Genomic DNA, 144,179 nt, shown 5'->3' with positions numbered 1-144,179 from the left:
TTCCATGACCCTCAGAGATCTCCTTTTATAAACTTCATCATTTATCTGGGATTAAAAGGGCAATGTTTTGACAACACTGTTGATTTACATGTAACTCATCATTTGTTTATCATTTATCTGAGATGATTAGTGCCTGAACTTCATATGCCTGGAATGTGTATTACGCTTGTTTACATTTTTGGTAGATGATGCCCTTTTTAATGTACTTTTTAGGACTCAGGACAACTTGGTGACTTTGATAATCTTTCTAGTATCAGTTCCATCTAAGCCTGAGGAAAGTTGATGATTTATAACTTTTCAGCACAATTCAGTTTTAGTGACAATCCATCAAAGTCCTTAGTATTCTTCTCATACTCTAGTCTCTCAGACCCAGTCCAACAAGATGCATTGGTCTCTGAAAATTGGTCCTCAGGGCCATGAAATCCTCTACAGAGTCAGGAATACAGTACCTGGCATAGGTATTCCCAAATGTGTAGAAGTAAGTGAACAAATTGCAATATGGATACCCCAAGAGCAAGAGAATCTCTGCCTTGGTAAAATACACACACACACACACGCACACACACACACATTTTAAGAAAGATATAATTATCATTACTCTAGTGTTGTCTATGCATTTAAATAGCTTTTGCATTCATTCATATTTCCAGTGATAAGAACATGGCTGGTGTCAACTATTTCGTATAATTTTTCACCCCCATCCAGGACCATCTTATTTAATACATTGATTTTGTAGCTTAAAATCAGAAAAAGAAGTCCAGAGGAAGTGATTGAAAATAATTTCTATTTGCAGAACCATTTCAGTAGTTGGGAGGTAGGTGAATAATTGTACGCTTTATAAATGGGATGTTTAACAAGGTGGAGAATTTGTATTTGTATGCAAAAGAATTTCTTTGAGAGCTGATCATTGTGAGAAAACCTTTCTGAGCAAAAGGGAAACCCTGTTCCTTGGAAGGTGCAGATAGTGTGGAGATTCACCTGCCCGGAGCCCCAGGTGTACAAGCCATGTGGGTGCAAGGGAGGGAGAGGAGCATGGCAGGAAATGAGCATGCACATAATGAGAGGCAACATCTATGGGGTTAACAAGAAATGACCAAGAATAATTTTGAGAAAGATTTCTGTGAAGCTTTGTGTAAGTTCTTCACATTACCAATTAAAAGCAATTCACAATTAAGATTTACATAATACTTCAGGCCTTCTGTGGTCAGACTGCTGTTTCATTGAATGCAATGCTATATAAAGACTGGTCCAGCGATATTTAGCTATATTTGGAATACATTTAGGAATGCTCATCTGGGATTTGGGGTTCAAATTATTACCCCAGATCTAAGCTAAAAGTGCACCTTCACTATAATCATCCATATTTAGAAATTATATGGAAATTAGTATCATGAAGTTTGGATTGCATGCATGGTTCTTTCCACTGAAGAAAAAGACTGTGCATTATGCAATTTCACAAAATATGGTCATAAAGGAGTGCTCCTTATATTCTACGGATCTCTCTATAGAATATATCCATTAGTAGGGAAGGATAGATGCAGAGGTTTGGAAGACATTTAGGGGTAAGCCACATAGTTCTAGAACTGGATAAAAAAATTGGGAAGAACTGATTGGTATCAATGTTCACACATGATATCCAGGCAGAATTTGGAGTCAACAGCATGTTGTTAGATGATGGATTTGCCAAAATCATCTGGAGAACAAGAGCTGATTGAATGAACTCAATCTCTTTTTCTCCTACACAATCAGGTCTCAGGATGGTCTCACTTACTATAGTAGAAGGTCATGAGACATCAATAAGAAAACAGTAACGTAAGCAATAGTAACCAACAGCTAGGAGTTAAAGTCATGGGGATAGAGCAGTGAGTTTCTGGGGGAGACAGTGGAGATGAGAAAGGAGAAAGAGGAGGAAGAAAAATCTTCTTGTATTATGTATAAGCCAGATCACTCCCTGTGTCATTATTTCTTGGTCAGACTATAACTGGTTAAGGATTGCTTTTAAAGACAAAGCTCTCAGGTGAGATAAAGCTAAGGTAGTCCTTGTGACAGCTGTAAGTTCTTAACAGGAAAGATGGTGGCACATGTGGTTTGCCAGAAAACAGTTCTCTGGTTGGGGTAGATCTGGTGCTATCAGTTTGTGTTCCGTAGCATCATGTTGATTGGTTTGAGATTAATGGCTGAGGGTCAACAGAGGAAGTCTTAAAAATTCCCTTGTGAATAAACGGGCTGAAAATTGATTTTTAACAGACTCCATGGACACCAATTTACTGAGGAAATTGGAGTTGTTCTTGGAAAGGGAGAAGAGGTCAGTGACAGCCATGCTTGGGCTAGTTCAGTGCTTTTGCCTTACCTCACTGGACGAGAACAAATCGCTGGGGACTTGGCTGCAACTGTGGGACTAGAATTAAGCAGGCTTTGAGCCCAAGGGTAGAGGCCAGCTCGCCTAGAAACTTGAGAAATTAGTAGGAGATATTATGCCAGGGACTGGAGTAAAGGTCTATAAAAGCAGTTACAAATGCCACTGAAATGGAACAAAGATAAATAGCCTCAGAGCAGGGGAATGCCACCAACTAAGTGAGGGGCTACAGGCATTTAGGTCATTCATAGATTCAAACTCGCCAGGAACTGCCAGGGAGAATGGCTTAGTTTTGAATTGACAACTATGAATCAATGAGAAGAAAATAGACCTCAGTGTTCACATGAAAGCAACTGCAACTGCGCTCCATCCACCAGGGGGCAGTAGATTGAAGCGTGGTCAATCAGAACTGGTTGAAGCAGATTTTACTACGTATAGGCAATTTTTTAGATTTTATTTCCAAACCAGGCAGCCATCATGACTCCTTTTGGAGGAAAAAGAGGCAACTCTTGCAAACCTCCAGGCACACAGACAACTAAAGCCTGAGATGCTGGCATGACATGGGCAGCTCAAGTGATTTGGATACGCTTCAGTTTCATGAACTCTGACCCCTCAATAAATAAGGTCTCCAGGTTGCAAACCCTGAAGAGGCTGGTTATGATCAGGTGGGAGACTCTGCCCTCTTGTTTGTTTAAAGAGTGGCATGGTGATCATCAGCCACCAATTCCTCGATGTTTTGAAGATCTTAGGACGCTAGGCTGCTCAGAAATTTGGGGGAGCAGGCTAAAGACAACCTTGCTTTTGCTTTAGTTGTTTTAGTTAGGGGTTTTGGCTCCTTGTGGGAAAGAATTGAGTGAATATCCCTTTAAAATTGATGTCACCAGAGACAGAGATGCTGGAAGGAGGCTGGTGCCATGTCAGAAAACATAACAAGTTTTGCCCCTGGACTTGCCAAAGGGAGCTTCAAGGGTTCACAGTGCGTAGGGAATCCTGCTCAGCTCAGTAAAGATGGGGAAGTGAACTGTAAGGTACTGTAACGTGGGTAGGAAGAGTCCCTGGGAAGCACATACAGGATAATGCTGGTCTTTGTGGAATACTGCCAAGATATAACCAGAGAGATGCTGTCACAATACATAACAGCTAACACTTATTTTACACCTGCCACATGTCAGGCACTGTTCTAAATGCTTAAATACAAAAGCTTATTTAACCCATACAATAACCCTAGGGTGAGATACTATAATTATTCCATTTTGTAAATGGGGAAACCGAGGCACAGGGCAGTTAAGATCCCACAGTAGAACTGGGCATCTCAGCCTGGCACCAGAGTTTTAACTTTTAACTGTGCTATTCTGCTTATTCATCAGAGTTTTAGAGAACAGAGTATCACATTGGATTATTATGAGAAAGGCAGTTATAAATTTGGGGGTGATGGAAATACATCAAATAAAATATTTAGAAAATATTTTATGTTGAATGCTGTGTATCCCCTGTCTCTGTCACTCCCATACTTTATTTTAAGAAACTGTGAGAAAGATCTATATTGTCCTCAAGATTTCTGAAATTGTATTTTTATATCTTTGAATGCAACACCTTGTAGAAAATGGTCTATGAGGGTGACCAGTTATATTTGGTTACAGTAGTTGGTATAATTTTGAGGAAATTTTATCAGTAAGTATGCATTTGTTATTTTTATTGTCTTTTACATAAGATCCTTTCTCAAAGGTATTAAAGCTCTTTAAAAGGTAGAAATTCAGAATAATGAAGAGCACAGTGTGGTGAAATGTCATCACTATGGCATAATGATTATAAGCACAGGGCAGGGTATAGTGTTAATCTGTTCTATGTCTCAGTTCCTTTTTTTAATTTCAAAATATTGAGGGCATACAAATGTTTTAGGGTACGTGGATCACTTTTGTAATGCTGAGTCCTGGCTATAGGTCTGCCCATCACCTAAATAGTGTTCACTCTACCCATTAGGTAGGTTTTTGCCCCTCCTTCCTCCCCGCACCTTCCTGCTTGATTTCCACTGAGTTTTACTTCCCTCTGTTCATGTGTGTTCATTGATTGGTTCCAATTTAATAGTGAGTACATGTGGTGTTTGTTTTTCCATTCTTGACATACTTCACTTAGGAGAATCATCTCCAGTTCTATCCAGATTATTGCAAAATATATTAATTCATCTTTTTTTATAGCTGAGTAGTACTCCATGTTATACGTATACCACATTTTATTAATCCGCTTGTGAACTGATGGACACTTGAGTTGATTCCTTGTCTTTGCAATTGTGTTGCAATAAACATTCGAGTGCATGTGTCTTTTTGATGATAAGTTTTCTTTTTCTTTGGGGAGATACCCAACAGTAGGATTGCTGGAACGAATGGTAGGTCACTTTTAGTTCTTTGAGGAATCTCCTAATTTGCAATCCTCACCAACAGTGTATAAGCATTTCTTTCTCTGTGCATCCATGTCAGCATCTATTGTTTTTGGACTTTTAAATAAAAGCCATTCTAACAAGGGCAAGTGATATCTTATTGTGGTTTTAATTTGCATTTCCCTTCTGGTTAGTCAACAGTGAGCATTTTTCATATGTTTATTCTCCATTTATCTTCTTTCAAGAAGCTTCTGTTCATGTCTTTTGCTCACTTTTAAATAGGGCTGTTTGTTTTTTTCTTGCTGATTTGCTTGAGTTCTTTGTAAATTCTGGATATTAGCCCTTTATTGGGTGAGTAACCTGTGAATATTTTTTCCCATTCTGTAGGTTGTCTATTTGCTCTGTTGATTATTTCCTAGTTCCTTTTCTTAAGACTTGTGCAAACTAATGGAAATCACAAGAATTCTCTGAGTCTTAGGATGTCTTTTAAATGGGGAAAATATTTATTTACTATGGTTTTTTAGAGTATTTTTTTTTTTTTTTTTTTTTTTTGAGACAGAGTCTCACTTTGTTGTCCAGGCTAGAGTGAGTGCCGTGGCGTCAGCCTAGCTCACAGCAACCTCAAACTCCTGGGCTTGAGTGATCCTTCTGCCTCAGCCTCCCGAGTAGCTGGGACTACAGGCATGCGCCACCATGCCCGGCTAATTTTATATATATATATATCAGTTGGCCAATTAATTTCTTTCTATTTATAGTAGAGACGGGGTCTCGCTCTTGCTCAGGCTGGTTTTGAACTCCTGACCTTGAGCAATCCGCCCGCCTCGGCCTCCCAAGAGCTAGGATTACAGGCGTGAGCCACAGCGCCCGGCCAAGAGTATTAATGATTGTAAAATTCTTGATAAAATGCCTGGCACATAGTAAGAATATAATGTAACATATTATTATTGTCATTATTATTATTAGCATTTCCGGACACTTCTATTTTCTGGTTGCTAGTATCAGCTATAGTATGTATCTCAGACTACATCAAGTTAGACTGGATATTAACCAAGTAATTTGACAATAGTAATTTATTGTTGTAGTAGTTAATAGCTATCAACAGTATTGGACATAGAGATGACCCTCCTTTTTTGAAATAAGTGTTTCACTTGGCTTCTGATGTTCCTCCTGCCAGACTGGCCACTTCTCTTAGTTTCTCTCATTCCAGTTCCTGTTCATCTTCCTATCCTCTTAATATTGAAATGTTCCAAGGTTCATTTCCTAGGACTTTCCTCTTCTTTATCTGAACTCATTTTCTTGGGATCTCTTTTCAAAATCACATTTACATTGAGTCTAAACAGATTTCTACAAACTAGACCTCAATTATAGATACATATATTCAATTGCCTATTAACATGTCTACTTAGCTGCCTAATAGACACATCAAATGAATCATGCTAAAAATAAATAGTTTTCTCTTAAAACTTGCTTTATGCACAGTCTTCTCTATCTTCAGTTGCTGAAAAAGCAAAAAGAAAAACTAAAGTGAACAATGAAACCTTAGAAAACCTGAAATAATTCTTAGTTCCTCTTTTTTTCTCATGTACCACATCTATTCCATCTTCAAATTATTTCTAGATCTTACCACCTCTCACTATCCACTCTACTACCATCCAGGTCCAAGTGACCATCATCTCTTGTCTTCATTCTTGCAGCTGCCTCCTAAATGGCTTTACTGCTCCCAGTTTGCTCCCTCAGGTCTATTCTCAACATAGCACTTGGAGTGATCCACTTAAAACATAACTCAGATCACGTCATGCCTCTGTTTATATCCAGCAGCCCCCATCTCACTCAGACCAAAGCCAAGTTAAAGAAAAAATTGCCTACAAAACTGCACAATCTTGGCCACTTTCCTTCCTACTCTATTGACTTCTCTCCATTGCTCACTCTTTCTCCAGTTTCCTTGTTTCTCCTTGAGTATATCAAGCACACTCTTTTCTCAGGGCATTTGCACTGGCTTTTCTCTCTGCCTTACATACATGGTTCCCAAATATTGGTAAAATTGGCCATCTCACTTCAAAGTCTTTGACCATCCTATTTACAGTTGTAATCCTTTATAGTATCTTCTTATATTGGGTTAAACTGGACTAAGAAATTTGACTGCATTCTTTTTCTGCAGAACAATTATCATTTATTAATATACTCTATATTTTGTTATTTCTTTTGTCTATTATCTCCTCCCCCAGCTTGAGTATTTAAGCTCCATTAGGCCACTGATTTTGCTTTTATGGGCACCACTATCTTTCCACTGCTAGAGTAGTGCTTAGTTTGGGTAAATGGTAACAACTGCCCACAAGAAACATGGTAGACATTCAGCAAGCACCTGTTGAATAAATGAATGATTTATTTGTACTTTATGAATCAGGCATGGTGTTTCTGTTACCTTACTGTATCACTTGCTGCAACCTTGGGAGCTTTAGTCAACGGGTAGGAGTGCAGGCTATGTGTGAATTTCCATTTATTTGCAAGGCTAATTTCAAATATTTGGCATGTATATGCATGTACAGTATCTGCATAGATCTTGGCCTATGCCATCCTAAATGTTCAGCATTGTATTTCCTTCTGGAATGTATAGTTAGGGAAGTCACCTTGATTCTTAACCCTCTACCCCTGCCAAAAATATAATAGAGCATGCCTCAGCAAAATGGAGAAATAGGAATGTATTTGTTTTTCTTCTCTTTAGTGCTTGTAATTATTTTCTTTTCATTCTCATTCGTGACACCACACAAACCACAGAACTCAATACTAAAATATTCCTGTTATTTGGAATCGAGGCAATAGCTGATTTTACCACCGGCTCTTTTTTTTTTTTGCTAACAATTGGAGGAGATATTAAATTACATGGGTGGACTGTCCAATGAGCAAAAGGGCAGGTGTCACTTTGAGTGACAACCTTCCAGTTTGCAAAAACTGTAACTCTGTTTATTTAATTGAGTGATCATGTGGCTATGTGTCACTTCAACGTCAGAATACCTCCTCTCAACTTACATTGTTCTGGCTGCATTCTAGAGGTGATGTGGAAAGGTGAGGGTGGGGCAAGGCAGAGAGCACTGGCAGGTTGAAGCATCTACAGGCTGGGGCACACCCCCTGCTGCAATACGTGTATCTTTGGCTAATAGTGATATAATTCCTCCTTTTTACAAGAGATGGGTAGATGGAATCTGCGCTTTTGTTTCTCCATAAAAGGGAAAGCAGACTCATGAAGTCCGTAAGAGTAGAATTTATCTAGTTTTAAAATTTGGACCTAGTTCCTCAACAACATTCCCGTATTAACTTAGTTGAATGGAAATAATAAAACTATGGCTGTGCTAGCCTGATTATATCTGTCATCTTGCTCAGAGTGAAGACAACATTGAACGGCTGATACGGCTGCAGTTGGTCTTACTGGATGTTACTGAGTGTCAAGGCAGCCACAATGACCAAGCTTGGAAATGAAGTGTCTGGTTAACTGACCACAGGTAAGAGTCAATAGACTGGGGTTTTTCTTAGTAGCGTTGAGCAAGGAGGGCTGTTTTTTCTTCAACGTCCCGTGATGTTAAATGAAAAGATCTACGTTACCACTGACCCAGATAGTAGTACAGTTGCTCTCATTAGCTCAACAATCTCTTAAAAATTAGGAGGACTCACCATTCCTCAGGCTCAGTTCTGGAAATAGAAAATTCATCTCTCTTCACTGCATAAACTGGGTAGGACTCCAGGGAATTTATCCTTCTCCCAAACACCAGTGGCATCGTAATATGACAACAGCTTGACACTTAAGTTGAGACTTCACTTTTTTAAAACTTGTCCTTGGGCAAGGGTCTGAATCCTAATTTAGAAGGATGAATGTGGCAGGGACTGCTCTGCATTTACTAAAATTCATTTTCTGCTCTTCCTGGGAACATGGCTAGGCCAATTTTCCAGTCTTTCTTTTGGCTATGTGAGGCTATGTGATTGAGCTTCAGCTAGTGAAATCTGAGTGAAAGTGATGTGTGTCCCATCATTGCCACTGTGATTGAGAAGAGGGTACCTGCTGGCTGAAGGGAGGCACCCTGAGGACATAGAAGTGGGTGGAGCCACAAGGTAGGAAGAGTCTGAATTTCTGAATGGAGATTGCTGGACTAGCAACACCAGTATGGAAGTGTAACCTGAGTGTGTGTGTGTGTGTGTGTGTTAAGCCATTGAGTCTTAGGATTTACCTGCAAACAGCAGCTAGCATCATCAGGTGAGTTAGGTTTTCAGCCATAGGTAAGATGAGTAGGAAGGGGAAGATTCCGGAGTCAATGAGACCAGCTGGGCTGCCCCTGCCCAGAGAGAGTGATGACAACTGATTCTGGAATTAATGCAATAAAAAATACAAGAATTCTGGAGAAATATTTATTACTTTAGATATAAAGGAAGAATTTAAAGAAAGAGACAGAGATAACCTCAATATTTTAAGCTCAGAAACTAGAATAGTAGATACCTCAGACTAAAAGGGATAATTGAAAGAAGAGATGAAGGTGTGACGAGGATGAAGTAGACACCACGGGGGGTGTCGTTGGCATATGAGTGACGTGGGGGGCTGGAAATACAGGGTAGGAGACCAGATGAGAAGTCAGGTGCAGCTTTAGGTTTTTGAGTCATTAACGTCTGCAAAGAAACCGATAGTAGTGGCAGATGAGAAGTGTGCTGGTAGTGAATGAGGATCCCACTGTTAAGAGAGAAACAGGAATAGTAAAGAAGGTGGAAAAATAATCATTAACAAATAAAAGGAAGAGGAATGTGGTGGCAGTCTAGGGAAGAGAGTCTGTTAAGTAATTTGTTTAACACTGACAAATGATTCAAGTTATCAAAAATGATAAGGAATGAGGAAGGGCCATTCCTGTAGATTATTTTAGGCTCCTTCCTGAGGATATCCCTCTGTGTGGCTGTTGTAGATTTATAGAGGTAGATATTGCTGTCATCTGATTTTAAAAGAGTAGTCACTGGGCTGGCCCAGGACAAAGGAAGCTTGGAAAGGCATAGGACACATTTTGGATTTAGTATGTGTTTTGACATCTGTCATATTTGTTGAGCATCCTTTATGTACCAAGCATTATACAAAGTGGATAGAATGGGAGATGGTGGTCATACCACGGCCACAATACAGAGTCATAGCTGCCCTGATGTGCCTGTGAACAAGTGTCATGGGACACAAGGCTGGGACTCATGGAGATTTTTTCAAAGCTGCGTGGATGAGTCTGAGAGGAAGTTCTGTTAAAGCAAGTGAATTTCAAACGGTGAGTACAGAAAGAGCAAGGGCAAATGCATATCTGGACATGGAAGGTTTGTGGCATGGATAGAGGTCATGGTGGCTGGATTTCTGGGTGATGAGGCTGGAAAAGTAAGGCCTTGGGGACTTCTGTAGCAGCGTGGCTCCAGTGAAGATTTTAAACAAAGGAAGGACACAGTCAGGTCTATGATTTGGAAAGACAATTCTGGTAGTCTGTAGGAGGATGGATTAGAGATGGGAGAAACTGGAAACCTGGAGGCCTATTAAAAGATTATAGTAATTGCTGGGGAAGAAATAATGAGGGTCATTAAGTAGAGGGGTCAGCATGGCAGGAGAGAATGGATTTGGAAATGTTTTAGAGTTGGAATAGGTAGAATTTTGTGACAGACTGGTTGTAAAAATGAGTGGAAGATTTAAGGAAGATTCAATAATGCTGCCTAAATTGTCATTATAGATGCTGGGGTTAGGAAGTTGGTATTATATATCTATATTATTATATATCACATCTAATCTGGAAAAAAAAATTGCCTTCACCCTCAAAGAATATCCAGAATCCAACTGCTTCTCACTGCTATCTCCTCTACTACTCTAGACCAAGCCAGTGTCCTCTCTTGCCTGGGTTATTACAATGCTCTCTGATTTCCCCACTTCCACCTGCCTTTCTATAGTCTGTTCTCAATGCAGCAACCAAAATTTTCCTGCTAAAACAGAAGAACAAGCCTCTCTTCTTCTCAATATCTTGCAATAGCTTCCCAACTTTCTCAGAGTAAAGCCAAAATTCTCACATGATCTCCAATTTGTCATCTCCCCTGCTCCTTTCATCCCATCCACACACCCCTGCACCCTCAAACCCCTTACCTGCCACCTGTCTCCCTCAGCTCCAGCTTCATTGGCTTTCTTGTATTTCCTCTAATACACCAGGCATACTTCTGCCTCAGGCCCTTTGCACTTGCTTTTCTCTTTATTTTTTTATTTATGTATTTATTTTGAGACAGAGTCTCACTCTGTTGCTTGGGCTAGAGTGCTGTGGCTCACAGCAACCTCAAACTCCTGGGCTCAAGCAATTCTTCTGCCTCAGCCTCCCAAGTAGCTGGGACTACAGCCATTCACTGCCATGCCTGGCTAATTTTTTCTATATATTTTTAGTTGACCAACTCATTTCTTTCTATTTTGGCTAATTTTTTCTATATATTTTTAGTTGACCAACTAATTTCTTTCTATTTTTAGTAGAGACGGGGTCTCACTCTTGCTCAGGCTGGTTTTGAACTCCTGACCTTGAGCGATTCACCTGCCTTGGCCTCCCAGAGTACTAGGATTACAGGCATAAGCCACCATGTCCAGCCCACTTTTCTGTTTGTTGAGAATGCTGTCTTACAGATATCTGCATGATTCACTCCCTTACTTTTTTTAGGTCTTCTCTCAAATGTCATATTTGCAGAAAGGCTTCCCTGGTTACCCTATCTAAAATGTAAGCATGTCCCTTCTTCTTCCTTTTCTTTCTTAATTTTGATGCTCAGCACTTTTTATTGTTTAATCTACTTGCTTTTTACTTAAGTACTTTGTTTATTGTTTTTCTTACTCACTAGACTGTAAGCTTCAGGAGGGTGAATTTTTTTTTTTTTTAAATATTTTTTACTGCTATATCAAAGGGTGTTTGGTGCATACCCATTGCTCAGTATTTATTGAAGGAATAAAAGTTGCAGGGAACTGCAACCTATAAAGAAAAGGCTAAAATTGGGGAAATTATTTTCATAAGATTGTAAATCACTGAGAGACAGTCCCAGATCTCCATAGCCAAAAATTTTATTCATTAACATTCCCCCAAAATGTTTTAAATAATGCTTAAAATATATTACCTAAATAATATGGTAGTAATAAGCACATTATATAAATATTGTTAAATCTTCAATATCAAAACTGGAGTTACAGGGAGAATTTTGAGGACATGTAGCATCGAAAGCAACAGCCTAGAAATGTACCTCTTGGGTGAGATGAGGAAAGGAGTCAGAAGGATCAATCATGTCATCTCTGTGAATTCCACACCTACATTAGGAGGCTGGATGCAAAGGGTTAGTAGGAAGTTGCAGCTTGTTGAAGGGCTCAAACACGTTATATTTTTGCTTCCTTGAGACAGGAACAAAAAATTAATCGGTTGCTGTTCTCTCCTCTAAACCATGACATTGAGAATCATGACAACAGACATCATCACCCTCTCAAAGCCACTAAACAAGTCACCAACGATCAAAACTGCACTGTAAGCTTTAGAGACATGTGTCTTATAAAACGAATGATGCATAAGTGGGGAAGATAATTGTGTACCTTCTTAATGAAAGAATTGTAACAGTAAAAAAGGTGAAGATAATAAACTCAGCCTTATGAATTGCATAATTGATTCATCCATTTGTCAACATTGAGGGAATTTTTCCTTTGTGCTAGGCATTCGTCTAGTGATACAACATCGATAAAAAAAGGCTTATTGCAAGATGGTAGTGATGCAAGATTAGTTTAAAAAAAAGCTCATTGCATTTAAAATTCTCCTTGCATTGGGGGACATAGGCAGGTAAATAAAAAAAAAATACTGTATAAAAATAATAGCAAAATATAACAAAACATATATTGTAGAAATGTAAGTTCATACTCTTTTTAATTAGTCAAATTGATAGCTGAATTCATGAGTGATGCGGTATCTTTGTAGATAACTGTGTTCAGCAGTTAAAAATTTGAGTCTGAGGTTCAGGGCAGAGGTTAGGGCTAGAAAGCAGGATTTTGATATTATTGATTCATAGGTGATAGTTAAAGCTATGGAAGTGAATGAGATTACTCAGAGTCAGAACAAGAAGAGGATAAAATAAAATTTTTTATTAAGAGGCAGGTAGAGGAAGACAGGCATGGTGGAAAAATATCAAGGGAGTCTGGAGTTGAACCAGGAGACCCATTTTGAATCTCAAGAAAGGAAAAATTTTAAAAAGAAATTCTCTACCCTGTCAAATGTTTCATAGCATGAAATAAAGTGACTGAAATGAAATATTGTTAATAAAAGGAGATATTGCCAATAGCTTCTTTAATTGATGAGTGGACTTTTGAGTTTTAAAAGGGTTTTGCTGTTCTTTAGAGAATTAGGCACCTTTAATACCTACAAAAAAGTAATTCAGGAACTAGAGAAAAAAAAAATCACCAAATATAAAGTTTCCAATATGGCCTTTCCGTTGTGTCAGCAAGCATATTACCTGGTTTTTATTAGTCCAATAAAGCTACTTTTTTTTTTTTTTTTCCCTTTAAATGTAGGTTTGGCTAAAGTGCACATGATTCCGGATTTTCAAAATCTACCCTATGAGACCATAAGGAGGGTATAGCATGGATCCAATTTTATAGGATCTATGTTTTTTTTCTCCAGGTCACTTTTTTTTTCTTGCCCTCTTCTTTCCTAATCTATCCTACAGAGTTTCTCTGTGGTTTCCAAAATTCCACTGGCATATTTTTGTCTTACCCGACATTCATCTTGCTGCGGGGTTCAGATATTTCTGAAAAGATCAAATCACAGAGCCTAACAGAATGCAGATAACGGCATTTTTGCCTATGTGGCGCATCTATTTTGCGACAAGCTCTGGGGCCATGCTGTACGGTAAATGGAAGAGCCGGCACGAAGAAAGTTAAGGACATTGGCGGGCAGCAATGTGATTACTGGCTGGAAGAAATGTGGATGAGTTGGTCTATGTCTAAGCCTTTTGTGGCTTCCTGTGTGACACACTGTAATGAAAACATCACCGCAAATTATAAGAATTGTCAAAATAGGCGACCAGAAGATTTTTTTTTTTTTTTTTTTTTGCTCTGGAGTTTGCTAACCAAAAAATGTACAGTGCTTTGTGTTATACATATAGGCTGCTCTCTCTCAGTGGATATTCACAGGAGCTGAGCAATTAACATGCAATAAGAAAGTGAAACCCTCTCGGAAGTCAGTGGATTGGGGATCTAGAGGATAGTTGTTTCATAAATTGGAATATAGAAATAGGTTGAAAGTCAAGTTTCACTCACGGGGGCTAAAAATCATATTTGCTTTTGAACGCTGTGTATTTCTTTTGAGTATTGAAGATAGACGTGCTTTTCTCACACTTAACCATTATTTCAAGAGATTTGGGGTGTATGATGTAACAGTTAAAGATACACAGACAGACCCTTTTCTATAAAATGGTTTAAGCCCTTAGGTTCTTCTAGGAAATTTATATGTTAATTGTTTGCTTGGGCCATGTGATGTAGATTAAAGTGCTTTGAGAAATTAAAAGGTCTTAACAAATTCATCATTGAAACCACAGCGTTAGAGGAATAATAGACATACTGTTAAGCGCTTTTCAATGATTTTTTCATTCACTCCCCCCAAGGGCTCTACAGATATATTCTATTATCCTCCCATTTTAAAGATGAGGTCTCAGAGGCAGGCGCTCGGGGAACAAGAGGCTCAGTCACGATTCTAAGCAGGAAGTCTGAGACCACAGCCTGTGTCCTTAACCACTTTTCTTCCTCCTGCCCCCACCAATTCTTGTGTAGTTTCTGGTGAGCTGCCACAAACTCTCTCATTTGAGACTGGCCATGCTGTAAAGCAGGCAAGTGCAGCAGGTGATCCAAACTATTCCTAGCTGGAAGATGAGGTTCACAGACAATGAAATGGCTCGTACAGGGTCTCATAACAAATCTGTGATAGACTGGACTAAATTGCAGTTTTCTCAAGTCTCTGTTTGTTATCTATTAACTCACTTCTTTTAGAGAGACTGGAAGTTTTCCTAAGAAAAAACAATAATATATCCTAATGTAGTGAGCTTGTGTGTGTGTGTGTGTGTGTGTGTGGGTGTGTGTGTGTATACATATATATATAAATTTCATTAACATCTCTCTTAAAGCCAAAGAAATATGAAAGCAAATTAACTTTCCTCTGATGCATTAATTCAATAGGTAGTTGCAAGGCAATCTTTAGAGGCCCAAAATAAAGATTTGGAAGTAATTGGTTTATAGGTAGTAGCTGAGGTCTTCAGGGAGAAGTATTGTGAAAGTATCATGCCATTGTCGGCAAGGAAATGAAACACACAAACAAAAAGATTTTGATGTATATGATTAAGACTTTGAAATTATTCAAGGCTATTATTATATTTTAAATGGCTCCTGCTGTCTCTCCCCCCCAAAACCTAAAAGACCAAGTTGGTTAAGCACATAGTTGATGCTTGCTTAATGTGTCCAAAGCACTAGGCAGAGAAGGCCAAAGATGACTGTAACCCCACAGCAGCTTCAAGGAAGGTTTTTTTTTTTTTTTTTAGTAAGGAACAGGCAATATGGCAACAGCATTAATATGAGACAAAATGTGAGAAGTGCCATAAGAAAAGTTAAAAGTACTTTAGGGTTCAAGAAAGAGTGAGACCACATCTGCTTGGGGGCAATCCAGAAAGTTTTGCAGGGAAGTATTTTATAGGATGGCTAGAGTTTCAACAGGGGAGAGGTGTGTGTGGATCGTGGGGGACATGAGGATAGTGGGGGGGGGGATTTCAACAGAGTGGCTTTCATCCCCAAATTGAGAAAGAGAATGAGAGGAAGTTTCTATTTTTCCCCGATTTCTTAAAACTACAAATATTTTAAGAGTTTTCTGCAAAGAAGAAAAACATGAACTATGCTATAATGAAATCTAAAACTGTATGGATAGAGATTTTCTTCTAAGGGAGTTAAAGAACTGTGTGGTTAAGATAATCTGGAGGATTACAATGTCCTTTGCAGTAAATGAAAACTAAAAACAACAACAACAACAAAAACACCCCAAACCAAAATTGAGTGTGTAATTAATTGAGTGCATATGAAATTGGCCATTCAAGAAAAAGCACTGGGAAGTTAAAAATAGAGTTAGTGCCATCTTTGGAATTTCTTCTACTTTTCCACTTCTTGGTACAAAATGAGAGAGATTATAAAAGCTTAATTGTGATGTTGGTACTTTGAGATGGGAGTCTGCCAACCTCCTCCTCATTGCCAGCAAATTAATACACTTCTCTTTCTTTCTCCTCAAAAAAAAAACCAAACAAACAAACAAAAAAAACCCACAAAAAACTTAATTCTGGAAACTGGAATTGAAAACTGGATGGATATTAATGAGGTGAGTAGAGCAATGCTTTATAATATAGTTACAACCTACCGCTTTATATAACAATTTCTTCTTAAATATGATCCAGTTTACAAAGGTCCTCTGCTTTTCACAATCATCCAAAAGCTATTTTACACCTGACAAAAATTTCTCAGCTCATTATGCTAGAAGGTCTGAGATTCATTAGAACGTACTAAATATATTCCACTTATCAAATGAATGAAAGTACCAGAAGGTTGCTATGCTGAGCACAGCCTATATTATAGACATGTGTGGCAACTCCCTTAGGACCTTTTGGATTTTGGTGGTAACAGACAGCCAACTCAGACCGTTCCTTGTCTCAGTGTAGAAAGCATTAGTTCCCAGGAATTCTGACCCCAGAGTGTTGAATTTGTTAGCCCTTAATTATATTTTAGCTAAAAGAGGCAGCATTAAGGTTCAGAATGAGAGAAATTGGGGTAGGGTGGGGTGGTATGTGTACTGAGGAAATTTGAATCTGAGAATGGCAAAAATAGTTTTTATACAATATTGTCACGCTGATTTAGGTGAAACTTAAAGCTATTTTAATAAGCCCAAACTTCAACTCCTGAGAAGGAAAAATGGTATTTTCTTCTGAATGTAAATAATGTTTTAATCACACGATTTAGGGCCCTCCTAATCTGGTTGCTGTCTATTTGATAACAGAAATTTATTCTAGGCTGAGAAAGAACTAACTGATTAATCCATGTTAATCGAATACTTGGCAAGACCTATGTTTAAATGTCTCAAGTGCCTTATTTTAGGAGTTTAAGAAAATCATTTAAAGAAGATTCTTTCCATATTCAGTCCCTACTTTGTCTTTTAAAAAAAATGGACTCTATTTTTTTTAGAGCTGTTTTAGGTTCACAGCAAAATTGAGATGAAAGTGAAGAGGTTTCCCTTAAAATCTCTGTCCCCACACATGCACAGCCTACCCACTACAGTGGTGTATTTGTGACAATTGTTGAACCTATATCTATATATCATTATCACCCAAAGTCCATAGTACACATCAGGGTTAACTCTTGGTGTTGTGCATTCTACAGGTTTAGTTGAATGTATAATGATATATCCACTATTATGATATCATTAGATACTATACCAAATATCATAGAATATTTACACTGCCCTAAAAACTCTTTGTACTCTGCCTAGTCATCCCTCTTTCTCCCTTAACCCCTGGCAATTCATCGATCTTTTTAATAATGTCTCCATAGTTTTGCCTTTTCCGGAATATCATATAGTTGGAATTACTAATATGTATTAATAATATGTAGCCTTTTCAGATTGGCTTCTTTCACTTAGTAATATGCACTGAAGTTTCCTCCATGTCTTTTCATGACTCGAAAACTCATTTCTTTTTAGCACTGAAAAATATTCAATTGTCTGGATGTACCATGGTTTATTTATCCATACACCTACTAAAAAGACTTCTTGGTTGCTTCCAGGTTTTGGCAATTATGAATAAAGCTGGTGTAAACAACCAGGTGCAGGTTTTGGTGTGAACATAAGTTTTCAGGTCTTTTGGGTAAATGCCAAGGACATGATTGCTGCATTGTATAGTGACAATATGTTTAGTTTTGTAATATAAGAAGCCACCAAACTCTTCTTCAAAGCAGCTGTACAATTTTTCATTGCTATGAGCAATGAATGAGAGCTCCTGTTGTCCCACATCCTTGCCAGCATTTGGTCTGATTAGTGTTTTGGATTTTGGTCATTCTAATAGGTATGTAGTGGTATCTCATTATTTTGATTTGTAATTGCCTAATGACATATATGTATAACATCTTTTCATATCCTTATCTGCCATCCTCATATCTTTTTTTTTTTCTTTTTTTGAGGCAGGGTCTCGCTCTGTTGCCTATGCTAGAGTGCAATAGCATCATCATAGCTGTCTATAGCCTTAAATTACTGGGCTCAAGCACTCCTCCTGCCTCAGCCTCCCAAGTAGGTGAGACTATGGGCCTGCACCACCACATCTGGATAATTTTTCTATTTTTTTAAGCAACAGAGTCTTGTTCTTGCTCAGGCTGGCCTTAAACTCTTGGCTCGAAGCAATCCTCCTGCCTCATCCTCCCAAAGTGCTAGGATTACAGGTGTGAGCCACTTTGCCTAGCCCCTTATGTCTTTCTTAAAGAGATTTTTTTCTAGTCTTTTGCCCTTTTTAAAATGAGGTTTTTGCTTTTTTGTTGTTGAGTTTTAAGAGTTCTTTGTATGTCATAGATAACAGACTTTTATCAGATGTATGTTTTGCAAATATTTTCTCCCATTCTGTGGTTTGTCTTCTCATTCTTTTCACATAGTGTTTTGCAGAGCAGAAGTTTTTAATTTTTGTGAAGGACATCTTATCATTTATTTATTTCATGGATCATGCCTTTGGTGGTGTATTTGAACTATTATTGCCATACCCAAGGTCATGTAGATTTTTCTCTTATGTTATCCTCTAGAAGTTTTATAGTTTTGCATTTTACATTTAGGTCTATGGTCCATTTTGAATTAAATTTTATGATGGTTGTAAGATCTGTGTCTAGATTCACTTTTGTGTGTTTGTTCAGTTATTCCAGCACCATTCATTGAAAATACTATCTTTTCTCCATTGTATTGGCTTTGCTTCTTTTTTAAAAATCAGTTGCCTTTATTTACATGAGTTGATGTTTGGGTTCTCTATTCTGGTACATTGATCTATTTGTCTATTGTTTAGCCAATATGAGATGATTTTTTTTTTGACAGTTTACAAATTGTATTGAGTTATCATTCTAGATTTATGAAAACAAAGGAGAAAGCTCATATGTGTTCTTCAAAGAGGTCAAAATATTTCAAAGTTATACTAATTAATTTTTTTCGAGTCTGTGAGACAACATGGGCAGAACTAAACTTAATTCTCTTGCCACTAGATTGTAAAATGGGATACTTATATTTCCAGAGAAAGGTCCAGAATTTAAGTGTTTAAAGGCTGCTTCTTTGTTTTTTCTTTCCACTGCAGACACCTGGTTTCAGCTTTTGACCGGCTAGCTTTCTCATACTCCATCTGCTCCAGGCTGGGGCAGAAGAGACTGCACTTAGCAGCTAGTACTCACTAGGTGAATTTGCATATGTAACAACCAATCCCACTGGAAAGAGAGGGTGTGGTGGGAAGAGTGTCTATACTGCTGAAGCTTGCTTGAGGGCAGAATCAACTGCTCCAATTTCCCTCCTTTTTCCACCATCTTCTCTCCAAACTCTCCCTCTAGCTAAAGATTCCTTTGAAAATGTACTCACTGCATCAGTGGTTCTTAGATTTAAATGTTTACAAAACATCTTTTCCAAAATACAGATTGCTATCCTTCACCTCTCAGAAGCAATGATTCTGGAGGTATGATTGGGTCACAAGAATCTGCTTTTTGAGCAAGCTCCTGACTGCAGATGGTTGGCAGAATGCACTTTGAGAAACACTGGCATACGGGTAGTTTAATACTAATAAATCAAGTGCTAGAGCTTAGAAACAAATAGGAAAAAATAATCAGCATAAGATGTGCTAAATACAATGTAAAAATTCAAGATCTTACCAATTAAAAAGGCACATAATCAAATCAAACAGCAGTAATGCTTCTGAGAAATTACGCTTCTAAGATACTTCATTTAGAAACAAGGGAAATACAAAGATTTATATGCCCATATACATAACTAATGGATCAGGAAAATTATAACTAGGTTCATGAGCAAGAGCTGCAAGTAGTGTTTTATTGACATGATTTGAGCACGACTTTTTTCTACTTGAAACTGCTTACTCCCCAAATTTATGTTTTCCAAGTGAACACATCATTAGTAGGCCTAAAACAAAAATTTACTTTTCAGATAATTTGTTTCCAAGTGCTGGCCCTTTCTAGGAAAGACTTTATGTTAAAGTCAAAATTGATAGAACATGAAGGTGGAGTTCATTTCAATACTCCATGGGCTCATTTTGTGATTGCATTTTGTGTTTTCTATGATTTCATTTTTTCCCCTGTTTATCTTTATTAAAATTCCACCTAGTTTATCTAGAATGTGCCTCTCTTCTTATGATCTATATGGGCTTAACCGATGTGAATTTCCATCCTAACATACAAGCTGGCTCTTCACTGTGATAGCATTCATGAGAAGCCTTCTCCATTTAACAGCACACTGCTTTTTCTTTGACAATTTATTTGAAAGATGTTAAGATGGTAGATTTAAACCTTTTTAAATGTGTCAAATTGAATGGGATTGGATATGCTCCATTTTTAAAACCTTCAGATCTTTAGTATTTTTCAAGGAATGTAAAAAAAAATTCCCTCCACCAATGATTAAATATATAATTAAACCTATTTTGGCAATAGCTAATTTAATTTTATTATTAGCCTTTCAAGAACAATATGAACAAAGCTTTTTTATGATTTGTTCCTGGAAAGCAACTGTCAGCTGTCAATTCTATCACAACTCAGATCTCTTTGTGGGTGAAATCTAACATTAGTAACTCCTCCTTTATCTCATCGACCAATATGTTTTGAATGTAATGGCTTGATTTATTCACTTAACAACTGTTTACTGAGAGCCTACCTCAGACAGGGCATTATTTGAGGCACTTAATGCAAATGAAGCCATTCCAAATTCCATCATTTGGTTTTAACAACTTTCTCTATTAAAAACATTTACAGGATTGAATCATTCACAGAGTTACAAAAATTATACAATGTGCTATTGTAGGAAGGTAGAAAAGAAAGACTTCTCCTTATCTTAACTTCTGTTTGTATCCAATTTCCTAGAGTAAACCATTTTTCAGATATTTGAAGATATCTTTCTAAATAGTTTCCTATGCATATACAAGAATACAAATATACATATAGAAACATTTGCCTAAATTGTTTATAATAAAATGGAACAATATTGGAAGTGTTGTTATCAATTTGCTAATGGCTTAAATATGGAATAATTAAAGGGAAAACAATGGTTTCTATCAGTGTCTTAGTGGTAAACCTGGAAAATATCAGTACTGCTTGTTTTATTCTACATTTAAAAGCTAATTTGAATTTATTTCTTTTAAGTTCACATGTAGCAACAACCTACTATAATCTATACACAATAAGTGGGTAATGCACACACAAATGCTGTATATTCAGACCTCTACATCATCAATAATTCAAAGACTAAAAACAAGGTCTGGTGGCAATCATTGCTATTATTAGGTTGGTGCAAAAGTAATCAAGGTTTTGGACTATGAATTTTAAATCATTATAACTAGGCTCAAATACATCTTTATTAAGCAAAATAGGAACCATTATAATCAACACATTTTTGCCAACGAGAAATAAGTGTTTATTCACGTAGTGTAAAAATCAGTGTTTTGTGATTCGACAACTCTTGAAAAACATTTTTTTTTGTATCCTGATGGTTGTGGAAGCATTTTCCCTGCAAAAAGTTGTTGAGATGCTTGAAGAAGGGGTAGTCAGTTGGTGAGAGGTCAGATGAATATGGTGAATGAGGCAAAACTTCATAGCTCAATTTGTTCAACTTTTGAAGCGTTGGTTGTGCATTGTCGTGGAGAGAAATTAGGCCCTTTCTGTTGACCAATGCCAGCTGCAGGCGTTGCAGTTTTTGGTGCATCTCATCGATTTGCTGAGCATACTTCTCACATGTAATGGTTTTGCCCGGATTCAGAAAGTGGTAGTGGATCAGAGTGGCAGCAGACCACCAAACAGTGACCATGACCTCTTTTTGGTGCAAGTTTGCCTTTGGGAATTGCTTTGGAGCTTCTTCTCAGTCCAACCACTAATCTGGTTGTGGTTGTCACATAAAATCCACTTTTAGTGGCTTGTCACAATCTCATCAAGAAATGGTTCATTGTTGTTGCATGCAAGAAGAGGACACTTCAAAACAATTTTTAAAATATTTGTTCTGCTCATGAGGCACCCACTTATTGAGCTTTTTCACCTTTCCAGTTTGCTTCAAATGCCAAAGTAGAATGTTCTACATTGAGGTCTTTGGCTCTGGTCTTCTTGTGTAGTTGTAAGAGGATCAGCTAGGATGATTGCTCTCAATTGGTCATTGTCAACTTCTCATGGCCAGCCACTGCACTCCTCATCTTCAAGGCTCTCGTCTCCTTTGCAAAACTTCTTTTTTTTTTTTCAATTTTTATTTTAGCGTATTACAGAGGTACAAATGTTTAGGTTACATATATTGCCTTTGCTTCACCTGAGTCAGAGCTTCAAGCATGTCCATCCCCCAGACAGTGCACACTGCACCCATTAGGTGTGAATATACCCATCTCCTCCTCCCACTCCCACCTGCCTGACACCCGATGAATGTTATTGCTGTATGTGCACATAAGTGTTGATCAGTTAATACCAATTTGATGGTGAGTATGTGTGGTGCTTGTTTTTCCATTCTTGTGATACTTCACTTAATAGCATGGGCTCTAGCTCTATCCACGATAATACAAGAGGTGCTAGATCACCATTGGTTTTTGTGGCTGAGTAGAACTCCACAATATACATATACCACATTTAATTAATCCACTCATGTATTGATGGGTGCTTGGGCTGTTTCCACATCTTTGCAATTGTGAATTGTGCTACTATAAACATTTGAGTGCAAATGTCTTTTTTTAATAGAACGTCTTTTTTTCCTTTTGCAAAACTTCTTGAACTACCACTGCACTGTACGTTCATTAGCAGTTCCTGGGCCAATTATGTTGCTGATGGTGAGAGTTGTTTCTGTTGCTTTATGACTCATTTCGAACTTGAATAAGAAAATCACTCAAATTTGCTTTTTGTCTAACATCATTTCCATCATTTAATATAAATATAAAAAATAGCAAGTTATAACTCATTAGCAAAAAATAAAGTGAAAAATGCACATTAAAATGATTTATAACATAGCCACATTTATTTGAGAATATATCCCAATATCAAATGGCAAATGTCAACAATGCTAAAATTGCAATTACTTTTGCATCAACTTACATAAAAAAATCATTATGTTCAATCTTTACATGCTGATCAGTCAATCTTGGAAAGTATATATCGATATTTCTTTCATGTGACTTTTTTTGTTTCATATATGGTTTAAGCTCATTTTAGCTATTAAATTTTATATGCCGTATCCTATCAAACTTTGTTTTTATTTTAGGAATATCTATTAGGATTCCATTTTTTATTTGGTCAACAGAAAACTAAGTGAACAGTAAATACATTCCATTTCTTGGCAATCCCAGATATAATTACTTTTCATTTTGTTCATTAGTGAATGCCTTAATTATGCCTTGTCTGTGCTCTACAAAAAAAATACTATCTCAGTTGCTATCCATTGAATTTTAAATAAATGAAGACAATTTCACCCATTATATCAATAAAATATAAAAATATTTTTGAAATTTTTCTGAATAGTTGATTGTATAAGTTGGGCAATTGCCAGCAGCAATAAGAAATAAACCTTTAAATTTCAATGGCTAAATGCAAAAGAAGTTAATTCTTACTCATGGAATAGTCAGATGCAGTCTTTTCCTATATGTTGGCATCTTTCTTCCAGGTGGTGACTGAGGAACCTAGGTATCTATTATCTTGTGGATCCATAATCCCATAGGTCATGAGAGTTCTCTGCATCCAACCTGCCATCGTCAAATACTCAGTAAAGTCTTTCAACTGATTAAATTGCCTCTGGGAGACTATCAGACTAGGTATATGGCCTGCAGTCTCAAACAGTGCCACTTAAATTGGAAGAGAAATAAGAGGGTGGTTGGATGGTGGTAGTGGTAGCATTGAGAAAGAAAAAAAAAAAAAGGAAAGAAAGCAATGAGACCATGTCTTGAAATGAACTGTGGGCATTGCATCAAAGAAACCTATCCATTTTTTGATGAAATCACACTGCTAAAGAATTCACGAACCCAGACTGAAGGTCTCAAGATTTGAAACAAGTCTTGAGACTCCATTCTTTTCATGAAGAGGTGAGTGAGGAATCGTTGCAGGCCCCCGTGAGGCTTATTCTAATGACCACTTCAGTTGCAGCCAAAGAGGATTGAAAAAACTCTTAAAGCATGGAGCCAGGGAGATCTTCTCAAGGTGTGGAATTAGGGTCTAATCAAGGAATATCCCATGCCCACGACTAAAAGATTTTGTGATGACCGCCTAGTGCAATTTCAGAATTGCTGTAGGCCAGTGGGTTCCATGTGTCTCTCAAGCATTCTATTTTTCAATAGGACTTTTACTGTGGCTACTGTTCTATCATGTGCATTGAAAGAGTGTGGGGCAGATGGATTCACATTTGACAGTGATTTAGAGTTAATACAGCACCCCTCACAGATAAAGGGCTTTGATGAGGATGCCAAGCAGATGGGCTTTCGGCTTTTTCCCTTGAGGAGGGCTCAAATGGAACCCATGTGTGGAAGGAAGGCAACAAAGGGAGAAGGGAGAATGTTTGGAGCTCAGAAGGGCAGACTGTGATCAACATTGATACTCACCTGTTTGCTTGCCTATGGTTTCCAGCCTGAGCTCCTGATAGTGTGAAACAGTCCCTTGCCAACTCTGGTGGGGCATGTAGCATGGACAAAAAAATAGAAAAGTTAAAAGGTTTAAGAGAAATTATGATTATTTAAAAATTTACCTAAAAATGACACAGAAGATAAAAATAGTAGTAGACACGTAGATAAAAATAGTAGTAGCTGATATCTATTAAGCATTTTTACCTATGTCAGCTACTGTATCAACTCATTTGTTGATCCAGTTCCTGCAATAGCTCTATGATGGTACTACTACTATTATTATTATTATTCCTATTTTATAAGTGAAAAAACTGACAAGGAGCGAAGTTAAGCAGCTTTCAAATGGCGCACAGCTAGCAAGTGGCAAAGTTATTTTGAGTGACCTTAAGCAGATTTATAAACAGTGGAGAAGGAAAAGTCAGAAAAGGTTCAAGGACTAAGGTTAGAGTGCCAGGAATCTTCTGTCTTTATAATAATTGATATGTTTGACAGAAAGAATAACTGAAGGGCAGGAAGCACCAGAGACTGACTATTTCCTGCTCTACTTTGTGAATTTGTCTAACTAGGTGGCAGTTGATTGAAGGAAGAATTTTATGATAAAATTTTCCTTAGAGGTATTTCTTTCTCTTTTCTTTCACTCTTTTTGTATTTCAATCATGAACCTGTTTGAAATATGTTTAGCTGAAATACAGGATAGGTACTTTATAAATCAAATTCCAAATACTAGTTTAACATTATGTAAAATTAGGACTGCAAATTGTACTAAAAATCACCGTATAAGTGATATATTATTCTTTGAAACATTTTTTAAGGAAACAAAATATAGTAGTTTGCATTGAACTGTTCGTGTTTGGTAATTTTTTTCTTTAAGTTGAGTTTAATGTATTCTTCTTGAATTGATTTGCTCTTAGTGCTACCAAACTATAGAAGTCATCAAAAATAATGAGCTGTTATTGTTGCTATATTTTGTTAGAAGAACTACCAAATTTGAGTGTGTCATGGATGATATTTTCCTTTTCACTAGGCACTATTAATTGGATGTCAGACCCTTATTTTATTTTTTATTATAATTGTAATTACCCTGTAAATTACTGTTCTGAATTCTTTCCTGCATTTTTATAATTTTAAATTCTAATATTCACATTACTAGGAATTTGAAAGGTGAAAAAGTAAAAGTAAATAAACCATAATAATTGTATGGTCATGTTACACTTTTGTCTGATCCTTTAAAATTTTTAAAGATATATATATATATATATATATATATATATAATTTATGTTGTTGTGATACTATTACCAGTTTTCTACTAATTTTCTAAGTGAAAGAGGACTCATGAAAATAGAAAATAGAAACTGAACCTATATGATGGCTTAAGATAAACATTTGAATTTGAAGTAGTCCTCCCTTAAATTATCCTAAACTTAATAAGAAGAGACTCTCCAAATACTTACCAGACACAGATTCTCTTGTGATGGATGAAAACATTTCCATTCTTTTAGCTATCATAAGAAATGCTCCATATAAGATTCAAGTTCAGAATTTACAGTGTCAATTAAGAATAACACCTATTTTAGTTCAAACAAATACCTCTTGTTTCAGAAATGACTTAATTGATGTGACATAATAGATATACCATGACCAGTGGAGCAATCTCACCTTAGTATGTTTTTTTCTACAGTTCTCATCACTGTTGCACAAGGGTTGACTTGTGTAATATTAATAATGTTTTCAAAACCTAAGCAACGATGTAATGAACTCAGAGAAAGCTGCACTGGCATATAAAGTGCTGAACAAGCACACTCCACTTAACATGGGAATCTTTTGTGATTCACATCAGTACTTCAAAAGCAAATTATTTGTGTCATTATTTTGCATTTTATTCCTTAGGATAAATCTAACAGTATTAAAGAAATATCCAAGGAATGCGCTGAAATTCTCAAAGATAAATAAAATATTACCTTGCTTTTCTGCATATAAATTTTGTTGCACCTATCTGGAGAACTTTTGGCTCTAATGAGTGAAGGACTTTTTAAAAAAGAATTTCAGAACTGCATTTTAGACCTGAAGTTACAGCTTAGTATTAGGTGAATGGTAACCTTCCTAAAAACATGTGAGTTTAAATATTATCCATATGACTCTATTCAGGTAACTTAAAATATTAAGAAATACAATTTTAATTTTCCTATTATCTTTAAAGAGTCATTATATAAAATGAATATTAAAGAGAAAAGATCTTGATTAGTTTTTACGTTTTTAAACTGTAAAGCTAATTAAAAATAATAGTGCTTTTAAAAAATATCTTATTTTTGGATATGTAATCATTTTTAGGTTTTATATTTTAAATAATTAGACAGGATATAATATAGGTAAACATGATATCATGTTTACCTATCATAATATAGGTAAACAAAATATCATGATGTGTTTAATTTATCTAATCAAAATTAATGAAAAAATTATGATTCTGTATAGGTAAGTTTCCCAGGTAGACTGTAAACTTAAGCTATGAATAGATTTAAAAAAATTATTTAAAGAAGTTTGGGTGTGGTGGCTCATGCCTGTTATCCCAGCACTTTGGCAGGCCAAGGCAGGAGGATCACTTGAGGCCCGGAGTTCAAGATCAGCCTGGACAATGGGGCGAGACCCCATCTAAAAAAAAAATCCAGGTGTGGTGGCGCATGCCTGTAGTCCTAGCTACTCAGGAGGCTGAGGCGGGAGGACTGCTTGAGCCCAGGAGTTGGAGATGCTACTGTACTCCAGCCTGAGTGGAAGAGTGAGACCCTGTCTCTAAAAAAAATGCACACACACACATACGCACACACACACACACACATACTTAAAGAAAAAACTAAAGGGAATGAAATGTTACAATAAAGATAGTTTGGGACCATGAACTGCTTGAGTAGTCAGTTCCAGCAATAATAAAGCAGACAAAAAGATTTACTCATAGTGTCTAGCATATTGAAAAGGTGCTTGATGACACAGAAAAGAATACTTGAACTTGTGAGAAGGTTTCTGATTATTAATTTTATAGACATACTTTAAAATATGTATATTTTGACCACACAAACATATATATTTTAAAAAATTCCATAATCTTTTTACTGTCTGCACTCATTTTATGAGAATAAGCTCTAATCGTGGCTCCATGGATAGGGACTGACCCTCCCAGAGGGTCAGGTTTCCGAGGCACGAAGCTTATGATCAATGCTTCAGCAAACTCTATTAAGGGAATGATTACTGAGAACGCTGGCTGGCATGTGGATTTTGGCGAAATTTATTATAGATAACATTGTATTTCTGGTGGCATTACAAGGGATGAAAGCTCCATTAACCTGTTAAGCACAGAGGGTATAAAAATGCTAATAGGTAGAAAATCATGGAGACGAGGAGGAAAGATTTTGCTGCAGTGTTGTGTTCTAAATGGATGAGAAGGAGAGAATCAGATAGCTGTTCTTACATGGAGCTAGGTCTTAATCTCTTTGTCAGAGAAGGGGAGGGACTTTTCAAAAATGAACACCTGCTCAATCTCCTGCCTACTTAGGAAGCCCTCTGGCAGTAGCACAAGTCCCACGACTCCAGTGTGGGCAGGTAGATGCAGACCTTGGCTACACTTTCCAGAACATATTGCTCTCTGCAGAAGGCTATGCAGTCGTATGGCTGTCCCCGGGTGGTCATCTGTGGCCATTCTGCAGCATGTCAGTACTTACAGGGTGCTTCAGATGTTATTCTAGAGAACTGGCTGTTTTCATTCCCATTCATGCGCTTTTGGAGGTAAATGTGGAGAGCTAATAGGGATGAGAGCTGCCTCTAAGCACACGTGCAGTAGAAGTAAGTCTGTGTGGTGAGATTTGAGGGGAAACAAGTACTCATAAGCATCTAGTTTTGCTTAAAGGGTGCTGTGAAGAGCCAGAAGGAATAAATATGGTCTCTAAGTTTGCTGATGTGAAAAGGCAAATTAAGTGGGCTGATTTCAGCGTAGCAAGGCATGTTCACTGATCCAAAACACTTCCTTTTCCTGACTGTCCTTGTCTTCAAAATTCTACCAATCAATTATTTTTTTCTGCAGGTGTAAGGCTTTGCCCTTTTAAGGAATAATCTTTGGAAATTTACTTATTGCAGTGAGGCATAATGCTTTAATATTAATGGATATTTTTCTTCAGAAAATATAGGAACCTGAAAGAAAGATAATTTGAGATGGTGAAAATGTAAGAGATGAGTTCATTTTTTTAATTTGTTTTATGCATTCATTCAACAATGAAAATGGAATTAAGGAAACTTCATAATTTTGGTATTTATCTTTCTGTGCCTGGCTTATTTTGTTTAACATAATATCTTCAAGACTCATCCATGTTGCCGTGAATGACATGATTTCATTCTTTTTTATGGCTGAATAGTATTCCATGGTGTAGATATACCACATTGTCTTTATCCATTCGTCTGTTGATGGACATTTAGATTGATTCCATAGCTTTGCTATTTTGAATGGTGCTGCAATAAACATGGGGGTGTAGCTATCCCATTGCTATACTAATTTCCTTTCCTTTGGATAAATACCTAGTAGTGGGATTGCTGGATTGTATGGTAGTTCTATTTTTGTTTTTCTGAGAGATCTCCACACTGTTTTCCATGAGGGCTGTACTAATTTACATTCCTAACAGCAGTGTATCAGTCCCCTTTTCTCTGCATCCTTGCCAGCATTTTTTTTTTTTTTTTTTGCCTTTTTGATTGTAGCCATTCTAACTGGGGTGAGGTAATATCTTGTGGTTTTGATTAGCATTTCTCTGACGATTAGTGATATTGAGCATTTTTTAATATGTTTGTTGGCTATTTATCTTCTTTGAGAAATGTCTATTCAGATCTTTTGCTCTCTTTATAATGGAATTATTTGTATTTTTTGCTGTTGAGTTTGAGTTTCTTGTAGATTCTAGATATTAGTCCCTTGTTGGATGAATAGTTTGCAAATATTTTCTCCCATTCTACAAGTTGTCTCTTTACTCTGTTGATTGTGAAGAAACATTTCAAATTGTAAATTAGCAGTTAATCTACAGAATGCTAGGTTTTGTCAGGGGAGATGCAAAGTTTAATGTTTTTGATGACCACAAGTTCTTACCAAATACAAGAGTTATTAATAAAATATTTGAATAAATGTAATCCAAGGCAAAAATCTAATTATTGCCATAATTCAATGGCTGTCCTAAACAGGTCTAGTACCAAGTTGTTTGGTAAATAACACCAAGGATGCTTTTTAAATAATTATAATAGTTACCATGCCTATTATGTGGCAGCCGTTATCCTAAGTGTTTTTTTAAAAATTACCTCACCTACTACACACAACTTCAGGAGATAGTCCTGTTTTCCTATCTCTATTTTATGAAGAGGTTAAGTTAAATAACTTTTCCAAGGTCACATTAATAGCTAGAGACAGAGTGGATGTATGAGCCATGGCCTCCCAAAATGCTATGGACAAAGAAAGAGAAATAGAAAAAAAAATAATTGCAGCATGTCTTAGTCTGTTTGTGTTGCTATAAAGGAATACCTGAGGCTGGATAATTTATAAAGAAAAAAGGTTTATTTGACTAATGGTTTTGTAGGCTGTACAAGAATGGTGTTAGCCTCTGCTCAGCTTCTGGTGAGGGCTTCAGGCTGCTTCTGCTCATGGTGGAAGGTGAAGGGAGCCAGGCCTGTGCAGAAATCACATGGCAAAAGCGGAGGAAAGAAAGAGGGGAGGAAGGTGCTAGACTCTTCTAAACAACCAGCTCTCTCAGGAACTCCTTCATTACCACAAGAACAGCACCAAGCCATTCATGAGGGACTTGCCACCATAACTCAAATACCCCACCTCCAACACTGGGAATCAAATTTCAACATGAGATTTGGGGACAATCATTGAAGGAATAGCAGAACACTTGCCTGAAGGGATCTAGTAATTGTGGTTTTCAAAGCATCTGAATATTTGATTGAATAGAACATTTCTTCTGTTTCCCAAATTAAAATTATAATCATGATATTAATCAAAGGACCCCTACAAAATATTTCTGTTGAGGTCAGTTTGATTCTTCTAGTAGGATCCAGTTTATTAGGGCCACCCAAGACTTATTTCTCCATGTGGAAAGGCTATTCTTCTGCATAAATGAAATAATAGTAACCTATTTCATGATATTTGAAGGAAATAAAATATTTACTCCATTTCTCTTCTTATCTTTTCACCTCCGTCCATTTTTCTCCTTTTAGTTCTAGATGTTTTTTTCTAGGATTCCCACTCTAGATTAGGATATTTTCTTAAAGTCTCTATTAAATTACTTTAATGTACATCTATTGCTTTCACCTGCCTAGAATCTATTTCTGGTGCTAGCATCCTGTTTTATCTTTGGTGAAGCATCTCTGGCCAACCTCCAGTCTAGGCAGTTTGATTGGGGCCAAACTCGTTTTTTAGGGGCCTCTAATCTAAACCTAACCACAGGGCTATTAATACATTTTTATGTCACCAGGCCAAGTCAATGACACTCAAGCCTGGGACTCTTGTTGAAACTTCTGGAAAGGAGAAATTATTTCCTTTATATTTAAAATAGGGTAGGAGGTGAAGTTTAAGCTACTGGTGTCCATCCTATTACTGTGCTAGAAGATTCTACACACACACACAAAAACTGACATAGGAAATCAGAAGCTAAGGATGATGAGATAGCTCCTGGCAACATTGCTTGACTGCCCAAATTTAGATGTGCCTAGAAAATGTCTATTTTTTCTTAGTTAATGAGTCAAAAAGAGTTCTCTTTATTTGTGTAAGACAGTTTATATTGGGTTTTCTGTTTTGCAGCTGAAAAAGTCTTGGCTGATATGATGATCTTAGCCCATTGTGAATGTAGCACCTGAGCCCACCAGGAACCATTAGCAGTGAAGGAATCAGATTTGCCAAAACTTGCCAGGAGAGAGGTTGACCAAGGTCAAGAGAGTAGGAAAATCAGGATATTTTATTCACAACGATGGAGAAATGGGAAAATCTCAAAATCGGTTCTTTTCAGGGAATATAGGACCTGATGTGAAAAGATATAGCCCTAGATTTACACCACAGTATAAATTCCACGAGGGCAGGAACCACAACTTTGTTTTACTCATACTTGTATTTCCATTACCAAGCACAATGTACAGCACTGACTAGGAATTCAAAACATTGTTAATGAATGAACATAGAGGGACACAGTGCTGAAGAAATTATCAAGAAATTCATTTACTTCATCTGAGTATGCTGATTACTGAGAGAAAGGGAGGCCAGGTTTAATCTTTGAACAATAGTGTAACGTTGTGGGTAGATTGAATGAGTCATACCAAGGAGGCTTGTAGAGCAAAGAGGTTAGTGCACCTGCTTTAAAATCAGGCAGAACACGATTGGATCTAGGCACCAATAATTACTTGCTCTATGATCTTAGGCAATCTAATTTTCTGGAGTCTTAATTTCTTCAATTGTAAAACTGGAAGTGTAATACCTTACGTGTTGTTATGGAGATTAGATGTGGTAACGAATGTAAAATCTTTGTACAATGTTTGGCACATAGGAAGGCTGCTATCATTTTTATTCCCTTTATTGTTAGTCATGTCATAATTATTATGACTATGAGTCAGAACAATAGAAAGGAAAGAGCTCTAGACATCATTAAAATACCTTTGCTCTATTCTTGATCTTTTTTTAAATTTTTTTTTTACTGTATTTCTAATCTTGGGCAACTCAGATCTCCTAGGTATTGTCTTTTCTGTAAAATATAGTTGTGCAGAAATGAGGTTACATATAAAAGTACTTGGTAAATTGCAAAGCGTGATAAGAATGCAAGGTGATATTATCTTCCCCTACTTTACATAGTTTTGTAATTTGTATTTTTGCTATCTCTTATTCGACTTGCTTAACCTAAGCTCTCAAACCTGTGCTCATAAGAAAACCAGGGGAAATTTCTAAATGCAGATTCCTGGGCCTTGCCCTCAGAGATTCTGATTCCATAGGTCTGGGTAGGTCTGCAGGGGATGAAACTGTGTTTTATAGCAAGCGTTTCTGTTTATGCCAAGGCAGGTGAACTGCGGATATCCTTTGAGTGGTGCCGCTCTGTGATGTGTAACTAATTTGAAGACTGCCATGACCACTCTGAATTCTAGCCGCTGCTTGGTCCTGAAGCGGTGGCTGGTGAAGGCTATACGAGAGCTGTGGCCCACTGTGCATCGTCATTTCTATTTGTAGCTGAGTGGAATTGGCAGCAGGCACAGGCTGGCAGTCGCTTCCAACACACTCCTTGTCAAAGCACATACTGTTTCTGCAGCTGGCATCTATTCCCTGTACATCCCAATTATAACAGTATTACTAAGTCTTGTGACAGTCACACATTTCATCACCTTGGGGGACTGGGCAGAGCAGGTTTGCTGTGGCAAGGGTGCCCTGTTCTCCCCCTTTCCTCATATTCATCATTGCTCAGGAATCTTGTTGGTCTTGCTTGGCACTGAGCGTGTGCTGTTCCTAACTGAGGAGGTTTAGAGCCCAGAACAGGTCAGAGATTAGGTATAAGCTGCAGGTTGTGGAGCTGCGGGTTGTGCCTGCTGTACAAGACTAATTTTTGAAGCATTTCTACGATTAATATTGTCCACTATTATGGTGATCATCATGCTTTGCCCTCTTTTGCTGGGCCTGAATGCCTCAGCAAACCATCCCTACTCCTGGATGCACATGGCTGATCTATAATTGGATGGAACTAGAGGGTGCATTTCATTCTACCTGAGTACTGGAGAGTTTTGACTTCTGCATAGCTTTTTCCTTTTCAGGGAAGTAAAGGGGCTTAATAAAATAGAGGCTGAACTATTGTAATAAGATATCTTGATATGAGATACATACTCAATGTGTCTCTACTTAGTAACCAAATTAAAAAAATTGAGTAGCAAGTTGATAACACAGAAAAACATGTATTGAGACTATCTGTCATTTTGGATAATTATTGGCAGTGTATTATTTTATTAAAAGTTACAATTAATCAAGATATTAAGATAAATCAGCATTTTTATTTTTTTCTCTTTTTAGAAAGCTATCCTGACATGCATGTGGGATCAGTAAGTGTTATTGCTAGCATCTTCTTGTTTGAGAGCAGTGTCATATTTATAAGGTAGTTGGTATCAGCTGGGAAAGGATGATTCGTAATGGTAAAATTAGGGAGACTAGGTTGAATATAATCAATACAAATAAGAAGAGTGACTGGCAAAGGTAAATACTGACGGTAGATATTGTAGTGGAGATCTTAGAGACACAGTGAATCTTAAGCTATGTATGTCTGTAGCAGAATCTTTCTTATAAAATAAAGATAGCATAGTCTAGAATGTCAAAAATTGCAAAAATTAATAAAATACCTTATTTGAGTGCTCTTTCCTCTATAACTCAAGGGAAATTTAAGGAATTTGGAAGATAATTAAACATGGTCACAAACTTTATTAAAAGAGTGGAAATCTAGCCTTATGCGAGGAAGTTCCAAGAATAAGGGTGATTTTGCTCTGAAGGAGACAGCTGGGATCTGATTTTGATTTAGTAACGGACTCCAAAACGTGGATATAAAAAGTTAATGTAGAAGGTGATCAATTTTCTCCACTTTAGCAAGTGCAAGGGGAAATATATATATATATATATGTATATATATATATATATATATGTATTTTATTATTTCAAAATATTTATGGGATACAAATGCTTTTGGTTATGTGGAACACTTTTGTTATGCTTGAGTCAGGGTTATAAGTGTGCCCATAACCCAGGCAGTGTTCATTGTACCCGTTAGGTAGGTTTTCACCCATCCCCTCCTGCCCCCAGGAAATGTATATTAGATTAGGTTGATAGATTTAGATTTGAAGTTGGTGTTTTTAGGAGGAGAAAACCCCGAAGGATGGAATTCTGGGAGGGAGCTTTAAAAGGCAACACAACCGCTGTGGTTTGCTGGGATGGTTTGTGAGTGGCTGGGGCCGGTGTGGGAGAGGTCACTGTGCTTTTGAAGGTTTCACAACCCTAGATTTCTCCGATTAAGCCTAGTTATAGCATGTTGCCCAGGAGGAACAAGAAATTGCTGTGAGAGTTCTCAGAATTGCCTCAAACCCAAAGGTTAAAAGAAATGACAGGGCCGTTTTCAGTTTCACTTGGAGCAGAGAAGCTGGAGCTGTAGAAAGACTGGTGACTCGAACTGATCCCAGGTAAATTTCCTGTTGGACAAGTGCCATTCGGACTGTGACAGAGTGGCACGACTGAAAGCGTCAATCGAGACTGTCACAGACCAGGAAATTTATAATAAGGCAAATCTCTCATCCTAAATTTTATCCAAGAAGATGAACAGTCATTTCCTTGAATACAATAGGCAGTACTGATTTCCTTATTCTTTTTTTATTTTTAATTAATTTTTTAATTAATTTTTTTACTTTTATTATTCTTATTTTTTTATTTTATTTTTCCTTATTCTTTTTTTATTTTTATTTTTTGAGACAGAGTCTCCCTTTGTTGTCCAGGCTAGAGTGAGTGCCGTGGCGTCAGCCTAGCTCACAGCAACCTCAAACTCCTGGGCTCGAGCGATCCTTCTGCCTCAGCCTCCCGAGTAGCTGGGACTACAGGCATGCGCCACCATGCCCGGCTAATTTTATATATATATCAGTTGGCCAATTAATTTCTTTCTATTTATAGTAGAGACGGGGTCTTGCTCTTGCTCAGGCTGGTTTTGAACTCCTGACCTTGAGCAATCCGCCCGCCTCGGCCTCCCAAGAGCTAGGATTACAAGCGTGAGCCACCGCGCCCGGCCTACAGTCTCTTTTATAATTCCAAAATGCACATGTTAAAAAACATGTTAAAAAATGTACATGTTAAAAAACAGCTCCTCTTTCCTCCTCCCAATAAAGTTACTTTAATAATTAGTCATACTAAAAAACTATTAATTAGTGGGCACATAGTAGTTTTTTCAAGAGGGGAACTTAATCATGGTTATCTTATCTTAAGGAAGAAATTATGAAGCATTTATTACTAGCTGAAGAGTGTGACTGTTCATGGTTACAACTTCTAGAACTGGGGAAGTAAGGGCTATCATAATTTTTAAAAAACTAACTTTAAAACAGGGAGCATTTGAATCTAAAGTGGTAATTCTCCTCATCCTCCAAATTTATACACATCTGAATATTTGGTTGGAAATAGTTTGTTTCTAACTACACTGTTACTAGGCTGTAGCTCTAATACAGTCCATGGTTTGCTTGTATTAGTGAATCACTAATATTGTTAATTTTATTTACAAAAGCTCAACTGCAGACAGGGGTGAATTCTAGACTGTTATATTTTGGGTTTTTAATGATGATAGTTCAGATATAGATTTAAAATATTACTAACTTTGATAAAGAGTATTCAGCATTCTTTATTCAACTCTATATTATTATAGCTGTTGTAAAACGTTTGTTGTTAATTTTTGTAAAAATATCAATGCTATTCTTATGTGTGTTTATTAGCTACAAAATCACAACAAAACTAGCTTCATTAACATATACAATTATCTGTACAAAAATTAACTAAAAAACTGAAAGGGATAGTTAACCATTCTATGTATTTGTTCAGGTAAAGGCTATGTCGATTTTCATTCTTTTTAAAAGTTACCTATCTTTTCTTTTTGAATTGTTAGTATTTATCTTTATCCTTACTGTTCTGCTATTTCACCATGCTTTGTCTAGGTCAGAACTATTTTTAATGTATGCAATTTTATTGCATTTTAAATTGTGAAAAATTCTTAGCTATTATCTTTTCAATGTAGTTTATCTTCCATTCCCGTTTGGTAGACCACAGCAATCTTTTGCTGCATTTTGAGTGGCTTGATTAGTCCTATCTTCTAATTAATCCACTCTCTTTTTGTGTTTATACAAAGATTTTAAGAAAATTTAGTAAAGACACCTTTTTCTCAACTTTCTAAGTATTTCTATTTTTTATTCTTCTGTTCTTGGTTCGTTTGTGTCTATTTTGGTTTCATTCACTCATTTTCAGTTTTAAAAGCTAAAATTATTTTTACAAGAAACGCAAAGACTTTTGTTACAGTAATTTGAAATTTTTTTAAAAAAATTCTATTTTCTTAGTAGCGGATGAGTCTCTCAGTTATTGATTGTGTCACTTTCTTTCCTAGTGCTGATGCCTGCGGCTTCAGAGTGATTCTTCCTAAATTTATTTTGGGCGATCATCCTCCCTGCCTGCCTGCCTTCTCTCTCTCTCCGATCTCATTACTGCAGGCTCTGCAGTTTTAGGGCGACTTTCCCTGCCCTGGGGTGCTGACCTAGGTCCAACACTGAGCTGGTGAGCTGCACCGCCCAGGTCCTAACAGGGAGAAGTCCTTTGGTTTTCTAACCTCTGCAAGCTCACAGCTTTATTTAAGGGTAGCCTCACGCAGTGGAGAGTTCTGTCAGCGTGCTTTCACTGGCCAGCATCCCAGCCTAACGATGCCTCTCCTTGTTTCATTACTGAAAACTGAGCAGGCCCTGAGATTCAGCCTCTGCTTCTAAACCTGTTTCTGGTGTATGAATCCTTATCATCATTTTCAGCCAGGTTTCATTTTTTAAAAAAATTTTAGCATATTATGGGGGTACAAGTGTTAAGGTTACATATATTGCCCGTGCCCCCCTCCCCCCTCGAGTAAGAGCTTCAAGCGTGTCCATCCCCCAAATGTTGCACATCTTACTCGTTGTGGTTGTATACACCCATCCCCTCCTCCCCCCTCCCACCCTCCTCACACCTGATAAATGTTACTCCTATATGTCCACTTAGGTGTTGATCCGTTAATACCAATTTGCTGATGAGTACATGTGGTGCTTGTTTTTCCATTCTTGAGATACTTCACTTAGTAGAATGGGTTCCAACTGTATCCAGGAATATACAAGAGGTGCTATATCACCATTGTTTCTTAAAGCTGAGTAGTATTCCATGGTATACATATACCACGTTTTATTAATCCACTCATGAATTGATGGGCACTTGGGTTGTTTCCACAGCTTTGCAATTGTGAATTGTGCTGCTATAAACATTTGAGTGCATGTGTCTTTTTCATAAAGTGACATTTTTAATTTATTTATTTTACAAAAATTATTGCTAGCTTTGGAGTGGAGGAAAAAAATTCAAGGTGTGAACTGGCAGTTTCAACTTGCCAATGAGTGCCCAGGTCTCTGTGCACAGACTATCAGGATAATTAATGCTAAAATCTGTTTATCCATTTACTAATTCAACTAGTCTCTTTGACCTCAACATTTAATAACTTTTTTGTCTATGCTCTAGTTTGAAACCTGGGACATGGATCAATTGATTTAGAGCAAAACCCCTCCAGTTATTAAATGATTATTTCAATGAAAAGGGTGAGAGAGACATGACCGATATGAGGCAGTCTGGCCTCTAATAGCTAGATGATTCATAATTGTAGATGTTGAGTCCATTATTTTGATATTTGTGTATATTTTATGCAAAAGCAATTTTTGGCTCGAATGACTTGGATAATTATCTCAGTTTTGCACTTTAATTTGCTTATATAGAAAAAAATGAAAGTTGGAGAAAAATGCTTAGTGACACATATTATGATAAGGGTCAAAAATGGAAACGGCAACAATAATCTGTGATGTTAATACTGCAGGAAAAATTGAAACTAGTTAGTTTAAAATTTCAAGGGATGAGTGCTCTGAGTCACTAACTTTGCAAACTTTCCTGCGTATATTTCTTTTTCTAATGAGTTGTCATGAGTGCTTAATGTCAACAACCAAGAAGGTAGTTCTTTGTGAGATTCAAAAATGGTTGCATTTGCCTGAAATATTGCACCTATGAGTCCTTTACTCATTATAGTACAATAATTAAATTGGAGTAAGAGTAATGAGGTATAAAGATCACACTCACTAACTAAATTTAAGAGTGATGCTTTGTTCAGCTGCCAAGAAAATTAAAATAAAAATATTCCCACATAACTTTATGAATGGTATAGAAATTTTTGACAACAGTAAAAGGTTGTTACCCCATTTTTAAATTAAATGTTCAGCCAGATGTCAGCAAATTTGATGAAATGGAACTGAAAAAGGCACGTGCCTTCAATTTTTTTTTTTTTTTTTAAGTTTTTAAAGACTCAGTTTTGCTAAGACATGATTTACCCAAATCCTGCCTAAGGGAAAATGAGTGTGTGTAGAGCAAAAGACAAGGGAAACAGATTATGCTTTTTAGTTGATTTGCACATAAAGAATATCTGATCTAGGAGAGGGAGGAAAATAGGGGTTATGTAAACGTGTCTCTTTCTATCCTAGAAGAGGCTGGACAATTGAAAAAAATACTTACGCATACTGCTGGCAGAGAAATTCTAACAGTACTTTAAGCCTGATTTGGCACACCATGTAACTCTTCCAGGCACAATGCACAATTTTCATATACAGATTGAACTGAAAGATTCCCTGCCATTGTTCTGCCATTTAGCTAACTCTGAGTGTAACTATACATAATATTTTAGCCTAGGTCCTATGCGATATTTCTTTTAGAAAAAAAGAAGATAATTAGGGATTCAAAAAGGCATTATGGATATGATTTTCAAAAGCAATGATATATTTTTTATTTTTAAGTGTAAGTGGAAAAATTACTGAGTATGTTTCTTTGGCAATTTCCATGACCCCACATGGCTCATGTCATCAAACCAATATAATCTATTAAAAAATATCCATTAGATATCAGAAAATCCAGTGACCATGTGTAAACATGGCTTGTGAACTCCCTATCTTCTTTAGTAAATGGCAACTCAAACTTTCTGATCAGCTCTCTTATGTTTTCTCTGGAAATATTCGCTTGTGTTTCATTATTATTTTTTTTTATTACTTCACAAGATTTTGTTTTCTGAGACCAGAATATCGATATATTCAGAAATCATAGTTTATGATTCTGAGTATGTCAGGCACATGAATGTACTCAAACAGTAAGTAAAAATAATAATCAACTTTACATTTTTTATTGGCAAAATTAAGTCTGCAGACACTCATGTATTTCTGCAGAAATTCGAGAACTTGGTAAGCAAGTTGCAAGATGGAAACTTCAGTGGAGATTGGCTCAGTTTGCTCATTTAAGGCATGGGGGCTATAAGGATCTCTCTGATTAATATTAGCTAAATGGTTTAGTTCAGAACCTCAGCCCATGATGCCAAGGTTCTTCTGTTCTCTATTCTTTTTCATAGGATGTTGAACTTTGACTAGGAACGTCAAAGTCTTAGTAGCATTTCCCTAAATGTCCTTGGTCTGCTGAAGAGTTTGAATAAGAATTTTTAAGCTAGGGAGAACTGCACAAATCAGTGATTATATTGAATAATGGGCATAACATAATACGTATTTTTATAACAAAAATGTTTACAATAACACAAAATTTTCAGCTTGCCACAGATTGCATTGCAGTCAAATGCCAATAGATTTTAATTCCTAATCATTTTATTCTAAAATTATTTTCATATAGATCACAGAAAATAATGTGGATAAAAAGTTCCAATCTCCTGATCTGAGCTTTATATCAAAAACACAGAAAGCCACTTTAATATATATATATTTTAAAAATTTAACTAGAAATATTTAAGACATTCATAAATGAATAAAATCGGTAAACCCAATCCACCTACCACACAGTTTAAGAAATAATATATTATCTAAACTGTAAAGCTACAAAGTTTCCCCTTTGATTCCACCTACTTCAACCTACATCCTCCTCTGAGGAAACCACTCCCCTGAATTGAGATTTAAAATTTCCATGCACTTCTCCTTAACTTTACATCATAAATATGGTTTAAGTTTTAGGTATATGGTACTAACTTGGATGTATATTTCTGTTCATCGCTTAATATAAATATTTTAGATTCATCTATGTTGGCATATGTATTTCAGTACCTTGAATAAACAAACCATCATTCATTTATCTTTTCTCCTGCACATGGACGTAAGCTATTTTAATTTTTTTAATATTATGAACAATGTGTCCATAAGCAGTCTTGTATTGGTACCTGTTATCATTTATGCACTTTTTAAAAGTATATTCAATTAAAAGTGGAATTGCTGCATCATAGGATTTTTCATCCTCAATTTTGCTAGCAGTTGATGAATTGTTTTTCAGATTGATTGTATTAATATCAATATATATCCTCTCTAGCTGTGAAAGAGTTGCTACTTTTCTATATCCTTGCCAACTCTTGATGTTGTCAGATAATTTTTTTCCTCAATCTGATTAGTGTGAAATGTGATTTCACTGATGTTTTCAGTCGTTCTTTTCATATTCCATAAAAGGATGAACCTATTTTTTATGTACTGATTGATTATTCATAATTCCTTTTCTATGGATTATCTCATAAGTTTTTGCTCAATTTTCTTCGTGGCATTTATCTTTTTCTTATTATAATAATTTGGAAAAATTTTAAATTATGAATACTAATAATTTGTTAGTTGTATGTGTTGCCTATACCATCTCCTGATCTGTGTCTTATTATTGGGTGCTTTTAATACTATTTTTTTAAAGGATCTTTTTCAGTGGAAAGACAAGTGTATGTATATGTATATATACACACATACACATGAATGTATGCATACATATATATACATACATACTGAGAAAGATTTGAGATGACACACACCAAAATGATATCTCTGGGTGCTGGAATTAATAATTTTTTTCTTCCAAAAATCTTATCTGTATTGCCTATTTTGTACTATAAACCTACACTGTTTGATTCTAGAAAAAACAGTAAAAATGATTTTCAATGTTTATAAAATCATGTTTCCTTATATAGATGAACCATATTTATTTGTGCCTTCTTCCTTTACCTTAAGGTGGTTCTCTGTTTTTTTGATAATACAAACAATGCTGCCTCAGGCATTCTCACATACAGATCATTAATTTCTGGTACTATTATTTCTATACAGTGAATCCCCCAAAGTGAGATTGCTTCGTCTGATAGCATGTGTGGTTTAATCGTTTTTATAAAAAAATTGAGATAGAATTTACCATACTATAAATCACCCCCCCTCCCCCCTTTTTGAGACAAATTCTCACTCTGTTGCCTGGGCTAGAATGCAGTGGCGTCATCACAGCTCACTGCAACCTCAAACTCCTGGGCTCAAGTGATCCTTCTGCCTCAGCCTCTTGAGTAGGACTACACGCATGCACCACCATGCCCGGCTAAATTTCTATTTTTTGTAGAGACGGGTTCTCACTCTTGCTCAGGCTGGTCTCAAACTCCTGACCTCAAGTGATCCTCCTGCCTTGGCCTCCCAGAGTGCTAGGATTACAGGTGTGAGCCACTGTGTCTGGCCTATAAAGTGACCTTTTTAAAGTGTACAATTCAATATAATTGCATCTGTCAACTAAAAAAATAATGCGTACATTTCAGTGGTGGTTCATTTATTAACAAAGTTGTACAACCATCATCACTAACTCCAGAAAATTTTTATCATTCTAAAAAAATCTCTGTGCCACTAGCAGCCACTTTCTATTTCCCTCTTTCTCTTAACCTCTGACACCACTAATTTATTAATACTTTCTGTCTCTGTGGATTTGCCTGTTCTGGACATTTCGTGTAAAAGATATTACACAACATGTTGTAGTTTGTGTCTGGCTTATCGCACTTAGCATGACATTTTAAGGTTCACCCAAATCGTAGCATGTATCAGTACTTCATTCCTTTTTGTGGCTAAATAATATTCCATGGTATAGATATACTACATTTGTTTATCCACTCATCAAATGATGGACATTTGAGTTTTTTCTACTTTTTAAAAAAAAATGTGTGCAAATTTTTGTGTGGAGGTACGTGTTCAATGCTCTTGGAAATATACTTAGTGAAATTGTTGGATAATATGCTAACTTTATTTAAACTTTTTGAGGAACTGCTAAATTGTTTTCCAAAGTGGCTACAACATTTGAAATTCCTAACGATAATGTATGAGGGTTGTAATTTTACCACATTCTAGCCAATATTAGTTACTGTCTTTTTTATTATAGTCATTGTAGTGGGTGTGAAGTGGTATCTCATGGTAGTTTTGGCTTGCATTTCCCTAATGATTAATGTTGTTTATCATCCTTTCATGTGCTTTTTGTCCATTTGTATATCTTCTTTAGAGAAAAGTCTATTCAAATCTTTTGGCCAATTTTTAATTGGGTTGTTCATCTTTTTATTGTTGAATTTTAAGTGTTTCTCATATATATTGGGTATAAATACTTTATTGGGGATATAGTTTGCTAAAGCGTGTTTTTCCCCTTATTCTATGGGTTGTTTGTTCACCTTCTTCATGATGTGTTTTGAAGCACAAAAATTTTTAATTTTGATAAAATCCAATTTATCAATTTTTTCTTTTGTCATATCTAAGAAAACATTGTTTAAATCACAAATATTTATGCTTATGTTTTCTTCTAAAACTTATAGTTGTAGCTCTTACATTTTGGTCTTTGATCTATTTTGAGTTTTTTTTTTTTGGTGTAAGATATAAGTTAGGGGTCTAACTTCATTCTTTTGCTTATGGGTATCTAGTTGTCCCAATAACATTTGTAGAAAACAATACTTTTTCCTACATTGACTTGTTATGACAGTCTTATCAAAAATCAATTGACCAAAAATGTATTCAATGATATCTTTTGATGAATAGACCTTTATAATATTTTATTTGTTCATTTGTATATGTATCATGTTAAAAAATCCCACTTTATACCCTGTTTTCCTACTGATTATACATTTTTTTCAAGTATTCTTTTTACCTAGGTCTTTATACATCTTGACTGTGTGTGTGTGGGTATGCTTCTTTACTTTTTTGTGGCATTTATAAATAGTATGTTTTAAATATTACATTTTGTTTGTTTTTATTATTCAGGAATGAACTTTTTAGTAATCTTAAATACAATGATTTGATAAATTCAATAATTTTAATAACTTGTTTTATTGAATTGTACTTAGTCTAGAAGATAATCATATAATCTGTAAACATTGAAAGTTAACTTTTCCCTTCCTAACCCTTGCGCTTCTAATTTTTTTCTTGTCATATTCCCGATTATAACCTCTAAATGCAATGTTGAATTCAAATAGTGATAATGAGCATTCTTGCTTTATTCCTGAATTTAATAGAAATTTTGCAAAGTTTCACTATTAAGTATATGATGTTTGCTGCAAATTTTCATTAGCTGTGTTTTATCCAACTAGAAATGCTTCATTGAGTTTTTTTGTAATTGAGAGCCAAATTTTATGAAATAAAATACTTTTATTAAATTAAATACTTTTCTGCATCAGTTAAAGTAAACATCGCTTTCAGATTTAATTGTAAATTAAATTGTAATTTATTATAAGTCAATTTTAATAAAATTTTTTTCTTGTGTTAAACCATCCTTGAATTCCTGGAATGAACCCAGGTAACCATGATCTTATTATGTTTACACTTTGGAGAATTCATTTTGCTAATATTTTGTGTAGGATTTTTGCATCATGTTCATCAGTGATTTCTTTCACTTTCTACCTGTATATTTTGCTAGCAATCTGATCTTCAGTGTTCTCTCCAATCAAAGAGATTTTTGTTCTGTAGTTTATTTTTTAAGCCCTCTTAAAGAGAAAGATGGTAATAAATAGTTATGGTCTCTGAACTTTGGTAACACTTTTTTTAAAAAAGGAATTCCACCAAAATTTTATATATGTTTCTCTTTTTTTTTTGCCTTTTCTCAAATTCTAAAGCATTTTCTGCCTACATTTTATAGCTTCCTTTTCCTTCTCAATTTCTCTTGTATTTATTGACTATTGAATTCATATATTATTTATATATAATTTATGATTTTTCACTATTGGTTAAGATGCTATTATTTGGTGCTTCTCATGTCTTCTTTAAATATATTATAAACTCTTTTACTCACCTCTTCTAGTACAGAGTTTTGTTTTACATTTTTTAGGAACTCAGTAAATATTTGAGTTTTAATTTGAATTTTATTGATAAAAATATTAATTTAAATAATAGTTTGGTGATATAAGTATTTTTGGAAATTCTAAACATCTTTTTAGTCTATCAGTCTTAAAAATTTTATTTTTCATTTTATCTGTTACTTTTATTTTTCATAAACTCTACCTCCCAAGCACCTTCTCCTATCTCCCAGGAAAAAGCAGGTTGACACTTCTAAGTGGTCAGCTTTTCTAGGTCATTGACTGGGTGAGTGAGGTAAATGCCAGAGGAATACAAGATATTTTTGACTCTGTTTTGGCTATAGTCACTTGTTCCTCAAAGCATGATTGTCAACAAAATTTCAATAACCCCTAAACGACTTCTAAAGGTATATCGAGTTCTTTCACTTTAAACGGCTGCACAAATCTTCTCAGTGGGAAAATAAATGATTGAATCTCATCTCATTCCAAATAAATTAGAGTTGGCAGGCTTGTGTGTCTGGAGCTGACTTACAGTACTTGATGCTAAAATGTAGCTCCTTGTAGTAGTTATAATAAATTAAGGCTCTGTCAGAGGCCAAAGTCATGAAAGTTAAAGGGAAAAATATATTGGATACTCTTTATATTTTAGGCTCTGAGAGGAATTTTGGTCTTCAGCAGGTTGACAGCACAAAATAGACAAACTCAATATTTTAGGAAACTGTGCCAAATTTCATGCGTAGAAGCCTGTGAGTGTCTTGCGTTAAGCTGTGAGTTATAGCAGTGAAGGCCCAGAAAGTGAGAAATGATGTATTTCTTGAAGCCTGTGGGGCATGCAAGTTCCATAGTTCTCTCTTTTGAATGACAACGAGATCCAACTTCCCAGTGAGAAGCGTGCCGGTGTGTTTCCCTTCCTGTACTCTTTTCTGAATAGCGTGAAGGTGTTGTTAATTTCAAAACTGTCACTCACAGGGCATGAAAATATTTTCAGTTAAAAGTCCAGTGACAGGCAGAAGACAACAACGGCAACGGGTACTCTGAGACAGGTGATACTTTCCTATAGCTAATTATTATTATTTTTCTAGCTGGAACAATGTCAAAAAACATACAAAATAATAAACACTTTGATAAAGTGTGCTTGTAAAAAGCAGCATTCCGTATTATTATAACTCTACCAAATAACTTGGTACCAAATAATCAAATAACTCTACCAAATACCTCTCATTAAATGAAAAAAAGATGGATGGTTCTGACTGGGTCATTGATTGTCCCATTCGCAGTTGGAACACCTTTGCTGGGATAATTTTTTGTTTATCTGTTTCTCTATTTTATCTTTGCTACTGTGACCAAATTGAAAAAACAGGGGGAAAACCTAAGGGTAAACTGGAGGGAGTTTCAAGGTACCAGTGTTCTGAAAATGGAATCTATTTTGACTCCCCACTCTTTTCCTTCTGTGGTAGATTTCACAGTGACTCAGGACACTTGCTGCTACAGAACAGCAGCCACAGGAAACTGCCCAGACATCTTCCCAGTGTCATTAGCAGTCAATTTGTCAAGGTACTGAAAATAATTTAAATGACACTACTCTCTTGTCTTTTCCATTATTATTTTTAAAATTGTGACAAATGAAGTGGGCATCCTTGGGCTTCAAATGGAAAGCCTGAAATATTAGCAGTGGGAACAATCTAAAATATTAAAAAAAAGAATCTGAGAATGGCTCAGATTACATGATTTTATAATTACCACAAAACCAATAGCAATAGAAAACAGTAAGGATTCATACAGCTTCTGGTGTGTGTTTTAAAGGCCATGAAAACAGAGACTGATTTCTTGACTTCTGAAGATAATCCAAGTAGAGTTGGTGTACGAAATAACAAGGTATCAATATGGAACCAGAAAGTGAAAAGATCTATTCCAAATGTGATTTAAATCTCATTATATTTTGAATATTCAGTGGGAATCTCCCGAAGTTTCAGCTTCTCTTTGGGAGTAAAATGGGTTTTCTTAAATGTGCATTCATCTATGCTGCTAGAGTATCATTTACTAACAAATGATTGCAGCTTTACCCTAGTGGCCTGAAAGAGTTTTAATGTTTCTTCCAGATGTGCTTAATTTATTTCCAGGGTATAATGTTTGCCATGGGAGGCTTGGGCGATTTTCTCACTTATCAATGCCAATTTCTTGGAGGTAGGTAAAATTTTAGTCCACTTCTAGATGAAGAAATAGAACAGGAAGCTATTATGGCTTCATTAATATCAACTGAGAAGCTGCTAACAATCCTGGGTAAAGTATTGAATCTAGTGTGTACTTCATAAGCTCACACACCTGGACTTACGTTTCTGCAAAGTTTTCCTAGGACTCTTCTTGCCAATATTCAATTTGATACAAATAATGATGTTTGTCAGGAATTTTAAAAATTTAGAATTTTAAAAATTACCCTCTAAGCTTAGCTTTCAAGAATGCCAGTACTTGATTTGTAAAATAGTAAGAGGATGAAATGAATCTGATTTTCAGCTACTCAAAAGACTGCTGAATTATAGCTATTACTATTCTTTGAATATTGGATATGAATAATAAGATAAGGTGTTTATTACAGAGTAATAATATAAATTTTATTTTGGAGCACATTAAAATGAAGACCAGTTTAAATGTAAAATTCATAATGTATCTAGAGCAATTGTGAGTAGTCACTATTAAAGCTACTTTGGTGATGTGCAAACTGCAATGAAATTTTAAGAGATTTTTCACAAATATAAGTCAAATGTCAAAGATATTTAAGTATGTTCTATTGAGCTTAAATACTTACTGAAATAGATAATCTAAATTAACATGTATCTAAATCATAGAAATCATTATCTTATAATGGTCACTTAGTGCTAATACTGGAATTTAAACTTTGGTCTCATGTCCTACACGTTTTAGTATTCTCTGTAATATAGCATATCGATCCTTAAAAACATGAAAGTTATTTGCCCAATACCTAAGTAACTCTATTTTGTAAGAGCTTGTAAGCCTAATTCCGTATTTCTAGTATCAAAGTTACAGGAGAGTATTTTTCCCAAAAGGGTAAGCACTTAAGTCATGACTAAGACAAGAAATGAAAAGTTGCATCTTGTCAAAATTACCCTTGAAAATCTTTCATTGCCCTTGAAACAATAACACATTTTACTTCTTTTATATTGGTCAGTATTTACATAAATACTTATAATCACCCATACATAGATTTATCAAACATAAAGCACTGTTTCAAGATTTCTTGTATCTAATATCTGATTAATCCAAATAATTTGATGTTCAAAAGTTTCTTATTTGTGGAAGTAAAATTACCATGTGATATAACTAGAATATCTCGGTAGAATGGAAGATGATGAAGGTGGAGAATTTTGTCAGTTTTGTTCACTGAGATAATTTAATCACTGCCTAGAACAATGCTGGCCATATAGGAGGGATGCAATAAATATGTGAATAAATATGTTTAATAAATGAATAAAGTGTGAATTAGATATATTGAATAAATGAATAAATGAAAAGTGAATATGTCTTCTAAACCTAAACCTCTTGTAAGCAAGAAGTTTTATGTTAACACCAAAATATCTAACTAAAATATTGGTTATATGGAGTTAGAATAAAGAATTTGCTGAGGTGTTTTTGGCTTTTGAAATATTTCTTTTGGTTTGATAATAATCTTGTATTATTTGGATATAGTGATCAATTGCAATAGTTTTTAGTTTCTATAGACAACTCCATTCACATTCAGGTAACTCACAGAATTAACCAGATATTTTGACATCAGGACTTCACCTTGAAGCTAATGAAGCTCAAGGTACTTCCAAGGGAATAGGAAAGGCCCTAGCAATGCGCCCACAGGGTCGTACTATTTTCTAAAATTTGCTAAAGTAGTATTTTAATTGCAATTGATCCATACTGATGTTTCTGTCCACTGTTGCTTCTCTTTATTCACAACTTTTTTTTTTTTAATGGTCAGATGGCCTTAGAGAGGTGGGAGTCATGTCTCAGATCAGGCCAACGGGAAGCTGAATTGTGGGCACACTAAATTTGATTTTAGTGGTGTATATTTACATGGTTTCGATCTCTTCTCAGTTATGTTACTAGGTGTCAGGTGGAATATTCCAAATATCCATTGGACTAATTCATCCAGGTGTATAGGCCCAGATGTCCTATCATGCATGATAAGAATGTGTCTTACAGCATTCAGCACCAGAAATATAAGGGTAGAGGATGAGAAATAAGGTTTGAAGAATATAAATTCAGAAATAAGTTTGTAGAAAATATTCCCAATCATCAAATGTTTAAAATTGTAAGTGGAGAATTCAGTTAACATCAATACCTAGTTAAAATGGAAGTTCTTTCCTAACATGAATGTGCTCAGTAATGCATCTTATAAAATTTAAGACGTATTCTACGTATTCTACGTTATTTTCGTTTTTCTGATGAAAATTTTGCAAGATAGAATTTATCAGAATTTCTGTGCTATTGTACAAACACTTCTTTTACAAATGGCGATTATATCTGTGTTAAGGTTTTATGTTTTAGACATCTCAACTACTATGAATAAAATCTAAATTCTAACAACTAGGTTAGAAAGATTGAATTATCTTTGTATTCTTCTTATTAAAAAAATTACAAAATTGTCATATGTAGAGGTGATCAAAGAAAATGAAGCCAAAAATGGAAGAAAAGTATTATAGGGGTGGGTCAGAGTTTATTAAATAAGAGTCTTATGTATTATTTTTATGGATTTTTGTAACATTTGTGATATTTTTCAGCTTTCTAAGATTGATTTTGCTGTGATTCTTCTTCTGATTCTCTAAACATACATTCATGCCCATGCCTAATGTTGTATTCATTATGTTGTAACCTTTTTTTCTGAAATAGAACTACCCAATTGATACATGGTTGAGTCTGCACAAAATCTGGATCCACCCTTGTAACTAAATCTAGAAGTACTGTAGATGTGCATAGGTAGGGAGTGGAGGTGTAGAGGGTGGGGATGGTAAAGGGTGGTGTAGCCATGCAGCCATCAGTTCATCCTGCTGTCCTTATTCACTCTTTCTCAGGAGGTGTAATGGACAAATGAGGTCCATGCACAATTTTCAGATGAGAATTGGTACCTCCAAATGCATCTGGAAGCTAATAAATGAAAGATAGAGTATCTCAAGTGTATTTTTTTCTTTGAAATATGGCTGTGTGAAACATGCCTCCATTTGCCATGAAAGAATTTCAGTGCTGGAGCCTTCTCCAGTTTCCCATATTGTTCACTGGAGCAGTTTTATGCTTCTTACATACAGCCTTTGATAGAGTCCTGATTCTTTTGTGGCTCAGAACACCCGGCCACTGAAGAACCCTAATCATGCTGCCTAAACCGGTCCTAATGCCATCCATCCATTCCTAGGCCCCCTTCCACGGCTGGCCCTGACATTTAGCTGTAATCCACTATGGTTGTTAAGGCCCAGCACTTTCCTCTACAGGATTTGCCCCCTACAGTTTGGAAAATGCTTTAAAGGTCTGCTAGAAAAGCTAGTGCAAATGTTTCATCTGCTTTTGGTTTGTGGGTTCTGAACACATGGTCTCCAAATGTCACATTTGGAATCTGGAATTCAGTTATTCTCAAGCATTTTGATCAAATCATTGATTTTATCCATTGTCTTTTGTGAATGAACAATACATGATGTCTGGCTCTTTTTCAAGCATTTCTCTTCCTTTCCCTTATGCATTATATAATCTTATTTAGCTGACATGTTCTTTTCAAAGGTTGGGGACGTTTGTGTTTTGAGAAGAAAGGTGAACTCATTAGCTTCACTTTCTAAATATTTTAATAATGTTACTGAAGCCTAGGATGCCATCTTTATTCAGCTATCTCTTTGTTTTTCTGCCACAACTTAACACTTACAGTGAATGGCAATACATATTAATAAGCAGGCAGCTTAATAAGACTCAGGTTAATGATGATAATTATTCCTACATGTATGCTGACAGTGTGTGCAAAGATATTCACTCTTTTAAAAAGCCCCAAGGCATTACAGATAATTCTGACATCTCATACATTATTTGAGAAAAAGGTTAACAATGCTATGTGATACTTGGATTTTTTTTAAGTGAACATTTTAATTACCTGGGGATAATGTCCATGGTTGGACTTTAGAGATTGGGCACAGGGCCAACCAATAACTTTTCAGGAGAACCGTGAGAGAGGGTTAGAATTCAACCATTACACTTACAGGCTTGTAAACATGGAAAGTAGAAATAAATCAGCACAGTCCAAAATTAAGGTCAGTGTTACAGCTTAGTGTTTGAGCTACAGTGGCTTTCTAGTTTGATGTGAATATTTATTTTTTGATTGACCATAGGAAAAGTATGTAATCATGAAGTTCTGCTTCTTTTATTCCTTCTTCTTTCTAAGTCTACCAAACTCTCTACAAAACCGAACACTTAATGACCTTGTGCTCTGTTTTCCATTCCTCTAATCCGTGTTGCTCTCCAATCCTCCATCCCCACCTGAAGTATTAATGACAAATGACTGATTAACAGTTTAGAGCTACATTCCACTTTTTTTCCTCCCAAGGTTGATTGCCTTTTCCTACGTATTAAAACCTTAAATCAGGTGTCTCAAATAAAACACCAGCCTGGGCCTGTCAGGTAACATTAATGAGTGAAAATGCCCAAGTGAGGATTGTAGTAAAATGGAAAGTGCAGGCCTCTAGAAGCAAAGCAATCACTGCTCATCTCCAGGAGATTATTTCTGCTTAGGCATTCTGGCCCAGATTTGCTAAACACTGACTTTTACAAAAGTTGAATTTTTGTGAATTCTTCCCATGCTGAAATACTGTCTATGAATTCAAACATTGCCCAGGTCAAGCATAACATGTCCAGGGTGGATAATGATCCCAGGGGCATACGTTTGTGACTTCTGCTTTGAACAGAAGGAAAGAAGTTGCAATGAATTTAATTCAAGCACCACTTCTGCTCCCAAGTTCAAGAAACTGGAGAACCCACACTCCTATAATGCATTTCCAGGCCTGTGTCCTTCATGCTGTTCCATTTGCTCTGGTTTCTCATTATTGCCCTTCCTACCTTGGGATCTATTTGCTTTTGATGACCTTGGTTAAGTGTTGCCCTCTTTATAAAGCTTTCTAAGCCCCTTCTCTCCTTATAAACCATTTCTTCACTACCTCTCTTCCTTGTTGGATGAATGAAGTTTCCTACTCTCTTGTTGGGGTATTTGGCACATACTATTTAGGTAGAGTCTTCTTTTTATTCCTTTGTCAGCATCATGTAGTACCTGTCTCATAATGCAATAAATGTTTGCTGAATGTATGAATGGATCAGTGAATGGAAGTTAGAACAATACTCTTAATGAAGCCTTAAGTATTCTTATAAACCTTTCCACTCTTACCAAGGGCTGTGAAGATGTAAGTTACTCAGTAAATATTTATTAAATGGGAAATGAATGTCAACCAAGGGGGATGGTGGTTATTATTTCAAGAGTTAGGAAGGGGCACGTTTGACTTTTTCAGTATTTATGTTCCTTAAACCATCTCCCTCTGGGATAAAATAGGTTCTTAAATACTTTCTGATCCTAAAATTCAGCTAAAAATCAATAAAATTATCAAATATATGCATATATAAATACAATTTATTAAAATAAAATTAACAAAATTATCAAATATATATTCTGTCATGAATATATATATGACAGAGATGTGTACAGTGCTTTCTATTGTGACATTTTAACATTTCTTTGAGAGCTTCATTTGATTGAGGCAACTCTTTAAAACCTTCAACATCACAACTAGATGGCCACAAGTAGATACTAGTAACCCCATACCTTATATGAGGTCTAGTGGTTATAAAGCAGTTTTTTCCCAAAAAAGTCAGGATAAATTCAAATGAAAAAGCCATCTAGAAGTACTATATCCAATTGGTATTTATTACAAATGCATATCCAGTCATTTAAAATACATTTGTTTCTATCACAGATGTCTAATCTATTCATCACATTAAGGAAAATCTTCTGCTTCAGTCTTTCTGTCCTGAGTTTTCTGCTGAGTCTTCCTTCTAGGAAATTACCTTACTAGAACCCTATTTTAACTAGGAAATCTGGATAATTTAGCAATGTTGAAATTAACTAATTAAGTTAATGATCTGGTATTATAAAAGTACCACTAAAGAACTCAATCCTACGTGTAGACCAAGGAAGGCATATAAAGGCACTTCCTCTAGAATAGACTTCTGTGATGCTTATGATCAGCTCTTTATTTTTGCAGGGGTAGCATCAGTAGAAGACTAGCTAATTGTTCTGTAGATGAGTCTAGTTAGCTGAACAGTTTGGAGACAAAAATCAAATGATGCAGGCCAGTTTATTCGATTGTACATTCTCATAATAATTAATTGGCTAATCAATTATGTGAGAATCAGCCAATGAATTAGAGATCTAAGTTTGCAGACAGCTGTGACCATTGTTCTTCTTTTAAGAGAAAAATAAACGTTGCTTGTTGCTACCTTCATTTCTGTTAGCATGCTGCATACGCTGCATGTCATACTATTTGGGAGCTTGTGCCATTTTTATCTCACATCGGATACTTCAACAATGAGCCGTTATGAATCGTGCACATTTTCCCCATTTGAGGCAATGCAGACAATTCAACTAAATTTAAATGAGCAGATTTTCAGAGTGTGTTTGAATCTCTTCCTGGGGCTAAGATAGACCTGCCCCTGGTCCCTCCATTTCCTTTGGTAAGCCCTTATATATTAAGCTGTAGAAAATAAAACAACAAATGTCATTCAGTAGAAACATAAAAGCCCAATCTATGTAAAGTGAGACAGAAGAAATGGAAACATAGCATGTAGATTTTACATGCTGAGCCTCATAAAATGCAAGCGTGAATTTCCTCTCATAGTGAGTGTGGTCCAACATTAAACGAAGCATGGGGCATGATTATGAGAGATAAGATCAGTAGTTGGAGAACATACAACAAGCTGTTTTACCCACATTGAATTTAATTTCACTCTTCTGATCTATTAGGCCCTCTTGGTGCACATCTTTGTCGATTTTTGCTAGTTCTCAGGAATGCATTAAAAAACCCTACAGGCTATAACTAAAATTACCGAATATTTTTTAATGTCTCACATGTTGACAGTCCTGATTTTCGTTATATAAGAAATAACTGTCGATAGTGTCATTTAAATCCCGACTCTTTAGACTTGTGAATGCTAATAGCTGGGCTGTCGAATTTCAGCTTTTCCTGGAATCGTTATTCCTGGTTTCCTGTGGTGGATATGTATCGAACATAAGAAATTAGCTGCAGAGAGAATTAGAGGGTGTAAGTCTGAGTCATGTAAATGCCAAAAGCTTTTTGTGACATTTTTCAGACTTTAAAAATGGAAATATGTTATTTGCACAGTAGCTCCTGATGGAATATGACATACTGCAGCGATGTGGTGAGTTTAAGATTGGGCTGCAGGCCATTAGGAACCCTCTGTGTGGGAGCCTGGGGCCTGAGCAGAGGAATGGGAGTGAGCTACTTAGCAGAAGCATGGCATTTGCTGAGGAGCTGAGCAATCCTCGTTAGATCAAGAACTGCTAATGAGAATTAAGAACTTGCTTGAACCTGTTATCGTAAGTATGGTTTAGGAATATAATTTTCAAGCTTGATGTAACTTTTGTCTTTATTCCAGATGATCTGACATCATCATCATTATATCAGCTTATAAAAAAAAATCACAGGGCTAAGCACATACTTTAACTCTTATATTTCAAGTAAGATTGAGCCCTTTAATTCAGTTGAAATAAGAAATCTTTCTAAATAGAGTCTGAACCTTTGTTTTGCACTGAGAGGCATGGAGGATGGGTGTGAGGGTTGCATAGCTGAACTTTCTCTAGAGGAAAGTGGAGAACTCCCACCATTCACACTGTACCCTCCACCTCCTGTTCCAACCCTTTTTAGCTTTGCAGAAGAGCCTCTTGGGGGCAGAAACTGTCTCTGGTTTCAACTGGGGCTCACAGGGTGGATCTACTCAGAGGTATTATTTCCACTTCAGAGGATAGTCCTGGAATTCATTGAGCCCATACTTCCTGTAAATACATGGGAGTATGGAGACATACCCTCTTTTTTCCCTTTTCTGGGGGTAAAATAACTCAGTAATTCCATCCTAATAATTTCACATATAATTTTGCAAATTTATTAAATCTCAGTCACACAAAGATACATGTAAGACAGATACTTTTAAAAATCAGAATTCTTTGGAGAAGTTTCTTTTCATTTCTGTAGCCCATTTCTTGATGGGATTGTTTGCTTTTTTCTTGTTAATTCTTTTAAGTTCTAGATAGATTCTTGTTATTAGACCTTTATTAGAGGTGTAGAGAGCAAATATTTTCTCCCACTCTGTGGGTTGTCTATTTGCTCTACTGATGGTTTCCTTGGCTGTGCAGAAACTTTTAAATTTGATCAGATCCCATTTGTTTATTTTTGATGCTGCAGGTGGGAGGGGGAGGAGGAAAGGGGTGTATGCTTCCATAACGTGTGTGATGCACATCACCGGGGGATTGGACACACTGGGGGAAGGGAGGGGGGCAGGGGCAATATTTGTAACCCTAACAATATTTGTACCAACATACTATGATGAAATAAAAAAAAAATCAGAATTCTTATTCTTTGCCTCACCTGTGATAAATACAATTTTTGTAGTTATTTTTATTTTAGAATATTCCAGGGGTATAAATGGTTTGGTTACATGGATTGCTTTTGTACTGCTTGAGACAGTTTTAAGCATGTCCATCACCCAGATAGTGTACACTGTACCCATGATATTTCATTTCACCCATCTTCTTCACCACAATTCCAACTGCTTAATTTCTGTTTAGTTTTACTTCCATCTGTACACATGAGTGCTATTCGGTTAGGTCCAATTTAATAGTGAGTATATGTGGTGTTTGTTTTTACATTCTTGCAGTACTTCACTAAGGGGAATGGTCTCCAGTTCCATCCACATTGTTACAAAAGGTATTAATTCATTATTTTATGGCTGAATAGAACTCCATAGTATACATATACCATATTTTATTAATCCAATCAGGAATTGATGGGCACTTGGGTTGATTCCATATCTTTGCAATAAGTGAATTGTGCTTCAATAAACATTTGAGTGCAAGTGTCTTTTTGATAAAATGATTTTTTCCCCCTTGGATAAATACCCAGTACTGGTATTGCTAGATCAAATTGTAGGTCTACTTTTAGTTCTTTAAGGAATTTTCATACTATTTTCCATTGAGGTTGTACTAGTTTGCAAAATCAACAGTGTGTAAGTGTTCCTTTCTACATCTATGCCAGCATCTGTTGTTTTAGTGCTTTTTAATAAAATCCATTCTCACTGGGATTAGCTGATATCTCACTGTGGTTTTGATTTGCATTTCCCTGATGATGAGTAACCTTTTCATGTTTATTGGCCATTAATCTACTTTTGAAAAGCTTCCATTTATGTCTTTTGTCCAGCTTTTAATGGGGTTGTTTGATTTTTTTCTTGCTGTTTGGCTTCAGTTTTTTGTAGATTCTGATTATTAGCCCTTTATCAGACATATATCATGTGAATTTTTGTCTCCAATTCTGTAGATTGACTATTTGCTCTATTGATTGTTTCTTTGGCTGTGCAGAAAGAAGCTTTCTAATTTAATCAAATTCCATTTATTTATTTTTGTTGTTGCTGTCATTGCCCTTGAGGAATTCTTCATAAATTCTTTGCCTAGGCCAATATCTATAAGAGTTTTTCCAATATTTTCTTCTAGAATTCTTATGGTTTTATGTCTTAGGTTTAAGTCAGTTATCCATCTTGAATTAATTTTAACGAGTTGTGAGATATACGGATCCTGTTTCAATCTTCTACATATGGCTATCTAATATTTCCCAGCAGCATTTATTGAATAGTAATTTTTTTCCCCAGTGTATATTTTTGTTTGCTTTGTCAAGGATCAGATGGCTATATGAGGATGGTTTTATATCTGGGTTCTTAGTTCTGTTCCATTGGTCTATGTCTCTGTTCTTGTGCCAGCACCAGGCTTTTTATTTACTATAGCTTTGTGGTGTAGCTTGAAGTCTGGCAAATTGATGCCTCCCAGTTTGTTCTTTTTGCTTAAGGTTGCTTTGGCTATATGGGGACTTTTCTGGTTCTATATGAAGCATAGAATTATTTTTTATAAATCTGCAACAAATGATGTTGGTATTTTCATAGGGATTGCATTGAATCTGTAGATCACTTTGGGTAGTACAGACATTTTAACAATGTTGATTCTGCTGACCCATGAGCATGGTATGGTTTTATATCTGTTTCTCTCCTCTGCTATTTCCTTCCTCAGTGTTTCATAGTTCTCCCTGTAGAAGTCTTTTACTTTCTTAGTTAAATACATTCTTAGGTATTTTATTTCCTTTGTTGCTATTGTGAAGGGTATTAAGTCTTTGATTTGGTTCTCAGTTTGACTGCTGTTGGCATATATGAATGCTACTGATTTGTGTACATTGCTTTTGTATCCTGAGACTTTGCTGAATTTATTTATCAATTCCAATAGTCTCATGGCAGAATCCTTGAGGTTTTCTAAATATAAGATCATATCATCAGCAAAGAGTGATAGTTTGACCTCTTCCTTCCTTATCTGGATATGTTTGATCTTTCCTAGCCTGATTGCTCTGGCTAGGACTTCTAGCACTATGTTGAATAGAATGGTGATAGAGGGCACCTTGTCTGGTTTTAGTACTAATTGGGAATGCTTTAAAATTTTCCCCATTCATATGATATTGGCTGTGGGTTTGTCAAATATAGCTTTTATAATTTTGAGGTTAGTCCTATCTATGCCTATTTTGTTAAGCATTCTTATCATAAAAGGGTGCTGATGTTTGTTGAATGCTTTTTCTGTCTCTATTGAGAGAATCATATGGTCTTTGTTTTTACTTCTATGTATGTGGTGAATTACATTTATAGATTTGTGTATGTTGAACTATCCCTGCATTTCTGGGAAAAAGCCCACTTGGGCTATAATGGATTATTATTTTGATTAGCAGCTAAATTCAGTTTGCTAGGGTTTTGTTAAGAATTTGTGCATCTATATTCATAAGGGATATTGGTCTGTAGTTTTCTTTGTTTGTTGAATCCTTTCCTGGGTTTGGTATCAGGATGATTTTGGCTTCATAGAACATGTTGGGAGGATTCCTTCCTTCTTGCTGTTGTGGAATAATTTCTGCAGGTTAGGCACCAGTTCTTTTTAGGTCTAGTAAAATTCAGGTGTAAAATCAGGACATTTTTTTAGGAAAGTTTTTTATTGCTCCTTCAGTTTGGTACTTGATATTGGTTTGTTGGGGAATGCTATTTCTTCCTGATTGAGCCTAGCTAGGCTGTGTGTTTCTAAGAATCTGTTCATTTCCTCCATGTTTTCAAGTTTATGTACATAGATATTTTTATAGTATTCATAAATGATTTTTGTATTTATATGGTATCAGTTATAATTTTTCCTTTTTCGTTTTTGATTGAGCTTATTAGAGTCCTTTCTTTTCTGCTTCTGGTTAACCTAGGGAAAGGTATGTCAATTTTCTTTATCCTTTCAAATAAACAAGTTTTTGTTTCATTTACCTTCTGTGTAGTTCTTTTGTTATTGGTTTCATTTAGTTGTGCTCTGATCTTGGTTATTTCTTTTCTTTTGCTGGGTTGTTGAATGCCATAGATTTGATCAGTTTTGTCCCTGAGTTAGTTTGAGGATTCTTTTGATTTCCATCTTAATTTCCTCCTTGTTCCAATAATCATTTAGCAGTAGGTTGTCTAATTTGCATGGCTTTGTGTAGAACTGAGTGCTTCTGTTGAAGTTTATTTCTCATTTTATTCTACTGTAGTCTGAGAAGATACATGGTATAATTTCTATTTTTTAAAATTTGTTGAGACATGATTTATGGCCTAAGATTTGATTAATCTTACAGCATGTTCCATATGATGATGCATATTCAGTATTTTAGGGGTAGAATATTCTGTAAATGACAGTTAGGACAATCTAGAGCAATTTTCTCTAGATTCCTGGCCAATGTTTCTTTGCTTATATTATGCTTGGAGGATCTGTACAGATCTGGTAGCAGGGTGTTGATGTTCCCAGCCATCATGTTGCTGTTATCAATTTGTTTACATGTTGTGGGGTTTGCTTTATGAATCTGGGCACACCTGCTAGGTGCAATAATATTTAGGATTGTTATGTGTTTTTGTTTAACTAGTCCCTTTACCATTATATAATGACCATTGTTGTCTTTCTTTACACTTGTTGATTTGAAGTCTATGTTATCTAATATGAGAGTGCCTACACCAACTTTATTTTGATTTACATTTGCATGGAATTTTTTCCCCATCCCTTCCCCTTGAATCTGGATGAATCCTTGTGGGTTAGATGTGTTTCCTAGAGACAGCAGATACTTGGCTTGTATTTTTTTGTCCTTTCAGCCAGCCTATTTCTCTTGAGTGCAGAATTGAAGCCGTTCATGTTTATTGAAAGAATTGATAAGCAGGATGTGTTTCTGTTCATCCTTTTGGGTAGAAACTTATTGCTTCATTTTTTTTTTTTTTTTGTCTCTTGAGCTGTTATTACATGTGGTTGCTGATCTTTTGATTTGGTTGGGTTTACACTGGTGGGTTTCTTTTGTGCTGATCCATGTGTAATATAGATCTGAATCTTTCTGCAGGGCAGATCTGGTCTTGAAAAATTCCCTCAATGTTTGCTTATCTAAAAATGTCTTTATTTCTCCCTCATATAAGAAACTTAGTTTTGTAGTGTACAAAATTCTAGACTGGCCATTATTCTGTTTAAGAGGACTGAGGATGGTATCCTAACCCCTTTTGGCTTGTAAGGTCCCAGCTAAGAAGTCTACAGTTAGTATAATGTGTTTTCCTTTGTAAGTTACCTGATATTTTCACCTTATGTCTTACAGGAGTTCCCCCTTCATGTTCACTGTAGCCGGTATGATGACTGTTTCATGGTGATTGCCTATTTGTGATGAATCTACCAGGTGTTTGTTGAGCTTCTTGTACCTGGATATCTAAATTTCTAGCAAGACCAGGGAATTTTCCCTCCATTATTCCCTCAAATGGGTTTTCCAACCCTTGTGTGTTTTCTTCTTCATCTTCATGGATGTCTATGATTATTATATTTGGCCTCTTTACAGAATCCCATATTTCTTGCAGGCTTTATTCATTCCTCATATTTCTTTGTCCTTTACCTTTGACTGATTTAATTCAAAGATCCTATCTTCAAGCTCTGAGATTCTTTCTTCTGCCTGTTCTAGCTTATTCTTAAAACTCTCCACTGTGCTTTGAATTTCCTTGAATGAATTTTTCCTTTCCAGAAGTTGTATTTGATTGTTTTTAATAATTCAATTTCTTTAGTGAGTTTTTAATTCATTTCTTGTATTGGTTTCGTGGTTTCCTTGTGTTGGTTTTCTATTTTTGCTTGTATTTCATTGAACTTTCCATGATCCAAATTTAAAATTCATTATTTGTCATTTTGATATTTTTGTTTTGGTTGATATCCATTGATAGAGAGTTGTTCTTTTCCTTTTGGGGGTGTCCTTTCACTCTAATTTTTCATACTTCTGGGTTTTTTTTTTTTTTTGCTGATTACTTCTCATCTAGCCTCTCTTGTGTCTTGGTAGTACTGGGCCTGGCTTTTGGGCCTGTTTCTGGGTCCCTGAAGATCAATCCCAGACCATGCCAGGGAAAAGAGTGCTGGTCCTGAGTTGCCTATGGTGTGTTCAAGCATGTTTCATGATCCTCTCAGGTTGCTTCTGTCCTGCTGTCTTCACCTCTTCCCAACAGTGTGAATTGTGTTGGATCCCCCAGTTTAATCTCCAATATGGAGTGTGGTACTTGTGAGTATGAATCAGCCATGCACTGTTTGCTTGAGTTGGACAATGCTATGATGAGCCATCGAGTTATGTTTCCTGTCATTGTTCCATGTTTCTGTGAAAGAGCCAGTTGCAGAGATGTTCTTTGGTACTTGTGGTAGAGTTTGTCCTCCTGGTGGGTACTTGAGTGTCCTAAGCTTTAGGAGAGACCCTATAGCATCTAGTGGGTTGCTTGATCTACACCACCATACAGTCTGGCAGAGGAGCAATGCAGTTTGTGGCTAGGTCACGGGATCCTCAGCAGGGCTCAAAAGTTGCTTTTCCAGCACTAGGGGGAGATGCTGATATGAAGGTCCAGACTAGCTGTACAAACTTGGCAGGCTGTTCACAGGGGAGGGGCCTAAACGCTTGAGTGCTAGGGCCCCAGGACTATATGGTGGTGTAGATCAAGCAACCCACTAGAAGCTATAGGGTCTCTCCTAAAGCTTAGGACACTCAAGTACCCACCAGAAGGACAAACTCTACCACAAGTACAAAAGAACATCTCTGCAGCTGGCTCTTTCACAGAAACATGGAACAATGACAGGAAACATAACTCGATGGCTCATCATAGCATTGTCCAACTCGAGCAAATAGGGCATGGCTGATCCACACTTACAGGCTAGAATCTTTCTGTCCTTATGCAGTAGCAGAGTTTTTCTCTGGGGAGGGGTGGGTGCTCTTTGGACCCCCACAGCACACTCCCATCAGTTCAGTCCATGTGTGCTTTCTCATCACCTGAGCCCAGCTCTCAAACTTCTCCCATCTATGTTTCTGACCCATTAGCATGCTGCTCTGTGAAATGCTGGAGGGTAGGGACTTCCAAAATTGTGTCTGTATCACTGCAAGTCCTCAGAGGGAGAGGAATGGGTCCTCCTATTTGTGGGGACCTCTGCCTGTAGCACCCCCTGCCCCCAGAGAGAAACAGCTGCTTGCAAACTTCTTGGCTCAAGTTGTACTTCCTATTATAATGAGTCGGGGAGGGGCTGGAGCACCTGCTCAGTGAGCTTGGCAAAGTGCGAGGTGTTTGGTTGCTATGGAACCAGGGGGTGGGTTATTCCTCTCCAAATGTCACTACCTTATCTAATATGGTGGTTCTGCAGTGTGTGTGTGTGGGAATGCTCACTCCCAGATCGCTGTTCCTCAGCACCCCACCCTCCACCACAATCGCTTGTCAAATATGTCCATATGGATTTCCCTGCCACCTGAGTCCAGCTTCCAGACTTCTCCTCCTCCACCCCCACCTCGAGTCCCCATGCATCACTCTCAAGTCTGGCATGCACCAGGATGGTCTTGCTTATCTGAGCCACTGGCATGTGGCCCTGTGAAATGCCAGAGGGAAAGAAATTCCCAAATTGTACATGTCTGTTCGACCACTATTCTTCAAGGGGAAGAGATGTGGATCTCACTCTCCATTGAGACCTCAGCCTGGGATGTGTGCCCACAGGGAGAGAAACAGCCCTTTGGGAACTTCTCAGCTCTGACTATGCTCACAGTTGTAATGGTTGGGGGAGGGGCTGCAGCCCCTGGGCAGGCTGAGCTCACTCTTGCCCAATCTCTTGGGACTAGCTAGTTCACCCTACTATTCCATATTTGCCACCATGCCTGGGCTTGTGGAGGGTAGAAAAGACTTCGGTAAACTTGGTGCCCTGCTGTTCACCAAAGGTGTAATCTCCCCCAGTCTCTCAGCCTCTCATCTCACCCCACTTCTCCATCTTCATTGTTTACATAAATATTTCTAGTTGTTTTCCCTACTGGGGAGACCCACCATTACATCATAATGTAGAGACCAGTAATTACTACTAAGTTTTGTGATTGTGAAATATTAATGTATTTTTTTCCTTCTGCGCTTTTATCCTGGCACCTTGCAATTATATATGAGTCTGAAAAAAGTTGTTCACTGTCTCCTGAGAGCCATGAAAACCTGCAATCATGTCCTTCTGCTCAGTTAAGGATCTTTCTGTTGCCCATAGGAAAAAGTCTTCATGAAAATCAAAGATATTTACAAGTTGGTCCTTCCTTATCTGTGTGGTTGAATTGTCATTACCTCGTTCCCCATGCCCCCATTCCATTGCCCAAAGACCAAACTGATGGTCTTATGGCTTCATGGGTTGTCATTCATTTTCATAACTCCATGCATTTTTCAAATTTAGTTCTCTCTGCCGGTGATGTCTTTCCCCAATTGACAAGCATCCAGTAATTCTCCAAGATTCCTCCTCAATGTCATCTCTTCCATATATTTCCAACCCTTTTAGGCTGAGTTAGAATTTTCCTCCTTACAGGCCATTACACTCTGATATGTATTTACTTACCTCTTTATATGTATGGCTTTTCTGTAATATTACAAGTCCCTTCATGATAGAGATATTGTTTTAGTCATCGTTAGATTTTTAGCTTTTAGCACTTTATGCACAAAATAGATTATTGAAGTGAATGAACAAATGAAGTTGTAGCTCCTAACACCTTTTTGCATCAGTTGTGAAAAGTAGGAGTAATATTCATTAATTCATTAATATTTCACAATCACATTGAGCGTCCTATACATTGCCTGTATAGAATATGATCCAGGAAACAGTAAATTCATTATATGAGAGTCTGCATTTTTCCCTGATCAGAATCTCTGCTCACTTTGAGGTTAACCCATCAATGCCATTTGAAGAAACATTGTTCTGCTAACAATGTGCCACTTTATGGAATTCTATTCAAGAATTTCACTACAGGTTTAATTATTGCTCGCCTTGGTGTCAGGTTGCTTTCCCTTTATTAACTAATCATCTATTGGCCCAGTGGGGTTCCTGTAGCCTCTAGGTTTCTCAAGATATGTCAAAACAGATTATCTGCCTTTATTTTACATAGATTAAAACTTAAGTTTTTTCTAAACTCAGTGAAGAAACAATCACCCACTGCTTAATATATGCAAACTATACCACGGTATGCATTTATATACTCTGAGCTGAGTTAGTTTTTGAGTTTTGTTAATTAGCATTAGAAAAGAAAGTTAGCTTAACCAGAGGAGTAAATAGATATATTTGATGAAATTTTTATTTTACCTTACAACACAGAGTACTTTAGTGTTGTTAAATTATTTCTAAATATCAGTTTTTGAATAGAGATTATGGACCAGCCTTTGCACACACTTTCATGACAACATCATAGTTCAGAATTTATTTTTGCTTCCCCAGCTTTCAAATAGGAAGATTCTATGAATTGCATTCACCTTGAAGTAAAGTTATTTGTAAACCATTTTTGTTGATTCCAAATCAATATGCCGAGAATTATTTTTATAAAGCCTAGCTTTCTAGAAGGCTTTCATGTTGAAATCTTCTGGAACTTAAAGGTAAGGTATTTTCAAATATTGCAAAATACCACATGGCATAAAATAATTTAAAATATCTTGATTTTTAACTAGTTCAAAAAAACCCTAAAACTAGAGTTCAGTATTTTATGATCTTTTGGAGTCTTCTTGAGTCCTTCTAAGCTTATATTCTATGAAGCCTAGTCATTTATGTGTCATATATAACAAAGTTTATCACCATTTTTGAAAATCTTGGGATATAAGATTTTATATGCAGGTACAATATGTGGTTAATAAAGAGACCTTTTCTGTTAAGTTTATATGATTAGTAAAGTTTTTTGCATGATAGATCAAAAAATATAAAAGTTATATAATTTACCCTCATGAATGATATAAGTTGGCATAAATATAAGAGTAGAATTTATGATTTCTCTCTAGTCCCAGGATATTTCATTGCATTTAACAATAATTCATAATTTAAACCATAATTAATGGATAATCAGAACATATTCGCTTATCTCCACAGTGATAGTAGTTACTATGTCTTTTATGACAGTTTTAGTATTACTATTTGTGCTTTAAATGATGAGATGGGAATTTTTGATATAATTTCTGTTTTATAGCAAACTTATATAGGAGGGCCAACCTATTAGAAAATATACCTGAGTCTTAAATCCACTCCAGTTTTATTTGTATGTTGCTTGGCTTGATTTTCTCTTTAATCAGCATGGATTTAAGAATGAGAGATGATTTAAAGGCTGTGTTTTCTTCTTCATTTTGCTATTTTGTTATTGAACAATTTATAGTCCGAAACTAAAAACAACCCTCAGTGTCTCACCGATGTGTGAACTCCCTTTTTCAGTTCTCTCTCTCTCTCTGTCTTCTTTGTCATTGCTTGCTAATTTATTTGTATGTATTTGTGTTTTAAAATCTTTTAAATGAAGATTTGATCTCCACCTTTCCTTTTCTTGTACTCTAGAATTTATAAATGTTTTTACAAATGTCCTGGGTTTGCACTGTTTTTTTAAATAGTCAAACTTATTAAGATATAATTTTATACAACAAATGTACACACTTTAAAATAAATTGCAATAAAGATTCAAAAATAAGTACATCCATGGAACTTATCACTCCAATCAACACATAGAACTTTTCCATCACCCTAAAAGTTCTTTCCTGCTTCTTTGCAATTCGTCTTTACACCACTTTCCACTCCAGGCAACCAAGGATCTGATTTATATCCCATCAATTAATTTTGCCTCTTTTTGAACCCCATATAAGTGGATTCAGAAGATGTCCTGATAGTCTTTTGTTTCTGTCTTGTTTTGCTGTGTGGAATCCTCCCAAGTTGTGTGTGTCAGTATAGTTTGCTTTTTTTTTTTTTTTTTTTTTTTTATCACTGAGTAGTATCTCATTGTGAGACTATCCCACAATTTATATATCTATTATTCAGCTTCTCATGGACATTCAAGCTGATATATTTGACTGCTTGATATTTTCCCACAGGTCATTGAAGAGCTGTTCATTTTTCTTCTATTTTTGTCTATCTGTTATTCAGATTGGATGTTTTTAATCAATCAAAATCATGTTTACTGACTTTTTCTTCTGCTATCTCCAACCTGTTGTCAAACTCATTAAAGTGAAATTTTCATTTCAGACTTTATACTTTTAAATTCCAGATTTCAATTTGCTTCTCTTCCTCTTCCTTATTCTAGTTTCTTTTCTCTTCTGAAATTTCCCACCTCTTCACTCATTAAGATCATATTTTCTTTTAAGTCTTTTAATGTCTCTGTACTATCTACTCTAAAGAAATTGTTTGCTAATTTTAATATTTGAATCATCCTGAAGTATTTTTCTATTCACTGATTTATTTCTTTGTTATGGGTCATCTTTTTCTGATTTTTCACATTTTAAAAAAATTGGATTGTTTTTGGACCTCTGTGGGTGATATATCATAAATAACATGAATTATGTATTCTTTCTTAAATAGTATTGAGTTTTACTATGGAAATTTAATAACTTACCAGGAGGCTTTTAGATTCTATCAAGGCTTGGCTTAGGCTTTGTTAGGGCAAGGTCCTTACTATTAGGATTTGGATTTTCTAGTAGTTAAGCTGAAGCCCCAGGATCGTGATGGGTTATCTCATTTCTGGCTGGACTAGAAGTAAAGTGTGTTTCCATACTGGGTAACCTCTGTTATCTTTGTTTCTCCAAATCTTGTAAGAAATACCATCTGTTAGACCTCTCAGAGTCTTAGCACCAAATGTATAATGCAGCCCTTGATCCAAGGACCCCACAGAGTTTTCTGAGACTATTCTTCTCCTACCTCTATTTTCTCTACTACCTTGTCCTGTAAATTCCACCTGTTTCAGCAGCCCTAAACTCTGAACTTACCTCCTCAGCTAAGTGGGCCTGCTTTGTTTCTGTTTGTCTCCAATTCTTTATGCTGCATTAGGGAATTGGCCCTAGACGGAAAGCCTAGGTGATCAGGGAACTCACCTCTTGCCATTTTTTCTTTCCAAGATTACTGTCCTGTACAGCCTATCATCCAATGCCAGATAACAGTCACTTCATGTATATTGCTCGGTTTTATAGTTGTATACCATGTGTGGGCAAATCTGGTAGAAGTTAATCTTTCATATTTGGAAGTAGAAGTCCCATACTATTATCTTTTAAAAATGAGAACAACCTCTTACTCAGTGGAATCTGGAACTCATAGGTTGTGACTCCAATTTTATGCAGATTGGATTCACAGATATTATATATATTACTCATAAGCATTGTAACACTTGAGACAGCTAATAATGATACTTTACTTTCCTCAGATAAAGGTACACGGAGAAGTAGGGTATGCTTTATTTGGCACTATAATATGCATTGTCTTAAAAGTGGTCCCTTACTTTGATATCTATTGTCTCATTTTGTTGGCTATAGCATCCAAATACAAAATCCAGCAGTGAGGAGCTAAAGCCAAAATGCAAATCTGGCAGGTTAGTAAATATATGTAATTAATTTTTTTCATATTAAAAAACTGAGGGTAAAAAATTACATGGTATAGCATAACATTATATATTTCAACATATAATAGGAGACTATGTCATGTGATATTAAAAATTATTGGATTTTAGGCCGGGCGCGGTGGCTCACGCCTGTAATCCTAGCTCTCTGGGAGGCCGAGGCGGGCGGATTGCTCGAGGTCAGGAGTTCGAAACCAGCCTGAGCAAGAGCGAGACCCCGTCTCTACTATAAAATAGAAAGAAATTAATTGGCCAACTAATATATATAGAAAAAAAATTAGCCGGGCATGGTGGCGAATGCCTGTAGTCCCAGCTACTCGGGAGGCTGAGGCAGGAGGATTGCTTGAGCCAGGAGTTTGAGGTTGCTATGAGCTAGGCTGACGCCATGGCACTCACTCTAGCCTGGGCAACAAAGCGAGACTCTGTCTCAAAAAAAAAAAACAAAAACAAAAACAAAAACAAAAACAAAACAATAAAAATTATTGGATTTTAAAGCTTATCACATTTCACAGTATGAATAATTATTGAAAGTGTGTGATTAAATTAATGTATGAGAATTTTAAATGTTGTGTTTCTGTCTTTTGTGAGCTTCTAACTTTCAGATTTAGTGTTACCTAACTGAATATTTTCAACAGTAAAGGATTTCATAGTAGTAGATGTGTAATTAACAAAGAGAAATAGACATGTGTTAAACAGAGAATTTTACATGGCAAAGAATTTGGCATGGTTCAAATTAAAGTGGCTATTTTTTGAAAATAACAAAGCCCACGTTTCCTCTTTTGATCTTAAGTGAACACTGAAACAGCTGGGTCTTATCTTCTTTTGGTCATCCTGCAGATCCAAGACTCCTGTTTTTTAACTGCTACTCCTAGAATTTCTGTTTTTTTTTTTTTTTTTTATACTCACTCCACTCCATCAAAATATTTCCACACATTTTCTTCTTATTTTAATTGTTTTTGCTATATATTGGAAACTGAAAATTCTCTTTTCTTTTTGCCTAGTATTATATATGAAAAAAATTGACTTTAAATTAAATTTTTTATTTGACATCTCCTTTTAAAAGAATATCTCTCTATTTCTGTGTCCTGTGAAATTATCTGCTGAACCAATTCCTCCTCAATCTTGACACTTATGTTTCTAAAAATCCCTGTGGTTGGAGATGTAGATCTCTGGGCCTATATGATGGTGAAACTTTGAGGTACATGTGTTTTGAGTGAAACTATGAAAGCACATATTAATAGTTTTCACTTTCACCAAAGTAAAGCAGTAAAGATGTCAGGTTTCATTGTATCTTACTTAGTAATAGGTGCCCTGTACAATTAATACCTATAATCATCTGTTTGCTGAAAACAATGGATGCCACTCTTCTTTAATCAGATCATTTGTAATTACATATTTCTTTGTTCCATTAATATGCACATTAAGAAGTGTTTCTTTTTATGTTTGATACTTCATACAAATGGCTGATCAGCTTTTATGACTATGACTCAAGCTGGTCAACTCCCTGTTCAAGTCCCTTGTGGCTCCAGGGAGCTGGAATGACTCATAATTAACAGAGTTGAAAAAAGCTTTTCATGTATTCAACATGATCTTCCACTCATTTTTACATCCTATTTCTCTCCTCCACCCTCTGTTCCCTCCCTTTTATATTCTCTCCAGGAAAGATGACTCATGATTCACATCTACTTACTTGATTTTTGTGTAAGGAGAATTTGAGCTTGGGAAGGATTTGATATATCTATTTTTTGCTATTGTTGAAAGGTTTTAGGAAACATTCCATTTTGGAATAACTCTTCAGATGTATTATTACAGTGAACATATGATAGATGATCAATTAGTTCTTGTTTTTTTATTTATTTATTTATTTTTTTAAAATTTTTTTTATTTTGGCATATTATGGGGGTACAGATTTTAAGGTTTCAATAAATGCCCATTTCCCCTCCTCCCCCCAAAAGTCTGAGTAGTTCTTGTTTTATGAGTGAGTAGTCTTAAAGTTTTAGGCAGCCATGTACACTATCTATTTCCTTTCAGTTGTGTTTTAGTAATTGCTATTATCTCCCTTAGTTCATGCCCAAATCTTGCTTTTGTAGAGATTTTTCATATGTAGGATTCATTTGTTCTTGAGATTGAGAAAACTTCAATAGATGTCAAAATTTGAATAAAAATGCAGAGAGCCAAGAAATGTGGCAAAATGTGAATAAAACATATTGTAATGGGGATTTCTACAATTTTTAAAGAATTGATTGTTATTAATCTTCTGAAACAAATTATTAAAGGACATATTATTATACTTGGAGGTTTCTTGGAATATAGAGACAAGTCAACCAATTTTCCTACCTTAAGTTGGCTAACAAAAGATTAAAAAAAAAAAAACAATTGAGATCAGTTATTTGTGCAGTCTTCATAGAAAATATCTCATCCAGTTACAAACATGGGCTGATTTTTCCTAAGAAGTCTACCGAAACTTCTAAACTGAGGATTAATCTCTTGTATATGGTGGCTTTATTAAAGTTCAGCCACTGTGTGAAGCTAGCTTACAATAACCTGATAGATTTTCAAACCACTTTAAGGTATTATATTTGTAATATTTTAACTCCTGGTAATCTTTATGATAATCTGAATGTCTGTCAGTAAGAGGTTGACACTGGTTATTACTGCAAAATCAACTACATAATTGAGATGATATTGAACAACTTTTGAGACCTTAATTAAATATTAAATATTAAACGATTGGCTCTCAACTCCAAATTTACATTTTTAATAGCTTAATCTACTTGTGTATCTACCTTTACATATTCAAAATTTATGTATCCAAAACAAACTCCCTATCATACCCTTCCTTGCCCAGATTTATGCCTCCTATAGTCTTCTTCACCTCTTTTTCTCAAACACTGACTTCATCCATGACTCTTCTCTTTCTCTAATGCTCCAAGTCCACCTGTCTGCAAATCCTCTCAACTCTACCTTCTATATGCTGGAATCTGGCCTCTGTCTGCTACCACCATGGTTTAAATTACATCATTTTTCCCCCTGGATTATTGAAATAATCTCCTTAGTGATCTCCGTGCTTCTGCCCTTGTTCCCCTTTGTTAGCCTGAGTGATTGTGTTAAAAGATGTATCACTTCATGACCCTCTTCTACCAAAACTCTTTTATAGCTTCCCAGATCACTGAGAGTAAAAACCAAAGCTTTGTTATGACCTGTAACTGTAAACCAGCTACCCTGGGCACCTTTTATCAGGTCCTCTTGAGGCCATGTGCTCTGGGCTGGTCACACACATTCGGCTCAGAATAAACCCCTTTAAATCATTTTACAGAGTTTTGGATTTTTTTTTCCCGTTAACATAGCATATTATAAGAGCATATTAACATCTGTGGTTCAAATGTAATAGGGAAGTCTAATGTCAGTTTCATAGCTAAACTGATTAGGAATAAGGGTAGTGGAGGGCATTTAATATTTTTTATAGAATTTATAAGCTTACTTGGATTCTTTGTCTTCAACTGAGTCCTTGGGCAGAATCACCCAAGACAGACTTTAAACTAACTGAAGGTAATAGGAAAATAAACATGTCTAAACTAACAGTTTCAAATATTGAGCTAACTTCTTCTATTTAATAATAATTTGCATATTTTATAGTATATTAACAATTATTCCAGTCCATATTGTTCCTTAATACATTTTGACTTTAGAAGAATCTAAGATAAATTCTATGGTCAGATAGATTTTTAGTGTGCTCTAAGGAAAGAAAGATGTGAAAAACGCTTCCAGTTAAGTGAAATATTAACTAACTTCAAAAAAGTTATCTTTCTAATATCTAGTAATATGAAATATACATACTTTTAGAAAGAGTCACATTTGGTGTGTATAGTTATAATTTCTTAATGTTGGTGTCACTGTTTAAATAAACTTTCTTTTTTCCTCACCAATTTTTTAATTATTTTTGTTTTTAAATGCTTCTTTAAATTTGTGCTAAAGCAAAGATATTTTGTTAAATAATGGGAAAGTTTGAAGTAATGTCCTTATATACACAGAGTGCAACAACATAATGGATCTCTGAAGTAGGCTTTGAGCAGGACTGGGGCAGGAGTAGAGATGAGTAATGTGAAAAGAGAGAATCATCAGATGGCTGATCCCATTCATGAAGACTCCAACTCATGACCTAATTACCACCCAAAGGCCCTACCTCCTAGTACCATCACACTTGGAATTAGGATTCCAGCATATGAATTTTGGGGGACATTTAGTCCATTGCATGAGGGTTGTGATAAAGCTTGCAGAGAGATTAGCAGGCCAGCCAAGATCTTCATCCCACTCTCTCCTGGGAAGAGCCTTCACTACAGCACTAGTCTTTATGCATTGAAGCAATTCCTGTTTTCATTGTATGTTTTAATTAAGGCATGTGAATCTGAAAATCTAAGACATTACCTAGGTTATTCAAAAGGTTTTCTGCAAATGGTTTCTTTTGTAATGCCCTACAATGTCTGATGTGGCGTTCTTGGAATCATGTAATTTTTTTAGGCAATAAAGATTTATCATCTGGAACCTAAATTTATAGTCTTAGATTCTAAACCTGGTAACTAAAATCCTTGGATTGATCACATTTAATTAAATGTGTCCAGTGAGTGATCTCCACACAATGTATAGTATTTTCTCTCTTTATTTCTCTTATTTAACTAGGTTTTAAAATACAAGTGTATAGTATTAGTTGCATTTTATTTCTGCTGGCAAAAGTATATAATTAGGATCCAAATCTGTAAATAATCTGTGCTTTCTATGCAGTTGAATTTGAAAATGTTTATTTGATGTCTGAAAAATAGCTAATGTAGTCATCCTTTGAAAATATTCTGTAATTCTTTCTTTGATCTTCAAGACTGCCCGGCAATAGATCAATTATTTTTACTATTTAAGAGGCTGCTATTCATACTGATTGCTTTTCCACTCCATAGATACAAAAATTTACTCCTTTGTGTTTAAAGTTTATTTATATTTTATTTTCTATAACTCTGATCCTTTTTTTTCTGTTAGTCATCATAGTTTAGTTTATCAAATAGGATACCTCATAGATTTTCTATGTCATCTGGTACTTAGAGATACAGATATATAATCAACTGAATTATAATGTTCTTTTTTTATACAGAGATATATTATTTACGTGAAAGAATATTTCCTCTGACAACTCTTTATAATTTTATTTAAAAATCCTTTTCTCCAGTGAAAATTTATAATCATTTTGTCAAAATTTAAAATAAAATATTACAAAGATTTCAATAGTGGGATTGCATTTATGCTTATATATTAATTGAGAATTATTGATCATTTATAAATTTTAGTCTTTGAACTTGAGATTTTGTAAAGAAAAGCTCACAAATCAATGGATAAATAAAAGATTATTAGAATTAAACTAATTGGGAAAATTTAGAAAAGTTATGAAAAAATCAATTAACTATGGGAAAAAACTCAGATCTTCACTTCAAATGTTCACATATTCCAGGTAAATTAAATATCCAAATAATAAAAACATGTCTTGAAAAAATTTTTGAAAAGCTTGACAATAACAGAAGTTAATTTTATCAACCTTCTAAAGTGGGAGAGAATTTCTAAGCAGATAAATATAGAACTAGTAAAGAAGAATGTCAGTAATGAGAAGACCAAAAAACCTCAAAACCAAAAACACAAAATAAGAACAAATAAGAAAAATACCTGCAGCAAATATAAGAAGTCAAAACCATAGTATAATTATTACATAAAAATTTACTCAAATTGATAAATATTATGATCACATTGGATAAATGAGCCAAAGATATGAGTAGATAATTCACAAACAATTAAATTTATCGAGAATTGTTTTACGGTGTAGCCTAGAAAATGTTTCATGTGTGCTTGAAAAGATCTATGTTCTGCTTTGCTGGATGAAGTGTTCTGTAGTATAGAATAGTTAGGCTGTTCAAGCTATTGTTGTATTAATAGATGTTAAAATCTACATTTACTGATTTTATACTTAGTAGTTTTATCAATGATTGGGAATGTAGTGTTGAAATCTCCAAATATAATTATTAAATTATCTATTTTCCTTTCAATTCTGTCAGTTTTTGTTTCAGGTACTTTGGGGCCATTTTTTTCTAGGAGTGTATATATTTATAATGGGTTTTTCTTCCTGATGCATTGATCCCTTTGTCATTATGAAATATCACCCTTTATTTCTCCCTCTCTCTTTAGGTTTTATTTATTTATTTTTATTGATACATAGTAGCTGCACATGTGATAATTTTTATAGTACATGTGATAATTTGATATATTTATGTAATCAAATCAGGATAATTGGAATTTCCATCATTTTAAATATTTATCTTTTCTTTATGCTGGGAACATTTGAATTATTCTGTTCAGCTATTTTGAAATGTACAATTGATTATTATCATTGTTTTTAGACAGAATCTCACTCTGTTGCCTGGGCTAGAGTGCTGTGGCATCAGCCTAGCTTACAGCAACCTCAAACTCCTGGGCTGAAACAATCCTCCTGCCTCAGCCTTCCGAGTAGCTGGGAGTACAGGTGCATGCCACCACACCTGGCTAAGGTTAATGTTAACTATAGTCAGTGTACTGATCAAACACCAGGTCTTATTTCTTCTATCTAAATGTATATTTGTACCCATTAAGCAACCTCTCTTCATCTCCTTCTCCCCCCTATTCTTCATGGCCTCCCTTTATTTCTAATGATATTTTTTTGCCTTAATGCCTATTGTGTTTGGTATTAATATAGCTACTTTAGCTTTCTTGTAGTTTCATTTGCATGGGAGATCGTTTTTCATCCTTTTACTTATATCTAATTCATATCTTTGAAACTGAAGTGTGACTCTTGTAGAAAGCATTTATTCAGTCTAATAATTTCTGCCTTTTGATTGAAGTACTTAGTCCATTCACATTTAATGTAATTTTTGGCTTTTAGCAATTAAACTGTGATTTGCCTAGGTATGGATCTAATTGTTATCCTACTTGGAGTTTTTTGAGCTTCTTAATTCTGTTTATTAATATTCTTCATCAAATTTGAGTTGTTTAGATAATTACTTCTTTGACCATTTTTTCCTGCCTCTTTCCTCTCCTGAAACATCTATTGTACATATGTTGGTATATCTGATGTTGCTTCAGAGTTCACTCAAGAACTGTTCATTTTTCTTCAATCCTTTTCTCTCTCTCCTTCAAATTGGGTAGTTTCTATCAATTTATCTTCAAGTTCACTGGAAGTTTCTTCTGTCATCTCAATTCTGCTTTTGAGCCCATCTGGTAAGGGGAACAGGACCAGCTCCAGGCAGGAAGACTTCAGACTCCCACCATTCTGACCTAAAGTTTCAGCAATTCTTCATAAAAAGAAAAAAATCTCTCAGAATGTCACTTTTCAGAGTCCTGAAAGGGTTGTTTTTCAAAATGTTTTCCAGTTTTATTATTCTTTTGTCAGGAGGAGTATTAGCTTGTTTGCATTGCTATAAAGAAATACCTGCGATTGGGTAATTTATAAGGAAAAGAGATTTATTTGGCCCATATTTCTGCAGGCTGTACAGGAAGCATGGCACCAGCGTCTGCTTCTGGTGAGGGCTTCAGGGAGCCTCCAATCAAGATGGAAGGCAAAGGGGGAGCAGGTGTGTCACATGGCGAGAGAGAGACCAAGAGACAGAGGGAAAGTGCCAGGCTCTTTTTAACAACCGGCTCTCCTGTGACCTAATAGAGCAAGAAATCATTCATTACCATGGGGAGGACACCAAGCCATTTATAAGGGAATTCACCTTCTTGATGCAAACACCTCACACTAGGCCCCATCTCCAACATCGGACAGCTCAAATTTCAACATGAGATTTGGAGGGTACAAATATCCAAACTATCAGGAGGATTCATGGACCACTTCACATTACCATAGCCAGAAGTCTTGCCCCCCAAAATTATTAACTATAATTGCTTAACATGTATTTTTTAAAATAGTTCAGTTCCAAAATCAAAGAAAGGTAAATTAAAATGTTAGGTATTATTTGGCCTATAAAATTAGCAAAGGTTGATAACTTGTGAATTCTGGAAGCTGGTAAGAGTTCAGAAATGTTAGTGTGCCCAGGAGTTTCTGGGTGCATTATAGTGCATTGTAATATCAGTACAATTTATTTATTTTCTCTTTTAGTTATCATGTGTTTTTTCTGAACCTAACTTCATAAAATGTTTAAAATTGTTCCTTGACTTTACAAAAACAGTTAGTATGAGCACATTATAGTAATCAAAGAATAATGTAATAGAGTATGTAGTGAAAAGTAAGTCTGTCTCTCAGGCTTTTGCATTTTTTCCTTGAAAGTAATGATGTTTATGTCTTTCTTATGAATATTTCCAAAGATGTTCTATGTATATACAAGCTCGATTCTGTACAATATAACCTCTTTAAAAAATACAGTGAAATATTCAATATAATTTTATCCAGCTTGCTTTTATCATTAGCAAAATTTCTTAAGGATCATATCTTATCAATATGTAGAAATATTTTGCAACCAAAATATTTACAATTTAAATATCACAAAAATTATAGAATTTTCATTTTTTTCTTTATCATTTTCTACTTTTTATACTTTAAGACATTTCTATAATGGACATTTATTGATTTTGTGATTATAAAATGGATGCTATTATTATATATATGTAACTTTTAACCCATTAATTTGACTTCTGTAAATGTTTTCTATGAACTGATTTCAAATGTGCACAACATTATTCACAAAAACATTTACAGCTGAATACATATCAAAATGGATTTTATCAAGGCATCTAAATAAATTGACCAAGTACACTATAGCTCATTCATTCAAAAGACTTTTAAGCATCCATCAAAATGATAATAATGTCTAATATTTTATTGAGTGCTGTTATTCCATGCTAGATGCTATTCCAAAATCTTTAAATGTATTATCACTTTCATTATGAGGATAATTCTGTGAGGTCAGCACTTTTATTTTTCTTCATTTTAGAGATGAGAAAACAGAAGCATTGAAATGTTAAGTAACTCACCCAATGAAAAGTTGGTAATGATATGTCAAAATACTTATTTTGTCTTAGCTCAGGTTCGCTAGGAAAGAGATTCTGAAGGTGTTCAGGAAAAGGAGGCTCTTTGGAGATCAACACCAGAGGGGGAGTGGAGGAAGTAGAGTTGGGATGAGAGAAGACAAAGTGTGGTACAAATGTGATGCAGTCACAATAAACGTCTCAGTGGATGTTGGGTTGGAGCTCGGTTGGTCCTTCCAAAATGTCTTGAACTGAAGTAAGGGGACCGGCCTTTATACCTTTGTGTTAAGCAGTCATTGGTGGAGGGTTGTGATAGGAGAGGAAGGGGTGTGATTTTTGTAAGCTAGCTCTCTATGGCTGCGAGCAGTTATTTGAGAGTGTCTTAGTTGAGAGAGCCACCTGCCAACCCTCCTGGCATTTGAGGAGATGAGTGTCTCAGACATGAAGGGCACATGGCCACCCAGATCCCATATAATAATAAAGCATACTAAATCCATATAAGGTAAATTTACAAATATTTATACATGTGTATATATATATATTTTACCCTATGTGGGTGAATGTGTCATTTATCCATACATATACAAACACACGCACATTTGTGTATATGTAAGGCATAAAAACATATGCCTTCAGTGTAGGAAACAAGTAATTCTTTTCTTTTTCAATTTAAGTCACCTCTTTAATAAATGAAAATACTTTATAAAAAAAGATTACTCTCAAAACTTTCTTTAACCCAAGAGAATTGGAAAAATTTCAGGTGCATAAGATTTTTCTAATGCACATATTGGAGTATATAACACAAAAGTTATATCAATGGAAAGAAGCTCACGGTTTAAAAAGACTATTTAAAAAGACTATTTGAATAAGAAGGATAACAACAGTTATGTCAGGTACTTATAATGTATGTACTTATGAGAGTTTCATATAATAAAATATAACTTTCATATTACTGCTAGGAAGTTCTGTCATTAGAAGAACCCTTTTCAGTGAAACACTTCAAAGACAAAATCCATTCACACTTCGATAATGTGAAATATTTGACCATATGTAATTTGTTTCTTGCGTTAATCCAATAGACTATTTAAATTTCAGCTTTCATCTGCTCATTTTTTACATTGTCTTTTCTATTTAAAAAAAAGTGGAGAGAGTCAAGGAAAGGAATTAAAAAACAAAACAAAACAAACCTGAAGTCCCAGAGGGGCATAAAAATCATCTGGGATTGATGATGAGAATGACGACTTCTGGGCGTGTCAGGAGTACAATTTAGCTCGGCCTCCGGGCAGCTTTCAATATTCTTGAGCAGCACCAAGGTGCAAGTTGCAGATTGCCTCTGGCTATTGCAGAGATCATTTCCACAAATATAAACTGGCCTTTTATAATTTTCTCATCTTTGCTCTGAGCCCTCTCTCAGGTGCTCTGTTCTTAGGAGACCCAGTATCAATTTGACACAGTTACTCTAGGCGCTCTTTCCCTCTATTCTTCTTGGTGTTTTAAAAGCCAATGCCTCCTTCCCACGCACTCTATTTTCTCCATGTCATTCCTGTGGTGGGCATCTTTGACTGGGAATCCAGAAAGGTAGGCTATGACTTATCGATCTGACTTATCAAGACAATACATAAACAGTTGCTTGAAGGGACATATGTGGTGAGAACGTGAATATCTCAAAAGTCACTTTCCTGGGAGGGACCTTATTACATTTTTTGGCTATCTAGCGTCTAAGTTTTTTTATGGAATTTTTATGTTTAGGAAAGGCTTCACTTTAGTAGTCTTGAAGGGGCCTGTCTTAGCTCATGGCAGCTGAGAATGCTACAGCACACACATTTGACCCGAGCTCTGCCAGACTTGCCTATGCCAGACAGGGAGTTAGTGCCACGTGAAAAAAGGGACAGAGATCACTCTCTTTCTCTTTGCTGGTGACACGCATGAGCATGGGCTGAATGGGGTTCTGGGGCAGAGTGGCATCCGGCTGGAGAGGAGGTGGTTGTGGTCATTATCACTTTGCCTTTCAGAGGCAGTGGGTACACTTCCTGGCCTCTTTATTGCTGGGTGGAAGCAGGTGGCTAATCCTGACTAACCAGTCGTGAGAGAAAGCGATGGTGTCACTGCTGGCTCAGAGTGTTTGATAGCTGGTGTGAGACCCCGTAGAACTCTTTCTTTCTGCCTCAGTGAACAGTAAAATTCCAGATATTGGCTTCTATCAGCCTTGGTCCCACAGTGGAGACAAGGCAGCACAGAATTGCCTGCAACCTGTGATGGGCAAGTGGTGTCATTGAGAAACAGCTGTCGCTGCTTGAAGTCCCAGCCTGACCTCGCTTACATGCCTGATCTGGTGGCCACCCAGCGGCGCTCCTGTTGGAAAAGTGGCAGCAGAGCTGATTGGTGTTGGGCTAGTCCCCTTAGCCACATAGTCTTTTTTTTTTATTTCGGCATATTATGGGGGTACAGATTTTAAGATTTCAATAAATGCCCTTTCCCCTCTCCCCCCACAAGTCTGAGTTTCCAGCATGACCATCCCTCAGATGGTGCACATCTCACTCGTTATGTATGTATATACCCACCCCCTCCCCCCTCCCACCTGCCCAATACCCTATTACTGTAGCACCTATGTGTCTACTTAGGTGCTGCTCAGTTAATACCAGTTTGCTGGTGAGTACATGTGGTGCTTGTTTTTCCATTCTTGGGATACTTCACTTAGTAGTATGGGTTCCAGCTCTAACCAGGAAAATATAAGATGTGCTATGTCACCATTGTTTCTTAGAGCTGAATAGTACTCCATGGTATACATATACCACATTTTATTAATCCATTCTTGGATTGATGGGCACTTGGGCTGTTTCCACAGCCTTGCAATTATGAATTGTGCTGCTATAAACATTCGAGTGCAGGTGCCTTTTTTGTAGAGTGTCACTGGATCTTTTGGGTAGATGCCCAGCAATGAGATTGCTGGATCAAATGGTAGATTCACTTATATCGCTTTAAGGTACCTCCATATTGCTTTCCACAGAGGTTGAACTAGTTTGCAGTCCCACCAGGAGTGTAGGAGAGCCACTCAGTCTTGAAGCATGGTTCTGTACTATTTCCCGAAGGTAGTCTTTAGCCTGGTTCTTCGTTCTTTTCAACATTTCTGCGAACCACATGGTTTTAGTAGACTCCATTTTGGCTTTAACTCCCAGATCCAGCACAACTCTGCCCGAAACAATTCCAAATAGCTTGGTTTCCTTCGGGATCCTGCTGTGATTTTTTCTCTTCCATAAATTTGTACAGCATCTTTGGAAGCTATTAATTTTTAAAATCTAAGCCTCCTCTTGAGAACAACACATTTCATAAATTTGCCATATGTATAAAAGAGGTGTAGGCTATTTTCCCCTAAGTTTATTACTTTCAAGCTCTAAGGGTTTATTTTAATTCTTGTACAATAATATTTGATGAATAAATGTATGTTCACCCCTGTTTTCCTTAATTATGCTATTAGTATTACCTTCAGTAATATGCTTTCCTACCCTTTGCTGTCTAGATTGGACCATCCTGATCTTATTAAACTGACCATTTCAGACAACAGTTCTTAATGGCTCCCATGGGGTTCGTGGGCTGTGTCAACTGCTAAAAATCAAGTCCATTGTTGTTCTTCCCTGTTCTCCCACTATCAGCCAGGAGTTTGCAGACTGTGGGGAAGCACACAGCATACCTTCTCAGCTGGGCCAAACCCTGTGAAGTAAAGTTCAGATTAGATAACCTCTCATGTCCCTTCCATCTCTAAAGTTGTAGAATATTCTTTCCTAAGTAACAACTGGTAGCTCCGAACTCATCTTACTGTAAATATAGTTTTTTTGGTTTTTATTTTCCCATTTTTACCTTTGTTCATTTTGAAGTGAAGCCACCTCCTTGGGCCTTGGATGCTTTCTCCTTAGAGCAGAGTTCCTCAGTCTTGGCACAACTACATTTGGGGCTGGATAATTCTTTGTTGTAGGGAGGCAGACTGTCCTGTTCATGGTAGGATGTTTAACAGCACCCCTGGTCTTTCCCGACCAGACGCTACTTGTATCCTCCAAGTTCTAATGAACAAAAATGTCTCTAGATATTGCCAATATCACCTGGGGGCAAAATTATCCCCAGATAAGAATCACTGCATTAGTGTATCTCCATTTGGATGGGATTTTACTTATCGAAATAGCTGTTCTGTTTTCAAACTTGAGTATTTCACTCTGTAATACCTCTTTTAGATAATTCATAAAGATATTAATGTTAATTCCAAGTACAGGAAATAGCAACATAATCTCTCAATTCAATTACCATCAAATTTTTATCACTATGGGCAGGCAGTCATGGGCTACATATAAACATTTACAGTTTTCAAGACTGGAGTATCATGTCATTCTGTCTCAATTTCAAACATTAGCGGTAAACTTGTTTATGGAATTGTAACACTTCCAAACTACTTTAAATCCTAAATAACAAAGGTGAGCTAATTCTCTTTTTCCTCTTTCTTCTTTCAAAGAAAAATACAGTATTCTGCTTGAGAGCTTTAAAATGTTTTAGAGTGTTCTTTCTGTATAGAGTAATAAGAATTAAGCTTTTATTATTCTGTGTATTTAGTAATCACACCACCATTAGTGACAACATCTCTGTGGTCAGAAGAACTTATTTATTACTTTTTTTTCTGTTGCTAGTCTTGCACCTTTTGACCTGGAGGCCACTGGTTTTCAAAGTTAAATAGCTAGCAGGGGTCCAGAGTGACAGCTGACAGATTTGTTTGGGTGGTAGTGCACGTGTGTGTGTGTGTGTGTGTGTGTGTGTGTGTGTGTGTGTGTGAGAGAGAGAGAGATATGTCCTCATACATCTAATCAGCTAGTGCTTTTTTTTTTTTTTTGGTATGGGAGACAGATGTCCACCCTGATAATCTTTACTGATAACCCTGTGACTAAAAATTGACTTGCTACCTATGATAGAGTGAAAAAGATAAAGAGGAAATGAAATAGAGTCTGTAGAGAAGAAAATGAGCACGAAGTCGATAGGTGAGAAAGAAGGCTGCTGCACAGTGATTCAGGATTATTTGATCAATGCAGGGGAAAATGCAGGGGGAAATAGCAGGCAACCCAGTTGTTTAGTGCTCTATCTACACACCAGTCCAGATAGCTGTCTGTGAAATGATTAGCTATTTCAGTGTTGAGTGGGTAATACTGTAGCGAGAAAAGCAAGAGATGTGAATGAACCAAAACAACTCAGGTCACAAGACAGTTGTGTGGATAGATGCTATTTGGACCAGCTGCCTATTTATAACAAAAAGAGCGTGAGACTATGATTTTAACATTTTTTTTTTTTTGCTATCAGCACTACTCTTCAATAGTATATGCACATTTTTGCTTTACTTTTAGAATAGATAGTAAACTGGACGGAGAGCAAAGGCCAAAGACAAAAAAGGCAAGATTTCCTTAAAAGCATAAGCAAGGGCTTGAAAATGAATGGGGAGGCAGATGTCAGAAGAGAAGAGGGTGCTTGACCAGGGCAGTTCCTCTGAAGCAGACAGACCCTTGTGATTCCTTTGCAAGCTGAGTTTCACTAGTAGTTGCCCCTTTTAGTCTTCTTAGGGTCTCATCGCTATCATCTTTTGCAAGTGGAATTGCCTTGCCTTCAAGTCCAGCTCAGGAATACATTTGAACGAACTTTATTATTTCGCCGTGTCAAACTTAAAAAGAGCTGCTTTGTTTTGGTTTCTCGTGAGTTTTGAAATATTTTCATCGTATGCCTGAAGATATGTTTTACACAGCAGGTGTTAAGGATCCACTGAGGTCTGTTGGACAAATGATTCATAAATATGTGTTCCATGCTGTACAATAGTTGAATAGAATCACACAGATGGAGCCACCCTATTCTATTGAGGAAGTGGTATGTGTTTTTGTAAAAACTGTGATACACATGGTTTTTAGCCAAGGAGCCAGACTCTGAGAAAGTTTTTGGAATAATTTACTTATGTTGTACTGATTTGTGCAGTGGGAGTGTGATGTAAATATACCCTTATTGCATATTACAGAAAGGCCTAGGAGGGTCTTAATAAAGTAAATTTGAGACATCTCAGGGGAACTATGACAAGAACACAGATAAAATGGATGCTACTGATGAAAAGCTGTTATCTTGTATTTTTAAAGTGATGGAGATTAAGAAGTAAGCTTGAGTTCTTTGGTGAAGAATATGTTTTAAATCAAATAGAGGGTGATTAAAGACTAGCTTTTCTTTCCAACATGTTCTGTTTTGTTACAAATGTCATACTGGTGAGCAGGAAACATGACTGTTTCCTAAAAGCCTGGGAGATGGGGGTTTCTAGGACTTTTCTCAATCACGTTTTAGCTGCAAATTGGTAACTGAAATGACAAGGTTTTCAAATCCATGCCGTGCATCTCATGAAACGTCTTTGTGACATTTTGATAGTGTATTCAGAAAGCTTGAAAGAGCTCCCTCACCATTCACTTGAAAACACCCTTTTATTTGTCCCCACATTTCCCTGGGCATTTCATCTCCATGCAGCTATTCACAGCGATGGGAGATTAGTGAAGAGACCCAAAGCGGTTGAATTGTGAAAGACTTTGAATTTCAGAAGGAGAAGTTCAGGTCTTATTCTGCATGCATAGTGGGCCTACCGGCTACACTTGAGTTTTGTACACACTTAATTGGTTATCAGAGGGACAGAAATCAAAAAGAAATTCAAAGAGAGTTCAAAGAGGCAGGAGGATTGGCAAGAGTAGGGAGGGAAAGAAAGAAGAGTGCTGTATGTACATCCTTGTTCTTCTTAATAAAAAGGCTATGAAATCATCTGCTATACAGGGAGCCAAGAATGAAATACATTGGCATGGCATTTGCCCGAATAACTTATTGTTTGATGGCTTTTCTTGGTTAATTGTGCTTCTTCTTGGTTAATTGTGTTCTATTAGCTTGAAAGTAAAGGCCAATAAAGGAAGAAAGCACAGTGCCTGCTGAGCCCAGGTGAAGGCAAGCCTTTGATTAGTGACTATAACTCTAGCTTAAGTGTTCCTCACTACTTTTGACTTGCTTGCTGGATTCACAATTTACATGAAAATGGCTAATAGATGTGCAGCTGCTGGGCTCTTAAGCTGACTACTTAGTGTTTTGGGAAGGTTCCTTTCAGTAAATTCTGGAAACGCTTCTTCTATTCTCCCCATTTCTGAATTCCTACTTCAACTTGTCTGTATTGGTTCTTGCTTAGAACCATGTTGCTCAGTGTGGCATAAATCGACCAGAGTAGTAGACTCATTTTCATTGGTATTGGTGGGATTTTACTTATTGGTGATATTTATTTCTGCTTAGTAGGTCTTTATGTGAAAGTGAGGACATCTCATAAGAAGTTGTTCATATGCTCATCTGTTTTGTACATGAAGGAAATATGTATGCAGAGGTGTGTGTCTGTAAGGGAGAGAGAGAGAGAGAGAGAGAGAGAGAGAGAGAGAGAGAGAGAGAGAGAGAGAGGGTAGAGAGTACTTTGATGAGTTTTCTTGTCAGTCTATAGACAAATTGATCAACCACCTGAGTGTTCTGTTGACATTTGAATTAGATTTTTATTTCTTTATGCTCAGTTTTATACATTTCTCTGGCCTGGAAAAGTTAATACTTTTTCCAGAGGGGTCTGATTTACAAATCTGATGCATATTAGACTATCTGGGAATTTTAGACTCAATAGGAGATAGACCCTTACTCCCTCAATATTTTTTCTTTATATATGAGAATAGGAAGCAGTGTTTGCTATTATAAACCACAAAACATTGGTGGTCATCTGTCACTCTTATGATTTAAAAAAGCATCTTCAAATTTGTGTGACATACAATTGTTGAACTAAAGCTAGTACTAACATTGTTTTAAGTACTAAGAGATTTGATGTGGATGAAAATTATGTCCCCCTGAAATCCTTTATTGATCAGCCATCTTTCTCTCTATGATAAGTTATCAGGCTAGATGCACATCACTAATACTTTAGACTTGAAAATAATATGAAAAATTTCAACATGTATAGTGAAAACAAATATTATATTCACGAATATGAATATGAATATCATATTCATATATGATATGATAGGGGAAAAGTGGGGTCAAGGATGAAACACAGAGTATTTGCCTGAGTAACTGGAAGAATGGAAGTTCCACTTAATGTGATGAGGAAATATAGGGAGGAGAGGTTGGTGTGAGAACAGCTAGGAATTCAGTGTTGGACATTTTAATTTTGTTATGTTTATTAAGTGACTATATGAAATGTATGGTGAAATACATGAAGTTCAGCTTGATAAAGGCCTGGATGGTTATTTTATTCACCAGTGAATTTTCATGACTTTGATTCCGTATTTCTTGCATAAACAATTGAGTAAGATTCAAAGCAGAAGATCAGTTTGAGACTTCAATTTTGCCATTGTCACCATATAGATGTATTTGAAGTCAAGAGTCTGGATGAGATAATTAAGGAGAAAAGAAATGTAAAAGAGTCAAGGCTGTGAGTACTGGGATGTGCTGATCTTCAGAATTCTGGACAATGAAGATGATTTCTGTCTCTGTCTCTATCTTTGTCTCTGTATCTGTATATAAATACATACCTGTATCTATAGCCATATCCATATTCTTAGTCATATCTTTATATCTATATGTATAGCTACATCTACATTGATATCCATATCCATATCAGTTTCCATATCTATATCTATATAGATACAGATAGACACATCTGTACCTTTTACATCTTAATGAATATAAAAAAAAGTATATTATACTAAATCTTTGGCTGTTTGTGTTTTCAATGTAATAGTAGTCCTTGGAGATCTTTTCACATCACCATATTTACCTCCACCTCACTATTTCTTAGTAGCTACATGGTGTACTATTTTGAAACTCAATAGTTTGAGTAAACAGTTCCCCACTGACTGACATTTCATTTATTTCTATTTAGACTATTTGCCATTACCATAGTGTTCCAGGGAACATCCTGGTCATTACAGTAGTGTGCCCTTTTAGGTGTGTATCTTTAGAATGTATTCTAATAAATACATTTCTGGCTCAAAAAAATGTGCATGTTAGATATCACCAAAATGCTTTGCCAAAAGGTTTCTCTCTCATTAATAGGATATGAATTTTTTAATGGTTATTCATAAGTTGAGTGATTATTGTGTCAACTGATGCATTTGTATAAAATCAGAATAGTGACTGACACAAATCAGAAAGAATAAAGTTTCCCTTGGTGCCAGAAGAAGGGGCAGGGGAGTCTTCCATAGCTACAAAGCCCAGGGATACCTCTGTGGTTAGGGTTCTGGCTCCATGAATGTCCAAACCAGGACAGAGCTTTACATTTGATGAGGTAACCTCTTCATTCTGAAATTTCTCATTGCAATAAATATAAGCCAAGCCTGAACATAATCATTTAGAATTTAACTGCATGATGGACTCATGACAATTGATTAGCTATTTGGAGGGAAGTCGATTTATATACTCAACTTTATCACCTAAAATAACTTCAAGTGAATTGGAGTGTTAAATATTAAAAATCAAATAATCACAAGGCCAAACATCCACCATCACCATCACTACCACAGCAGTAGTGGCAACAGAAGCAATCGATCTAGAAATGATTGTTTAATTACAGTCTTAAGAGGAAAGAACTTTCAAAAACTATACAAGGTAGAGAAAGCTGGTAAATTTTAGTAAAGATGAATATTTTCACATAAAATTATTTAAAAGACAATTTTTGAAAGCATATGAGAGAGATTGCAAAAAAAGCAAGGTTAATATTGGTTATGAGATCTCAAATTAAACATTAATTTATTAAAAATGATATTATTATATTAAACTATACAAAATAACATTATGACTTAAGAAAATGGACCAATGCATGAAAAACTACATTAAAGAGAAATTAGAACCATAAACACATATCTGGAATAATGATGCTCAATTTCACTAGAAATAAAATAAACACAAATTAAAATGATATGCCACATTTACTCTATTGACAGAAAAAAATTCTTAAAGATACTGAGAAAACCATATGATTGGCAAGAGTGAAATGGACATTTTTACACATCATTGGCAATTTTAGAGAGGAATATAATAATATATACCAAGTTTATAGATGTTATTATCTTTTAATCCACATGTAAATTATATTTTCCCCTAAGAAAATAATGTATATATGAAATAAAAATTCCATCAATAAAAGTATTAATAGTAGCAATATTTATGAAGAAAAATCTTTTATTCTACATAAATATTCAATAATAAGAAAGTAGTTACCTATGAATGTACCTATGTAGTAGATTATTATGTAGAATTTATCATTTCTTAAGAGGAATAAGTAACAATAATGACACTATTATTATATTATAAGGGGGAAAACACAAATTCCAATGAGCATTATGATTAAAGCTTTGGGGAGAAACACTCACCATTAGATTAAGAAAAAGGAAATACATCAAAATATTTATAGTGGCTATGTTTGGCTGATGTGTCTCAGGTAATTATTTTCTAAATATATACTTCCATAAATTTGAAATGTTCTTTAGTTAGAATGTACAATTTTTATGGTGAAACAAATGTTTTAAAACTAATTTCATGAACATGAAATGAAAAACATTTTGTTTTTTTCTCATAAAAATTCACTCTGATTTTTCTTTTTTGGCTCTAGAGTAATAAATAATTTTTAACCTCTAGATTCTGAGGCTTTTCCTTGAATTCCAAGTGATAGAAATCTAAGCCTTACTTGAGTGAAGAATCTTATACCTGAAAAAAGTAGTCTCTGTATCGTTAATTTTGCCTCAAAGGATATAGAGAGTTGCCCAGACAGTCTTCATAGCACTCTTCGCCATCCCACTTGAGAAATACAAATTGTGTCTGTATTCTGTAAGTGCCAACTTTGAGAATAGGCAGTGACAACTTGAACCTGTGTGAGCGCATCTGCTTTTTAAGTTTCTGAGAGTGTAAATCATGCTCAGTGCTTTGAATTTGCAAAGAATCTATCACCCAGGACTGGCGAACTGCCAAGTACTGTGCCCCACTGAATGGAACAGAGAAAGAAAATTGAGGTGTTAAATAAGTTGCCCACTGTAAGGTAGTTGAAAAGAAAATTGATACTCGAAATTCCCACTAAGTAATTTCCGAGTCTTTTAGATTTTTCAAACTACTGGGATACACTGAAGTGTTTAAATTTGTTCTGTCCCATGACCACGGAGTTAGCTGAATTAAAACTTGGGAATGTGGATAACAGTATGGATGACAGCAAAGTTTCCCTTGAGAACAACTCACAGTAGGAGTCGATGTGCATTCTAAAGAGAAAGACTTTGAAATATACCTTTTCTTCATCTAGCTACCTGAAGATGAGAGTCTTCCTGTTTTTTAATAGACTTTGTCAGTATAAAGATTAATCAATCAACTAAATGTAGATGTGCATGTGCAGAAATATGTATTTATATAGGTCATAAAAACATATATTTGTGCACATATATATTATATGTGAGGCATGCTACACTTACTTACACCTTTTAGTAAGTTTTAAAGATGATATTTAGCTTGCTAAATACTGGAAGGTGGTGGGTTATTTCCTGTCTCAACATAGCAAATCTCTCAATAGTTATCTAATTAAACAAATTAGGAAATACAGTATTTGCTCATTTTGAAAACACAAAGTCAGTCTTTAATCTCCAAAGTAGTTTGCTATGTTAATTAATTTGTTCTTCTATGCAGATGCATATTTATTATTATTATGCTAACCTCTGAAGTGTTTTCTACATGTCTCATTGTGAGGAATAAATTAATATGCATATTGTACATTTTGACACTGATTCTTGAAGGTTTCAGCAGAAGTCTCACAAAATGTATTCGTTTGCCATCATTTGGAATAGTGAACAGCTTATAAATACATTTCCCTGGAGACCTCATTGGATTATACATTTTTTAAGAGACACCTAGCACCACGACTAAGTTAAAGGCAGTCTCCCAGCATTGCAGCTCTTCCATCTGGCCTGAGTTTCCCTGCCTCAATTTGCACATCTCCACATGAGGAACACTCTAAGAACTAAAAACTGTTCTCTCCTTCATTATGCATGTGGCGTGCAATGCAATTTACCACCTAACAGATGTCATAGCTAAGTACCCAGGCTCGTGTCATGATTCATTCATCTTAAGACAATCTGCTTCAGCAATGCAACGCTTTTTATAAATTGGGAGAATTTGGCTTTTGAGTAATTCTATAAAATGATATCTGTTTGTAAGTTTAATTTTTTTTTTTGTTAAAACTCAATTATGGACTTCAGATTGTTGATTTTCAAGTTAGCTGTCCCTTTTCAGATCCATCTTGAATAACTCTGCCGCCGAAAAATATAATAAAGGGAATTATTATTATTATTATTTTTTTACCAGAATGATTATTGAGGTAATTCTGGATATTATCCTAAAATTGAGGTTTTTAATGTCTAGGCAAATCTGGTGAAACATTATATCTCTGCCCTTGTAACGCAGCCAAGAATTTTCTGCCGGGTGGTATTTTACATAATATTGTCATTAAACATGGTCTATCTTTAGCGGAAGAAGCAGAAGGTAATAAGTCAAATAAGGATGAAGAATTATCTGAATCTGAGGAGGTACAAATGAGTAACTGAAATTATTATTAAAGGTAGAAATATGACATCCAGATTAATAAAGTAAAAGGTTGAAAGAAATGTTTAACCATTGCGGGTAATTATCAAACGTTTTTTCGTTAAAGAGCAAGTTACGTAGTCTCCTATTTTGGGAGGGTTATATTTCCATACTAGAATAAAGAACCCATAGATTCTTTGCTGCAGCTGTTTTGGTCTTGATTAATCTAAGTACTGTAACCATAAAAGGAAAAGTAGCTTAATTAAAAAATGTTAGAGCAGAATAGAATACATTTACAATAATTTCCCTTCCCCTTTTGGCTAAATGCGAGAAAGAACATCATCTTTTCCTTTAAAGAACATTATCTTTTCCAATATCTGTGCCTTTGAAATTACCCCTGAGGCACAATGTTATACGGGTGGGTGCACAAACAAAGGAATCATAGGTTAAAAACCATACCCCTCATCATTAAAAAGAAAGAAAAAAAAAACAAACCAACAAGAACCGTTTAAGTCTTGCTACCTTTATTTCTGCTCTCCTCCCCTAGTCAAATACTAGCATTGAAACTTCCAACTTTAATCCCATAAAAACATTTCTCCCAAATGTATAAGCGTGTTCTTTATTACTTAATTCTGTTTTTAATTCCCCCCAAAGGGATCCAAATTGATTTCCTTATTAACTTGAGGTGAATATGTCTTATTGGGTTGATGATAAGATTGTCTGTAAAATGAATTTGTCCTTTTAGTATTTACACAACTCTTGAGAAGTATGAGGCAAAACCACAGCAGGATAGTTTCCCAGTCAGGATGTCTGTGTTTTTCTCTCCTGTGACTATAGAAATTGATTTCCTATGTGCATTTGTAGAAGCCCCATGGGAAATGGTTTTCTTATGATTGTGCTGTCAATTGCCTTCAGTAAATATCTGTAATGATAGGCTATCATGGGAGAGAATACATAGTTTCAACTGGAACAGGTGGATATTTAAAATTTTGATTGTACATTGGTAAAAGTTCTCTTTTTGGTAAGTTTAGAAATACATCTCAAATTTTTCAATAGTCACAACAGGAAAAACCACTGTATTAGGTAGAGTGCTTTGTAGTATTAATCATAATGATCTACAATTCTAATATCATTGTCTTACCTTCCCCGGCAATTATCTCAATTGATTTAGCATATAACCAACCCAGTTCCATGATGGTTACTTTGCATCATGTCTGAGATGGATTACAATCCAGACATAATTTATATCAGTGGGACTTTCCCATGAAAAATTGAGTTGTTATCTTAAATTCTGCCATGTATTTGGCTTAATGTTAAATAATTTTTTATTACTTCATGTGAAAATAATAAAACATTTCATAATGCCTAATAATACTGTATACAGAATAATACCAAGTACCACCCACTGTTTATCTCCCTAGGGTCCATATTAAAGGCAGAACAAAATATATCATGCAAAATTAGGGGAAGGAATAGGAGATCGTTTTATTTCTTTGGCTTAACTTACATATTATGGGAATATAAAGCCGTCTGTACTCCTTATGTAAAATTGAAGATAATACTTTGTTTTGCAGATCCTTCAGGAATTCATAGAAGAGAGCAATTTGGTTATAATATGTTCTAATTCTTTTCCTTTGGCTAAATTCAAATCTATAAACTGAGTATGTTAGAAATAAAAATTCCTTCCTTATTTTTAGAAACATATGAAGGAAATCTCAATTCTTTTTATATCATGAAGCCAGTTTCTCAGTTCTGTGTTTCTTCTATATAGAAATGTGCTTGCTATTTACTTGGCTCCCTTGGAATAAGGGGCTTCCAGGTGCAGAAAAAAGTACTAAGACGATGCAATTCTCAAGTTGTCTTGAGTTGCCTCTGAAATGACTAAAAAAGTAAGAGATTTTTTGTCAGGAACCTAGAAAGTAAGCTAAGCTATCTTTTAAGGGACATGTCTCATCCAAAATTTGCAACATAGAATAGCTGCAGTTGAGGTATTTACTGAAGGAGGTAAATCTAAAACCTCCACTGGGTTATATATAGCAAAAGACTTGGCTAGGGAGAAACAATGCCTGTGAGGTTTGTTTATCCCATGGTTTCCATTAGATCAGTGGGTCTCTAGCCTCAAATTCACCTTCCTTCAGAGAATAAGCAAGTAAAGTAAGTGAAGCAGAGCAGGTGAGGCACGTGGAGGTGGGGAATTAATAATTGAGTTTCTAATGATAAAAGGGAGGATACGTACACATTTGTTTTTGTGTGAATGCATGTGCCACACACATACAATGCTCTGGCTCTGCAGATCGGCCCCAGTAGGTGGCAAGTCCCTTCTCTTCCACTTAGTATCTGTTTGGGCAAGTTACTTAAACTCTCCTGATTTCAGCTTCCTCATTGGGAAAATGGAATTATAATAGCACCTACTTCATGAGTTTGCCGTGGGGATAAATGAGTTGATACGTTAAAAAGTGCCTCAAACAGTGCCTGGCACGTACCAGGGGATATGTAAGTACTTATTGTTGTGCATGTTTGCTCTGCGCCCCTATCTCAATTTCTCTCCCTGTCTTTAGGCATACTCAGGAATATACTCATTCATAAAAATATTATCCAAAATGGATTAGGAGTATAACAGAGAAGCTCCAAAGGCTGGCTAATTCATGTTTGCCCCTTAAGAACCACTCTCTACCCTCCTTGTCTTCTCAGTGGCCCAGGAGGTTGACCTCCACAATGACACAAACTGCCTTCGGGCTTCCGGGCCAGATTTGTTTAAGGGCAATCACCAACTGGTGATTGGAAAGGTTAAGGAGAATAAGACCAAGCCATTTATGTCTTCACCTCCTCCCTGTCGGGACATTGCTGGTTGACTGGGTTCTTTTGCTGAAAGCCATAGCTTCTTTTATAGATCTTTCAACTATAGCTCCTTTCTCCCTTTCAGCCTAGGAGGTGAAGGTGACATGTCCCACTCTTACGAGCCCCAGGAGTTTAATCATCCTTTATTACACACGCTCTCGTGTCTGTAATTAACCTTCCTCAATCCCCCTGGTTTGAATGTGTTCTTCTTGCCTGGACCCTGATTGATGTACGCTCTCAACTAAAATTGTTTAATATCTTCTCTCCTCTTTCCCTACATTCTGTTAAACTGATAGAAGGCATAGTAAAATAACAATGAATCCGTAGAAAGCCTGGATAGCAAATGGGAATGACAGCAGCAGGAAAGTATAATGAGTACATTCCACATTGACAGTGAAAACCAGCTGAGCCGAGGACCCTACACTGGTAACCTTCAAAATAATTAATTTCCCCCAGACAAAGCCCAGAATAACCCATGCAGTACTCAGAGCAGAAGCTGGTTGAAGCAGTCACCAGTGGGATTGGCCCCAAGTTTAACAGGATAAAACATTTGAAGCAGTCATATCTTTGGGGTGAGTTCCCCAAGAACAAGTAGTAACTACAGCTCTCTGAAGGCAATGTTTGGCATAAGAGACATGCACAATGCCTTCTGCAGGCCAAAGAAACAGAGCTGTTCCCTAGGTTACAAGTGGAAGAAGGAGACACCTGCCTGGAGCAGTTCTGATGAAGTTGTGCCTACAGGTGGATTTGTAGACAGCCTTTGAAAACACCCAGACAACATGAAAATTATAGCTTTCTTATTCTTAGCCATCAGGAAACCTAAATTCATATAGTTAGGACAGCATAAAAAAATAAAGAATAAAACTGGAAAATACATCTTTCAGACATTAATAAATATAAAACAATCTGGTAATCTGGTTTATTTGAATCTATAAAACTGGATTTTCTGTGTTCAAGCATGATATGGATGTCCATGCATACCTGAACACAAAATACAGGAAAAAGTGATTTTCTAGATTCACTGAAACTTTTCAGCACTATCTGAAGTCAAGAATGGTTTTCTTAATATAAATGTACAATGCTTGACATAAGAATAATAAATAAGTGTGTGTGTGCGCGCATGCACGTCTATATATGAGTGCTAAACAAGGCAAGTCTCAATGCTGAAAAGCAGCAGGATGGTGGCCACATGGTATTTGCCTTCCCATCATTCCCAACTTACTTTTCATTGGACTTTTCTCTGGAGAGAACGTACACAATATAAATTTTCAGTTTTATAGTTGCTTACATTCTAAGGGGATGAAACGAGGAAAAATAAAAAATTCCCTTTTCCCTTTCTTACATAGTGAATGTAAGGATTACTTATTGTAATGAAAATGAATTTCTCTCCTATGATAGCAATAACAGCAACTTATAACCACCACAGACAGAACCAGAAAACACCCTGGGACGTGTGGTCATTTTTAAATAGCTTAGATACTGCCCATTTTTGCGGTTTATGACTATCAATTCATTATAAATAGCTGAAAACTTCTGCACATTTAAACATGGTTTAAACATGGTTTGAAGTGGCGGAATTTGTTTTTTCGAGATCAATTTTAAACCAACTTAACATTATGGTTTCCTAACTTCTTCCCCAAACAAAGCAAAATAAAACAAAGCAAAACAAAACCAAAAATAAGCAAGGGGCATAAAAAAATAAAAGAAAGAGAGGAATCCAGAGTGGTAAAGAGAAGTAAATAAGCTAGACAAAATGTTTTGATGTCTGAGTTATGTGGTTCATATCAGTCACACAAATGCATTTTGGAAAAGTAGGCTATGTACACATTCAAGGGACGCTTCTAAAATATCTTGGTTGGGGGGATATTTACCTCCCTGTATAACAGAGGCTTTAGTTCTTGTCTGAACCCCTTTAAATGAGCCTCAGAGCTTCAATAATAATAGTCCTTAGTCTTTCTCCAGACACAAAGATAAGCATATTATTTATACTTGATGGAGATAATTCTACGAGATCCAAAAGGGGGTTTTGGTGTCAGGTTTCCTGAGCCATCTTTGGAGTGCCTGACTCATTAAGAGCTTTAGCTTTTAAAGATTGTTGCTCTGGCACAGGCGTCGGATAAAGTTCAGATTTATTAGGTCCCAAGTATCCACTAGCGCTTTTAAGCCCAGAATAGAACATTGGAATTTTGTTAACATCTTAGATTATGAGATTAATTAACTTATTCACTTCCTGGGCTAAATGGACAAAATAATTCCAAAATAATGTGAATATTTGATATTTATTTAACTCAATATTTGTTAAGAAACATGTCTGCTTATTTTCTGAAAAGAAAATAATTTTTATTGTGGTAAAATATGCAAAAAATTTACCAGTTTAACTTTTTTTTTTTTTGAGACAGAGTCTTGCTTTGTTGTCCAGGCTAGAGTGAATGCCATGGCGTCAGCCTAGCTCACAGCAATCTCAAACTCCTGGGCTCAAGCGATCCTTCTGCCTCAGCCTCCCGAGTAGCTGGGACTACAGGCATGCACCACCATGCCTGGGTGATTTTTTCTCTATATATTGGTTGGCCAATTAATTTCTTTCTATTTATAGTAGAGACAGGGTCTCACTCTTGCTTAGGCTGGTTTTGAACTCCTGACCTCGAGCAATCCGCCCGCCTTGGCCTCCCAGAGTGCTAGGATTACAGGCGTGAGCCACCGCGCCTGGCCTAACCATTTTTTAAGTGGCCTTAAATACATGCACAGGGCTGTGCAACCGTTACCACCAAGCATCTCAGGACCTTTTTCATCTTCTCAAACTGAAACTCATACCCATCAAACAACTCTTCCTCTCCCTCTCTCCCCAGTCCCTGGCAACCACCATTCTACTTTTCACCTCTATGCATTTGACCACACAAGGTACCTCACATAAGTAGAATCATACTATTTGTCCTTTTGTGCCTGGCTTGTTTCACTTAGATTAATGTCTTCAGGTTTCATCCATGTTAAAGCACATATCAGAATTCCATTCCATTTTAAGGCTGAATAATATTATTTGTATGTATCTGTTACATTTTGTTTAACCATTCATCTGTTGATGGATATTTTCTTTTTTGTTATTATGAATGATGCTACTGTGAGCCTTGGTGTACAAATATCTGTTTGAGTCCCCACTTTCAGTACTTTTGTGTGTATACCCAGAAATGGAATTGCTAGATCATATGGTAATTCTGTGTTTAATTTTTGGAAGATCCACCATGCAGAGGCTATACTCCACAGAGGCTATACTATTTAACATTCCCACCGGCAATATATCAGGGATCCAACCTCCATCTGTGGCCAATTCTGGTTATTTTCTGCTTTTTTTTTCTTTCTTCTTCTTCTTCTTTTTTAATAATAGTCATCCTAATGGGTGTGAAGTGACATCTCATTGTGGTTTAGATTTGTATTTCCCTAACGACTCTTGATGTTGAACATCCGAAAAGAAAATAATTTTAAAGTTTATTTATAAATTCCAACCGATACTAGAATGAGAGAATTAAAATTTCTTTTAAAAAATTCTTTAGATTAATCTAATATTATTTTACTTTTAAAGGAATACTGTTAAAAATCACTGCAGATTAAATTAAAAATTTAATTACATTCACAAGAGCATCACAACTGCCCCTTTGATTGAAACAATGGAAAAATGTTTCGTGAACCCCATAAATTCCTTATTTACTATTGCATTTCAAGGCCATGGAAGCAGCAGATTCTCATTAGGTAAAAATATATTTTAAAATATGAAAAAAAATGTGAACACCAAAAGCAAAAGGACAGGCTATCAAACTAGCAAACTATGATGTTAACTAAAGCGGTAGTTGAGTATCAAGAAATGCCAAAAAAAGTAGAGTATAAATTTTTAAATCTTAATTTTTTTAAATAAGAAGAAGCAATAACAGCATGAAGAGGCTGTGAAGTGAGCTAATGTTCTCATTTCAGAGATCTTTATTAATCGTGTAGGTAAATAATGGGAAATATGTTTGGAAGGAGCGTGAAGAGGGATGGTTAAGGCAAAGAATATGGTCTACTGGGAAACAGATGGCTTGTAAAAATCAAGCTTTATGAAGGAGGGTTTTGGGGGAATTTTGCTGGTTGAATTTAAGAAGGTTACTTTTTTCCCCCTCTGAGTATTTCCATTTGATCAGAGAAAGCTTTGTGGTGATATTTCTGATGCTGCCAGCCAAGGAGTTTCAATGGTTTTCTCTGAAAAGTAGTTTCATACTTCCTCTTCCAAGACAGTAAATTACCCAAACAAAAGTAACATGTGTAGTTTGCTGGAGGCCATATAAAGAAAGAGAGAAATGTGTTTGTGCAGCAACAAAAGACTGTGGCTTTATTGGCAACACGATCAAAGCTAATCCATTTGCTTGCCAAGGCAGTGTGAATCCATTGCAAGATGTGTCAAATCTGTTAGAGAAATAATTTTCCTGGAGCACCCACTTGCGGACTGTAGCTCTTTCTCCAAGCCCCTGGTCGGGAGGGAAGACTTTCTACAATAGCGCAGAGCTGCTTTCCCTTTTAGTTTCTCTGCTTTCAGAAACTACGTATGTAAGTAACAATTTTGATTCTCACCGGTCAGCGTTTTTTTTTTCTATCAAATCACTGAAAAGATTTACTCTGGAAGCCCTCTCCTAGCTGTCTGATTAACAACTACTTCTCATCTTAATGAGTTGGAATCACTTAAGATGTGATTCCAAGAGTTATTTTGAACTACTGACTAGAAATGTTCATCTACTGTTGTAAAGGCATTTGGGGGAATTAATCAGGAATATTCCAAGTTAGAGAAATTCTACTTCTGTTTTATGGTAATATATGCTAAATCTGTGAATATAGGGCAATACAAATCCACAAAAATCTTATTTAGCTTCAGTCTAAAGATTCTGCTGTATTTCTTAAGCTCTTATTTAAAGACAATGAGAGGTTTTAGCTAAAGCCCTTTTGCTTGTGAAGATAAACTTTTACACTGCAAACCACCGAACCTTTTGTCATCTGGTTGAGCCTGCAGCCCGACTCAAATGACACAAACAAGCAAGGAAAATAAAATCACAGAACCCTGACTCATGTATTAAAAGTCTTGACTTTGAAGCCTAATATAGAGGTTTGAAGACTATAAATTATTCTGTGCTATAATTTGTGCAATGTAATTCAGTACCTTCTACTTTAAAAAAAAAATCATTATTCACTTTATCTTAAGTATTACAGAAATGGTCAGTGCTAAATTGAATTCACAAAACTAATATACTCTTAAGTTTAGGGACTAATAATAGATTTCACTTTGCATATGATTTCTTTATTTAATATATTTGATATGGAAATATTTAAAAATATACTAGGATAATTTTTATAATTTGATATGTTTATATTTGCTGTTAGGTAATAACCTACTATATTTGTCAGCATATAAAAGTACCAGCTTATATGTTGCAATTGATTTGTAAAATCTGGATAGAATCTGGATAGAACAGAAAGCTTTTTTTTTTTTTTTTTTTTTCCCATTATGTTTGGTGTTGCTGCATTCTATCTCTGGGAGATGACATCTTGAAATAGTTGAGGAAAATGCTCTTAAAGACAGAAAGACAAAGAACTCTTCAACCAGAAAGGATATTGGTCTTCATTTAATCCTTTTTCCTTATCTAGGCCTCTGGCCCACAAGCTCGGGAAGACAGAAGGTGAGCCTAAGAAGTACAGGAAAATGTTAGCTTTATTTATATTTATTTTATTTCATCATTTAAAAACACATTTAATTACCTTAAATATATACACAATATGGTATTACATTTGTATCAACTTGTTAAACTATACATATCTTACAAAAGTACTATATAAAGATGTTTGGAGACCACTTCTTTAAGCAATACTGAAATGATATCATCCTGGAAAAATACTGAGGACATAGTGAGGATTTGTTTTATAGTTCATAAACCATTTTTCACAGCTTACATGAAGTGGGTACTTAATAAATAGAACCGAATAGCTTTCCAGGGCTTAAATTATTCTTCTTGATTATCTACTTTACAAATGAGTTGGACAACTATAAAATATTCTCCTCATATTTTCCATTATTTGTTTTGAAAAAAAATCACTCAGTTTTATGAGAAGGTAAGCAAGCTTATCTTTGAGAGGAAGCAATTGAAAAAGAGAGAGAATGAGTGTGTGTGTTTAGGAAGAAAATATTCATCAGATTAAAAGATAGTCTATCTAGGATTTTTTGTTGCAATTTTTAATGTCTGATTGAGATTTTTGCATTTAAACATGTTCAGAGAAGTGGTACACATTTTGTAATTTGTGTAAAGATTATGAAAATTAAACATATATCTATGATTCTAGATCACCTAATTACATGCAAACAATATACCTAAATTCATTTTCTTCTGATGTTTGCTTTGATAATAAGTAAAATCTGTGCATTCTTGTCATCAAAATTTAACACAATAGATTATTATTGTTTTGTTTTAAGTTCTCTGGTTCAATAATTCCCTTTGCTTTTTTCATTATCCAAGAATTATTTCCAATGCAGTTACTGGCTCAACATTATTGGTTTTTACCCTAAATAGAAGATGTTTTAATTAATCTTAATTCTATCTTAATTAATCTTGATTAATATCTAGTATTATTAATAACTAGTGTAAAAACAAGCAACATATTAATAATCAGTGTCAAATATTTTGATTGGCTATCACATTTGATCCTTATGAGAACCTTATAAGGTGGATAGTATGAATTTCATTTTGTATATAAGGAAACTGAAATTCAGAGAGTTAAATAACTTTCTCAAATCCACATTGCTAGAAATGGGAAAATCAGATGTGAGTCCCATTGTGTGTGACTCCAAAGTCCATCAGAGAAAAATCCTCTCCAATGGCTACAGTGTAGGGCGTGGCATTAGCTGTTTGTTTTACCAGTACATACTCCTATTGATAAAGTCGAGGTTATAGAATCACTGTTTCTGGAAAAACATTTTTAATCACACATTCATGTTGGTGATTTAGTTTATCATTTATCTATTTAAAAAGCAGGTTTTGTGGTTTAACCAGTCCATTAATTAATTCAAGTAAAATTCTTGACAATATATAATTATTGTTATTTTAAATTAATTTTTTTATTCAGCATATTATGGAGGTAGGAAGGTTTAGGTTACATATATTGCCTTTGCCCCACCCGAGTCAGAGCTTCAAGTGTGTCCATCCCCCAGACAGTGTGCACTGCACCCATTAGGTGTGAATATACCCACCTCCTCTGCCTTCCCACCTGCCCGACACCCGATGAATGTTACTACTATATGTGCACATAAGTGTTGATCAACTAATACCAATTTGATGGGGAGTACATGTGGTGCTTGTTTTTCCATTCTTGTGATACTTCACTTATTAAAATGGGCTTCAGGTATATCCAGGATAATACAAGAGGTGCTAGATCACCCATTGTTTTTTGTGGCTGAGTAACCCCATGGTATACATATACCACATTTTATTAATCCACTCATGTATTGATGGGCACTTAAATTGTTTCCACATCTTTGCAATTGTGAATTGTGCTGCTATAAACATTCTAGTGCAGAAGTCTTTTTCATAGAGTGTCTTTTGTTCCTTTGAGTAGATGCCCAAAAATGGGATTGCTGATCAAATGGTAGATCTACTTGTACCTCTTTGAGGTATGTCAATGTTACTTTCCACAGAGGTTGCACTAGTTTGCAGTTCCACCAGCAGTATATGGTTGTTCCTATCTGTCTGCATGCACACCAACATTTATTGTTTTGGGACTTTTTGATAAAGGCCATTCTCACTGGAGTTAAGTGATATCTCATTGTGGTTTTGATTTGCATTTTAAGGCAATCACAGCAACAACACAAATAAATAAATAAATGGAATCTGATCAAATTAAAAAGCTTCTGCACAGCCTAGTAAACTATCAGGAGAGCAAACAGACAACTTACAGAATGGGAGAAAATATTTGCATGCTACAAATCTGATAAAGGGCTGATAACAATAATCTATATAGAACTCAGGAAAATCAGCAAGAAAAAAAAAATCAAACAACCCCATTAAAGAGTGGGCAAAGGACAGGAACAGAAACTTTTCAAAAGAAGACAGACTAATGGTCAACAAACATAGGAAAAAATGTCCAACATCTCTATTATTATTCTTATTAATTGATGTGGAATACATTTACTAGTTTCTTTCCTTTTGGAAAATGCTTCTTCCTCTCTCAAATGTGATTTCCTAGCACTGCAGCTAAAATTTTTGAAAGCTAAATTTTAAGCTTTTCTAAAGAAAATATTTTTCCAAGCTAGATTTTAAGGAATGAGTCTTTCATAGCAAATGCAACTAACTAATTCAACAATTTCTTGCATACTTACTCTAAGTGCTGCAACAACTGCTTTGAGTTTAGGGATGGATGACACTTTCCTGTATCTCAAAGACAGTTGTGTTCATAATTCATTATGATACCCTGATAAATGCTACAGCAATCAAGGAGTGCCCTGGATGCCATGGATGTACTAGGAAGGGAGTGATGGAGAATTCTGGGGAAAATGAGAGAGGGAGGCAGATGAATTTGTTTGAAAGAATTTTTCCAAGTAGAAAGACAAGGAGGAAAAACATTTATAACCACATTTTTAAGTGATTTATTTCTAACATATAACAAAATGAATGCAGAATAAACTTACTATTTTGACCCCTGAAGAGGATCTGGAAATATAGCTGCCTGAATACACATCATCTCTCTTTCTTGCCCAGCTTCAATCTGTCTATGTCTCCTGGGGAAGTGATTTCTGGGATTGTAGGCAGGTGAGTACCAGTCAGACAGAGGAGACTCAGTGGGTAGAAGCAGCATAGAACTTTCTGTCCTGAGGGTCAGGCAACAACCTGGAGACTAGAATCAGAAAGCCTCAGGTCAAGGTTTGGTACACAGGATATGCTGGGAAGAGCTTGACCTTCAGAGAGTCTAGAAGACACAAAAGTTAGAATTGTCATTAGATCATAGAAGTTGACTTGGTCTTGTTGGCCAAGAAGAATCTGAGTAGTTACTGAGTGGCAAACTGTCATCACTTTATTTCTGAGATAAGGAACATGTGAGGAGACAGGAGATGAGGGAGATTCCATCCCAGTGCCTTAGTGGGGGAATGGCAACCTACGTGCTGCTCTCCTCCCTGTCCATGGTGGTAGAAAATAGTTTGCCTCTCATTTCTTCTGGGACTGATATAACTTAGGATACAAAACAATTGTACTGGAGTCATAGTGAGCTGAAAAATGCTGCCCAGAAGTCACAGAGAAGATAAGCAAAAGAAGTAGCCAATGGAAAAGACTTATACAACAAAAATTGAGTACATTTATGAAGATGTGTACACAGCATAAAAGACTTTCTGGAAGTAATAGTCCTTATTTTCAAACCAAAATGAAAGCTAGTAGATACATTGCAGATGAATTTAATCACTGCTGAAGCCTGAATTAGCCACCTAGAAAAAAAGTGAAAGAAATATTGTAAAGTACAGACAGAAATATAAAGAGATGAAAAGCATAAGAAAACTGGACAATAGATTTGGAGGATATGTACTAGATATTTAACATGTTAATATTAGAAATTCCAAAGGGAATCAAAGCAGCAGATGAAGGAAAGACAGTAACAACATAAAATTTTTCTTGAGGCTGAGGAAGGATAAGTTACTGCATGCTGAGAGGGCACAGTGGGTTTCAGCCAGATCTGCTGAGAAAAAATATATATAGGTATATTATAATAAAATTTCTAAAATCCCAAAATCAAGAAAAATATTATTAACATATGAAATTAACATATTATGAAGAAAGCTAAAAATGTTCTTTTTTAATATTATATTTTATTATTAATGGACATGTAATAATTATACACATTTATGGAGCTATTTGAAAATATAGAATATATTAACTATAGTCATCCCACAGTAGTAGCACTAGAACTTATTTCCCCTATCTAGCTACAATTTTGTATCCGTTAACAAATCTCTCCTTATTCCTCCCTTTCCCCGACACTGCCCAGCCTCTAGTATCCTCTGTTTTACCTTGATGAAATCAACATTTTTTTAGTTTCCACATATGAGTGGGAACATGTGGTGCTTAATTTTCTGTTCCTGGCTTATTTTAGTTAAGACAATGTCTGCAAATTATACTTTTTATAGGCATCATTATGAGAGCAAAGACCTGTAATCCTCAAATCTTATACCTTGTAAAAATAGCATTCACTTTTTGGAGTAAAAGACAGATATTTGTATTATGAAAGAATAAAAGTATTTTATGGCTTCATTTTGTTGATATCTGTAGGAATTTTTTGAATAGACAATAGATTGTCTTGGGTGGAAAAGTAATTCACATCTTTTCTAATTGTAGTAGAGAAAAATACATCTTAACATAAGTAAAAGGAAAGAAAAGGTACAATTAAAATATTGAAAGGTAGAACTTCCAAATTAACTATGAGGAAAAAGGGAATAATTTGATCAAGAGAAAAGAAGAAATAACATAAACATATACATAAAGTAAAATGGAAGGAATAAAATCAAATGTAGTCCTTGTTTTATCAAATATGAACAGGCTAAATGCTCTTATTAAAATGGTGACTCTAATATCAGTTTTAAAAGAAAGCCCTATAAGAAATACTCTTAAAATAATAAAGCAAAGGTAGAAAATAAAAGGATACATTTAAAAAATCATGCAAATGTATTCAAAGGAATATAGAAGGGCCAATACTATCAGACATTGTGGAATTTAATGGTCTAAAATTTAAATAGACTAAGAATAGATAAAATGTAATGAAACACCCCTTTCCAATTGAACAGATATGGTAGACAAAAATATAAAATATTATAGAGAAATTGAAATCTATGATAAATATCCTTGTTTTAGTAGTAACTTACATTTTTCAAAAGAAAATATAGGTTTTCATTTATCCATGGAATATTTATAAAGATTGACTAGATACTGGGTTTTAAAAGAAAACCTCTGCTATGACATTCTGTTGACTAAAAGAAAAAAAAAAAAAAAAGAAAACCTCAACAAGTGAAAACAAACTAGAGTATTTAAGAATCATATCCTTTAATAAAATAAATTAAATGGTAAATACCAAAATCCAATTTAATTACTTGGTAATTAAGAAACACACTGCTAGCTGATTCTTATAGCCAAGAGGAAATAAAAATTGACATTACTAATTGTAGAAAGCAGGGGTATAGAACCTCACATCACTGCCTATAAAATTAGAAGAAAATGTATATCCTTTATTATATTCCATATTACAAATTACAATAATGAACATCAATCATAAAATTACCAAACCTCATCTTAAGAAACTGACAAAAGAATGGAATAATTAGCCAAAAGGAAGTAGAAAGAGAGAAAAAAGATAAATCTGAAATTGCTGAATAAGCAGAAAAAATAGTAGCAGTGATAAAACTAATCAAAAAAGCTGGTTTTATGAAATAGCTAATTAAAGAGATCTACTAGAGTTTCAATTATGAAACTGATGAAAAAAGAGACAGAGGAAAATTATACAAAATTATCTGTGGGAAAGAAATAGAATGAGAGGAAAGATAAGAGAAATTATAGAGAAACTACAGTTTTGGGGGAAAACTTTTTAAAAACTTAGAGGAAACAAATGCCTTTCTATAAAAATATAGATTAATAATAGCAATCCAAAAAATAGCAATCCAAAAATAATACTCAGACCATTTATCATAAAAGATCTTAAATAGTGGTTATGGAGCCACCTTTGAAAAAGTTACCAATACCAGATAGACTTATAGATGGATTCTATCCAGTTTTTATAAGTTTAACTTTCTCATGCTATTTAAACTGTTTCAGGCCATGGAAAAAATAAGAAACTCTCTTAGTAATTTTTTGGAATTGGTATAATTTTAGTAATAAATCTCATAAAGATTATAAAGAAAAGATATATAGTCTAATCTCAGTGTCAGGAATAAAACAAGAACAACCTTACAAAAAAATCTAGGGAAAGTGTTTTTGTCTGGGAAAGATGGGGAAAAGAAACAAAAAGCTTTTAGGCAAAATAAGAAGAAAAAGAATTATGAAATAAAATTTGGATATTATAGATGATATAAAATTACATAGAGATATAAATGTACCTCATTTTATAGCATTTCTCTTTATTGCACTTCATATAGTGAATTGTTTACAAATTGAAGATTTATGGCAACCCTGCATCGAGCAAGTCTATCAGCACTATTTTTCCAACAGCTTGTACTCACTTTGTGTCTCTGTTTCACATTTTGCTAATTTTTGCAATATTTCAAACCTTTTCATTATTATTATATATGTTATAATGATCTGTGACCACTGATCTTTGATGTTACTGTTGTAAATGTCTTGCTGCAAACCATACCTATGTAGGATGGAGAACTTAATTGATAAATGTTGTATATGTTTTGACTGGTCCACTGATCGGCCTTTTCCTCATCTCTCTCCCCCTCTGTGGCCTCCTTATTCTCTAAGACATAACAATATTAAAATTCGGGCAATGAATAACCCTACAATTGCCTCCAAGTGTTCAAGTGAAAGGAAGTGTTCCATGTCTCCTAGAAATCAAAAGCTAGAAATGATTAAGCTTAATAGGGAAGGCATGTTGAAAGCTGAGATAGGCTGAGAGCTAGGCCACTTGTGCCAAATAGCCAAGTTGTATATGCAAAGGAAAAGATCATGAAGAAAATTTAAAGTGCTGCTTTGGTGAACACACAGATGACAAGGAAGTGAAACTGCCTTATTGCTGATATGGAGAAAATTTGAGTGGTCTGCATAGAAGAGGAAACCAGCCACAGTATTCTCTTCAGGCAATGGCTAACTCAGAGGAAGACCCTAACTCTCTTCAATTTCAACGAAGGTTAAGAGAAGTGAAGAAGCTGTAGAAGAAAAGTTAGAAGCTAGCAGAAGTTGCTTCTGGAAGTTTAAGGAAAGAAGCCATCTCTATACTGCAGAAGAACAAGGTGAAGTAGCAAGTGCTGATGGAGAAGCTGCAGAAAGTTATCCGGAAAATCTAGCTGAGATCATTGTTGAAGTTGGCTACACTAAAAAACAGATTGTTAATATACACAAAACAGTCTTCTGTTGGAAGACGATGCCATCTAGAACTTTCATAGGTAAGAGATGTCAATACCTGGCTTCAAAGCTTCAGAGAGCAGGCTGGCTCTTTTGTTAAGGACTAATGTAGCTGGTGACTTTAAGTTCAAGCCAATGCTCATTTACCATTCACAAAATCCTAGGTCCCAGAAGAATTATGTCATATCTACTCTGCCTGTGCTCTCTAAATGGAACAATAAAGCCTGGATGATAGTACATCTGTTTGCAGCATGGTTTACTAGATATTTTAAGTCCACTGTTGAGACCTACTGATTAGACAAAAGATTTGTTTCAAAATATTACTGCTCATTGACAATGGAGCTAGTCACCCAAAAGTTCTAGTGGAGATGTATAAGGAGATTAATGTTTTCATGTCTGCTTACACCACATCCATTCTGCAGCCTATGGGTCAAGGAGTAATTTTGACTCCAGCTCTTATTATTTAAGAAATAAAATGTATAAGGCCATAGCTGCCATAGATAATTTTTGTTATGGATCTGGGCAAAGTGAATCAAAGCCTTCTGGAAAGTATTCATCATTCTAGATGCTACTAAGAACATTCATGATTCATACAAAGTGACCACAATGTCAACATTAATAGGAGTTTGGAAGAAGTTGATATGAACCTTCATGGATGACTTTGAGGGATTCAAGACTTCAGTGGAGAAAGTAACTGCAGATGTAGTGGATATAGCAAGAGAAATACAGTCAGAGAGTGGAGCCTGAAGACTTGACTGAGCTGCTACTATCTGGTGATAAAACTTGAATGGATGAGGACTTGCTTCTTATAGATGAGAAAAGAAAATGGTTTCTTGAGATAGAATATACTCCTGGTAAAGATACCATGAACATTGTTGAAATGACAACAAAGGATCTAGAATATTACATAAACTTAGTTGATAAAGCAGTGGCCAAGTTGGAGAGGATTAACTCTGATTTTGAGGGGATATATATATATATATATATATATTTGACAGAGTCTCAGTCTGTTGCCTGGGTTAGAGTGCCATGGCATCAGCCTAGCTCCCAGCAACCTCAAACTCCTGAGCTCAAGCAATCCTTCTGTCTTAGCCTCCCGAGTAGCTGGAACTACAGGCATGCACCACCATGCCCGGCTAATTTTTTCTATATATTTTTAGTTGAGCAGTTAATTTCTTTGTATTTTTTTTTTTTTTTTTGAGACAGAGTCTCGCTTGTTGACTAGGCTAGAGTGAGTGCCGTGGCGTCAGCCTAGCTCACAGCAACCTCAAACTCCTGGGCTCAAGCAATCCTTCTGCCTCAGCCTCCCGAGTAGCTGGGACTACAGGCATGTGCCACCATGCCTGGCTAGTTTTCTATATATATTAGTTGGCCAATTTATTTCTTTCTATTTATAGTAGAGACAGGGTCTTGCTCTTGCTCAGGCTGGTTTCGAACTCCTGACCTCAAGCAATCCGCCCGCCTCAGTCTACCAGAGTGCTATTTCTTTGTAGTTTTTAGTAGAGACAGGGTCTTGCTCTTGCTCAGGCTGGTCTCGAACTCCTGACCTTGAGTGATCCTCCCGCCTCGGCCTCCCAGAGTGCTAGGACTAGAGGCGTGAGCCACTGCACCTGGCCTTAACTCTGATTTTGAAGGAAGTTCTCCCATGGGTAAAATGCTGTCAAATAGCATCGCATGCTATGGAGAAATCTTTTGTGAAAGGAAGAGACAATTGATACAGCAAACTCTATTGTTTTGTTTCAAGAAATTGTCACAACTACCCCAATGTTCAGCAACCACCACCTTATTTAGTCAGCAGCCATCTGCCCATCAACACTGAGGCAAGACCCTCATAAGCAAAAAGATACTCTATGATCCTTAGCAATTTTTACCAATAAAATATTTTTATGTTAAGGTGTGAACACTGTTTTTATAGACATAATGCTATTGCATACTTAATATACTATGATAAAGTATAAACATAATTTTATATGCACTAGGAAATGGAAAAAATTTGTGTGATTCATGTTATTACTATATTCACTCTATTGCTGTGGTCTAGAACCAAAACCACAATATCTCTAAAGTACGCCTGTATTTATTTTTGGTCATTGGTTTGGAATTGGTTTTAGAATATTTTAATTTATTTTTATGGATATTTAAGGGAAATTAGCATGTACGGAAGCTTTGCTAATTCATGCTGCAGGAATAAGCCTCAAGAAGGTTTGAAACCCAGGCCCATTAATGAGGGAGATGAAAATTGAAGAAATTGTTTTATGCTTTTATTCAGTAAATGGTCAGGATTGCCCTAGGGTTGTTACCAGTCACTGTCATTTGGTAAGCAGGGTCTTTGAAGAAACTGAGTCTCCACGAGACTTGAAAGAAGCTAGGAAGTTATAAAGCCCCTGAGGATGCAAGAAAACATTTTTTTCTTAGAAGAAACAGGAAGGAATTTTAATCTGAGATCTCATTGGCAACTGGGCTCCGAAAGGGTATGGAAGTTTGTCCTCTAATTTGAAATATGCTTCCCGTCCCCTAGCTCTGATTATTTGTCTTTATGTAAATCCAGTATTATTTTCATGGAACTTGTATCTGTTGCTTGTGTCTGTTGGTGTTTTCCTCTTGTATCATAATTGCACATGTTAGAGAACTGTCTTCATTTATTCAACAACTATCTCTTGAATGCCTACCATGGCACTAGCTAAGTGCAATTTATGTGCAAACTTGTATTAGGACAGCTTTTTTGTTACTTCAGTAAACTATTCTCTGGAAACACTTCAAGACATTCTTGCCTACTTTTGTAATATTAATAGCTTCCTACAAAGAGTTCCTACAATGGATGTGCTAGAGAAAGTGCTACTTATTGTAGTGTACTGGAGTGCCTTACACTGCATTCTGTACAACAATAAATACTATAGAAAGGTTCTAGTGCATTAGATCATATCTGGCCAGCTTACCTATAATAACTCTGACTTCATTGTAGAAGAAGGGCCTTCTATGCAAGGCATAAAATCCAATTGATTTTTATGAAATAAGATGCTATGAAGAAGAAATGCATTAAGTGTACTGTATCACAATAATTCCACTTTGTAAGCTAAATGGCTTTTGGAACACTGTTGAAAATGCTGTCACTATTCTGAGCATACATAAAAGAGCAAGATAAGGCCAATAATTTAAAAGTCAATGCTATTCCTATTCAAAGATTTCTTTCCTCAATTAATAAAGCATTTTCTCCTCTGTGTCAGTTAAAAATAAAATTCAAAATAGCTTTATATGATATGATCAGACACAGAGCAATATGTAAGCTATGTGGATTCCTCATATTTTCTTTATTGAATTCTGGGGTGCAACTATCTTTAACTTCTATTTAAGGTACCTTAGCAAATCTGTTATCTGTATTTTAAGTGATATATTTTAACTTGGGCTGCATTTACCAATTATTTTAAAGTTAGTTTATTTTAGAAAGCCTGGTTAGCTAAATTTAGTAAACATTTCTAAAATAATGGTATGAATATAGACAGGAAACCACATGATATGATTTCTGGGACAAAACTACTCTATAGCTCTTTAAATCGGATAGTAACTTACAGTGAATTTAGTTAGGTAGATTAATGGTGGCAGCATTAGTTTTTTATCTTTTTTTCTGCTCCAACACACCTGAAGAATATAGTCTTTGCCCATTAATAATAGGCATGCATGGTGACAGTGATTCTGTGACTTGAGGAAGTAGAGTGGACTGAAAATTAACCAGTGAATCAACCAACCATCCCACATGAGAAAGGCGATTCTCAAACAACCCCTGGGGGAAATTTTTGGGAGTCTATGCAAAGTAGTTATTACAACTATGTGGAAAATTCGTGGATCTAGCGGTATTAATTTTTATTGCTGGTGATCAAAATGAAGTGATAGACTGGCTTTGTATCTGGCATCTAGGTACTCATTGACTACATGAGTGAATGAAAGAAGGAATGAAAGAGAGGTGCTTTTTAATATTCCTTACTTTCTATTATGGCAAAGCAATATATATTTCATTGTCATTTAACGTATCTATGTTAAATGTTATTTAACAAATCTACATTAAAGCTTTTTACAGGCTTTAAAAATATCTTTCAGGTAAAATCTAGTATAATTAACATGTATACATATCTTTTGATATCTCTGTAATCTACTTCTGAAAACCTATGCTATTAATATTAAAGTAAGGTCTAGCCAAAGCAGTCCTCAGAACAATATTGTAGACATCACACTTCCTAATTGAGAATTATATTGCAAGGCTATGGTAATCAAAACAGTATGGTACAAACATAACAACAACAACAACAACAACAAAAATAGACCAGTGGAACAGAATAGAGAGCCCAGAAATAAATCCAAACATATATAGTCAACTAATTTTTGACAAGGACACCAAAAAGACATAAGGGTGAAAGCATTGTCGCTTTCATAAATGGTGCTGGGAAAATGGTTTCCACATGCAAAAGAATGAAATTGGACCCTTATCTTACACCATACACAAAAATCACCTCACACTAGATAAAAGACCTAGACATAAGACCTGAAACCATAAAACTCCTAGAAGAAAACACAGGAGGAAATCTCCCTGACATTGACCTTGACAATGATTTCTTGGATATTATACCAACGTCTCAGACTACAAAATCAAAAATAAATAAATGTTATTAAATCAATCTGAAAACTTCTTCATAGCAAAGAAAACAATCAATGAAATGAAAAGGCAACTTACATATTGGGAAAAAATATTTGTAACCATTTATCAGCTAAGGGTTAATAACCATGATTTATAAAGAACTCATACAACACAATAGCAAGAACATGTATAACCTGATTAAAAAATGGGCAAAGGACTTGAATAGACACTTTTCCAAAGATGACATAAAAATGACTAACATGTACATGAAAAGGTGATCAATGTCATTAATTATCAGGGAAATGCAAATCAAAACCATTACGAGATATCACATCACACCTATAAGGGCAGGTAAACTGTGGACAGGGGTGTGGAGAAAAGGGAACTCTTGTACACTGTTGGTAGGAATGTAGATTGGTGTAGCCATTATGGAAAACAATATGACAATTCCTAAAGAAATTAAAAATAGAACCATGATATGACCCAACAATCCCTCTTCTGGGCATATATTCAAATGAAAGAAATTACTATCTCAAAAAGATATCTGTACTTCCATATTCATTGCATCACTACTCACAATAGCCAAGATATGGAAACAACTTAAGTATCCATTAATGGACAAATAGATTAAGAAGCTGTAGTGTGCGCACACACACACATATACACACATAGTGGAATATTATTCAGCCTTTAAAAGGAGATCCTGCCATTTGCCACACATGGACAGACCTAGAGGACATTATGCTAAGTCAAATAAACCAGACACAGGAAGAAAAATACTGCATGATCTCATAGATGTGGATTCTAAAAGAATAATAGGTTAAGTATATAGAAATACAGAATAAAATAGTGATTAGCAAGGCCAGGGTAGAGGGGAGGGAATGGGAAGAGATAGGTCAAAGAATAGCAAATATATAGGATGAACAAATTGAAAGATATAGTGTAAAACATGAGGAATATAGTTAATAATAAAGTGTATTCAAGATTTTGCTAAATGAGTTGAGCTCTTGCCACGGGGGGGGGGTAACTATGTGAAATAACAGATGTATTAATTTTTTCCACTGTAGTAATCATTTTACTACATATATGTATCTTATAACATCATGTTGTATTCTTTACATGTATGCAATAAGATTTAAAAAATAAAGTAAGACCTTATATATCTAACATATAGATGTCCAAGGATATTCCTTTTAATACTACCTGTGAAAAATAGAAACACATTAGGTGATCATCATTTGAAAATAAAACCTTATACTCCTAACACTATGGTACATCATTCAGCTATTACTATTAAAAAAGATAAATTATGTTTAAGACAACTGACTTGAAGAGGATTCCTAGATATTTGCAAGGGAAAAAGGCAATGACACAAAATTATCTGATTTGATTTTTGTGAAACAGTTGCAAAATCCTCAAATGTCATTGCAAATGATTTTATAGGGATGGGGAAAGTATGGAAAAGGTAAACAAATTCCTAATATGAATTATCTAGAGATGGCAGTGAGGGGTAGTTATGTGGATATCAGGGGGAGGTCAACAAAAGTAAATATTTATGATTATTAAAAATAAAACCACTATGTACTTGCTATGATTCCATTTATGTGAAGTTCTATCTATCTATGTGTCTATCTACCTACTTATCTATTTTTATGCATAAAGTAATAAGAGTAAGTTTGGTCACTAGAATGTTAATAATGATTATCTTAGAGTTGTAGAAGCATAATGTATGTATTACTTTCTTTTGCTTTTATGTATTGCCTTTTTACCTTGTTTACACTGTTTGAATTTTTTAAATTATACAGGAAGAATAATAAAACTATAATTTATTGCAAAAATTAAGTGCTTAGGATGAATATTCTCCAGGCTCTTTGGGGGTAATAAAAATCTCCAATCTATTGACAAACCAAACACCCACAAGAAAACTAAACCAATCAATTTACCCATTAACCAACCAATCGAAAAAATAAGTATATGTGTTTGTGAGAAATATATGTCTATTGAAAACATATTTCCCCCTTAATGGTCTATATTTCCTTTGGAGGTCCATTTTTTAAATGATAGAGAGGCAGAAATAATTAAATAATAGTAGCTTAAGCTATTTTCTAGTAGCTGATCTCAATATTGAAAGAAGGTGCTGGCCAAAATGTTCTCAATAACTCTCTTTCTCTAGATATGAAGATTTCCTAAGGTGGCTTGGCCAACAGAAGAGCCAGTCTATAGTGACTCAGAGCTGAAGGAAAAAAATTTGCTTCTTTCTCTTCAAAATATGTTAAAGAAATCCCTGCCAGTCAACCAACCTGTGGGGTATACCCTGTTTTATTCAACCTCTACCCATTGACAGACATTCAGCTTTTTTTGACTTAGGGAAGATTTTTCTCTTCAGACTTGCTGCACTATAGAACAAATGAACTCATCTCAGTTACAATAACGAGGTGGTTTGAAGGCTCTTACCCAGGCCTGCCACTTAATCCAGGCCATGAGTAGCCTGGATTCACATTAATTTCAGCAATATGAAGGTGGTACCACAGTATAGCAGAAAGCCCTGGGGCCTGAAATCAGACAGGATACAATTCAAGTCCTCAGGCAACCTCTCACGAGCTGTGAAATTGGGGAAGTTCTGGAGTGAGTCTCAGTTTCTTCACCTATAAAGTGGGCACAGCAGCTCCTATTCTCAGAGATGTAGAAAAACCACAATGAATCTTATCTATAGGCACCTGGTGCAATAGATAATAACGAATATTGTTATTATTTTACATATTTCTATGTTCTCACATGTGTTCACATTCTTAAAATGTGTTGATTCATGGAAAATTATTGCTTCTATGGGTATGTACATGAACATTATTGATACCAGAGGAAGGACTATCCTTATTTTTTCTCTACTTAATGAAGTGCGATGCACGTTGGGATATAGTAATGTAATAATAGTCTACTTTCCATGAATTGGGGGGAGTGGGGGAAGAAGAGTTGATCCAAGATGCTGAGTTACTTACATTTAAATGCATTCTTTTCTCTATGCCATGTGATCTTAACTGGATGTTTTTCTTTTACATATATGAATTTGCAGAAGGAAAATATAAATATATATATTTAAACCAGGGAACCAGTGAAAATGATCATGATGCCGTTGAGCACTGAATCATTAATCATCACTTGCATAGCTGAGAAAATGCTCTAGTTCTTGCCAAATGCACTGTTTACTGAAAAGAGGCCAACATTTACCGCTGAAAAGATAACATACTTGGAGAAGTAAATTGAAACACAGAATTAATCTTGTGTATATTAAATATGTTTCTGGAAGCCATTTAATTTGTGATTTGAACCTTAGAACTCCTAAATTAAGGCAGTGTATATGAGGAATTGTCTTCCCTACTCAACTGCACTTGTTAAACACTTGAGCATTTTTTCTGTAGAAACAAAACATCAGTTTAAGGTGGTTCTCACATTTCTTGAAAAGCATTGGTAAAAATTGAAATTGCTTCTTATATAAGAAGCAGTTTCTTATATTTATAATGTACTTGTCCTTTAAAATAATTCATATTTATTAAGTATTGAGAAATAACAAGAGAAACAAAATCACTGATTTTCTCATTACTCAAACTCACAGTAATTTTGTACACTTTTTTCTATTCTTAGTTTATCCAAGGTTAAATTGTTTATGTTGTAGTAATCTTGCTGTATGTGCATGTTGTGTTTGTAACCATCTTAAATTTTTCAAGTAGTTAATTAAAATAGACATAGCATTAACTCAGAGAATTGATATTTCTTCTTTCCAGACGTAATGAGTTAAGCTTTACTTTTTCTGATCCAATGTTCTGTTTTCTGTTAGGTTTCAAAAACAATGTCTTTGTCTAAAAAATCATATAGGTAGATGAGAAAATAACTTACGCATACTATGCAAACTAATTTGACCTTTTATCTGTAAATTTGACAACCTTTCAAGCAATTTCTCAATTGGATATTGAATTTGATTAATAAGAATATTTAAAATCCAGTATTTCATGTAGGAAATTTCCCATCATTGTGCTTTTAAAGAAGATTAAAGAACTACTGTGTTAAATCTGTTTATTCTATGGCAATGTGAAAAGTTACAGGGGAAAAAGTCCAGGTTAATTCTCATATGTTCCTTTTCAGCTATGGCTTCTTTTTTTCATTTACTATCCTGTAATGAAACATTTGGTCACTGTCACCAGTAGGCATTCATTGCCAGGAAATACATATTTAAATAGCTCATATTTTAGAGCACTTTAGTGATCACAGGATTTTAAACAGTATCTACTTTAGATTAAGATGTCAGAAGTATCAAAACTTGTGAAGTGTGATGTGAAATAGTGCACATGCTAGCCAAGAATAATCTCAATAGAAAGCTATTACATAATCATCACTGTTTTCCCCACACTTGAGTGATAGTTCTTAATATTCAATTAAGAAGCCTAGTTCCTAGCCTCAGATGCTGGTCCAAATTTCAAAGAAAGCTAAATTTGTTTGACCCCGGAAACTGCTAATTTCGATTTTATTTGAGTTTGTGGCTAATCCAGTTGCTATAACTGGGAAATCCAGGCTACATTATTTTTATTTATTATTATATTACTATTGAGAGATGATCCAGTTCCTCCAAAAACCAAGTTACATTTCCTTGGGATATTGATTTGTTTTAAAAAAGGGAAACAAGCTCAGAGAACCTTTGACCTACATTAAATCTTTTTTATTTGCTAACGTAAACAGGAACTAATCATAAGTGCAGAGGATTAACAGACACAGGAGACTAGATTATACATTTTAAACTTTACTTTGGAGACCTGAGGGAGTGCTTTAGTGTAGAATTGGATTAACCTTTTTGACACTTTCTTTAAAATACGTCAAAGTTATATGGCTTTGTCTCTCGACTCTGTCGGTACTCATGTAATGGTATAGGTTTTGAGGTTATAAATGAAATGCTCTTAAGTTTTATTAAGACTATGACATAAAAAATATTTTCATCATTTGCCAGTCTCTAGTTCCGTTCGTGCAGCTTTGTTCAATAAAGAAGACGGTACAACTTGAATAGCTTTGGTCAGGGGCTCTCTGTATGTTTCCTTGCGTCTGAGGATGTCTTGAGAAATGGTTTTTGCCAAGAATGTTTCATAACGGATCAATATGTCTCTTTTTAGTGAATTATATTTAAAATATTTTCCAAGTCTTTTTATCAATTACAAATAGGTGCACTACATTTATGAAAACTGGATAAAAAGATAACATGTCTGATATTGCTCAAGTATTGTTTTCTTCACCTCATTTACTATTTACCTCATCTTTTAACATAAGAGATTATTCTTTGCATTAGTATTGATCTACATTTATTCACTTATTGGATAAATGTAAGGAAAATATGACCAGTCATACAGATTTTGAAGTAAAAATTTATCAAACTTCTGATATAAAAGAACAAAGAGTCCTTTAAGTTATTTTACTTAGAAAATAACTTAAAGGACTCTTTAAGTTATTTTCTAACTTAAACACCTTTAAGTTAGAAAGAACTTAGTTGCTCTTTTTCTTGTTCTTTGTCACCTCATCCTCTTATTTTTTCTTTAATGTTAGATATTTTATACAAATCATTATCAATACAAGTACTATTTTAAAATGCTAGTACTTGGTTACACATTTTTCAGTTTAGTTTAGACACCGCATTTTACAATTTCAACACCACTTAAACATTCAAATATATTTTTCCTCAAGTGAAAGAAATTTTCTGTAGGCACAGTAAACTATTTTTACAATATTTTCCATCTTTGATACTGACTTCTCAGTTACTTCTTTGCCATTAAAATTATTCTTTTGTGAGTTGTTTTTTTTTGCCAAACATTTTCACATTGGCTTTAGATTTGTGATCACATCATGAAATGTTTATCCAGATTCCACTCAGCCTTTCTTCCTTTGTCTAAAGTTCTTCTAGGTGTAAGTCAAAAAGTGTTTGAGTGCCTTCTGTTTGCTGAGCACTAAACACTATCAAGAACACAGAACAGACATTGATACATGGTTCCTAAATTTTATCCACAGTTAAACTATATCCAAAATAGCACCACTGGACTACTGAAGTATTAAATCATCCTTTCTTTAGACTAATTTGCTGATAGTATCTAATTTAGGTTTTGGGAGACCCTTTCAGTGATTGGGTTAATAATGAAGTTTTGTGTGTTCAGAGACCATGTCTCAGTGAAACTGACCAAAGCCACAAGATCCAATTAATTCTCCAGTTTTCTAGTTGTCACCCTCGAGTAAAATGGGGCAAACTTTGGCCTCTCCTTTAATATAGTGTGATTCTACTACTAATGTTTAGCTCCATAATTGCTGTCCTTTTTGGTTCGTTGTAGTGCTCACATTTCAGTTTTGTGTATATTATTCTTCCAACCTTTTTTCATTATTTTCACATATCCCTTCAATTGTTTCTATTCTGCATTATAGCATACTAGTTGAAACTTAATGATTTGTGTAATACCTTCTTTGTGTATCTTATAATCTGTTTTTGTGGTTCAGTTTCAAAAAGAAATTGATGATCCTATTTTGTTCATTGAGGTTAGAGACAGTGTGAAGATGACAGATCTACTAAGCAACAAGAGACATCAGTGCAATATACATGATCTTTCAGATTATTTCCCTCGATTTTTCTCTTTATTTTCAGATTTGAAAAAACCTGTGAAACCTTGAATCTTTCCATTACATTGACATTTTTCATTCTTATCATACTTCCATTTCAAGGCAAATATTCAGCATTATAATGTATAAAAGTGAAATTCTTGCCTTGGCTCTGACAATGCTGTTCAAAATAAAGTACCATGTTTAGAACCAACTGCTTTTTCATCTTTCAAAAGAGAATGACAACATAAACATGACCCCAACAAAAACAGATGCCAAAGAATTAAAAAACATAGCCAGTGTATCAGTGTATAAGTAATGACCTCATCTCCATTTGTGTTTAATTTTTCACACCTACAGCCTTGCCATGCTGTCTGATTTCAAAATAATTTTTTCAAAAACTTCAGGGTGATTATCTGGAATACCAATACGGATTGCAACATACCAATATGTTTGCAAGTGAGCTCATGTACCAGACTATTTACAGATGTTTTCCTAATAGAGTACTCAAAATTCTAAGTACAGTTTAGAAATTCCCAGGGGTATAATTTAGGTGCTATTTGACAATTTACCAAGTACAGAGCACCTCTTGCCTAAACAAACACTGCCCCCATCACGTTTCAATGTTAAGAACAAAGGAACTTAGTTATCTTACAAAATATTATATATATATATTTTATAAATTATCCTTTTCATTTTAGTCTGACTAACAATCAAATGAGAAAAATTCAGGAATTATGTATGTATATAAAGTTAATATATATTTTTAAACTTATACATAAATATAATACAATATTGGTTATTATAGATACATAATATTATATAGCTACACATGTATATAGCTACATACATAATATTATGGTTATATAGACATAAATTATATAATATACATATTCAATTTTTTTCCATTCAACACAGTGGGAAATGCATCCTTTTTCACATAATTTTGATGTATAAAAGAAACATAGAAGGTATCGTAGCTTTGGTATGTGATTACTGGCTTAAAGAAAGAGAGAGAATGAGAGAGAGAGAGAGAGAGAGAGAGAGAGAGAGAGAGAGAGAGAGAGAGAGAAAGGAGGAATAGGAGAAAGAAGAAGGAAAAGAAAAAGAAGAAGAATGAAAAGAGAAAATAAGGAAATATACATCTCATTAATCATTTAACTTAGATGAGATAAATGGTATTCAACAGTTTTTTCCATAGTGCTGAGAAAAATATGGTTGCATTTCTAAATAGTTATATCTGGCCCGTTTTTGAGACATCAGCTGGGTTAATGAATTCCCTTTTAGTAAGTGCTTAAAGAATGATGGCTCTGTTTAGTCAGGGGAAAGGTAGAAATGCCCCTAGTTTGACGTTTTTCTATATAGGTTATTCTTAAAAAATTTGCAGCTGTTCTTACTTTTCCATAGAACAGCGGAGATACTCCTACAGTTACTTCCCACAGGAAATTATTCCCTGCAGAGACTGCACTTGAGATGAAGAGAATATGTGAAACTCCTCAGCTAAAGTTCATGTAACTTTTCTCAAGTCAGTCATGAGATGTGTGAACCAAAAAAAACAAGTTAAAACTCAGTCTCAAATTCTATATTTAAAAATGCAAATAATGTGGTGAATTGGTTATTAAGAATATACAATGGTTTTGGCTAAGTACATATGAAGAAATATAATATATATGAGTCATATAAATTTATGATTTTCTTATAAAAACTCACTCAGCCAACTTTCATAGGCATTTGCAAATTTGAAACCTGTGCTTTCTGGCATGATCAGGTTTATTTTCTGAAATGCAAATGATAAGAAAAGAATCTTATGCTTAAAAGGAGCTAACTTTAAAACTTTGCAAATTTTAGAATGACATATGTTCAAAATGTCATACGATTGATGGATGTTTTTGTATTTTAAGAGAATAGCTGTACACCTTTTGTGATTAAAAATAGTCATCACCATTAGTCTGGTATTTGGTGACTTTGTCGTTGAGTGGGAGCTGAATGAGGTGCTGATAGGTCAGATGAGAGGCTCTCAGGGGGCGTCGTTTTGGGAAGTGAACGGAAACACTGAAAAACAGTTAAATTAGATGTTCTCTCCTTGTTCCTATTTGAAGTGGAAGTAGATGCCTTTTCAGAATACGGTCACAGGCCACATAACAATGTTTCAATCAATGTAAGAATGCATGTGGGACAGAAGTCCTGCAAGATTATAAAACCATATTTCGACAGTCCCTTTTCTGTGTTTAGAAACACAAATACGGCCATTAGGTTCCAGTTGGCTACAGTATTCAGTATACTATCAAGCTGTGCTGGTTTGTGCCCTAGGAGCAATAGGTGATACCACAGCCTAGGTCTGCAGTGGGCCGTACCACCTAGGTTTGTGTACGGCCACTCTGTGAGGTTCACACATTGATGAAATCGCCTGATGATACATTCTCTGAACATATCCACCTTGTTCAGTAACTGTACTGAGGTTGCTTATTGAGCTGAATTTCTTAGCCCATAACAGAGGTTTCTCAGGGACAGAAAGGTTATATGCCAGACTACTACAGGAGAAAAAGTGGATATTAATTTTAATATCAACAGAATGGAAATTGATGTTGGTAACACTAATTTATGTAGAAATATTTCGTGAATATCAGTGAAAGAATAGGATAGCAAAAAAGTTCATATGCCTTTAACTGCCTAGTCATTTTGCCGAGAAGCAGAAAGAATCCTCAGGTGAATATATCTGTTGTAAGTCACTTTGTTAAATCAGCTGCTTTCACCAACTGTGACACTATTCAGGAGTTTAGAGGAAAAGGCCTTGCTTTGCCTCGGGCCACGCTTCTATTCTTTTTGCTTAATGTGAAGAGGAGAGGAGAGATGGAAATCTCAGGCGAAACCTCTGGGAGAAAATGCCCTTGTGCATTACAACTTATTTTTCTGGTCTCTAAGAATCTAAAATAGATTAGTTCGGGTGTCCTCCTGATTTCAGCTTGGATGGCCAGCTCCCCAGGAGCAAGGGGGCTGCATTAGCTTCTGCACTGAAGCATTTGTGCTGTGATACACAGTTTTCTCTATGTACCATTTGCTAAGCTGTTTAAAAAATCACAACAGAAGAAAGGGACATAAAATGTACCATTAAGTCATTCCATGAGATTTACAAAGGCTTTAATGAGTTAGAGATGGATGAAAAAGCCCTTTCTGATTCATTAAAGGTATCCATCTGATTAGAAGAGATTTTCATCACCTTATCAGCTAATCCAATAAATTGACTATCCATTTCAAAATGACTCCAATTGGATTCATGTCCATCAGAAGGATTTTCTGAGAACCCCAGAGTACTGTATAAATTGAAAATTATCATCAAATTGCCACTGGAAAAAAATTTACTATATCCTGATAAATCTAGAGGATTAGAGAAAAAATGCCCCATGCTAAAATGTTACCACAAATCAAAGTTTAGCCTGCATAGTTCTCTTCAAATTATTATTTATCAGTTAAAAAAATCCTTAAGAGGAAGTCAATTTTTTTTTGTTAACTGAATTGCAACTACTTCATGAAGAGATTGTTTGGTAATGTTTTTTGCTAAGTCCCTATAGATCTTGAAAAACACAACTAACGTGGTTTTATATATCTGGAAAATATTTTAAAATGCCATACCAATGAGATAGTCAATGCCTGGGACCAGCTAATCAAATTTCCAGTTTTTGGCTGCTGTATACCCCAGTCTAACAAAGTAAGATTAATGGGGTGTTAAAAGTCTGTATGGACTTGTCAGTTTTATGCTGCAAATAGGGTTAATTTCATCCAAATGTAGAAGTTTTTAAAATTAATGTGAATGAACTAAAGCTTTATATTCATTTTCGCTTTTAAGAAACTTACGTTTGCAGGACCAGTTCTATACACATTTGCTTGGCTAATGGAGAAAGCTGAAGGAGGAAAGAAATGCCTTTCAGGGAATAGAACATTATGAGGTCAGCTACAATGGAGAAATGCCAGACGTTGAAATTGAGAAGAAGATAATTTTACCTATTGGACTAGCCAAAAGCATTTATTCTGGGCTAGTATCTGATACTACACAGGGAGACAGGCTCCTTTATCTTTCCTCCAAATCACCTTTTACATAGTCTCTACAGGAAAACTGAGGTGAAGATATTTTGCCCTTTGTGGAATACTCTGCGTAATGAGAAGGCATCTTCATAAACCACCCCTAGCATTTTAACAACCTGGCCATCATCCATGTATTTGTCTACGTAATGCCAAACACTTGGATACTTGGAAACATGCAGATGTCTGATTGCATTTTTAAGTTGCCATTCAAATGGTAAAGACCCAGGCTATGTCTATGTGTAGTTTGAATTGGGTGGTAGTTGACTAAGCAAGGGGCGAACAGAATTTCAACAACACCTTTTTTTATTGCTCTGTATATTTTCTTTCCCCTGAGATAACTTCAACTTGAATCATGGAAGCATATACTTTTAGGATGCCCAAAAGAAGTAAAATTACTCACACTGAAACAGAAATCTACACAGCGTTAAAAAATTGACATTCATTCAAGGTGATGTAGAGGACCGGTATGATGATCTACGATCTACAGAGCCTCAGCTGTTTGGCACTTAGTTTTGGCACCCCGAGGAGAAAGGGCAATAGACAAAGGGCTGGCTTTTTGAGAACACAGTTTATAACGGTGTGATTTAAAGAGTACCAAGAATTGTATCTCTCATCAACTGTTTTCCACATCTGGACTAAGTGTCTTTTCTTCCTTTGGCCTTATTTCCTATACTTTATCATTAGAGAATCAATAACGTGTATTAATAAATATCATATTTTAAAGTATAATTCTCTTTCCCTAAATAGAATGGTTATGACTTAAACATTTGTTAAGAATGTAGATGGTGAGACTCCATGGCCTCCTATCTTAGATTTGTGTGCAAGGGTGTGGGAGGTGGGGAGTGAGGGAGACTGGAGTCAGGCAGCCTGCAAGACAAGCCATATCTGAGTGGGAAAAGCCAGCTCAGAGAGGGAAAGAAAGGCTGGTGAGCGAGCAGCAGAGCAGGCTGGTGCCAGCACAATGGAGACAGCTGTGCTTACTCCCCCATTTCAATTCTGCCCTGTCCCCTAGGCAACCTGGGGGAGGGCCTGCAGGTCAGGGTTAGGGGCCTTGTCTTAAGTCACCATGTGCTTCACTGCCTGGCCCAGCACATTGGCACGGGACCTAGCACATAGTAGACGCTCAGCAAATGTTTTTCAAGTAAATCAATAAATGAAGAAAAGAACTGTGAGGTCTGAAAGCTCGAGGGTTAGATTGCAAAGACTCTAGGCTCAGAGGAATTTCAGAAAGTCATATAGTTCAACTTATCTTCAGTGAGCACTTAAAACCACACCAAGAAATAGCTTTCAATAATTTTCTTTTTAGAAATTCCCACATCCTTTCCTCAAAGTATATTTCAGCATCATCTAAAAATTCTATCTTCCCTTTATGATTCGGGATCATCTCTCTTCTTAATAGAAGCAAACTTTTGCATACTAATACATCTTTTAACTTTTCAAAATGATTTTGCACACGTTTTTCTCTTTCTCTCCAGAACAAACTTCTAAGAAAATAGGGCAGGGTTTACTGTTTTTATTTTAGCTTAATTTATTCAAAATTTCTACTTCTTAGTTTCTCATTTTAAAAATGTGCATGGTTTGAAGAAGCTTCCAGCAAAGTATGGGCAGATAGCAATTTCCCAACTCTTCTCTCTTAAAACTGAGGAAAACCCAATTTAAGGTACTTAGAGATTTAGGAATTTTCTCAGCAGCCAAACATTGCAGGAAAAGGCAGATCTCTTAGAAGGCAGACCTAAGACCAGGGTTCCATTTACCTCAATCTGATAATAATGTTTTACACACTCCACCACTGGTACCTGTTATTCATGTAGGCCCACTTAGGCATCAGCTTTGACAAGTGACTCCCATCTCTTTTAAATATGACATAGGTTTTCTATGTCAGATTTTTTTTCCATCACTTTGATTCTTAATTATAAAACATTTTTATAATTTTTAAATTGGCTGAGTTGTGGAATAAACCTTGAAGATAATGCCGTTCTGAGAATAAAACCAGAAATATGTAATAGCTTTGTTAGAATATTTTCAATATTTATAAACTGTTAATTCTTTTCAAAAATGATGAGCTGCAGGGAAGTTATGAGATGAATGTAGGTATAACAATTCTGATTTCCTTTATTGTCTTATTTCCAGTGTTACCACAGGAAAATATTAGCTGAAAGGTTAACTTCAAAACTTTGGTTTGGAAATAGTAAGACTATTTACAATTTAGAAGATTCAAACAAAGATAATTCTCTGAGATGTAGGAAGATATAGTTTTATACACAAGACAGATGTGTTCTATGTACATTAAGTTTATAGTATTAGGTCATCAAATATGAAATGTCCGATTTTGAATCAAAAATGTAGTTTATTATATCTCAAACAAGAAGCAGTGAAATTAATCAAAGTATGCGCCTAAACTATCGACACAGTTTTACCATCTTAACGGTAGCTTATTTATGCCAGCAGTGAAGAAGCCTGGACCGTAAGTGGCAATGAAATTGCATTTTCTACAGCTTGCTGAAAATTGAATATTTTTCCTTGCAAGGAGGGGTCCAAAGCCTGGAAGAAGTGGTAGGTAGTCAGTTGGTTCAAGGTCTGGTGAATACAGTGGATGACAGAAACTTTCCTAGTCCATCTTCTGTAGTTTGAGCACCAGTGTGACATGTGGTCAAGTGTTGTCTTGCAAGAGGAGTGGCCTGTCCCTAGGGACCAATCTCAGCGGCTTAATCACAAGCTTCCCCATCATTTCATCCAACTGGTTGCAGTAGACATCCGCTGCAGTTGATTGACCAGGTTTCATGAAGCTGTAGTGGATAATACCAGCACTGGACCACCAAGGAGACACCATTAGTTTTTTTTAATGAATATTTGGTTTGGGACTGTATTTCGGCACTTCATCTTTATCCAACCATTGTGCCCAGCATTTGCAAATGTAAAAAAAAAATCATTTTTCATCACACATAACAATACGGTGTAGAAAATGTTCGCTTTTATGTCGCAACAGCAAAGAAAGGCAAGCTTCGAGACAATTTGCCTTCTGACACTCATTTAATTCATGAAGAACCCATCTATCCAGCTATTTTTAAATTTCAGCATATTATGGGTGTACAGATTTTAAGGTTTCAATAAATGCCCTTTCCCATCCTCCCCCCACAAGTCTGAGTTTCAAGCATGACCATCCCCCAGATGGTGCACATCTCACTCATTATATATGTATATACCTGCCCCCCTCCCCCCTCCCACCTGCCCAATACCCTATTACTGTAGTACCTATGTGTCCACTTAGGTGCTGCTCAGTTAATACCAGTTTGCTGGTGAGTATATGTGGTGCTTGTTTTTCCATTCTTGGGATACTTCACTTGTAGTATGGGTTCCAGCTCTAGTTTCAAATCGTCCAATATTGTTGGAATAGTAACGTCAAACCTTGCTGCTAATTCATGCCTAGGTTGAGATGGATTTGCTTCTACTACAGCTTTTATTTCCTTATCCACCTTGGTCTCAGGTCACCCACATGGCTCAGTTTCAAGATTACAAGCACCAGAACAGAACTTCTCAAACTTATCCACATACTCTGCATTCCTTCGCCACATCCTTCCCAAATATTTTGTTGACACTTAGAGCTGTCTGCCCTGCATTTGTTCCATGACAGAACACATATTCGAAAACAACATGAATTTTTGACTTATGCATGGTTTTAAAAAAATTGCTTTAAAAAAATTCGAAAGATAATCATAAGCCAAAACATGGGTTTGAAAGACTGAGGATGTACCTTCATAATAAAAAAATAAAACAAGAGGTGTCAAAATGAAATGTTAGAGATATCAACTTAAGGAAATCAGACATTTCATATTTAATAACCTATAATATTAGAAAATTAAACTACGAGGAAGGGACATCTAGTTTAGTGATGGATTTGCTGATATAACAAGGGTCTGCAGGTCTGCTTGGGGTGCTGGTTAAAACCCTGTTCAGGGAGAAAACACCCACAGCCACCTGGGGAAACCAGTTAACACAGGGCAGCACAAGCTGACAGCTCAAACTGCCAACATTTTCCAGCTCCAACCATCTGAGCAGGCCAGAAGAAGTTGGCCAGCTCGTCCTCATTTGCTAGTATGGGAGTCCCACTGTAGCTGTAAGCCTCTTTTTTCTTTTCTTTCTGAGTGAGCTTTAGCAGAGGCTAAAGCTGTTACAGAGCATGGGCGATTCCAGCTGAAGGCATTTCTTAGCATTTGGCCCTCAGCCTCCACAGGAGTTGTGGCTTTAGAAAGAATAACAGAAGTCGCAGTTCATTATTCTACCAATTTGTCCCAACCTCTGTTGAGGTACTTTTCATACATAATCCTAATGGTGACAACCCTGAAGGGCTGTGCTAATTTGCCTTGCTTTTTGATGAGAATGTTGAAATTCAGAGATGTTTAACAATGTATTCCCAGATATACGGTTGGAAAGTGGCAAGGTCAGAGTTTGTACCCTGATCTTTCCAGCGCCACTGGGCCACGTGGGCTGAGGAATGGCAAGATTGCTCCACTTGATCTGAGGTAGGCATGGTAGCACCGGGGGTTCGAGGTTAGCAATAGCAGTTACTCTAGGCTGTTCTGATCATTTTGTACAGAGGCTGCCCTCTGTCTGCTTAAAACTGGTTATCTTTATAGACAGAATAAACAAATAATTCAGCTCTCCACTTTTCTAGTTTTTATGAGCTAAGTAGTTTAATAGAACCTCAAAGGAAATCTTATCTGTACATATCTATGGCATGAGAGAAAAAAGCACAGGCTTTGAATTCAGGCAGATCTGGATTTGAAATTTCACTCTGCGCAAGTAACATTATGCCAGTTATTCCCTATTACAAATTAGTTTCCTCATGGAAAAAATATGCTAACACCTTTTGCACAGGGTGGTTATGAGAAATAAAAATGTTAGAAGAAAAGGTGCAGTGCATAGCCCATAGTAGTAACTGAATTATGATTTTTACTATTATAAATTTAAATTTGTATCAATGATAGTAGTAATAATAATCACTCATATTACTTTGTCATCAGTGTTTTTTTCTACAAGACACAATTTGCTAAAAGTACAACTATTTATTTTATTATTTGTAATAACAAGACTTATGTTTTAGGACTAGATATTTAAAAATTATTTTCCACCTTGTTCGGTGATGGGTTTTGTGTGTCTATTGAAATCCTATTAGCTAGCATGTAAATTTGGTGAAACACACTAGCCTGAATTTAATTGTTAAAGATGATCCTTATTCTTTTCATAAAGACAATAACAATTTGCTTGTAAAATAGCGACAGTGCAACTCGGTAAACATAAATCATCAGACATATTGGGCTAAATATTTTATTAATATTTAGTAATATTAGGAGAAGGATTCTTAATGACTGCCTGTTACTATTGTATATAATATTTGACTAATAGGCCAACTGTTAAATATCAACCTTGTCAAAAAACACAAATGAAATGACTTACAGACATTAGGATTGTTATGACGTTAGAATGGTGTTTCTGCTACTGCTTCGGGCAGACCCAAGTCATAACATCTCCTTTCTTTCTTCTCTATTTGTTAGAATGCCCTGGCTTCCCTATCACATTCTCTGATGCATAATGGCCCCGTGCTGTTTGAGCTACAGCCCTCTTGATGGGAAACTGTGTCAAGCATAGGAGGAATGCAAGGTAGCCTGTATCTACTCTTAAAATCTCGATACTGAAAAGTATTCTTCTAGTGCTTGCTTGTTAGAGTGCCCATAAAATGATTTGCTGTTTCAGCAACTTGTAGGCCAGTCAGAGAGTGGTATAAAACCATCAGTTATCACATGGTAATATCCTTTTATTAACCACTGAAATTTATCAAGACGTTTCATGACAACCGACTATGTCAGATGCTATTATTGGCCTAATGGTTAATACGTTTGCACTCTATTCTACTTAGCTCTTTCTCAATGCTTACTGTTCCTTTTGTGCAAAACATTTTTTTAAAATGTGTGGGAGCATCCTAACTTTTCGACATCTATTTCAATATACATATATTTATGGGCACTCAGTCGGCTTTTCAAGTTTTCCGCTTAGATGTTATTCCTTAAAGTGCAGGCACTCTCCGAGTTATGAGCACCTGACTTGCAAATGCCCTGGACTTGCACTCAATTTGCCGTTGGGCCCTTTTCCCTGCCCTCCCAATACTGACCCCTCGTTCCCAGCCTGCCGAAAGAAATTTCTGTAAAGGCTGCTGTTTTCTTGTAGCTGGTGCTTGTAATGATTTGAATCTATCTTTGCTAGTTCATAAGTATCTTGGTTAATTTTCTGTTTTTGTTCATTTCAGATCACAGTCAACACCACTTTGGGTATTTGTTTTTAACCTTAGACATTCATTTTAACTTATTTTCTCCCTTGTCTTGTAATTTTTGCCTAGATCCTTTTGTAAAGCCTCTCTCCTCTGCCCTCTTTTCCTCCCTTTCCTTGTGTATGTCTCAATTGTGAGCCCTCAACTCACTATAATCATACCTAAGTGTGAGTGGCCACATCACCATAAAAAAATTAAGTAGCCTTTACTTGAAAAAAAAAAAAAATTCAGAATTGACATACAAAACCAAAGGGTCCTGGAGTTTTCTTTCAGAATTTCTAAAACTCTAAATGTATTTCTCCTCTCTAAGTGAAACTTCTTTTCCTCAAGATCTAGGATGCAATTAATTTATTTTTGTTTTGTCCAATTTTGTTATTTAATTGCTTGCCCTGTTTTGCTCTAATTTTCACCACAGGTATATGGCATTTCAGGTTAAACATAAACATGTTAGGCTTGTGTGAAGACCTAAGCATTACCTAGTCTTTTGTTACTATGGACAAATGATTTTGAGAGTGTAAAAAAAATGGCTTCCTAATGAAACTTTGGAATATAAGAAGGTGACTCCATTTTGTTGGCTGCTGGGCAGACAGCAGCTCACAGCAAATGATTCTAAGCACAGGGTGGCAAACAATGATGGCAGGGCATTTTCTCCTATGAAACATGCTGGGCATTTCTAGAATATTCCATTAAAATCGTCTCTGTCTTTGAAAATTGATGATAACTGAGAAGGGGATAGATGATAGAAATCTGTGTTGATTAGCATCTCTCTTTTTCCATCCCTTGTCCCCATGAACCTACCTTGACACGAATCATGGTCATCTCTGGTGCAGCTTTTACATTGCAGGGGCTCCTGATCAGGCTGCAGCTTCAGGGCTTAATAGATCACTCTGCACACAGCAGAAAGGCCTGTGGATTTTTTCCCCCCAATGTGCAGTGAATTTTCCTTTGACCTAAGGGCATGTGAGTGGGAAAGACATGTGTCTCCTGGTTTATTTTATCAAGATGTAATGGGTTAACGGATGGGTTTGATGGGGTTATGGCTTCCAAGGAAAGAAAAAAATAAGGGAAAATCAGAAATAAAAAATAATGGCATACCATTAAGTTTTGCACACAGGATCTCATTTGATTTACCCTAAATACCTATGAGATAGATAGAGCAGAAATTATCCTTCCCATTTTAAGGTGAAGAAGCTGAGAGTCAAAGAAGTTATATTGTTTCCTCTAGGTCACATGGCTAGTAAGGTTCAACAGAGGTTGGGAGTGAGGGAATAATCTCAGGTTAGACACATGGACAGAAAGTGGAGAATCTATAGCAAGTATTTATAAATTGTTCAGTATTTAGTAAAATGTAATTGAACTTTGTCAATGAAGAAAACCCTAGAGACTTTCAAAGTGACCTGTGTTTCTAATAAATAATTTATAAGAGCTCTATGAAATCTCTACAAGACATACTTATGTTGCCTTTGATAATATTTGAAATTTCCTAAGTTAGAAGAGAGATGCAGCCTTCTAAGGTTTAGGACTTATCTTAAATGTAGAACCTGAAAGATTTGAGGTAAATTTAGAACCCTAGAGATTGGAACATCCCCACAAAGAACTACTTACATGTCTGGAAGAGAAAAGCTATTTTTGGGATATAAATGGCTAGAAATCAAGCATGATGGAGAACCCTCTTTGCTGAATGTTAAATATTCAGGTCCTCTTGATGACCCAGTGTAATTCGCAGTTAGACCAAATGCCTCATGTCTTTTTAGTGAGACCGATGATAAACTAAAAGCATGGCTCCAGGTGAATTAAAAAGTATACTTTTTTTTATAAAGAACTAAGTTCTTTTGGTAATCAGAAAAAAAATTCAGACAGAATGAAAAAAAAAAATGACATCTTTTGTGAATCTTTCCTAGTGTCTCCTCAGTCTCCTTGATGAATTCCATTATCACAAAAATGACCTTTCCAGTTCATATCTCTTTAGAGGCTAATGCAATTCTATGCCATTCTGTTATAATGAAAGTATTACATGGATAACTATCCAGCATTATCTTCCAGAAGGAGAACTAATTTGGGCAAGAAATGAAGTACTTTAATATAATATCAAATCTCTGTAATTTTTTTTTTTTATCCTTATAGAAACCTGCTGGCTAGAGCTAAGCAAGTTCATGTACTTGGTAAATATACTGAGCTCACTACCTAATGCAGAAGTAATTTTTGTTACCACATTCATGAACATTCATATGAATGCTTTCTTTAAAGAACAGAGCCTCAGATAAATCCAAAGGCATGCTGCCGAACCTGCTGCCGGCACATTTCTGTTGAATTTTCCTTTCAGAGATGTGAAAACAAAAAGTATTAAGATCATGGCATGCTTCCTAGATGCCATGCAAGTTTTGAACATGCACTACCTGTCTCTACCCGTGAGAAGTGTCAAGATGGTCTGGATACAGCATAAACACTAATTATATTCTCCTGTTAATTGTGTATTTCTTTGACCTGGTAGCAAAATGCAACTTAGTGTATGGTGGAAAGAGCTGGGGATAATGATGGGAAGCTTCCTTGGGCAGGCTCGTGCATGTAGGAAAGTAAAGTTTTTGGTGAACTATGGTGTCTTCATCTGGGAAACTGACACTGATTTTCAGTCCTTTCTGAAGGTATTGTTTATCCGATGAAGATAGACAGTGATGGTGTAATGATCAGTTAGCATATAAAACAGAGATTCAAACCACGGTTCGTATTTAGAGCCAGGTTTGAGGTCAAGGCCTGTTATACCCTTTGCAGGGGGCCAATTAAATGGATATATAAATCCCTGCTTGTTCTGTATGATAATAAATTTCTTAGTGTAATTCCTTAGAAGAGGTAAAAACACTGTGAAAAAAAATGCCTTTACTATTACACTCCCTATGAGACAATTACCTGGCAGAGATTTTAATTGCTATGTTGTGGATGTGGAAATTGAGGCTCAGAGATTTTAAAGTAGTTTACCTAGGTCATACATGTGGTCTACAATAATGCAAATTAAGTTAAAAATTTTGAAAGTAGAAGGCAACTGGACAGACAAGGGGCCAATTTAGTTCCTGAAACCTACATTGAATCTGAACTTAATGGCGTTGACTGTTAACAAGTCCCAAGTTTTGCTGAATTGAGCTATTAATTAAATTAACTTCATAGAATTATTTAAACATGAGCTTTTCATTATTTTCAAAATCATGAAAAGAGTGTAATATCGAGAAAGTAGAAATGAAAGCCTCATTTTTTGTTTTATAGAACTGTCAAAATAGCAAGAGTGTCTCCAAGACTTCTCTCACAATCTGTCACGTTAACGTTCTAAGGTTACACTTATGACTCAGTGAATAAGTGTATTATTAAGAGGTAAATATTTATTTCTCAACTTGATGTCTCCTCTCTTTTATGCTGTTCTGAATATAATTTTGTTTTCCTTCTGCACATTCTTCTGCACTTTCTACTACTATGGTATTTGGTTTTTTTTTTCTTTTTTAAAACTTCTGTTCATGCATTTTATTTCTGGATCAGTATGCTGACATTAAACTCCAGCCACTCAGTGACACTGCCTCTATGACTACCTTTAACATCCCTTTCCAAAGTGGCATATTTCTTTTGGCTGGGATGCTGCAGGTTTGGGATTTGCAGATCAGAGTCTGACTCTTAACTCAGCTCTCCAGCTCTTAATGCACACTTTTCATTTATACAGTCTTTGACACCACACAGACATCCCATGTTGAAATCTTTTTCAGAGTCTCGACCTGTCTGCTAGACTAAACAGAGACAAGGAAACAGGTAATGACAGAATTGAAACATGGTTTGGGGATCTTGGGAGGAAAAAAGAAAGTAAAAAAAAAAAAAATTGATGAACAACATAGTCACCCAAGCTTGTGGTGTCTCATCAGAACTTCTCAATGTTTGGAAGTTTTCCCAAGACTTGCCCTAGTGAGACAGAAAAGACTTATTAGATCATTGCGTCTGCTTCCCCACCTGGGCAGGAAAGAGTCTCCCATACGGAGAACATATGGCTTGGTCTTAGATTAGCAACAAAGAATGTCAGTTGGCAGACAGATGGAGGAGAAGCCAGGATTGTGTGAGCTTTGCTAACCCGGACCTCACAAATGAATTTTAAATATCATATCCAGTTAGTTCAGTTATGAAAATAAACACTGACCAACCTATATAGAGGAAGAGGAGCTACCATTTATTGAACACATATTACAGTCTAGGCATAGCATTTTACAAATCTTTTTGTCTAGTCCTCGTTTCCATTATTTTATTGTCTCCATTTTGCAGATGAAGAAAGTGAGGTTCGGAAGTGTGGGACCACTTAGCTCAAGGTCATGAAGAGCAAGTCAACCGGAGAAGCTCAGATCCCACCTAGGAGTTTGATTGAAAATCAGTGCTTTTTGGAGGGCACAGGTCAGAGAACATAAAAATGACTTATTTTACTTGATTTTTAAAAATTTTTAATTGATATATTTGTACATATTTGTGGGGTACATGTAATATTTTGATAAATGCATACAATGTGTACTGATCAAATCAGGGTAATTAGGATACCCATCACCTCAAACACTTATCTTTCCTTTGTGTTGGGAACATTACAATTCTCTTCTAGCTAAAAATGACTTTAAATACTATAATGTTAGTTACTTCTTTCACTTTTTTTTTAAAAAAAAACATGGATAAAAGAAGTCTCCCTCTCCTTTTTTTTTTTTTTTTAATTGTGAAATTCTATGAACTGGCTGCAGTCTGCTGCTTATATTGCTTAATTTCATAGTTCTAGGAACATAGAAGTAGGCTTTGGGGAATCAAAATGAAAAAGAGACTATGGGAATAGGGCAGGTATAAAATGGCATTACATTATAAATATTCACAATCTTCCTCTTTCCCCCCCACTTCTTAAGGAGAGAGCCTTCTCATTTCTTGGTTCAGATTGAGAGCTCTCCTTTGTTTAGCAGAATCAGAGGGAAGGTGCAGGGGGGCAGTTATTATTACCTGCCAAAGTGAAGGAAACAAAAATGCAGTGTTTATATCACAGAGGGAGGAGGGGGACTCCTGAGGGAGGCAAAGTTGTAAATAAAGTTTTGCTTTTCCTTTTCCTTCTGCACTTCTACTATTGTGGTGGTTTTGTTTTTATCTGTTCATACATTATTTAACGTCTGTTCATAATTCACAACTTCAAAGGTGAAGTTGTTAGAGAGATGGTTTGGGAGTTGATGGAGAGAGGGCAGAGCCTTAGCACAGCTGCGGGTGTGTGGCAGATGGAGAGATCTGTGGGGGAAGAGGACAGTGGGAAATTTACTGGAGCTTATACGTTGGAAATCATTTGATATTTTTCAAGAGACTCCAGTAAATACTTGGGTTTAAATCTATCTTGGAAAGATGTATCCCATCTGTGTTTTGTTCCTTTCCCTCTCTTCTCTTGCCTTCTCTTGGTTTAATCAAGTTGTTTACTTATTCCATTTCCCCCTTCTATTAGGAATTTTATTAGTATTTTAGGGGCTACCATTGAGTTTATCACAGGCATCTGTGTATTATTCGAATCTGCCTGAGAATATTATTATCACCTTCTGGGCAATATGAAGGACCTAGAACAGTTTAGCTACATTTATTACTCTTTCCACCATCTGCCTTTTGTGATATTGTTGCCAAACATTTAATTATCTCTGTATTTTAAATTCGACACAAGAGAGTTATTGTTGTCTTCAATGGTCAAGATTTCATTTAGATATACTACTACATTTACCCTTTCTTGATGGTCTTCTTTCCTTCTAGCATTACCTATGTATGTTTCAATCTGGTTTCATTTGTTTTATCCCAAACAACTCCCTTCGCTATCTTTTTTAGTTAGGTCTCCTACAGTGAATTTTCTCAGCTTTGGTTTGTCTGAAAATGATTTAAATTCACCATTATTTCTCAAAGTCATGTTCTCTGGATATAGAATTCTAAGTTAGCAATTATTTTTTTTTTCACTTTAAATCAGTTTTCCGTTTTCCTGTGTCTTCCATAGATTTCCCCTTTTTTGGTGATGCTGCCCTTCTCTGATTGCTTTTAACAATTTTCCTTTATCTTTGTTTCTCATCAATTTCTCTATCCTGTGCCTAGAGGTGGTTTATCCTGCTTGTGGTTAGTAGAATTTCATGAATCTGTGGCTTGTTACTTTTATCAATTGTAAATACTCATCAGTAATGCCTTTTCAAACATTTTGTCTGATGTTTTTCCCTCTCTTATCCTTCTGGTGCCAAAGTACACACATTAAAGATTTTCACTATTTAAACTGTGTCCCTTTGAGCTTTTCTCCATAATTTTTCTACCTGTGCTTTTTTTTTTTTTTTTTTTTTTTTGAGACAGAGTCTCACTTTGTTGCCCAGGCTAGAGTGAGTGCCGTGGCATCAGCCTGGCTCACAGCAACCTCAATCTCCGGGGCTCCGCGATCCTTCTGCCTCAGCCTCCTGAGTAGCTGGGACTACAGGCATGCGCCACCATGCCCGGCTAAGTTTTTTTTTTGTATATATATTTTTAGTTGGTCAATTAATTTATTTCTATTTTTGGTAGAGACGGGGTCTTGCTCAGGCTAGTTTCGAACTCCTGACCTTGAGCAATCCGCCCGCCTCGGCCTCCCAAAGTGCTAGGATTACAGGCGTGAGCCACCGTGCCCGGCCTCTACCTGTGCTTTAATGTGGATGTTTTCTACTCACTCATCTTCCAGTTTAGGAAACTCATTTTCTACTGTATCTTCTCTGCTGTTAAACATATCTACTAAATGCATTTTCAACACAGTATTTTTCACATCTAAAATGTCCATTTCATGATCTTGTATAGATTCAAATTGTCTGTAGAAATCTTCCATCTTTTTGCCTATTTTGTTTGAGCATATAATCATAGTTGTCTTAAAATTTGTACCTGATAGCTCCAATGCCTAGATCAGATCTCTGTTATTTTTTTCTATTGGTTTTCAGTCCTTTCAGGTCTTGTTTCCTAGCCTTCTTGGTAATTTTTCTACTTATTGTCAAACATTGTCTAGCACAAATCTTAGAAGATCTTAGGTGATATCTTCCTCCAGAGAGGACTTGATTTTCTTTTGGTGAGCAATATAGTCTGAGCAAATCACATTGACTCAATTGGAGCTTGATTTGGGGACTTGATTTCCCCTTTTTGTAGTGTTGAGCCCTTCAGAGTCTCAGTGAAAACCTGGAGTGACTACAAGAGTCCCTTCTTTTTATGAGTACTAAACTTTGATGGTTATCTCCCTAGCTTCCTAAAAGTGCCCGCATACTCTGTTTAGTTTTATAGCCTCTTATTAGTCTCATGTTGCTTGGGTTGATGACCTTCTCTCTGAAGCTTCATAGCTTAGGTTCTGGCAATCCTAAACTATGAAGGGGAAATTTCATGTAGAAAGTCATGCTCACATCCCCGGAGTTCCCCTTTTCTCTGGAACATTAGCCTTTTGTGTACTGCTCCCTTCATACCCCTAATTCCAATTTTTGCCAGGTGAATATGCTACCAACTTCCTGGTTAGCTTCTATGTCCCATACCTTGATTTAGCAAATGCTTGAGAAAAGACTAAAGTGGATTTGGGCTCACTACAATGCATTCTCTTTTTCTAGAATCTTGTACTCGCCAGTCCTTGATGGCATTTGTCTCTAATGCTTTCAACTGCAATTTTAAATTTCTATCCAGCTATTATAGTTCTTGGCAGGAGGGTAATCTGATCCATGTTACAGTATCATAGACAGAAGCAGAAATATCCAGTAAAAATTGAAACACATTTTAGTTATTCTTGGGTATTAAATTATATTCTCTCTCTTTCTCTCTGATTCAGTGAAGCACTATACAATAGCTAGTTCATGTAGCACCTCTGATTTATATGGATTTGTAAAATTTAAACATTTCACAACTGCCTACATTGTTATGGTATCATTTACCAAAACGGAAAGAAATGACTCACATATGGGGTGAAGAAATTAAGAGTCGGGTGTGTGTTAAATTTAAGATATCTAGTAGACAAGTAAAAAGAAGAGTAGAAATCAGCTAAATCTGCATTTCTGGAGTTTAGAGGAGAGTGCCAGGTTGGAAATATAATTTTGGGAATTCTTCAGCTATACATGTCATTTGAAGATATGAGACTGGTTAAGAACCCCTGTGATCTGAGTGTAGGGAGAGGAGAGATAAGAAGAGAGCCCAAAGCACTCTAACATATAGATGTGAAAGAGAGAAAAGGAATTGGGCAAACGATACTGAAAAGGAGTTGACCCTGAAGTAGGAGAAAAATCCAGAAATTGTGTTGTATTGGAAGCGTGTTGAAAAAGTATTTCTGCAAGGAGAAGATAATCAATAATGTCAAATGCTGCTGACAGTAAAATAAGGACAAAGACTTGACCATTGCATTAGGCAATATGGAAGAACATAGTAACCTTGGTGGGCACAGCTTGACAAGAGTTTTGAGGATGGAGCCATTTTGGAGCAAAGGGAGAAAGGGAAGTGAGAAAGTTCAACCAGAGAGTATAAGTAGCTCTTTTAAAGAGTTTTAAAGGAGTTTTGCAAATAAAAGGGATTGATAAATGGTGTGTAGGCTATGCAGTCAGGCTTTTTTTTTTTTTAAAGATGGAATAATTTCAGCTTGTTTGCATGCTTAATGAAATGATCCAGGAAAAAGAGAGGAAAATGATGATGCTTAAGAGAGATGGGATAAATATAGAAACAAAATTCTTAAATAGAAAATAGGAAATGGGACCCAAAGGGTAAGTATAGGAAATACACTGAACAATTCATTTAAAGTAAAATCTTTTATTTATTTACTTATTTATTTTTGACACAGGGTCTTCTGTTGCCTGGGCTAGAGTGCAGTGACATCATCATAGCTCACTGCAACCTCAAACTCCCGAGTTCATGAAGTCCTCCTGCTTCAGGCTCCTGAATAGCTAGGACTGCAGGTATGTGTCACCATGCCTGGATAATTTTTCTATTTTTTTGTAGAGACAGAGTCTTGCTATGTTACTCAGGTTGATCTCAAACTCCTGGCCACAAGCAATCTTCCTGGCTCAGCCTTCCCAAGTGTTGGGATCACAGGCATGAGCCAGTACACCTGGCCTGAAAATCTTATATTTAGATACAGATAGTTATGTATTAATAAATGTGGTAGTGCACATATTTGACATCTATTCTGTTTATTTTAACCTTTTTTTTTTTTTTTACTGAAGTGAGAAGCAATCACAGCAAGATGGGAGAGGATTTGGACAATTCTGAGGAGAGAGAAGAACATGTGAAATAAACCTCTTGGAGAATAAGAAAGTGAATTGATCAGGAGAATGCAATGTTCAAGAGTCTAATTGAAATTTGTAGTCATAAATTTTAAGTGCCATTGATCGGCATGGCTGTGGTTTTTTCCAGTATTGTTCAGATGCTTGAGCAAGCAAAGAATAAATGGTAAAATTAGTTCTTCCAGAATTGTTTATTGTTAGACGTGTAGGATAGAGAGAAAAAGGATCAAAGCATTTGAGGGTATATGCAGGGGAGGGAGTATAATTAAAATGATGGACCATGGAATTTTAGGTTGTTTTAACAGGGAGGTAAGGATAAGAAGAAATGACTGCTGATAACATGTTATGGTCTGAATATTATGGGACCCATTGGAGTCAAAGAATCATTGGAGCTGGGGCACTTCTGGAGATAAATGGAAAAGATAATAAGTGGTTGTGACTTAAGAGATGGAATGTTATTGGTGATTATAGGTTCTAGGGTATGCCCCTGGGGGTTGAGATTGGCTGGAGACTAGAAAATTGGATGTGAGGAGTTTGATGAACTGAAAGGCCTAGATGGTTCCTCCATGTGAACATTGAAATCACCAAAGAAGATTATAGCAAGAGTGTGGAGAAAAAGACAATAATCCCAGGGATCAGGTCTTCAGTGAGTGAGGGAGACTGTCTTAGTTCATTTGTGTTGCTATAACAAAATACCACAGGCTGGGTAATTTATAAATCATCAAAATTTATTACTCATAGTTTTTAAGGCTGAGAAGTCTAGGATCAAGGTGCCAGCAGATTCTTTGTTTGGTGAGGGCTGCTCTCTGCTTCTAAGATGGTGCCTTCCTGTTGCATCCTCTGGCAGGAATGAATCCTCACATGGGGAGGGAAAGGCAGAGAAAAGGTAAAAGAGAGACAGGCAGCACCTTCGCACTGCTTTTATAACATCATTAATCCCATTGGTGAGGTTTCCACCCTCATGACTTAATCGCCCTCTAAAAACCCCCACTATTATTATTATACTATCACATTGGGGATTAAGTTTCAACATATGGGTTTTGAAGGGACACCTACATCCACACCATAGCAGGATGGTCAGGAGGATGCAAGATGACTGTGGCAGGAGGTGGAGGAGGTTATAATCTGACAGTATGTGCTTTAGAATCAACAGGTGATTTGCTTTGATTTTTTTTTAGGAGGGAAGAGTAATGATCTGGTTGGGGTATAGAGGAGCAAAAAGGATATTCTCATTTTCATCCAGATTATAATGGAATTAAGGGTGGGAAGGAATTTTGGTGGTGAAATTTAGGAGAGAAGTCATTTTACTAATGGCAGACTATGAATTCCAGACATTACAATGAAAGGCTCTGCAGTAATGGAGGAGTCCAAAATTGGGTCAGACCAGGAGCTGTACAGAAACTTATGAAGAGGAGAATCTTGGTCATAAGGGATGATCTGAGGTTTAGGGCTTCTTGTGATGACTGAGACAAGCAGAGATGGAGGGAAGGGTGATATTCAAAAAAGTTTGCTGACAACCGGTATGACATGGGCCCTTGCAAGTCAGAATTGACACCAATCTGTCATAATGACCCCGTAACAAACAATTGTTATTTTGTGTGTGCTTCCAAACCGAATCCCAGCTCTGGAGGATGGGACAGATTCTGCATGCAGGCGCCTCCTTGAGATTGTTTTTTAGGACAGTTTGTGACGGCAAGGCCGAGAATGTGTGGTGGCAGAATGTGAGGACTTCTGTTGACCCCACTTTGGTTCTCCTACGGCACTCTCAGTTATAAATATCTGCAATATATAGCTGTAATGATTTCTGAAAGAAATGGACTTGTAGTGCAAAGATATAAAAGCAACCCTTGCTCTGTATTTACTAATTGCATGAGCTTTAGAAAGTATTATAACTGTTCTGGGCCTCAATGCCCTCACCTGTAATATGAATTAGATTGAATTGGAACATTTCTAAGATTTCTAAGATCTCTTTTGGTGGTAAGGACTTGAAATAACAACTTCCAACTTGCTTATAAACATTTGCTTCATCTACATGTTTCAGCCGAGGTACTATTTCTACTTTGTCATTTGTACTCAGTCTTTTGATAAATGTTCCCTACATCAAAATGTCCCTCACTTCAAACAAGTTATTTTCAGTCTATTATGTAGTGATTTTCTGATTCTATAAGGAAAAAAAAAAACCCCTGAATTTCCATTTTCTATCTCTGAAACTTGTTCTGTCTTTCTCCTACTTACTCTTTCAATACTCCTGAGGGAAAAATAATGTTTGGGTTCTTTTTTTCTTTAAACTCTTCTGGGAGACTTTTTCATCTTTGCTATCTCCTACATATTTTCTGAAAGTTTTTAAAGTACTTAACTGTTAAGTGCATTTAAGCTATTCCTAAACTTTTAAAGACTTTTTTTTTTTTTTAATTTAGAGGTTGCCTCTTTTGTGGTTAAAACGAAAAAGGAAAAAACTTTACTTGGGGAAAAAATTCACTCTGTGCCACTTTTTTAGACAGTTTCAAGGCCACTAAGTGTGTTACTGAAACTTTGCCTTTACTTAATGCTGTTCATCTTGCTGTTTCTTTCTTATTCTATGGAAAAGTATTTCCTAAGTTAATTGTCAGGAATCTATTGGATGTTAGATATAGAAGTCCAATTCCAAATGACTTAAATGGATTATATTAGTTACACATTGCTGTGTGACAGGTTGCCCCAAAACTTAGCTTTTAAAAAGGACACACTTTTTTTTTTTTATCCCAGAGTTTCTGTGGATTGGGAATCTGAGCATAGTTTAGCTGCATCCTCTGTTTCATGGTCTCTCACAAGGCTGCAATCAAGGTGTCAGCTAGGTGTTGGCAGGCTCATCTAAAGCCTGGAATAGTGAAGAATCCACTTCTAAAACCAGTGGTTGTTGGCAGAATTCAGTTCCTAGGGGCACTATTGGACTCAATGCCCCAGTTTCTTTCTTTCTTTCTCTCTTTCTTTCTCTCTTTCTCTCTCTCTCTCTCTCTTTCTTTCTTTCTTTCTTTCTTTCTTTCTTTCTTTCTTTCTTTCTTTCTTTCTTTCTTTCTTTCTTTCTTTCTTTCTTTCTTTTCTTTCTTTCTCTCTCTCTCTCTCTCTCTCTCTCTCTCTTTCTTTCTTTCTTTCTTTCTTTGACAGTCTCACTCTGTCACCCTGGGTAGAGTGTAGTTTCATCATCATGGCTCACTGCAACCTCAAACCCCTGGGATCAGGTGATCCTCCTGCCTCAGCCTCCCGAGTAGCTGGGACTGCAGGCATGTGCCACCATGCCCAGCTAATTTTTCTATTTTTAGTAGAGACAGAGTCTTGCTCTCGCTCAGGCTGGTCTTGAACTCCTGACCTCAAGTGATCCTTCCGCCTTGGTCTCCCAGAGTGCTAGGATTACAGGTGTGAGCCATTGCGCCCAGCCCCAAGTTCCTTCCTTGTTGGTGGCTGGAGGTTACCCTCATTCCTCACTACGTGGCTGCTTATGTCTTCAAAATGTGCAAGCCAACAAGGCAATAAAGAGAGTATGCTAGTAAGACAGAAGTCACAGTCTTTTTTATCCTAATAATGAAATTGACATCTCATCACTTTTGCCTTATTCTATTCATTAGAAGTAAGTCACTAGTCCACACTCAAGGAAAGGAGTTATTCGAAGACATAAATACCAGAAAATTGGACTAACAGCTGGGTGCGGTGGCTTATTAGCCAGGCAGCTAAACGTAGAAAAAATTAGCTGGGCATGGTGGTACACACCTGTAGTTCCCAGCTACTTAGAAGGCTGAGGCAGGAGGATTGCTTGAGCCCAGGAGTTTGAGGTTGCTGTGAGCTAGGCTGACGCCATGGCACTCTAACCTGGGCAACAGAGGGAGACTCTGTATCATAAAAAATAAAGAAAAAGAAAAAGCAGAAAGTGGGACTATTGAGAGTCATTTTGAAAAAATGTAAAGATGAGGTATAACTTGTCTTCAGGTACAAGTGTGTCCATAAACTTAATAGATGCTATTAAATATCAGTTTTTATCCATCATCTTTACTCCCATTAGTTTAATTTTTAGGTAAATTCTCCTTTCATGGTAGACCATGATGGCTCCAGACTTTTATCCCACCATTTTAGCAATTCAGTGGAATGACAGTGTTTCTTTCCTATGAGAAGTCTTGGGCTTATAATCACTGATCCAGTTTGGGTACCATGATCATTTTTTAATCAGTCATGTGACTCTTATTGGCCACTCTACAGCATGTACCTTCTCCTGAATCTAGAAGGAGTGGACATCCCCACCATGGACTTAGAGTGGTGGATGGATACTGCCTCAAAGAACATTAGGCTGCTAGTCTCAAAAAAAATAGGCAAAGGATTTTGGGCATAAACAAAACAACAGATGAGTCAGGCTGTTCTACTTTAACTGACAGTGGGTCTAAGTGGAACAGGAAAGGGAGAGTAGTAGTGTTTGGGGCTCTGCTGCTGAATTAGAGTTCAAAGACTCTGGGCATTGCCACACAGAAGCAAACCAGACACCTCCATAACTGGGTGCCCACAATATGTCAGGCATTGAGTTAGGTGCTTTACATATGTGGTCTTATGGAATATTTGCAGTAACCTTATAAAGCTGGTATTGTTTCATTTTTACAGAGAAGGAAATATGTTTCGACATGTGATTTCAAATCAAAGCTATACTGATTCCAAAAACAGTGCTCTCATGAAGCCATACTACCTGCCAGAACAAACAAAAACTTTTTATCCTGTTCTATTTCACACTTACAAGAATGAGAAACTTGGATTTATATGTTTTTATTATATATATTTTTACAAAGTATAATTTAATATCTTTTATAGTTTATAGTTTAGCAATCAAATAGCTTATTGAAATAAACTTGTCTGAAAGGATTTGAGGCACCAAAGTATATGTAGGTATTAAGCTTAAAAAATTAGAATAAAAATGAAAAATAGAGTCAAGGGAAATGAGGAAGCTAAATTTTTAAACAATGTTTTAACTGAATTTGATCTTACCAAACTGCTTGCTTTCATTTTCTCTCTTTCTGGTCATCTTTACAGTTTTTGGTGTATTCCCTTAATATAGAAAATATGGAAAAAAATTGGTGAAGAAGGATAAATATGCTTGCACTTGATAACACATAGTAAATACCAGAAAAATGACTACTTGCAGAACAAAAAATATAACTCCATATGACAATTATTTTTATGCCCTTGAACCTTAGTTTCCTCACCTATAAAGTAGAGATAATAATAATCATCAGGGCTGTGTAAAGAATAGAAATAATGTATAAAGAGCAAAGTATTTAATATGTAATGTGTCTCCAGTAAGATTTTTTTTGCAATTATCCAAACAAATTCAAATATTATCCAACATAAACTCACAAAATAATTAATTTACTCAAGGGAAGAACTTAAATGGGCCTGGTTTAGTTGCATATATTTTTCAATGGTACAAACTATTATGTGTAGAGAAGTGGTGGACAAGTAAGAACTAAGTGTGTAAAAGCAACTCAACTTGAAATTCAAATTTTCCTGGCCACTCTTCTTGAGTGACTGATGAGAACAACACTTGGGGAAGACAGTCATTTTCAAGACCTTGTATCTGATTCTTCTATTCTCTTAAATTTTTATTATGACTTGCATGACTCTTAATGGACTGTTACTCGTTTCTTAGAAATTTCTGAATTTACTCATCATGTTGGGTGATACTTGACTGAAGATTTTTGGGGCACCTTGATAATTGTAATGAAAGTTTGCTAATATTTTCTCTGCTCAAGGGAATTCTGCATCTTTGAGGTCTTGAATGGAGGCAGAGGCAGTTTCTCATGGGAAAGGTGAAAGCTTGGGCTACCTGCTTTCCAAGTGTCCCGTGGAGCTAGGGAGTGGGCATGCACTCCAGGCCTCAGTGGGAATATTGAGCTAAACTTGAAGGAGGAGAGGCAGCTGTCCATACAGAGATCAGGGGGGAAAGAGCATTCCAGGAAGCAGGAAGAGCCTCTCCAAATGCCCCAGGGTGCAGGTGCTTGGTGTTTTTAAGGAACAGCAAGGAGGTCAGTGTGACTGGGGCCCTGTGAGCAAGGGGCCAAAAAATCAGCTTTACAGACATATGTTATACACATTATCCCAAGAACCATTTAACAGATTTAAAAAATTGGAATCAAAAGAGGTTAAGTGACTTGCCCAAGATTGCACAATAAGTGCCCAAACCAGAAGTCAGAGACTCCTCTTTTGCCCCCAAGTCCTGTGCTTTTATCAAGATGCCATTGCATGTTTTCCTTGAAATTGCCTTGGTATTTTCTTCATACTCTTGTGAATTTTTTGTTAAAGCTATCAGAAGTCAGGAATCACGCCTTCTTGGGTTGCATTGTACATAGCACAAAGTTCAAATAGATGCTTTCTACATACCTTTGATGAATCATTGTCTAACAATAGCCTTATCTTTCTACTTAGTTTATCCTGGTAGACTTGGGTGGCTTTTCTAATGTAGTGGAAATATTTTAGTATAGATCTAACTGATTATCTGGTGGTTTAGCAAATACACTTTATACCTACAAGTGTATTATTTATTTTAAAAGCATTTAAAAATTTTACATGGAATCTAAAGTTACTTGTACATTCAAAGCATTCAACTAAGGAAACAAAAGATAAAATCATATTCAATAGTTGAAATCTTTTGCAGCATACAGGCATACAGACATAGACAACCCTCATATAACAGGCACACACACACATATACGCCCATAACTAAATGACTGCTCAAACCACAAATATTTTTAAAGTCCCTAATGAAGAATTAAATGAGTCTTTATTGGTAATATAACAGGACAGCAGACAGGTGATTTAATTCGTGTTATTTTAAAAATGTAATTATTAAATATTCATGAATATTCTACTTTATGAGACTTAAATACTCATACCAAAATCATATGGTGAAGATAAAATGCAGACAGAGAGTCTGGGTTCCCACAGCCACCGACCCCCAAATGACCTGCTAATAAATGCCAGATTCTCATCTTGTAAAACTCCTATGGGAAAATAATAAAGGATGAACGTTTGGCCCAACATTTATTTTTATAAAACAACCACCTTTAGTTTTCCTTCAAGAGAATCATTTGCTTGCTCTATAAAAGTCTGTGGCCCTTTATGAAAATGTGTACCTCATGTCACACAGCTAGAGCTATAAATTTGGGCACTTATACGTGGAAGTTCAGACATCTGGCCTAGCCGATCTAGATGATTCCAGTCAAAGTTGATATTTATGCTAACATTTTTTAGTTCCTAGTACATTTATCAGCAAATTATATCATCATTAATTTTTCTTGGACCACAGTTTTGTTTGTGGAATATTAGAGAGTAAATATATGTAGATGCAAAACATAAATACACTGGATATTATTATCTCTGTGATTAATAATTGCTATAGGCCAGAAATTCCCCAACTTTTTTTTTTTTTTAATCTAGGGGTAATATAGGATAGACAGGTATACTCACAGCACATTGAAGAAAATAATCAGGCTCTGACCAAAACAAATAAAAAATAAAACAAATATGTAAAAAACACTGAAATGTGAATCAAAATTAAAAGTCAGAAACAGATAGGTGTGCCAAGAGGTATTTACAAAACTTGACACCTTCATAACTCTTCCTTAAGAAAAGCAACACATATAACCTAAATATTTGTAGCCCCATAATATGCTGAAATAAAAAAAAAGAAAGGAAAAGCAATTTCTGTAATCTCTGTATTTATTTTTTGTTTTTATATTTTATTTATTATTTATATTTCAAAATATTAAGGGGATACAAATGTTTTAGGTTACATGGATCGTTTTTGTAATGTTGAACCTGAGCTATAGGTATGCCTGTCACCCAAATAGTCTTCATATTACCCATTAGGTTGGTGTATTCCCCTCCCATCATCCCCCCATCTCCTTGGTTAATTTCTACTGAGATATACTTCCCTCTGTGCAGATGTGTGCTCTTTGGTTAGTTCCAATTTAATAATGAGTACCTGCGGTGTTTGTGTTTCTATTCTTGAGATACTTTACTGAAGACAATGGTCTCCATTTCCAACCAGACTGTTGCAAAAGGTATTATTTCATCTTTTTTATGGCTGAGTAGTACTCCATGATATATATATATACATTTTATTAACTCACTCATGAATTGATGGGCATTTGGGTTGATTCCACATCTTTGCAGTTGTGAATTGTGCTGTAATAAACATTCATGTGTAGGTGTCTTTTGATGCAAAGTCTTCTTTTCCTTTGAGTAGATACCCAACAGTGGGAGGCTGAATCGAATTGTAATCTTTGTATTTAATAGATGCTATGGCTCATGCCATGTAAATCTACTGTAACTTTGGTTATTGCTCAGAGCAACAGTTTGTCCTTGAGTCATCATGGAGCCAAAGACTGCCCTAGCCCATATATAGATTTAATCTAAAGTAAAGTGGTAAGAATATCTTGATCCATAGACTAAATGTTTCATATTGATTAATAGCAAATTTACTCAATTACATCCTGGTGGGGGGGGGAGGAATGCTACTTACATTGTAGCAGCCAAATAGTTAGCATTCACAGATTTTCCTAGTTTTCACATTCTCCCTGTGATTTGTTGTGAATTTTAGTGTTTGAAGCTCTAAGACACAGTTGAGTGTTTGTGTGGATAATGAGAGGTTCCCCAAGCTACTTCCTACTTCTTCTTCTTTTTTTTTTTTTTAACATAATCTCATTGTGAGGTCACCAAAAGTACTCTGTGAGAGTGTCTTCAACAGAAAGGGCCTGGTTCTTGATGCCAGGATGAAGAGAAAGAGAAGGAGGAGGAGGAGGAAGAGGAGGAGGAGGAAGAGAGAGAATGCATGGGAAGTTACAATAATAAAAATACTTTCCAACTTATATTATCTTTAAAAAATCCCACAAAACATAAAACCCATAAAGAAAAGTAACCTAAGGTAGAGAGCCAATAAAGTTAAAATCAATAATTTGAGGATTAA

General features: G+C 35.8%; 1 long non-coding RNA gene across 1 annotated transcript; it reads left to right on the top strand.

The window, feature by feature from the left end:
* Positions 1–34,735: 34,735 nt before the first annotated feature.
* On the top strand, positions 34,736–134,869 carry LOC105854781 (uncharacterized). Its single transcript, XR_012921646.1, has 3 exons — positions 34,736–34,806; positions 130,233–130,358; positions 134,761–134,869. It is a non-coding gene; the product is annotated as an uncharacterized LOC105854781 (long non-coding RNA).
* The last annotated feature ends 9,310 nt before the right edge of the window (positions 134,870–144,179 follow it).

Source organism: Microcebus murinus, chromosome 11 (genome assembly GCF_040939455.1).
Source record: "Microcebus murinus isolate Inina chromosome 11, M.murinus_Inina_mat1.0, whole genome shotgun sequence".
Lineage (NCBI taxonomy): Eukaryota > Metazoa > Chordata > Mammalia > Primates > Cheirogaleidae > Microcebus > Microcebus murinus.
The sequence above is the reverse complement of the archived record's forward strand: the minus strand, read 5'-3'. Positions and strand labels throughout refer to the sequence as shown.